This window comes from Battus philenor, unplaced genomic scaffold, assembly GCF_028537555.1.
Source record: "Battus philenor isolate CCGP_79_NKW_IND1 unplaced genomic scaffold, ilBatPhil1.0.hap1 SCAF_8, whole genome shotgun sequence".
NCBI classification, from domain to species: Eukaryota; Metazoa; Arthropoda; class Insecta; order Lepidoptera; family Papilionidae; genus Battus; species Battus philenor.
The window spans coordinates 7,548,537-7,692,715 of NW_027181748.1; the positions used below are offsets into that span (position 1 = coordinate 7,548,537).

The 144,179-nt window shown below is 32.0% G+C and overlaps 16 protein-coding genes across 18 annotated transcripts in view; 9 read left to right on the top strand and 7 right to left on the bottom strand.

Annotated features, from left to right (window-relative positions):
- The window catches only part of 2mit, a 2,891-nt gene extending 1,932 nt beyond the window's left edge, over nucleotides 1-959 (bottom strand). Inside the window, exon 1 of the mRNA XM_068775277.1 lies at nucleotides 1-959. This exon is cut by the window's left edge and continues 1,580 nt beyond it. Coding sequence (XP_068631378.1) covers nucleotides 1-959 — 959 coding nt within the window.
- A 20,633-nt stretch (nucleotides 960-21,592) lies between these two features.
- Nucleotides 21,593-23,039, top strand: LOC137931766 (uncharacterized). The gene is made up of 3 exons (XM_068775263.1): nucleotides 21,593-21,746; nucleotides 21,813-21,905; nucleotides 22,698-23,039. The coding sequence occupies exons 1-3, from the start codon at nucleotides 21,658-21,660 to the stop codon at nucleotides 22,954-22,956; spliced, it is 441 nt and encodes a 146-aa protein (XP_068631364.1). The 5' UTR covers nucleotides 21,593-21,657; the 3' UTR covers nucleotides 22,957-23,039.
- Nucleotides 23,040-24,852: 1,813 nt separating this feature from the next.
- Nucleotides 24,853-32,104, top strand: LOC137931491 (esterase FE4-like). The gene is made up of 5 exons (XM_068774889.1): nucleotides 24,853-24,969; nucleotides 25,844-26,050; nucleotides 28,321-29,615; nucleotides 29,771-30,667; nucleotides 31,010-32,104. The coding sequence occupies exons 2-4, from the start codon at nucleotides 25,901-25,903 to the stop codon at nucleotides 29,979-29,981; spliced, it is 1,656 nt and encodes a 551-aa protein (XP_068630990.1). The 5' UTR covers nucleotides 24,853-24,969; nucleotides 25,844-25,900; the 3' UTR covers nucleotides 29,982-30,667; nucleotides 31,010-32,104.
- A 5,722-nt stretch (nucleotides 32,105-37,826) lies between these two features.
- On the bottom strand, nucleotides 37,827-48,780 carry Kap-alpha1 (karyopherin alpha1). Its single transcript, XM_068775385.1, has 11 exons — nucleotides 48,655-48,780; nucleotides 46,244-46,419; nucleotides 45,241-45,453; nucleotides 44,123-44,346; nucleotides 43,247-43,356; nucleotides 42,952-43,105; nucleotides 42,216-42,420; nucleotides 41,194-41,321; nucleotides 40,433-40,596; nucleotides 39,024-39,242; nucleotides 37,827-38,229 (listed from the first exon to the last, which is right to left on the bottom strand). The coding sequence occupies exons 2-10, from the start codon at nucleotides 46,415-46,417 to the stop codon at nucleotides 39,052-39,054; spliced, it is 1,563 nt and encodes a 520-aa protein (XP_068631486.1). The 5' UTR covers nucleotides 46,418-46,419; nucleotides 48,655-48,780; the 3' UTR covers nucleotides 37,827-38,229; nucleotides 39,024-39,051.
- Nucleotides 48,781-50,703: 1,923 nt separating this feature from the next.
- On the top strand, nucleotides 50,704-51,447 carry LOC137931632 (UPF0389 protein CG9231). Its single transcript, XM_068775093.1, has 2 exons — nucleotides 50,704-50,968; nucleotides 51,082-51,447. Exons 1-2 carry the CDS (start codon nucleotides 50,775-50,777, stop codon nucleotides 51,293-51,295), a joined length of 408 nt encoding a protein of 135 aa, XP_068631194.1. The 5' UTR covers nucleotides 50,704-50,774; the 3' UTR covers nucleotides 51,296-51,447.
- On the bottom strand, nucleotides 51,399-53,211 carry Ccdc58 (Coiled-coil domain-containing 58). Its single transcript, XM_068775092.1, has 3 exons — nucleotides 53,092-53,211; nucleotides 52,642-52,914; nucleotides 51,399-51,722 (listed from the first exon to the last, which is right to left on the bottom strand). The coding sequence occupies exons 1-3, from the start codon at nucleotides 53,119-53,121 to the stop codon at nucleotides 51,615-51,617; spliced, it is 411 nt and encodes a 136-aa protein (XP_068631193.1). The 5' UTR covers nucleotides 53,122-53,211; the 3' UTR covers nucleotides 51,399-51,614.
- Nucleotides 53,212-54,675: 1,464 nt separating this feature from the next.
- RpL24 (ribosomal protein L24) lies at nucleotides 54,676-57,736 on the top strand. Its single transcript, XM_068775401.1, has 5 exons — nucleotides 54,676-54,767; nucleotides 54,891-54,966; nucleotides 55,388-55,473; nucleotides 57,066-57,227; nucleotides 57,566-57,736. The coding sequence occupies exons 1-5, from the start codon at nucleotides 54,763-54,765 to the stop codon at nucleotides 57,702-57,704; spliced, it is 468 nt and encodes a 155-aa protein (XP_068631502.1). The 5' UTR covers nucleotides 54,676-54,762; the 3' UTR covers nucleotides 57,705-57,736.
- A 1,861-nt stretch (nucleotides 57,737-59,597) lies between these two features.
- LOC137931538 (ATP synthase subunit beta, mitochondrial-like) lies at nucleotides 59,598-61,433 on the bottom strand. The gene has a single exon (XM_068774961.1). It carries the CDS (start codon nucleotides 61,313-61,315, stop codon nucleotides 59,771-59,773), a length of 1,545 nt encoding a protein of 514 aa, XP_068631062.1. The 5' UTR covers nucleotides 61,316-61,433; the 3' UTR covers nucleotides 59,598-59,770.
- A 694-nt stretch (nucleotides 61,434-62,127) lies between these two features.
- Nucleotides 62,128-71,619, top strand: Nmd3 (60S ribosomal export protein NMD3). The gene is made up of 9 exons (XM_068774999.1): nucleotides 62,128-62,300; nucleotides 62,391-62,525; nucleotides 62,850-63,000; nucleotides 63,144-63,387; nucleotides 64,697-64,990; nucleotides 65,288-65,397; nucleotides 66,011-66,168; nucleotides 66,919-67,101; nucleotides 71,347-71,619. Exons 1-9 carry the CDS (start codon nucleotides 62,251-62,253, stop codon nucleotides 71,531-71,533), a joined length of 1,512 nt encoding a protein of 503 aa, XP_068631100.1. The 5' UTR covers nucleotides 62,128-62,250; the 3' UTR covers nucleotides 71,534-71,619.
- A 2,051-nt stretch (nucleotides 71,620-73,670) lies between these two features.
- On the top strand, nucleotides 73,671-83,892 carry LOC137931655 (sphingomyelin phosphodiesterase 1-like). Its single transcript, XM_068775129.1, has 10 exons — nucleotides 73,671-73,889; nucleotides 76,631-76,776; nucleotides 77,305-77,466; nucleotides 78,382-78,540; nucleotides 78,664-79,041; nucleotides 79,135-79,307; nucleotides 79,936-80,130; nucleotides 80,711-80,881; nucleotides 81,303-81,480; nucleotides 83,102-83,892. The coding sequence occupies exons 1-10, from the start codon at nucleotides 73,823-73,825 to the stop codon at nucleotides 83,447-83,449; spliced, it is 1,977 nt and encodes a 658-aa protein (XP_068631230.1). The 5' UTR covers nucleotides 73,671-73,822; the 3' UTR covers nucleotides 83,450-83,892.
- Uqcc1 (Ubiquinol-cytochrome c reductase complex assembly factor 1) lies at nucleotides 83,440-88,099 on the bottom strand. The gene is made up of 5 exons (XM_068775131.1): nucleotides 87,939-88,099; nucleotides 87,680-87,847; nucleotides 85,729-86,007; nucleotides 84,362-84,556; nucleotides 83,440-83,614 (listed from the first exon to the last, which is right to left on the bottom strand). Exons 1-5 carry the CDS (start codon nucleotides 87,963-87,965, stop codon nucleotides 83,534-83,536), a joined length of 750 nt encoding a protein of 249 aa, XP_068631232.1. The 5' UTR covers nucleotides 87,966-88,099; the 3' UTR covers nucleotides 83,440-83,533.
- A 543-nt stretch (nucleotides 88,100-88,642) lies between these two features.
- Nucleotides 88,643-90,351, top strand: LOC137931656 (ATP synthase subunit beta, mitochondrial). Its single transcript, XM_068775130.1, has one exon. The coding sequence runs from the start codon at nucleotides 88,738-88,740 to the stop codon at nucleotides 90,286-90,288; it is 1,551 nt and encodes a 516-aa protein (XP_068631231.1). The 5' UTR covers nucleotides 88,643-88,737; the 3' UTR covers nucleotides 90,289-90,351.
- Nucleotides 90,352-91,905: 1,554 nt separating this feature from the next.
- On the bottom strand, nucleotides 91,906-100,000 carry LOC137931653 (uncharacterized). Of its 3 annotated transcripts, none has more exons than XM_068775127.1 (10): nucleotides 99,931-100,000; nucleotides 99,215-99,408; nucleotides 98,968-99,129; nucleotides 98,606-98,887; nucleotides 97,099-97,270; nucleotides 96,537-96,684; nucleotides 95,507-95,666; nucleotides 94,541-94,769; nucleotides 93,387-94,097; nucleotides 91,906-93,311 (listed from the first exon to the last, which is right to left on the bottom strand). In XM_068775127.1, the coding sequence occupies exons 2-10, from the start codon at nucleotides 99,398-99,400 to the stop codon at nucleotides 92,008-92,010; spliced, it is 3,354 nt and encodes a 1,117-aa protein (XP_068631228.1). In that variant the 5' UTR covers nucleotides 99,401-99,408; nucleotides 99,931-100,000; the 3' UTR covers nucleotides 91,906-92,007. The 3 variants fall into 3 exon arrangements, with proteins under 3 accessions (XP_068631228.1, XP_068631227.1, XP_068631229.1); XM_068775126.1 differs by having other exon boundaries at nucleotides 99,797-99,993; XM_068775128.1 differs by having other exon boundaries at nucleotides 99,913-99,977.
- Nucleotides 100,001-100,280: 280 nt separating this feature from the next.
- On the top strand, nucleotides 100,281-104,602 carry Uba3 (Ubiquitin-like activating enzyme 3). The gene is made up of 6 exons (XM_068774860.1): nucleotides 100,281-100,811; nucleotides 101,350-101,510; nucleotides 101,848-102,016; nucleotides 102,864-103,113; nucleotides 103,773-103,992; nucleotides 104,358-104,602. Exons 1-6 carry the CDS (start codon nucleotides 100,477-100,479, stop codon nucleotides 104,570-104,572), a joined length of 1,350 nt encoding a protein of 449 aa, XP_068630961.1. The 5' UTR covers nucleotides 100,281-100,476; the 3' UTR covers nucleotides 104,573-104,602.
- LOC137931473 (uncharacterized) lies at nucleotides 104,278-106,995 on the bottom strand. Its single transcript, XM_068774861.1, has one exon. The coding sequence runs from the start codon at nucleotides 106,882-106,884 to the stop codon at nucleotides 105,589-105,591; it is 1,296 nt and encodes a 431-aa protein (XP_068630962.1). The 5' UTR covers nucleotides 106,885-106,995; the 3' UTR covers nucleotides 104,278-105,588.
- Nucleotides 106,996-107,921: 926 nt separating this feature from the next.
- twr (signal peptidase complex catalytic subunit SEC11 homolog C twr) lies at nucleotides 107,922-110,069 on the top strand. The gene is made up of 4 exons (XM_068775112.1): nucleotides 107,922-108,105; nucleotides 108,181-108,440; nucleotides 108,665-108,842; nucleotides 109,911-110,069. Exons 1-4 carry the CDS (start codon nucleotides 108,058-108,060, stop codon nucleotides 109,959-109,961), a joined length of 537 nt encoding a protein of 178 aa, XP_068631213.1. The 5' UTR covers nucleotides 107,922-108,057; the 3' UTR covers nucleotides 109,962-110,069.
- Nucleotides 110,070-144,179: the final 34,110 nt, after the last annotated feature.

Consider the following 144,179-nt stretch of genomic DNA (forward strand, 5'->3'; position numbering starts at 1 on the left):
AAAGACTGCAACAAGGGATAACTATCAAGATCCCCGCACCTGATAGCGGTAATCCTATTGCCAATTAGTGAGAGAAACCGTACGGAATGTGTGAATGCTTCAGGTACTTGATACAATCCTATTCTAGACGCATCAATTTGTTGCAACCTTCGTCCAGTTCCTACTAATAATTGTGCATCCATCTGTGTTATTCCTAAATGCGGATTGTCGGTCAGTAACAAGCGTGCAAGATTCGGCAACAATTGCAAAGCTCCCGGTGCTAATATCTTCAAATTGTTATGAGATACGTCCAAATGTTGCAAAAGCCAATTATTAAAATAGTTCTCATGAATGAACTCTATGTTATTTCTACTCAAATTAAGATGTTGCAAGTTTTTAAGTGGCGTGAAAACATTTGTCAAAACGGTTAAATTGTTATACGACAAATCTAAATATTCCAATTTGGTTAAACCTATAAAACTATCCTGGAAAATGTTTGAAATACAATTGTTACTGAGTATCAATTTGCGAAGAACAAAATATTTATTGAATAATCCTCTTGTAATAAGACTGATATTATTAAAGGATAAGTCAATATCTCTTAAAGTTTTTTGTCTAACATTGATCTGAAATTTAATGATATTGTTATTTCGCATTGATAATGAATAAGTATCCAAAAAAGGTAAATTTAGGGAGACGTTACTTTTATTACAATTGCTTCCAAATTCAGGTATTACTTCCAAATAAGTTTTATTGAACAGCGTACTCATCTTGTTTGTCGTTTCTTTATCTTCAAAGCAACAGATTAAAAGTTGACTGCTGTTATCAATTCCTTTGAATGTTATATTGTAAGAACAACTTTGGCATGGTACTAAATTATTCTTGCATTCACATATTTCCGGACACGGTGACACCAAGTTAGTCATCTGCCATGATACAACAAGAATCAAAAACGAACATTCCTTCCAAGACGAAGCCATATTACAATCACAAATTGAATTCAAAATGGATTAAAACTTATACAGCACCGAATTCGACACAACTGTTTGTCACTGATTGTAATCAATTTTACAATTTTATCAACTGTACACAATACGCACATAGTTAAATTTGTAACTTTACACCATCACAAACACTTTTAAGTCAAGCCGGTTGTAACAGTTCTTTTGTGACACATATTCGATTTGCGTACATTGAGTGAATGGAAGCGGTTGAACTTTCCCCGTCAAATATAGAGGCAGACTATATTAAGCTCCATAATATACGTTGCGATAACATTTAGGAGGATATCGCATTTCCGATTGTGTATCGTCCTAGTTGAGTAGGGCCGGCGCGAACGGGCGGGTACGATGATGGCGCCGACTGGTCTGCCGGCGGACTGCGTGAAGCCGGAGCGAGTGGTTTGGCGCCGGCGCTCTAACGCCCGACATTACATCGCTCAGCTACTTTTTTATATAGTCAACTGACTTCCACACCGTCACTATTAATGTATGTCATTTCGCTACCCCCTAATACGTTATTTTAACAGCGCAACTATAATATTTGAAAAAGTACTCAACATCTTCGATTGCCATATCGGTGATTCGTGTCAAAACGACTTAAAAACCCTTTTTAATTTAGAATTTAAAGTGTACTATTAGACAAGGCAAATTATGAAATTTATTAAATATTTAATTTATTATATTTCTTATGTATACAATGTATAACGGCGAGCTTAGTGCCAAAGGCATTTTCTACCAGTGAACCGTTCTGGGCGGTGCAAAGATAGATAAATAAAGGTAGGCGAAATAAGTCAATTTCAGAGAAAAAGAAATATTTTCTCTTTTATCTTTCAAATTGAAGAGGGGACAAATAAGTAAGATAAAAACACCCTAATATGAACATTTTAATGACTGCTACTAAGTATAATGTAAAATAAATATAATCTAATATATAAATATCAATATAGTCCTACATATGTATTTAACATGTATATCTACGTATACTATTTATACAATAAAATCTAATTCTCGACTGTAGGCATATTAGAGCATTAAAGAGTTTTAATGGATTGAAATGTGTGAAACTTGATTTGTTGACTTATTTACATTGATATTACATAATATATTCATGAAACTTTGTTAAATTTTATTTAAATCACGAGCAACTTTTGAGTTTCTGGACAGCTCTTATCTGACAGATCAGTTACTCCTTATAATGTTAAAATAATTGACGACCCAAAAGTGCATGTAAATAACAAATTGAATAATGATCTTTATGAATTTACAAAATATAAGCGTACTATTATTACTATTATTATATCATTGTCCTTACCATTTAATAATTTATTTTCAATATCTAATTCATCATGATTATCTTCATTTCTGCCGTAGAACCTTTTCTGATGGATAGAGGCCCCAGAATTTCTTAATAGGACCGATAAGAAATGGCCTGATATCCATTGTCTCCTGAGGACCTCAACGCTGAGCTTGCCGGTTCGTGTTGTTCACCCAGAAACCTTTAAGCCGCACTATGAAATAGACAATTAATATTAAAATACTTTCGTTACCTAATGCGCTTTCATCATCAACAGGATGGACTAAAAATATTAGTATGGGCCGTCGGCCACTTGGTCCAAAAGATTCTCAAGTGGCGACCAGGAGCCGATGGACGCGGCGGAGATAGGCCCTCCATTAGGTGAACCGAAGACATTACCAAGGTCGTAGAAACTTGCGGGATGCGAGCAGCGCAGCATCGATCATCGTGGCATTTTCTTATACTTAACGTCGAACGTTATGATTCATCCTGTAGATACACTGACGATTCAAAATTTTGCTTAAATCCTTCTTCAAAACTTTTTGCACATTTTGTTTAAATTTAATTACCTTTTCGTGTTCTCTTTCAAAACTAGATCAACTAGTCTTTATTCAACCCTTCATCCTTCAACCATCTTTATTCGCATTTACATGAATTGCTCCTATGAAAGCCTTTCGAAGGGTTCTTTTATTGCGCTCCTTAATTTGGGTTATTTGAACTTTTTTTGTCTTCCACGAAGTTCCTTGAGTATGATAACACTATATATCACAGCTGTCACATAAACGTAACTATGTCATTTTCGTAGCGACTGTAACAATTTTGATAGTATTTACTTCGAAAACAACGTTTATGTAACTTTTCTACTCGAGTAGTCTATAAGATAATTTCAGTTATCTACAATCACACTGATGTGATTAATACTAATTCGGTTATTTTATAGAAGTAGTCTGTAGAACATCAAAAAAATTGCTTTAAATTTTAAAACAGGGATTAAATTAACATAATTTTTTTACATCATTTTGCAACAGATGGTACTAAAACTGATTTTATTGTTGTAATTGTGATTCTTGATTGTATAACCGAACGAATTTATTTATATCTTTTCACCATTCATACACATAGTTACCTAAATAAGGAAATTTTTAGATAAAATAACTGCGTAAAAATAAGACGTTACAGTTTACTGAACGAATATCAAACTATTCGTCGAAAACCTTATTAAAGCAAGCGTGAACATACGGTTTATAAGAAATGATTGCATTTCTTGAACGTTTCCATCCATTTTATGGAGCGCCTTTCTCGAATATATTTATTAAAGTGACCCTCAGACCGCGGACCGCAAAATAAATCATACACGAGAAATAGTAGGATATTCGCGGTTAACCGAATATGAAGAAAATATTTATATAACCACTCTTGTCTCAGTCTTTGCTTGTTAGTTTGTTTGTCTGATATTACATCACGGATTTTATATCGATGATGTAATATCGACGATATAAAATTAAAAACGAATTTCCACGAACTTGGCACTTCAATTATAATCTAATTTAATAGAAATAAAATACTGAAACAACAATTACATTTCAAAAAGTTTTTAATTTAAATGAGAACGAAGAAAGAACATCATTTAAATAAACCAAAAGTTTTTTTCCTTTTTATTATATCAAGGTGCAGTTACAATTAATAAATGCATAACGATTATTAATAAAGACCTGTTAGATACTAGATGTAACACCATATTATAATAATATACACTTGGATTTTATAACACATTGTAACCAGTAATAATTATTCAAACGTTATGAAATAAAGTTTACAATTATAACGGTCTACTTTGATACATTGTTTTTAATTTAGTTCTACCGCAACCCAGTAATACAGATGAATAATTTGTATTAGAAGTGTATTTACTCAAATAAATAAATAAAGTTTTTAAAAAAGTTACATAATTTTGACTATTTCAAGATCAAACAATTTCCTCTGCAAATAATATGTGATACGCGAATACGAATAGAATTTTGTTCAATGACAGACCTAATTTATGCTGGTTAAATTCGTAACTCCTGTTTCAAATGGATTTAAACATGCTAAAATCAACTAAGGTACCATATTCGAATTAATTTTTGTATCCATAATGTTATGTGGACTTACAAAACATGTATTGTAAGAAATGATTAATAATTACTGTCCTTAAGTACACAAATTGCTATATTCTCTGCAGTTTTTTTTATTGTGCTTAATAGTAGTATAAATATATCACAGTACAAAAAATATACAGCTATACCATACATTAATAATTACTTATATAAGTCGATATACTATTATGTCGAACACTCTAAAATAGTCACTTATAAACAGCCAGCTATCTGCGATGATTTGTACTTTTATAATTTATTTGATACTGCATTCGATCTCTGCTTATATATATATATATATACATATATATGTGTGTGTATGTATATAGCTGTATTTATATATATATACATATATATATTAAGATTAAATTTGTTTGCTCATTGTTGTTCTAAAGTAGAAGAAAACTTCGCGCCAATAACGCTCACCTATTGTTCACTCTGTTATAATACGATAACTGCCGACGCTTCGATGAAATTAATACGTCATTGTCCGTAAGTTTTGTTTCATTTAATAATTACCAAAAGTTATAAAAAAATCTTCACAATCTAACGTGAAAAGATTAGTATTTTGGCACAAATGGAAAAAAAACTCAATCTTTATTTTATACAAAGAACTAATAATATAAAATACTCATAATTTTTAATAATAATTCTTATGTATTTAAACAGAAAAAAGTTTTCAAAATACACCGAGTAACTATTAAACCATTGGTAAGTTCACTCTATTAAAAACAACGTACAAATTTGACCGGCACCATACGTCGACGACAAATTAAACCAACACTTAATTACATTGTACGTTGGAAAAATGTAGAACAAAATAAACGCCGAATGGACCAAAGCTTTATAGGCCATTAGTGAGGTCTAACAGTAAACTGTTCCGTAAAACTAAAATTGCGCCTTTGGGGCAAAATCGCTATCATTAGCGTAACGAGGGACCGTAGCTGACGCGGCGGGAGTCCGAGGCAACTCTTTAGCTCGCAAGACCTAATGAACTGGCTACCCTTGGCAGTTAGCCTGCAATAAACGAAACACTGATTGCTTATTACCTTTGTTGGTCGCCTATGTGACTGGAAATATAATTTTGAAACGACGTTTTAAAACAGATTTTCAACAAATATTCAAATTTTCTTTGTTACTATATGCGAAAAGACTACAAAACTGAACTTTGCTTAAATAGTTATAAATTTATTCGTTTAATATCCTCCTATGACGACCACGTGTATAATTTTATGAAAAGATGGATAAAAAGGAACAAAAAAGCATTAACTTTGTAATAAAACAAGTATCGGATTGAGTTTCTTATAACATCATCTTTCAACTTAAAGCTAAGTGAGTTAAAAAGGCGCCTGATCTGAAAAATGCACACAACAAACTCGTTTTGATTTTGTGATCACTTTTAAAATATTATTATTGTTTATCATCATGGCAGCCAATAAACGCCCACTGTAAGGCGCTTTCCCCCAATAATCGCCACAGTAACAGGTTTTGCACTACCAGTATCCAGCGACTTTTCTCGATCGACACGGTCATCGCTCCACATGGAGAAGACCCTACCCACCTGTCGTCTGCTAACTTGCGGTCGACAATCCAAAAACCTTTCCAGCCTGTAGTAAAGTAATTATTTCCCAAACTTTATTACCACTTAAAATCCATTACCACTTAAAATCCATTACACTTTAATAAGAAGTTTTTGTTTCATAAACTTATATAAATTTAGTACACGAAGATTCAGAGACACGGGAGTTTACTATAATCCGTACATAGTTGGCTACAAAATTATTACTAATTTTATAATAATAATAATAGCTAAGAAAAGGATATAACAAGCTTATCTAAATTTGCTTTATGGATAGTTTATAAAATTATAGAAAAGACAATTCGCAAGACGATACGACGATGCGACGACGCAAGTCTAATATAAAACTGATGTGTTTCGATTAACTAAAACTTGTTTGCATTACACAGATGAATTTAACTTAAACGCCATTCGTTCATATAGACTGGGATTTAAAGATTTGTTTGTTCCTTTACTGTACCCCATCTGTTCGTAAAACAAGTAAACCTCCTCACCTGCGTTCTCCGTACAATACAAACAACGTAATTATTCAAGCACAGCTAGCCATTTAATTCTCGGGACGGACGCCGCAGAACAGGAATACGGTAGCAACTAAATCAGTTTACGCATTGTTAATCGTTCTGTCCAACGGGCCGGCTGAATCGGGGCCATAACACGGGTCGTAGCGAGAAACTTTATTACGTCCCACCTCGGACCACGAGGGATGCGGAATGACGCCTATTCTCATTAACTTCGCCGCCACCACCTCGCACCGTATCAACAATTATTACGCTTTTTATCTTGTTGCGTCGTTGCTTTACCCTGCCTTAATGAAGATACGTAAACGATATCTTCCTTTTGTTTAAATCATTGAAACACGCCGGCTAATGTTTAACCCGTTTTCGTAACGCATATTTTTTAATGTTCTATAATATTTATATTAAGAGATTTCTTATAAATTTTCTGAAATAAGAGCTATCGAGCGCATAGATTTCTAAATGTTTTTTTTATCCACATTATCATAGTATATGATAAAGACAATTTGCAAATCAATATCTATTTATTATTTCTTTTCAGTCGGGCTCTCGCAGATTTTAGGTGTCAGCCCTTCTATTTGATGTCCTGTGTTATAGACTCTCGTTCTTCTGGTGCTCTCGGACCATCATCATCATCACTATTTCAGCCACAGGACAGCCACTGCCAGGCTTAGGCCTCACTGATAGATTTCCAATAAGACACGCATCTAGCGTTTTTCTTCAACTTTAACAGTTATTTTTTAACCTAGTGGATGGACATCCAAAGCTGCGTTTACCGGACCGTAATCTTTACTACAGAACCCAAAGGCCCCAGAGGCCATCAATGCCTTTATTGTAATCATAATATAAACTCATCGTCATGTTTCATTTGAGGATTTCATTTGTAATGATATTGTCTTTTAGGAATTAAGAACAAAACTAAAATATAAAGCTTTCACAACAATCAACGAAGGATTTCGTTATAGTAAGTTCAAAAGGCATGGTATAGTCGCGTACAAACGAATACTGTTAGTTATATGAAGATCATTTTAAAATCAAAATCACCTTAATAAATGACAAAATAGTGTTCTATTAACGTACTTGCAATAATAAGAAGCAGCAGGAACTTTATGTTTTGTATTCATTCATTGCGTACCGACAGAAGTGAGTTATTGGTAGACAGATTGAGAGCCCCGCCTACTATATTGCTGATATTATTTTCAACCGGCTTCAAACTGACGGGGGTTTTCGTTTCGGGTTTAATTAAATGGCACCATTTATCAATGTTTATTTATTACTTTAGTATTGTTAGAAGTATATTACACCTTCGATTAATGCTTTATCTATATTGAATCCTGATTTGTGCAATTTTGTTAATTTAGGAGTTAAAATCCTTCATTAATCATTTATCAGAACACATTTTAGTGTATATTTCCCATTTTCCTTTAATTCTAAAGTTACTTTCCTTTAAATATAAACTGAGAACCTGCATCACTCGAATGTGATCACAAAAATGTGGCGATATCATTATGATCATTTTCATAAATGTTTCAGTGTTCATGATATTCATTAAATTTAAAAAACTAATTAATGTTGCTATAGGAGCATTCGACATTACAACTTGGTCAGATAAAGAATAAATCCAATATTTTTTTGGATTTTAATTCTTTTTAATAATTAACTTTATTAATTTTAGTATATGTCACAAATGTTTCGTTGAAAACTTGAAAGAGCAAAAAGCGTATTCTAACAAAAAGCTAACCAAGCAAAGCGGCAACACTATTAAAAGCATCGTAAAAACGCCACGACGCTTTCATTCTTTTTATATTTTTTTTCAGGGAGCCCCGAATGCCACCTACATCATAAAAATGAAATATTGTACCTCGAGCGGATGCCTCCTTCTTTCATGAGATTAGATAGAACTGATATCCGTTAGAAAATCGAACGTTACATATCACTCTACGTACCTTAGAGTACCTTTTGATATCATAAGGCAGAAAATATCGTAATAGAAAAAGACCTTTTTTCATAAGAACTTTCTTGGTAAAATATTAAGATCATAATAGTAAGTTATCTCTTATATATTAATAAAAAAAAATTTAGACCAAAGATAATGTACATTTTTATTTTTTTTATAGATTTTTGTCATCCTTTCTCTCTCTCTGGTTATCAACAGTAAGTTACCTGTGATGACTTACGACACAGAAACATCTCATCAGCGGTCTCTCACTCTGAGCCTCATTGGTAAACTCACAGTCGATAAGCCCACTGGAATGGCAAGTTAAAGTGGTAAATGGCCCCTGGGACCTTTAAGTCGACTTACAAGGACAATACATGACCTTTTTAAGGTTGTTGGAATACGTTGAATGCGGGCCACTCTCTACGGAAATCTACGAAGGCATATGCTTGCTGAGGATGTCCCCTGGCAGAAATGATGATGATTATTATAAAAGCTTGAGTTTAATGGAGTTTAAACGATATTATAGAGTAATTATCCTTTACAAAATATTTTTTATAACATTTTATTCATTTATTAAATTCAACATTCAAAACTAAAATATGTTTGTTCTTCAACCACTTTTCTGAAGATGTTATTAATAAATATTCGAGCAAAATATCAATGACACGAATAAAAAAGTACATTCGTGCAAAAGATAAATCTAACAATATTACGTCATACAGTATCATCGACGAAGTAACCTAGTAGAGTGCGTGGGATGGATGAAACGAAATACGTAGCTACCTGCCTCCACGTTATCCCTGAGCCTTAGTTGGACAAACAAAATGAAATTATAACATTAATTTAGGCGTCGACAGCTGACAAAATAAATGTTTTCGCATAAGTACGGGTTTCTTTTAAATTAAAAAGTGATGTAATTATTATGAATTTTTTATACGTTTATTACATATAGTCGGTCCTTTATATCTGTTTTATATGTTATTATTCTTGTGATTTTATAAGGGTAACCCGTATATAAAACAAAGAAGATGCAATTATTTTGCTATAGTTTGAACCAGTTTATTAAAACGTTTTAAATAAAATTATTACTTCTTTCATCCGTACTTTGTTTTTTTTTTATTCTTTATTAAAAAATACAAGATAACAAAATTAACACAGGTATATTAATATAAATATCTTTTACTGATTAATATACAGAACACGTTGTTTTATTAGGCTATGGTAAAGAAAACACTTAAAAAAAAGTATTTTTGCTAAGTTGTAATTCCTTTGTTATTAAATTTAAGAACAAGCATGCAAAAAGATTTCATGGACTCATATTACAATTAAAGCGAGTCACCGTAATAAAATTATCATAACATCGTTCTTCGTATTTTATGACGCCATAAAAGACGCCATTAAACAACTTAAATGAAAACCATTAAACGCTGATCTTAATAAGAATTCTGTGTGAAGTAAAACAATAAAAATATCTATGACTTGGTTTCTTTGACATAACAATTGCATGAAGTCAAATAATAAATATTTGATTCATTTTACAAATACAGAGAGATATTTATAATACAAGTAAGTAGCTCAAGATATTGCATCAACTTTCATTATTGTTTAACGTGTATAAAAGTTTTAAATTAATGAAACAACATAATCAACACGATGAACATTTTAGAACCTGTTAACGTAATTTCGTAAAAACTCAATTGTCTCATTCATTCCTTATGTATTAAAATTATACCCAATAGTCTTTAAGGCGAGTGTAGTCGTGTCACATCTGTTAAGTTGCCTATTCATTTAAAGCTAGAGCGACTACATAATACTCCATTAAAGCACAGCTGTCGTACGAATTTGTGATTGGCAGAACCCCTTGAATATTTCCTTACAAAGTATACGCATGGCTTGACATTAAAAAATTAACTGAAAAGTAAGTCTTAGAAATACGTCGGTCATAGTAAATGTTGCTATTTTGCTAGTCAATTGTTTAGCTTCTTTTAATATTATGAGTCAATTATTTATAAAAATAATACGTTTCTTAATTTGTACTATATATAACGATAAGATATATAAGATAAGATGATAAACACAAATATATCAGATGTTTGTGTTTAGTTATCCTGATACCGATAGCAAATTCAGCAAACTGTTTAAGTTGTGTTAATAGAATACAATACAATGAATGATGGTAAAACAACGTCGTTGATATTAATTTCCACAATACTTACTGAGAAACCGAAAACAAAATATACAAGAAGAAAAACGCTACCTTCCACTATATCAAATAACCAAAAAAAGAAATACATCATCGTCATTTTAGCCGCAGGACGTCTATTGCTAGACATAAGCCTCCCCCATAATACTCCAAGAATACTCTTGTTGGGTTTATAGCATTCTACATCCAGCTTCATATGACAAACTTGAAAAGGTCGTCTGCCTACCTTGTCGATCCGCCACTACTAAGTACACAGCACTACTAAGTAGTAAAAATACATAGCTTTCTACAAATATATCTTAAAAAAAATATTTGTATTCATTGAAATATACTCACATTAAACCATTTAAAAATTCAAAAATCATTCTGTCCGATAAACTTATTTATTCCTTGCTTTACTATTTTTCATAGCCTTTCTGTAGTTTTATTGCAACTCAAAAAAGGAATTAAGTTTATTACGCATTAATGCGAGCATTCAGCGCCAGCCTACTCGGCAGTAACATTAATTAATTCTATTAAATCAAAACAACGATACTCCAGACTCCGGCTATTCTCTTTAAATTTAATTGCGGAGGAGCGAGAAGTAAAAACAAATTGCCCAAGGAAATTTAAAGTGAGCGAACGTCCCCATTCACAGCAAATGTGGTAATGTGTTGAAATAAATTTTGACAAACCTCATAATACAAGGAGCATGGTTTTTTTTTATATTAATCGCTTTAATAACACCTACCTGGATTTTTTAATTCTTGTTTTTAATTTTCAACGCACCTTGATGAAATAAAATTTAAGGTCACATGGCTAAAAATTAATTGCTCGATTCTCTTTTTTCTATCATGACGGTCAATAGCATTTGTTATTAATATCTTCGAGAAATTTGAGATGGTAGCATGCTGAAAGCATTTAGCCTTGACCTTTTTACATAGCTCGAGAACTTTCTTTGACGTCCCAACTCTGTCCATTACGTTTTCTTTTCTCAACGTTTCAATGTACTGGAAGTGTTCATATTGTAAGTGGCGGCACCTACAGTCAATGAATTTGTGTTTGAGCGACAGACTCAAAGTAATGAGTTGATGTCAGTTTAAGAAACTGAGTGTTTGTTGACTTCGTACGTACCTCGACGCACGCGTTGCGGTGAATTTGTCATCCAAGAAGTCATCTAGATAGCGAGTTTGAGTCACCTATGGCACTGAACTGTCCATAAGTATGATCGGAGCTAGTAGAAGGAACGGTTGTACTAGGAAAAGAGCGTTACTGTGATTTGAAGAAATTAATTTTATTCCTCCATTTCTAGAGCCATCGTCTCAGAACGTTGCGGTCTAGGGCGTTTGATGATGGTGCCGGTGGCAACACCTGTTGTGTGAGTGCAGGTGTCGTTTGCGAATAGGACATCCTTAACACCCCTGAAAAGAGGAATGTCCTTGATGTAAAACGTGTACTGATATGGCACGAGGACCGATGCCTAGACACGTTCGTACGAACATGAAGTAGTCGGAAGCAGAATCCTTCGACGTTGAATGTTCTATCGCTCAAAATGTCTCGTATCTTGCATACGATATGATCCGCCATACCGACATCGTATAGCTTGTGTACGAGTCTATTATGCCAGACTTTGGCGAACGCTTTACTCGCTTAAAAAAAAGACTCTATGTTAGATCCCTTCATTCGCTTGGCGAGTATGTGCGTCGTGATACGATAAACTTAATGAGTGCAGGAATGCTTAGCGCGAAAACCAAACTGCTCAGGAGTAGAGAGCAAGGATAAATCTTTCATACATTTTTCCAAAAGTCTTTTGGAGTTTTATGGGCCGACAGGACATTGGATTAATTGTGGTTTTGGAAGACATCAAGAAACCTATGACTTCCGCACTCTTCCACTGTAAGGGGAAGAATCCGTAAGTCATGGCCGCGTTAAAACAAGGACTAGAATCTGTATATTATCAGTCGAGAGGAGCTTGACCACCTTAATGGTTATGCCATCGGAACTGCTTCTTATATATTTATCATACTCTTCTGCCTCGTACAATGTACACATTTGCTACCTGCTACTTCTTTTCTGTTTCCATACTATGACAACCATTTCAGCCCCAGGACTTCCACTGCTGGATATAGGTCTCCTCCATAAATTTTCTAATAGGCCCGGTTGGCCGCCGTCAGCGATATTCGACGAGCCCAACAAAGTCGTATGCCCATCTTGTGCGTGGACGTCATACGCTTGTCGGAAATACTATGGTTGTTTGTAAGAAGTTGCTTCGAGTGATAAAACTATTACATTGTACTTCTTTACGTCATTGTAACTGGATTTTTTTAATATTACGTGCACAATAAAAATATTGTATTTAGTAAATTAGATTTTGCGTTATTTTTATGTTATGTAGTTATTTATGAAAGTAGCAATTGTAACGTGCTATCAGCTAACGTACAAACGTTTCTTTCTTGGTATGTTAATAACATACGTACATAGCTTTTTGGTAAAAAGTTACGCGTGGCTCACGAAACTTTCTATATCTTATTAACTCTCATATTTTTTCTTCAGAAAGGACTCACGTACGAGACGATGTGGAGTTGCAGACAATAATAAGGTTAGGGAACAAATTCTGAATTTCAATTTACTTCTTTGTCCTTCAATATTCCTTTTATATTCTTGTATAAAAGAAGTATTGAATTTTTTTTTCTTTGATACACATTTCAATAATTAAATAACGATTCATTCGCAAAATCACTCACACTCCTTCAGTGGAAATAATGCGACCATAGACCATTACACAGAAGAAGTAAAATATAAAAAACGAGCCTAATGTATTTCTTACAAAATATAACAGCAACTAACATATACGTGTTTTATTTCACACAACTTGACTGATGTTTCAATTACCTTCAGATTGAAAAAAAATAGTGAAAAAAGCTTATTTGATCACTCTAATCAATATATAACTATTATATCTTGTTAAAACCGGGTAGTGATTATCATTTCAGCCGAAGGACTCTCTTAGAATCCCACCGGTTGTAAGCGGCCTGCATTCAGCGTTTTCTGACGACCATTACAAGTTCATCTGTCCACCTCGTATTAATGCGACATATAAGATTAGATAAGTATTTAAAATTATAAATAAATTATACGCTAGTCGAAGTCTAAGTCTTCCGTCAAAAAATATGGTAGTCGCTTGGGCTCCAATAAAGAATCACAAATTAAAATAATATTAAACTTAAGGATTTTTGTAATATGTATTATTTAAAGAAATTAGTTTCGATGCCGATGATCGAATGAATTCGATGTCGTTATTTCGGCAACTCCTTTAGCATACCAGACCCAACCCATAATAAGGTCTGAAATACCAATCGTAACGCTTCAAATATTCTCTCGCGGATCATTCAAATATTCTGACCGAAATAAGCAAATCGTGAACCGTCTTTCAAATTCAATTATACTTGAAATGTAATACGTGAAAACAAAACACTTAATAAGTAATGTTTGAAACAAGTAATTTCACGCTTCTACAAATTTTATTTTAATTTTTTTATTAAAATATCTTTTTGTCACCAGCTTTTTTTTAGCAGAAGGAAACAAGATCTCTACAGATACACATTTAATGGGATAATGATGATGATTAGCATAACTAAATTGCGCAAAATTTAGCTAAATGTTTGTGAATTATTTCTTTAATTAAAAATTATTTCATTAATGTAACACTGAATAGCAATTTTCACTTAACACTTAACTATGTTATAAAGTTGCTACTTAATTTTGTACCAATGTTTATTCTAACATACGAAGATTTTCTGACCATACCAAAAGTGCTTTTTACAAAGACATAAAGAAGTTTCTAATTACAGCTAAGCATTGTAGAAGTTATTTTGTATGAAGTATAAGATAGAAGTAACATGAAAGTAATATCTAAGGAAGAGAAACTTTGAAGTGATACTATTTAATTAATAACAACAAGTGGGAACCCAAAGGTACGTCTAAAGTATTTATATTTATAGCCAGGCGGTCGATGGAAGTATCGAAGCATTAGAAAGAGTTAGCATTACAGCCGCCGCTTCTTGTACCTACGTAGGCAAGTTTCTTATCAAAATTTTCTATATCAAAACATATTTTAAAAGTTACTAATAAGCTTGACGATTGAATTTTTCTTTAAGAGGAAGCTAATTGCCCAAATGTGTTTTACCAATTATGACTTACAGCAGTAAAACGTAGTCTCTATCTGGAGGCTTCACTGGCAAATTTATATTTGCTCAATGAGACACGAAAAGGATTGTGTTCGGGATTTCGCTACTAAATCGAATCGAAAATGATAAGATACGTAGACAAACAAAAATAACAGACATCGCTGAGCGGATTGGGAAATTGAATTGGCAGTCGGCAGACCACGGTGCGTCCAGGAAAATTGGCCTCTATCTTAGGATACGACGGATAGGACACCACGAACGGGCAAGCGCAACACAAGATGTCCACACACAAGGTCGATATAAGGCCTTGTTAAGATCGCTGGATGACCGCTTCCACCCAGTCCTATTGGAAATCTATAGGAGTGGTCAAGTCAAGCAGTAGATACATTCTGCTAAAATAATTAAATTATCATAATAAAAATTTAGATTTTGGAAATATTCGGAGTAAAAATTAACTTTTACACTTAATGAGACATTAAAACACTGAATGAAGAAATATGTTCAAATATTGTGGAGTTAGGTTAAAGATTTAAATTCGTAACGTTTAAACGTTATTGGCCAGATCCTCGAAGCATCTCTCTTCGGAACATCTTCTTGTTTTATCCTTCCACTTGTTTTCTAGAGTTCTTAATTATCGTCGTTTCAATAGTGGCTACATCATTCTTTATTAACCAATTCACAATAGGCTAAATTATCGAAAGTTAGACATTTACCTCGATTTACATCATCACGACCTCCATGAACACATGAATGGGGTAGATATATTTCGGAGAGAAAAATATCATAAAAGTAGATATATATTGTAGACATCGAAATTTCTTTAAAATTTTAGTAAATATCACGAATAAGTCACTTCATCATCATCATCATCATTTCAGCCGGAGGACGTGCAATACTGGACATAGGCCTCCATCACAGAAGTCCAGCAAGATCGATTAGAAGCAGCCAGCACCTAGCGTCTTCAACTTATCAAACTATAATTCAAATATTTATTAAAAGTTATACGTAAGCAAAAATCATAAAAGGTTCTATCACATAAATGCATCAAAAGCATTGTCATCAGAAGAATATAGAATCTCCGGCCAGTAATTAATAAATAGATCTCATAGTGTTTTGAATAAAAAAAATATGTTTCTTTATTATGAATAAAAATGTTTTGTGTTATAGTAGTTTTGAATTACAACAGTAAATCATTTTGGCTATGTTGTTCGCCTAGCAATAAACCATAAAATTTAATTAATAACAGAAAATTAAAGTAAATATGATAGATTATATTTAAAACCTTGCATTAAACCTCATATTTATATATATATATATATATATATATATATATATATATATATATATATATATATATATATGTATATATAAATACATGAATTTAAATGTGTTTGTAACTGAAATATACACATTCAAAAGAAAAATAACGACATCGGCATCTAATAACCATTTGATTTTCATTACAAAGAAAATGCATTGTAGCTTAGAGACTCTGCTTGCGTTTGTTTTAGAAAATCCTTAGGACTCAAGTGTTTGTGTAATAATCAGGCATTGTTCCGACGCTATATCTGATATATTCGATCGCTATAGGATTAAGTGCTCGTTTGTTTGTTGTTATTTGTGAGTTAAAACAAACTTTCTATATCACCAACCAAAGACAACTATTTATCTTTTATATCTATATAGCTTTTACTAATTAAAATATATGTTGTTGTGTCACACACACACAGCCACACTAATAAATACTTACTTACTACTATATATAAATAAATATGTATATATTGACATAAATATAAACATATATAGATATATGTATATAAATATTCATTGAACCCAATCCCTTTACTTTCGAAGGTCGTTGCATTGCATGAAGCATTATATTTTTTTCGACGTTTTTTGAGAAGATGTCTTTCTTGTGCAGTTATTATAATATGTGCGAAATACTTTCATGCAGTACAAAAATTGGAACCGTAAACATCGTAATAACTTTCATATTAACATGGAACCAATGAGTAAATAATTATTTTAAGGAACCCGTTAAAGAAACATTGCGCTTTATTGATATATGAACATACTTTATTATTACAAAGAAAAACTAGTCCAATTAACGTTTCAATAATTGGGTTTCACTTATACAATAGACGTTATATACAATACAAAAAGAAATAACTGACAGCGAATCTTCGGCAAATAAACGAAAGAAAATGTCATAAACACTAGAGTCGAGATTCAATAAAGGTGCGGATGCGGGGAGAATATTCATCACTGAGATTTAGGGAGACTTGACGAATTTGTTACCAGCAGGCTAATATTACCATAGACACAAATTTTTCTTAGATATGACATGTTAAAAATATGTCTCAATTATTTTAATATTTAAATAGAGAGATTGGTTATAGATGTAAAAGCTTTAAACAGGTGAATGTATTTATATATCATATACATTTATCAACAAATATCTTTAAACTTTTCACACCTATTTCCAATCACCTTGATTAAAGAGATCACTCTGAACTGTGACTGGCCAGAAACTTCTTACAGTACAAAATGTAACTCTTCTAACTACGTGTAAATTACCAATATTTATTATTTCTGAACTGGTGATCTTTTTTAATTGACAGAAAATGAGTTTATACAGCTCACCACTATAATAGTTTTACACTTATAACCACTTTAACCTTTAGTTTACAAATGGACAAATAAAGATATGTTCTGTCAGAAATTGCTATTGTAAATTCAAGTGTAATTAATCAAGAGAACAACTGGGTATAACTGACACCAATTAGTGATAAATTCCAATTGCGTCAATCGGTGAAGATAAGGGATGTCCACTGAGCAGCTTAAACTAATTGGCGTCCGTTGGAGCAAGCCCGAGTGCGATTGACACGACGCACGACGCCGGAACGCGAGACAGATCAAGGCTCCATTAATTAATATCACTTGTCTATACCCTTCATACTAATAATACCTCAATCTAATAACAGCCATGTATAAGTCCCATATATATAACTCCGATTTAAAGCATTAAGTTTAGCACAAAAAGTTTTAGTCAATGCTACTAGTGACATAAATAGTTAATTACTTTTAGTTACGTCGAAAGTATTAAAGCTAGCTAGAAACGCATAAAATTAGTACTAATGATAGGGTCATTATTATCATTTCATATCTACTGCTGGCATGAGCTTGGTTGTCTGTGGTATCTACTCCAGAACATTAATGCTCCAGCGGCCATCTATTCTAAGCACTATGTGGCCTGACCGTAGCCACTTCAACTTGCCAATCTGCGGATTTCCTTGTATCTGTTATAATTTTGTAGAGAAATCTCGAGCATAGGACACAGAGGGACTACGTGCTTCCCAATAACGCTCAGAGGGAGGTACCAATTTTCTATGCCGTAAGTCATGACTTTAAGGGTGTAAATCATTATTTCAACATTTCCAATGCAGATAGATTTTGTGTTAAACCATTAATAAATCTAACATAGTTTTTTTCTATTGTAACTAAATATTAAAAACAATAACATTATTACCACCAAAGGGACATTCTGGTATTGAATATGCTGCTTACCGTTAACAAGTTCCTTTTCAATATATAGGCACATATACGGTAGCTTAGTGACGCAAGAAGGCGTGCCGCGGATGCGGTTTAACGGAATTAATCATTACCGGGCCAATGTTCCAATCGAACGTTCCCGGCGGCGGAGACGGCGGAAATTTATTTCAAACGTCATTTCAAAATGCAAACCTCTCGCACCGCCAGTGGTGAGGGAAAAATAATAATTTCCTCATCGGGGTTTTCTCCCTTTTATTTCACTTACATTGTATGTTGTCGTGGCTTATTTACTTTCAAATCGACTATGCTTAATCTAATGTTTATTTCAACAATATTTAAGTATTAGTCAACTTGAGAGTAAAATTATTTAATTATGTTGATATTTAGTCAATATACTGTAATATGTATACAAACCAATCAGGGCATTGCTGTAAAAACCTGTGAAGTGGTGAATATACAGCTCGTTAATCGTCAATTGATGTATTTTACACCCTATCCAAAAATCAATGATTTTAGAAATTAAAAAATTGTTTAATAATTATATAACATAAAAAAAGAATCGTTTTCAAAATTCGGAATAATTCTAAAATTCGGGTTTATTAAAGATCTATCTGTCTATCTATCTGTCCCTGCAGAGTTTATATACTGCCAAAAGTTATTGGTCAGTCGCACTCCATTACAAAAACAAATTAATGTACCATTTTAAGTGACTACAGTACACAGGTTGATTGTAATAAGACGTAATAGTTTTAAAGCTGTTTGCTGACAAATGAGGTATGCATGGTAAACCTTTAAAGCTTTTACACCTATAATCAACATAAGATATTCAGTAATAAACACAAGTAATGTTATCAAAAACAGTCTTCCACTCGCTCTGTGAGATCACAGTAAGCGTATGATTTTTTTTTGGGTCTGGGTATACTATGGCCTTATTGGCATTTACAGGTTCAGGGCTTGAGAGGCAAGGCAGGGAAAGGAGTGCTTAGCCTTAACCTCGTTTATGTAAATTGACTCGGTACATCATATCTTACTGAATTCCGAGGCCTCTGAGATCTTAGATCGCATAGACAAGCGCTACATAAAATGACCTGGCGCAAAAACCCCCAAAAGTTCACCTCCGCTAAGAAATGTCCCACCCACATAAGACACAGTATGTTGTTGGCGTTTCTTGTGCCACTTTTTTTGTGTTCCTCTTTTTTTTCTTTTTCCTACGCTAATGCTTTTTGGAAGAGGTAAAAATGTTAGCTTTTTTTTCCGATGATAGCAATCGACTGATGTTAGACTTTTCGTAATGTTTAAGGTGTTTGAGTCACCACCTAAGCCGAAATTGTTATATTCTATATTAAAAAAATTAATATTTATTATGGGCTAAGAAATATAAATCATATATTATTCAATCACAAATTGTAAAATTTCCAGGAAACAGAGAAATCCAGAGTCAACATTAAGAACCAAGCGTGAGTTTTAATTTCATTACATCAAACATTAAACAGATTTATTAAAATTGCGAGTTCTATTAACGAAACATAACCGATTTTACAATAGGTAGTAAATTTTAATTAACAGGTAACGTCATTCATAATTTACTAGAGAATTATTTAATTACTGAAATACAATAAACACTGTTTTTCACAGTGTACTGTTACGCATTTCGTACAAAGTTACGTTTAATAAAATGGTTATGTTCATTCTTCTTCTTTTAAATTAACGTCTTTTTAGTCAACTAAATAGAAACCGACACACTTATAGCTTAACTCAAACTTCGGTTGCGTTAGATTAGTACCGCAAGTTATAAATGTTTTACTTAGGTAATATAATTAAGATATTATTCATATTAAAAATTATTATAACGTAAATATTTTTAGTATGTAGTTGTTATTTTTATATAGGGTTAAATAATTATTAGTGTACTAAATTTGATCTAATTTTAATTTTAATTACCTTACATCAGATCTCAATTCAATCATTAGTTCTTGTGTTAATTTGTAAAGATTAATACTAGTTAGTGAACTAGTAGTAACACTTTTTACAAGTTATTTATATTTCTTCTTTCCTTTAATATCATTATAACGACAGTGAAAAGCCTTGGCTATAATTAATTTAACACACAATAGATATTTCGTGTCATGAACTATTATTATATAGAAAGGCCTTGAAAATTGTTGTCTGTTTTTTCAGTTAATAACGTTTAAATATAAGCTAGTATAATTAAGGCCCGTGCTGTGCACTCCAACAATAGGCAAACATATTTTATTATACACTATGTTACATGAGACTAATATTATGTATTGCTATAACCGTGCCTATTTGAAATACATAAATGGAGAATGAAAAAATATTGCCTTGCGTTTCACGACCTGCCTTGATTTCGATATAAATTCCGTTACGTTATCGGTACAGAAATTTTGATAAAATATTTTATAACATAAGTAATGTGATTCATTGTATGCAAATAGTGAAGCCCTATTTTTAAAGAATGTAGTTTCTAGGTTTTTTTCTTAAAATGCTAAAATAAGTCTGTCGTTGCCAAACTTAGGATTTAAGCTTATGGCAAGAATATATTATTGAGATTCTTTAAATTATTATACATATTCTAACAAACGACGAGATAACTAATAAGTAAAAATATTATCTCACCTAACATTAATCCACCATTTTAAAAAAATTCTTATAAATAATCATGTATAATGTTTTGTTTGACCGCAAAAACATTGAAATTTGTTCAAAAAAACAGTGATAGACACGGTATTAATACACGCAATAAAAATAAACTGATTACTTTTTTCTTCTTCATTTTTCTTTTACAAAAATTAATTAAATTACTTATAGTACAAATTACAAGTATGTACAATAAAATTACACATACGATTTCAGATCTGCCATTAGATAAATTTCAAATCAATTTTTAAACAATTTGTTCAAACATATTATTCTATGCTAGAATACTAAACTGATGTTAACGTGTGGTATTACATGTTGTTAATGCTTACTCAGGAAGCTAATTATTGTCATGGAGTCGTTGTAAAACTATATTTGAAAAGAGCAACTGTTGATTTTGTCACCGATTCGAGCCGGTGGTAACATTTCGTAGGACCTTAAAATACTGACATTTTATGTTGATTCAAAAGTGCTTGTAATAGCCTATTTAAACAAAAATATATTGACTTTAGTATTATTGCTTCTGAATTTGTAATAAATAAAGTTAAAGGTAGTAATAGTTTCCTACAACTACAAGACGTTGTCACATCACTAACACAAATCATAAGACTAAAATTGAACGTACAACGCAATACTATGACCGGAAAAAAAATAATATGTACTATTCTCTCATTAAAACTCATACATACAGTGACTGCCCCTCGTATTAATCCAATGGATGAACGGTGTGCATTTATGTTATTCAATACATAAATATTGATGTAAATTAAAACCCAAAACATTTTTTTCAGAGTGTCTAAAGGATTTTCAATAGCTTTTGAAATCGCAAATGTTTTTTATGAAATGTTTCAACAATGCGTTGACACCAACATGCCTAACGAACAGTACGTAATTATAGCGATGATCATATTTCCTAACGATATTTCATTTTATAGAAAGTTTAAAGGTTAGAAATAATTTACTGTCTCAGCAAGAATACCATTTTCCAAAATTATCCTGCGTGATGTTGAAACTATATTATTACTTCTTTACTTATATCCTAATGGGTACTTTAATATTACTATAATATTCTTCCTACGTAGTTGGTTATTGAGATAAAATGATACTGTGCGGATGGATTAGGATACCTGCGAAAATGAAGGTACTTTGAATTCACTTACCTTAAAATTTACCTAAACAATTCAATTTGAATAGGGCTTGATAACAAGGTAATGTAACTAGCACAACGTGGCAAGCTCGATATTCCTCAACGAGCCATAGAGAAGGCTATGTTCAGGCTTACTTTACGAGTTCGTAGCAGAATTGAGGAGATCCGTAGATAAAAGAAAGTAACCGATTTTTGGTAGGTCTTTAAGGTACTGAAGTCGAGACCACAGACCGACAAGTACAGCCTAGGATATCCATCCACAAGGTGGACAGACGGCATTGTTAAGGTCGTTAGTAGACGCTGAATGCTGGCTGCATTTAATTGATGATCCTATTGGAAATCTATCGATGAGCCCATGTCCACCAGTGGATGTTCTACGACTAAAAAAGCCAATGATGATTAAATTTGAATATTTAACCGTCAACAGTCTTAATAGGTCTGTATCTTGTAAACGATTGACGTGTACATAAGGTGAAATACACATATAATATTTATAATTATTTTAATTTATATTTTTTATAATACACAGCTTCCTAACAGACAACTTGCACGGTTATGTATACTATCCAATGAAAACTACAGTAGGATCTAGCCCAAAGTTTACAAGTAATCGAAAATTCTTTGCAAATTTGATCAACACACCGGGCTTTAAAGAAACATTGGCGAAAGATGTTTGGGAAATGCGCATGGCGTTTTACAATAAAATGAAATACTGTGACGAAGCAATATTGGACCAACAGGTTTTGAAAGATTTTTATGACCATGAAGTGGATCAAACTAAAGTTTAGACTTTATTAATGTTAATGAATTTTGAAACTTTAATATAATAGTAATCTATCTACAGAAAAAGCCGTCGGATCAACTTTATAATAAAAACACATTAATGTATATATACGTTTTTTTTTCTTGAGTCGTTCACCAAGTTAAATATTTTAGCAATTTCAATTGTCTAAAATAAAACCGTAGGCAAATCTTAATTATTTAACTAGGAAACAGTTTCTTTGGCCATAGCTGTAATTAAAGTATTGGACATATGTGGACGGGAATATTATTTTTTTTTAAAGAATAACGGGGAGATTACTTAAAATATATTTCCCATAGTATCCGTTTTGTTATGAATAGGATATAATAACTGTAAATCAAAAAGAGTTGTACATGGCGTAGTAATTCCCACGACGGACACTTCGATTGACTTTGTACCTGACACACTAGAATCAATATGCAATCGCACAATTGTTAACCCACGAGCCGTCCTTTGGCACGCATTAGGCAAAGAGGGAAAAACCGTCTTGTTTATCATGTTTTCGAGTCGCCTTCAAGAACGCTGCCGCAACAGACGACACGCTTCGAGTAAAGTCGCCGCAACAGAAAACCGCATTGACAAATGTCGCCACAACATATAGCATGACTTAACGCTGCGCGACTGTTGTTATTCCCTTATGATATAATTTCTGCGTGTGTATAAATTACAATTTAATTTTCACAATACAAGCATTCAGTATCGAATAGCCATGTAGCTTACTTCACATGATAGTGCGTCATTCCATTGAGAATTGAGTACCAACTCTACTCCTAAAAAGTTGTAGCACTCATTTAAGAACGCTTCGTATTGCAGACCACTACGGCGGCAATATATTGTTTAAAATTATTTTTGCGCGTTATAATTCTAATTCTATCGAAATTTGAATTCGGTCGCCGCCAGTGATGCTACCGTCATTATTGCATTTGAGCTAATTCTACGGAGTGAATACGTGTATAAAGTCAATGAGCTTATTTAAGTTGGAAGCTAAGCGAATGTTTTGTAATTTCCAGTGACATTAAAGTTTCCATCATGAAAGTGAAATCGAGGGGTGACATGACAACCGGTAAAACGAACCGTTATAGTGTGACCGTTTTATAGTAAATCTTGCTCAGTACCACGACCGAGCCCTTTATTAATACCGTAATTTCACTACGGTATTTTTCAAATCGGACCTTAGCACATATTATGCATTAGTATTTGTCGACAAATACCGCTGTTTACACTAGTTAGACAGACTCTCGTGGGAACTATAACAAGTGCACAACTAATCTTCCACTTTCAGTTTTACAAATCATATTGACGCGTATAAAGAATTTAGATAATGAACTTTAAATAATATTAATTATCAAAATCCGCAAGTTACAATTAGGATTTTGTGGGAACTGTCTTTATCCAATTGTAATGAATAAAAATTCAAGGAGCCTGTTGAAAAAAAATAGCAAAGTAACTAATTTAAATTAATTTATTTATTATTATAATAAGGCTGATTACTGACATTCTAAAAAAAAATTATGCTGATTACATAAAAGGTATCGTACATGACATTCATGCCTTAATGGTTCAATAGTTTAATAGACTTAACACCGAGTTTTGAACATTTTGAACAAATTTGAATTCCGTAAATATTTTGTTGTGTACATAATGTTTATTTTAATGGCTGTACTTAAGAATAGATTTTGTTTTAAAAAGATCACAATCGAATTTAATATGTAAAACATAGACAACCCAATTATTCCTATTTTTTTTAATGTTTTACGTTTGATCTATAGTAACAACTCTAAACTGATAACAGACAATTATGCAATATATAACTTTATTTAATCTGTACCCACAGACTGATAACAGGCTCTGTGCTAAATTATTGTTATATATTACAAATACATTACGTAGATGAGTAGTCGTGAGTTGTTAAGTTTTGGAAAGATTTATGGTTTATCATTTGTGCTTAATAACAAAAGATCTGGGTAATGAAAGTTTAAAAAAAGGAGATTTGAAACAGGTATTTTATATTTTTTAGTTTATGTATTGCACTCTTTAAAGTAATTAAATATTTGTTGAATTTCCTGGAATAGTCAGATAAAATTGGTTCATTATCATCAAAGTTCTTTTTTATACATTTCAATGTGTATAAAAGAAAAAGGTGTTAATTTATTTAGTAATAGATTCATTACGCGATCTTGTCAGAGAATTTAAAATTAAAAATTCGCGTAGCGACGCGTTTGTACGTATCGCCTTGGTAACTAAGGTTCATCTTATAATTTTATTACCCATGAGGCCCTCCAGGAGGAAAGTTCTTCGTGCAATAACGTTTAAGAGCCAAAATTACTTCCGCATATTAACACCGCACCTTTGAGTGAATAAAATCGTACCCAAAAAAATTTATGATTGTAAATTATAGTTACTTTACTATGTTGTTTTGGCTTATTTAATAATCACTTTATGAAAAAATATAATTTTGTAAAAATATTAATTTATTGCATTGCTTACAAAGAAAAAAGTAGGCAATGCTCTAAATAATTCATAATGATTATTATATTTATGAGTTATAAACATTTTATCTTTTTTTTATTAAAAAATTAGCTACTTTAATTGATAATATTTGCATACAAATTTAAAAAAAAGGTAAATTTTTAATCTGTATTGTATCCAAAGTGTAAACGACTGTCTGGCCGAATGTTGCTAAGATGCATGTAACTAAGGGACTTTTTTGCTTCCTTACTTACCAAAGTAGAAGTAAATCTTTTGGTTGTGGTTATAAAATCATTAATATATATTTTCATCTCCATCTGATGACAAACTATTTAAAACTATAATAGTTAAATCCTGCTGATATTTCGAATTGTCGTAGTCACACATAGCTATTTTTGTTGTAGTATGGTTAAATCTAAATAAAGAATACGATTTAAAAAGAGAGCATATAGTTTGAAAACATGTTAAAATTACCAGAAGAATCTAAGTACAGGGTACAGACTATGGACGGACCGGTGTGTGGCCTAATTGAAAAAGTCAAAAACAGAACCTACTATAGATTTAAGAAAATTCCATACGCGAAACCACCATTAGGACTACTAAGATTTGTGGTAAGTTAAACTAATATTATATCACGTCTTCCATGAAACCTTTTTTTATTAATTTTGTTCCACATTAAAGTACTAATGTTTTTAAAAAAAATATTTGCACGCTCATAATAACTTTCCCGTGATCTTTGCACTTTGTGTAAAAAAGGATCAAAAGTCGTATAGCAGCATTTTAAAATTCAACGAATCACCTAAAACTATTATATTATAATATACTTAATAATACGTGTACTAACTTAATAAATATAATATTATGGAGCTTCTTACCGCTGCAGAATAACTTTACTGACGCAAATATTTGTTGGTGTACTTAAAAGCTTCCAAAACTATGTCAGCGTCAAGTATAAAATTGCCAATTCTTATTTCTAATAACATTAATGTAAAATTACTGAAATTTTGGTTAAGAAGTAATAACTAAATATTGATTTAAATTTGTTATATGCTTATATATGCGTCATGTTATTTGTTCTAAGATACATTTATAGTAACAATGATTTAGTTAAATTTTGAATCAATTTTAATAACCTGTTTTACCATGGTCCCATCGCTGCATAAACTACTGAAAAAAATCAGTGTACGAACAAGCCACCACAAACGAATGCGCGGTATCAGGTTCCAATATTTACGTTGCAGAATTTTGATTACAAAAATATGTTTCTGTGGGCTCCATAAAATTGGATTTTCTTTGTAGGCGTAACCGTGTATATTTTTACATTAAACTCTCATATAATATTCCATGATAATCATTCAATAATTTTTTTTTTTATAAAATGGTGAATATCATACCAATTTTATGTTTTAAACTTTATCACTTGGATGTAAATAACGTAAATTTTATGTGAAGGAACCTAAAATTTTTGAAAATCGTCAACAGTATAAGGGTAGAGTAATAATTAAAGTTGAGACGTAACATCTCAACGTTTCATGGAGAGGGGGCAAGTATAGTTCTCGAGGCAGTCACGAAAAAAGTTTAAAGAGGCCTTCTTTTATTCAATTTAGGTTTATCTTTTGATCAGATTAATCTCCCTACGCAATCAAATTTTAAATGATCCTCCTAATGATTTTGTCAGATTTTTTTATGGCTTCCGTTTTTGGGAACTCCTTCAAAAATGGGACAGTGTGGTGCACGTTACTGTCAGATTGATAGTATCGGCAAAACATCGAGTCCGGCTTTCCAAACGTTTTCCGAATATTACTTTTTTTCTATTACATTAAGCGATGGGAGAAAAATTAGCTTGTGCTACTATTAAACTATCCATCTATCAACACGATTAGGATGTTATCTCAAGATTTATAAGTAATAATATGTGCAGCGCGTTTCCACATTCACCTTAACATATATATGTATATATAAATACATTTGTATATCTGATACATACATATATATAAGCTACTGCATGTTTGCCCAGCAAATTTAATATGAAGTTACTCTGTATTAACCTAAAGTTATGTTAATTGTGTTAGTTACCGCGTCCGCAAACTAGAATATTAACAAGTTTTACTCCATTGTGAACTTGAGCACTATTTTGGTCGTCGCGTGATATTCTGTAAAAATGACACCGTCGGTGGCAATTTTCGAGTTACAACATTCTTTTGTCAACTCAATGTCTTCCAAAACACGCATCCAACGAAGAGCAGTCCGACCATATTCCCGTCGGCTTCACATTTTTACTTCGCGAAGTAGTGCCTAAGTATTTTTCCTTTTATACCACTTGTTCCACTGACACGGTTTTGGCCATATGTATTCAGGTAGGATAGACTCAAAATAAATAACAAAAATGAATTGAATACAAATACATGAGTGCAAAAGGTCTTCTCATTATCAGTCATCATAAATCCTATCACCTCTAGTAATGGTGTTGGAACGACTAGAACTGACACATTTTTTGAGTGCCATGGAAAGCAAAATTAGGGGAGTTCTCTCACATGAACGCGGTAAAAATCTGATTTCAAAAAAAGAATGACACGAAATTTACTTTTTTTCTATTTCATTAAGAGATGAATGAATTAGCCTTAAAAAACATTGCTCACTCTCTCACACTCCTTTGAACTATTACCTATATATTATACGCTGTCTCACAATTATAGTAGTGTAGAATTTCAAATTATTATTATGTATATTATTAAATTATTTGGTCGATATAAAGTACGTATTTAAGTTATCTTATTTCTATACTTTATAATTCCTTAAAACAGGCTGAACCTAGTGCAGTGATTTTGTAATTTGTAAATATGGTATAAGAAAGATCATTGTAATTGTTCTGAAATTTTAGCCTCCAGTACCTATTAAGCCTTGGATTGAAGAATTAGATTGCACACAAGACTCAATGACAGCCGCGCGTTACTGGGCTCAAGAAAAATTTGTATTAGAAGAAGATTGTCTGTACATTGATATTTGCGCACCAAAAAACACTTCAAATAAGCTTTTACCAATTTTGTTTTTTTTGGGATCCTACCGTTTCTTTTACCACATGGACCCTATATTAGATCCAAAATTAATGGTTAATCAAGAAGTTATTTTTGTAAGATGTGGATTTCGATTAGGACCCTTCGGATTTCTCTCAATTAATGAATTTGTGGCACCCGGAAACAACGGATTGAAAGATATTGTAGTGGCGTTGCAATGGGTTCAAAGAAATATTAAGTGTTTTGGTGGTGATCCGAATAACATTACAATATTTGGCTGCAGTTCCGGTGGATCCCTTGTGCATTATATGATGTTATCTCCAATGGCGACTGGGCTCTTTCACAAAGCCATTATTCAAAGTGCAAGCGCCATGAACAACTGGTCTCTAGAAAAAAACCCAATACAGCCCGTCTTAAAATTAGCAAAGATATTAGGTATTGCACATACCGATGTTATAGAAATCGTAAAGGAATTACAAAAAATTCCAAGTAAAAATATTATGGAAGCGAGCGAACAATTATTAACGGGAGGAGATTTCGAAGATCGTCCATTTGATTCACTATTCAAACCATGCATAGAAAAAGAGTTTGAAGGCATACCAATATTTCTTTCCAAAAGTCCAGCTTTGATCTTAAAATCTGGTAAAATTAACAAGGTACCATTAATAATTGGTGCCAATAGCTGCGAAGCATCTTTTTTAGAATATGTGGACAATGCCTTTTACGAAAACTATGAAAAGATTAATGAACATTTTTCTCCGATGGTGCCAAAATCTTTAGCAGATCGAACATTTTCAAAAAAAGTAGGTCAGAAAATATTAAATTTTTATTTGGACGGCGAGGAGTCTTTACGCGAAGATACGAAACAGCAATACGTACAGATAATGAGCGATTATAATTTTTTCTACAACATCAACAAAACTATAAAAATTCATAAACAGATCGCACCCGAAAGTCCTATTTACTATTACGTCATTAATTACCCCGGTGAATGGAAAGTGCCTAAGACTCTGGAGTTTTTTAACAGTTCAGGACATGCAGCGGAAACTCCATTTCTTTTTGAAGTAACTTTAGATGACGGTAGTGTTTGCAAAGGCAGTAGAGATTCGATGAGAATAAAATATAGAATAATAAAATTGTGGACAAATTTTGCAAAATTTGGGTGAGTATTGAATTTCATTATTTTTTAAGTTATTAAGTAACCATATGTGAATTCCGAACACATATAGTAGAGGAAACATAGTAGTTATCCTTACATTTTAATGACGTTCGACGAAAAACGTAAACCAAACGTATATTATTTTATATTTATTGCAGTAACCCAACACCTGATAAAAATGACCCGCTACTAAAAATTACCTGGGATCCCGTTACCAGTAAAGACGAGTTGAATTATCTCTGCATAAATCCAAATTTGACGAAGGGCGTAAATCCTTTCCACGACAGGATGTGCTTTTGGGATGAACTACATAAGGAACATAAATTTCTTCAAATAATTGCACACTTCAGTGACATAGGAATACTTTGAGTATACTTATTGTTAATTCAATTTTAGCAACTATTATTATTAATAAATAAAGACAATTATTATATAGCTAAAACGTTCATTTTTTAAATTTTATATGGAGGAGGTTGTGGTTACGTTATAATGTACAAATGGCGCACCCACAGTTTATTCTCTTAAAATTAAATTAATTAAGATGAAACTATCTGCTACATATTAAAAATGTATAATTAAATTATTTTTGTTATTATAAGTACAAACTAACACAAGGTGTCTCAGAGCTCCAAAGTTATATGACTGATAGAAACGTCTGATAAAAAAAACACATTACCACCAAAATAGTTATGACCTATACCGTCTATCTTGTAAAAGTAATTTCTTCACACAGACATACACACACACAGCCTTTTTAAGAGTTAGAAGAGAGACAAGCAAACTCAACACGATAGTCGATGTTTATGATGTTCCCTAGAGAATCTGTTTTTATATAAGGTAGAAGTGCTAGTAAATGGCCATGCGCCAGTAGTTGGCCACTTTGATACAAAGTGTTAAAAAATAAGAGTTTTAAATATTGTTTTTAGCATATTATTAGCTTATGAGATGGTATCACCATCTAATAGTTTGTAGATAAAAGTGTGAATGCTGGCAGCTCTGTAACTACAAAATGGCGAATATTCACTGTTAAGCATCGGCGTCCCAAGTTATTCAAGGTAATTTCTTAAGTAATTTATTAAGGATATTCTTTTGGTATTTTGCAAATTTTGAAGAATTTTCTTGCAATTATGCGGTAAACTATTTGGTTTGGAATTTGCAGAAGTATTGCAAGGATTTTTTATAAACTCAGTGAATTCGGATTGTTTACATTAGTAACGGAGGGGGAGGACCATTACTGGCAACTATTTTTCAATAAAAATTAGAAGTTGCCCGGGGTGGGCAACTACCGAGGTTTTGAAATTTATATGTAAAATTTTATTAATATCTTTAAATTTGACCGAAATACACGAAGTATTGAAACAGCTTAAAAATACTTGTGTTATCTTCTTTTATTTCAGTAATGGGCCGGGTGGGCAACTACTGACTTCAATTTTGGCCAACTACTAAAATTATACCTATTTGGCCTATACATTGGGCCGCGTGCGTTGTTAATGAATTATTTTTTCTTTAAAATGCCTGGAAACAAAGCAAATTTTTTAAGTTATGAGGAGAATGCAATGAAAAACGCAGTTGAGGATGTGCGCCTGCACAGCACCTCAATAAGAAAAGCAGCCAAAAAATTTGGGGTACCCCGACAAACTTTATCAAATAAAGTAAAAGGGAAATCGCCAATTTAGAGGAAAATGGGGCCTGCTCCTACGCTAACTAAGGATGAAGAACAACGCATATGCACATGGGTGTACGACTCCGCTGAGGCTGGTTTCCCCATAACGACAGACCAATTGTTCTTTAGCATTCAACCTTATTGGGCATTAAGCGAGAATGCAAGTTTTTAAACGATGAAAATAAGCCAGGAAAAACTTTTCTTAGACTCTTCATGAAAAGAAATAAAGATGTAACAACAAGGACATCCCAAAATCTCACGTCTTCAAGAGCGTCTGTGACAACCGCTAATATAAGAGAATGGTTTAATAAAGTAAAAAGCAAATTAGAGGAAAAGGGTTGTAATGTAATGTAATTACAAGCATAGAAGAGCCGACGAAAACCAATAAACGAGAGACCTGTACAATGTGCCAGAAATACTTCACTATAACTATGATTGAAAAATTGCAAAAAACTTATTAAGTACTTACTTACATATTTTTCATACTTTTTATAAAAGAAATAAACTTTACATTCTTTCTTTCTTTCTTTTCATACTTACTTACTCATTAAGTAGTATAACACGTGACACATGTGTTAATAAACAAAAATAAACGAGGTGGGCAACTACTAGCTAGGAAGTGGCCATCTACTGAATTTTTTGTGGCCATCTACTAGAGTTTTCGTTTTTTTTCTTTCTTAAAAAAATCTGCTAAATTTCTTTCGCTTGAAGTTATTTGTTCATAAGTTCCTAATAAAGTGGAGTTCAAACTATTACATGACATTTTAATTAAGTAAATATAATTATATTCAACCTAGGAATGCCTACAAATGGAATGGAACTGCGTTAAGTGGCCATCTACTAGCGTCTTTACCCTATACTATGAAAACGTACTAGTTAATTAAACTTTTAAAAACTAGAAAACTGTTCTTTTTATTTGCAAACCTTGTGTCGCTACTTATTCTAATTTTCCAAATCTTGGTACATTAGTAGATTCTTATAAATATTAAATAAAATTTTCAAGTGCCGGTACAAATATTGCAGGTGTTTATTTTTTATACTAGCTATAATAGCAAAAAATGAGAGAGCCAAGTTTCAACTCTGACGCAGCTCAGATTGGTAATGCTTATGGTAAAGGAGTTTAAACTAATAGCCAAAATCTTATATTCCCTCTTGGGGACCATTTCGCCCATTCAATCCAGTGGAACATCTATTGTAACCCCCTCTAGTCCGGGAGACCCTTGAGCGAACCTATTGTAAAGAAGTTTGAGCTAAAATGTACTCATACCCGTTAAAGTTGTTAAATGCAATTTTTTTTAAATGTCCTCTGCTATTGGGGGCCTCCCCTATCATATTTATGGGACAGGGCATTATAATCTTATTAATAATTTATAACATCCTTAATTAAAATAGTTACTCACTTTCACAATTAAACAATTTTGGCATAGTTACATAAGTTTCTGTTATGTTGTTTATTTTAGCTTACTAAACATTAGTGTTTTTTTCCTATTCCTATAATTTCTTTGTGTTAATGCCATTAAACAAACGGCATTTGTTGAATGGCATTAAGAAGATGGTATTATCGACGAGTGACAGCACATTCGGTGAAAATTCAGTGTGAAACAGTCCAATTCCGAGGCTTTCCAGGAAGCTCTCAAGCTCCACTAGGCTCAAAAAGATTTAGGTTAATCGCCTTCTGCGCCCCCTCGGACCTTTGGAATCTACAAATGTTATTTGGATAGCAGTGTAAGTTACGTCAAAAAAATTATAACATAAAATTTATAATCTATAACGGGATTTTAAAAAATAGAAATACATATATGGCAAGAGCGCACGATTAAAATCGTTGTACTCAAATGATTATTTTTATTTCATACGCGCAAAAAATTCTTATATTTGTCTGCTTCTTATCAGTTAAATACGTATAAATAGATTATTTTAACTTATGTACACGACAATTTTCAATATCTTGACTTTATAAGTAGTTTACATTAATAACGTATGACTTAATCGTGCAATATTAGCAATGGCACTCAAAGTGAAGTTGAGCACAAGGCCATTAATTCTTTATTAGGAATCTTTAAAACAATACGTGCCAGAAATAACTAATCTACACCTACAGTATTATTCAATTTATCTGGACAAATAGCGATAAAAAATACGATAAGTATGTCTAGTGTAGCTGTAAGCGGGTTCATTTATTTTTAGTCGCCAAACGGTATGGTTAGAAGGACGCTACTTTATACTGGACTAATAATGTACACTATAGTATTTCTTAAAACTGCGACCACAAAAGTGATTAATGCGTAGTATTTTGGCAAAAAGGTAATTAAGGCAAAATCCTGGTATGATGAAATATATGGATATTCAAAACATGTGTTTTCTCATCAAGTTTAAATTGCTTCCTTATTTTATTATATAAAAAACCAAAGAAACTATTTAATATCTATACATTAAATAGAGTGACGTGATCAAAACAAACTTATTAAATGAACCTTGTAATGCCAACTGTTGTTTTTTAATGGTGTGATTTTAACATGTTTGTGTCGATGCCGGTTTTTTGCGTTTTGCCATGTAATATTCATACATTAACTATTGTCTGGGGTGTTAGATCACGCACGTTGCCTTATAACCGAGAATAAAATAAAAAACAGAACAGACATAGTAGAGATAAATACTATAGCAAAAATACTTTTTTCAATTGATAAAAGTAAGTATTTATATGGTTTTTAAAGAACCGTTTTAGTTTTACCTTTTAGTGGTACATACTGCTCTATAGAACATTAAATTAAATTAGCAGTAATTAATATTTCGTTTACAAATACAAATGCAAATAGTCCATTGTGTTATTATTAATGGTAAAGGGTAATTTTTCATATTATTAATCGACTATAGACATCTCTTTTACCTGATAAATAATACGCTCAAACAATAAAATAACCAAATTCTATGTTTAAGAGTCCTGCATATCCTGATTCTAGCTTAATTTTAATACGACAAAGCAAATCCTGTTACTCGAGTATTCCCAATAGCTACAACTTTCATCAAACTATAAAACATAATAAGGATTGCCCGTCACTGTATTAGAGCGAAAACTATACTTCTTATCTCTGGTAAATTCTGGAAACTAAACAAGAACTATGTTTTTTATTATAATAAAAGAAACAATTTACATGAAGGTAATTATTTTAATGTAATGTAACGAGTTTCGTTCGGTTATTGTAAATATTGAACATATTATGTCCACCGTGACTACGCTTAAAGATATTTAATATTTGACAAATGAAAAAAATAGTGTCTATTTCGTTAATAGTTCCACATGTTTTAGTAGTGCAATCCAATTTTTTAAATTGTGACCAGTGACAACTCTAGATAATTATTGCACAAAGCATAAATTATATAAAATTGTATCCAGGGACTCGAATCCGAGATCTTACGATCGCAAGTCTCACTTCTCTACTGCTGCGGCTACCAAAGCTTAATTATGATTGACAGTGTTGAGGCTGTTAAAAAGATTCAATTGTTCAGTGCAAATTTTATCCTTAACACAGTCTTGCAGAAACTATTTCTGAGAGAAACTGCGAGGCCGTAAAATTTGCTTTGCAATAAATTCATTGTTTCGGTAGACTCAATTTAATTATCAAACTAAGTTTCAACTATATCAGTACCCAATGGATAGCAAAGTTCTTGTTCTAAAAACCTTTAACAAATTTTTAACTTCTAGTTACGTAACTTTTTGGCATTCCATAGATTCGCCGATCGGGTACCGGGCTCATCTCGTTGTAAGAAAAAAGACCCGGTAGGGTGGTCTGATATTACAATCCGCGTAGCAGGTTTAAAGAGACCTCCTTGCAAAGTATTGACCTTCAACTTCGATACTGATGTTCCTTTGGAGACTCAACCCATGAGCTAATGTTCGCTCTTGACATGTCTAAGTCCTTCAGAAAGTTGTTAAAAATAAGTTGGGTATTATAACTATGGCTACTATCTCTATCGCATACAAATACATAATCAAGGATTAGACAATTTTCAGTAGCTCCAATGCAATTACAGTAGGTATGAATTCTATCGAAAAATAAAGTTAATATGATATAGCACAGAGATACAGATATCATTTAAATACAAAATTATAGACAGTTAAGTTCGTTCTGTAGAGAAAAAGCTATTGCTGTAGGTCACATATCTTGGCTTATAACGATGTTTTATTTAATCTCGATTAGACATTGTGGCGCTCTCCGTTGAGCGAAATATTGCAAGGAGTACATTATTTTATGTGTGTTGTATGAAAATTGGCCTCCTCCAGTGACGGAAAATAGTCCATTCTCCATTTTATTTCATTTTAATAAAACTCATAATAAAAACAAGAAATAAAACTAAATTGTAACGCCCAAATTTCGTGTTCAAAAAGTTAACAAAAACTTCATGGGGTCTGAATGTACACAAATTAAATAAAGTTCCACGGGTTAACTTAGACCTTTTAGTTTTAAAATAATAAGTATATTTTTAAATAAATCTTATTAAAGCATTCAGTAGATTTTGGATAATCGAAGTGTTTCGAGTTTGGTTTCTTGATATGTACCCATTTGCATGGTTGATACTATAATGTACATATTAAAAAATAATAAAATTAATTTAAATAGAGTGACTGTTGAGTTTCTGATCGGCTCTGCTTAGCAGATCATCTTTCCATGCTGGTTACAGCTTACTACTTTTAATTTTGAAATAACTGACAATTCAAAATCGCATACAAATGTCTGCTTGAATAAAGATACTTTGAGTTTGAACAATTGTAAATTGGCTTCCTTTCAGCGTTGTAATATCATTTGAAAAAATGAAATATTCCTGTTCGTCACACTACGCAATTTATCATAACAAAGGAAAATTGGATGGTACAGGGCTTATACAAAGCAGCCATTTATAACAACCTAATGCTCATTCGTGGTATTTGTTATATCTTCTGGTAGATTGGTGTTTTTTCGATGGACTCTCACTGCTGCCCATATGGCATCTGCAGATTCCGTGGGTTCGAGGCGGTTAGGGCTCCTAACCTAAGACCCCTTATAAGATAGTCAAACTCAGGGGAGATGCAAACTGATAAGCAATAAAGAAAGTATAAGATTTTTAGTTTTGTGCAAGTATATATCAAACAAAGAAATTAACACAAATAAATAAGTAATATTTGATAATATGTGTATTGAATTAGTTTTTACTACGTGTGAGGAAAGTAGTTACTCATGTAACTAAAGGCGATTAATTTGTTAAGATTAATATAACATTTAGCCTTCGATTCCAACAAACTACACTTTAAACGGTGTTTTTCCTTCAAATGCGATAAGGACGAATACGTACTCAAGTTAACAATAGGAAATCGATATCTAGAATCGATATCAAGAACACATTTAAATTACAAATTCTGTAAAATGTTTTATAAGTTTGTATTAATTGGTATCCTTTTTATTGCCCGCAAATAAGATTAAAGAAGTACCTGGTGTAGAGACAACCTAGTTCATTTTTATAATCTATATACACGCTAACCTGTTTTTATGCAGTGAATAAAAGAGCTAAAAGATAAAAGAAAAAAATAAAAGAGCGCATAAAAATAATAACCACACAAAAAATTTCATTTAAAACTTTAGAAATAACTTACTAAAAAGATTATCCTTCGCAGTCTAACAAACAATAGGCGAACTCTTTACAATTTCAACAGTTTTATTAAGCACAGCTTCTGCTAAAAGGCATATTATTCTATTTCCGAATAAGTGAATAATGCAGATGTTTGTGAATGAATTGTTCTCATATTTAGAAAAAAATTACAAATCCCACCAAGCTTGTTCTTAGTTCTTTTCAGTTGTTGGCGCATTACGAACTAACGTAAAAATAATTTTTAGCTGATGATTATAAATATTGAAGTAAATGTCTCTCATATAATAAAACTATTTTATTTATGCCTTTGAAATATCTTGTAGTAAATTGATTCGAAAGATACGTCACTCTTTTAGAGGCGACTTTTTTCGGTCATTAATTTTTGCGAGGGTTGTTGTTTTACTAAGCGTTTGTACGTCTCTGTAAAGAATGCGCTTAATACAGCAAAATATTTTTTGTTTCAAAACAGTATTATTCTGATCTAATTTATTTCTTTATAGAGTAAAACTTTCATAAAAATTGAGTCGGAAAAGTAACTTATTTGTGGAACATTATGAAGGAAACAATCAAGACATTTTGACATGTGTTAGTATAGTAATTTCCCGAACATAATTATAATTTAGTATTGTTTAAAAATTGACCTGCTGAATATAATAGCAACAAATATGAAACAGGATACTCGGGTGCAAAAGAAATTATAAAATTATTTTGTAAAAAAATCTGTAATTTCAAGTATATTGATAATGTGTTGAAATCAATATATAGACGACTATTGGATTATGTACTATATACAAAGTATAAAACATTTTCTATAATTTATAGATGAACATAAATGATATTATATTTTCAAAAAGTTTAACATAAACCAGTGCTAGAAAAATATTTCAATCTTTTGTAAACCTGTAAAATATATAAAACAATAAAAGACATTTGTGTTGGTACCAGCCTGTACTATAACAAATAAAAAAGTTTCTTTAATACATAACAAACATTCAATGTTTCCTAACGATGATATGCATAAAAGCAAATAAAATATACTTTATACAATAAAAAAATACCTTTATCTACACAAGCAAAAACAAATATTAAGGCGAGGTTAATAATTTGCGTTATAAATCATAATATAATAATCATCTACACTACTGTATATTATGGATGTTGGCAGTGGTAGGTATCGGAATGAGCTTAGCTTATCCCATAAGTCGTCCAGACTATTCCATTTGTAGTCATCTGTCCGACTGCCAACAATTGTGGTGCACAATATGAACACACTCCCGTGTAGATTACTTCGCTGCAGCCCATAGGGGATTATCCACTCTTTGTTATAGCCATCTGTTTAAAAGACAACAACAAATTAAAGGTCCACTTTAAACACATTGGTATTATTCAATATAAAAGGCACTTTAGAAACTAGTTTAAATGACATATTACAATGGGAGACCTATTTATTACTGTTTCAATACACCAGTCAAATAAGTTGTGCTAAAGTTTAACAGGTTACTACTCCATAGTTTCTGGTATAAAAACTAAAAATATCTTGTTTTGTAACACAATACAGTATATGAGCATAACTGAATTTTTTGTAACTTTTCGTTAGTGACACTTCGTCGACACACAATCACTTACTTGATATTTTGGCGTCGTAAAACAGAATTCAAGATTAAAACAATATGAGTAAAAGTACAAAGATAAATATATACATACACGTGTTATATTAAATGTTTTATACTCACATTTAAACTTATATTTAGATGTTAATGTTAGTAGAAAATATAAATCATTATTAATAAAGATTTATCAAATGTCACTTATCACTTGATTATTGGCCCAGTTGGTACCTTATATAAAAAACCGATATCCCCAGACAATACACTAACTTTTGAGATGCAAATAGAGACAGCTGATTATTCTTGTAGTAACAACAGTGAGTAAGGATATAACCCACTGTTGCTAAGCGATTGTCTGGTAGATAATGCCTGTAAGTCATTAAGTCATTGCCATTACACAATGTATAAGATAACTAATTAGTTGTCTTATACATAAAAATGCTACCTAGAGAGTATCAGAACATCAGTAATAATAACATATCTTGTAAAACAAATCACATCTTTATACAAAGTACTCACTCATTAATAATTGTTTCTTAGTCCATTGTTAGAACTGGAAGCCGCCCATGGGAACAGATTGATCAGTAGAGAAAGAGTACTGTCCTGTCGTTGAAGACACCTCTGGCGCTACACGACCATCCTCGCCCTCTGATCCGAAGAAGTTTTCAATGATCTCAAATGACTTTTGATATATGTCCAGGTTTTCATGTGATTGCAGGAATTCTATCTTGTCCAAACCTGTAGAAATTTATATGTATAGAGGTATATCTAGTTCACGGACCCTTCCGCTCCATAAACTCAGTACCGACGAAGCTGTAAAAGCCTTAGGGCTAACAGCATTAACATCTCCAATATATATAGAGGTATAAGAGATATCCACTTATGTATTTACTCATCGCATATCACTGGAAACATAACACTTAGATATTTGAAATTTGGTTTCGCCGAGTGAAGGTCAGCTAAGAACAGATTTTACGAAAAAGATAAAAGACCATTTATTATGCTACCTCAGGGATCAGCTACAATGTTATATTTGTTTCACAACAAAAAAAAACAAATATCCAGCACCATACAATAATAATGTACAATACAACTCGAGACCAAATATTATAAGTCCAATCCTAATCAACAAATTAATATATTTAATTGCAGTAAAGATAAAATACAAGATTCTTATTGTTTTTCACCTTTGTCATAAAAGATGGTTTTATTATCTTTATTTGTATTAAGAATTCACTGTATTAATATTGTACACAGGACCCATCATAAAATATGTTAGCTCTGAAGGGAAAGAGGGGTCATAGCTTGGTGTGACGAGAAATAACAGAAAGAAGGGGGGTTGTCTAATAAAATGTGAAAATTGACTGTTAAGATACTTCAAGACTGATTATCGATATCTCAGAACACTTAAGAAACACATGGGCATTGGTACAATAAGGAAATAGCTTTAAATTTCAGATAATAAATAATTTAATTAAATTTAGTCATTAAAAATGAAAAATAAAATTGTATGATTAAGTGTTATTTTCAGAGTGGCTAGCTTTTGTGATGTAACATTTCTGGAGATGCAGGGGTCACAGATAACGCAGTGAGCCGAGGGGAGGGGGGATGAAAGAAGAGGAAAAGTGAAATTTGATTATAAGCTGGTTACTTTTTTTACTTGCCATGTTCACTGTGTTTACACTGTGGTTACACTTAGTGTTTAGTACACTTGTGTCTAGCATAAATATAATAAAGCAGTTAAGTTTTTAATGGTACTGTAATCTATGGCATCTACCTTTATGATACATACCTAATCCAAATTCACATATGATGAGAAATAATATAGGGTAGATACCCTATATTATTTCTCATCGTTAGAGAATTTGTTACAAATACCAAAATATAACTTAAATATTTCAAATACAACTGCTTTAATAAAATCTTACCAAAACATTCTTCAATGAGAGCCGCATATGGGTTAAGTTGGTCTGACTGTTGACCAGCTTTCAGGATATTATCGAGTCCATTGAGGGCCACTTGTACAGTTTTAGCGTCAGTCAGGGTCAATAAGTCGCACAATGGAGGTATACATCCTTGTTCAACTAGATATCTATAAAATGAATTTATTTTTCATTATTCTACAAATGGTAATTGTGAAAACTCATTGTGATTCAACTTTTTTCTTATAATATCTGGCGTAGACAAAACATTCAACAATAGAGATAAAAATTGTACGCCAATTAAGTTGATAGTCAAAAACTCGAGATTAGTTGAACAAAATTTTTCGGCAAATTTTTATTCATTCACCAAGAAGGTACTTATGGAGAATTAAAACAGACAAATTGCAAGGAAAATAAACAAACACTTCTTTTTCTGTAATAGCCACTGTGTTCAGTTATCAAATAGCTTCAGCTATGAAACCATATAAAAAGGCATGCTAAGATGTGTTCAAAGAAAGACTATTTTGTAAGAAATATGCAACACTTCATTTAAGATCTAATATTTAGATTTAGTGTTAGAATGATGGAAAATGATTTCTGACACTTGTTCATGACATTTTTTCTTTTTGACTGTGACGAGCCATTAACATTAAACAACAATTTTTTTGTGTTACATGAAATAGTAAAATTTTCTTAAAAATAACTCATAAATAAATTTTATTTTGATATTAAATTTGGATAGAAATTTATAAAAGACAAATCATTACTTAATTTGCTCATGAGTGCCTCCGCTAGTTGCATTAGTAATCGCCCACGCCGCCTCTTTTCTTGTTTTAAATTCAGCTTGCCTCAAAATTTCAATAAGCGTCGGGAAAATATTCGCATCTATTACAGCCTGTAAAGGTTATTATTACTTGTACATTCTACTATACCAATCCAATTTCATTCAATCATTCAATATAAATAGTCAATGGCAGTTCTGTAGAAAGTAAAATCGTTAGTAATTTAATCGTCAAAAATTATGACATAAAACGAATTATAAGATGAATGAGAATATAATTATGTACTTAAATTATACAAGTTTTAATGCAGTATTTCCACAGTGTCAGTATTTTACATATGTCTAGGAAATGGGGATTAATTAGAAAAGAATAATCAAAAGTGGGTCTGCCTTATACTTTAGTTAAACGTTTGTTACAATTGATATTTATAATGTCGAAATCAGACAGCTGTTTATTTTAATGTGCTTTTTTATAATGTATTATTATTTTTATTGTCCTTATCTGCAGACGAACTGTATTTTAGTTTGAAGGTTATATAATTATCAGGTTACAAATACAATGTCTATTTACATATTTTGTTGATTAGTTAGTGCTTGTTTAGGAAATGAACCACATAACATATCAATAGAATATGTCCCATCTAACACTTCATTCAATGGCATAGATTCAATTTAGGTTGAATTTAGTCATATTCTTTTTAGACGAAATCAACTATTGTTTGTGTCAAGACATCGCGAAATTGTAATCCTAATTTTTAGGCTTTACAAGACTTTTTGATATGTTCATTGGTAGTCAGTTTTCAAATATTTATGAACTAATGAGAGTATTATGAGCCGAAACTAAGACAAATTTTGTGTGACAGTGGATATAATGTCTATTTTCTTAGCACATTGCCCACTATCAATTAAATGCTTTGACTTGTTGAAAATTTAACACATTTTTAGGATTTATTATTTTTAGAATTGCACTTTATATATCATAATATTTGTAGTTTAGTATTTAGATACCTGAATTTGTACTGCATTTCCAGCCGTAATATTAGATAATGTCCAACAAGCCTCCTTCCTCAATGCTTCAGTACTAGAGCGCAATAGTACATGTAAACTTGGTAGTGGATTGCAGTTGAGAACAGCCTGTGTCTGAGCATCATTTCCAGTAACTATATTCCCTACAGCCCTTAATGCCGCTGACACTACTGTTGACTTATTATGCCTGAAATAATAAAAACAATGTTATCCCAAATACTAATTGTTAAAAAGAAACAAACTTTATCATAAAAAGTTCTAAGTAACTAAGTTCACAGGCTCCTGCTGAAGCTTCGGTCCACGCCGCTATATCTCACGAGACTATGAGAATCCCATACAGATTCCATTGGCCCCATGAGGAAATCTCTGCTTTGACTTTTTATTAGATTACATAGGGATTTTAATAGTGCAATATCAATATAATTATTTTAGGTTGACTAGCTACAATTACTACAATTTTAGTAAGCTTTAGAGAAATAAGTACTATCGGAATAAATTGTAGCATTACTTCTATTTACAGTTGGAGAAGACCTGCCCAGTTTGCGGTGGTATTTCAAATAAGTTTAAATTTCCTCTTCCCTTCCGAAGGAGACAGTCAACAGACAGAGAAGTCAATGCGAAAGTTAATGTCAATGCTTCATACAAGAAAGACATAAAATGTTGGTCTAATGATAGTGAGAAGTTTGTTTTTACAATAATTAACAGTTTTGGTACTTACATCAGTAGTTCAACAAGTCTTCTACAAACTCCAGCATCAATCACAGCTTGAATTTTTTCATTTGGTCCATCAGATAAGTATGAAAGAGCCCAGCATGCGTCACTTAATACATCTGCATCTGTATGGTGTAGAAGTCTTGCTAATACTGGAATACCTATTAAAAATTGCATACATGTTTATATAGTAACCAGAGAATTTCCAATAATAAAATAATAGTTTTTTTTTTAACAAGCTACTTAAGAAAAGGCAGAGCAGGAAGATTTAACTACAAAATTAATCAAATTTCGATACACACCGGGTGCTACAGCTTCAAAGTTTGTAGGAGGATTTTTGCCTCTACACAGATTTGAAAGTATCCAAACTGCATTTCTTGTCATAGATAACCTTGTATATTTGTTTAAGATTCTGAAAAATATTATAGAATAACAAATTCTTATTTTGAAAACTAGTGATCTTCTTTAAAAAAAATATCATCATCATTATCAGCCACAAAATGTGCACTGCTGGACATATGCCTCCTAAAATATTATTAAAAATGCATTAAGTATACTTGAAGTTTTGCATATATTAAAGGAAATAAATATAACAGTTTTTCAATAGTCTCTCATTGAAATAAATATGAGTTAAAACAATATTAACTTTTATATTATTTTTCAAAACATGACCATGACCCATTTGTATTAACAATAACAATTTTTTGGCAATTTGCGAAGCCAAAGTAATAATATAAATAAATATAAATATAACACAAATCATCTGCTTTAATTTTTTTCTCTATGCCATCACTGTAAAATATCTTGGATATAATTAATTTGTTACACAATATTTTATTTTTGCCCTGTCCAAACAAGTTTTTTTTATATAAAATGTATTCGCAATGGGGTGTCTATTTGAAACAAATTAATAAAAATAAATTTATTAAGTATATGTAGAAAACAAATAGTCTTTGCTATATTTCTTAATAGTAATAAAACATGGTAAAGGAAAAATAAATATTGATACTATGATGTGTCTCGATAAGCAGTAGCAAAACATTTTTAATTTTATACTTTTTTCTATCAAACTACTGTAAACTCTTATTAATATTACTGTTGGCTTGTCGGGTTTAAATAAATAAACAAACTGATTATGTTCAAGTAGAAAAAAGAGTTTTGAGAATAATGCCTCTAACTCGATTAGCGGTGGCAGGACACCAGCAGCGAGAACCGCGTCACGGCAGCGCGGTGAGTCACCCGCCACGTTGCCCAGCGCCCAGACGGCTTGCTCGCGAACGTCGTCACCAGCGCCACCTGCCACCAGTGCCACCAGCGCCGCTACGGCCCCGCACTCTACCACCACACGCGTCTGCTCCGACGTACCAGACGCAATATTCGTCAAAGCCCATGCAGCTTCAAACTGGAACACAAAGAAATGTCATCAGCTCGAGAGCGCGAAACCATTATTAGCTTATTCAGTTGCTGTTATTATGTTATACTCCGCTGTTTTTACTTGGTATTATTTTACACGATTTTGAAAAACACCGATCACTAATATAAATAAATACACTTTAGCGCAAATATTTTGTTTCTGCACGAATTGAATGCTAGTTTCTAGAAAAAAAAAATATAGGAATGTGCATTAAAATTTTAATGTAATCTCGACTCTTAAGAATTATGTAGGCAACTTGAAAAAACCAAAAAAAGCCAGCCACTAATAACAGACTTACAACAAAAAACTAACAGAAGCCAAAGATTTCAAACCCAACAATGTGCTAGTCATAAATTGAATGTATCATGTATGTAGAGTTTGGTAGTATAAGAAATCTTTCTTAGTACTGATTGAATTAGCATACTTGGTTTAACTTTAAAACACATTATTGTTAGGTTTTAGAACAGCATGTCTGCAGCCAGTCATATATTGTAGCAGCTTGTCTTAGAGAGGAAATAAAAAACTCTTAAATGTAAATCACACTTAATAAGACAATCAAGTGGCAGTGAATGTTACAACCGGCTTGGCACCAATTAAGTTTTAAAATACAAAACTCTAAACAGAACGATAATTTTCTACAGTGCTTCAGATAACCTGTTATACCTCTTAAATAAATAAAACAGGGAAAACAGGTATAACACGTTTCAGCCCAAACAACATGCAAGTCCACTACTCTTTGAGGCAGAAATAAATCCTATGGTAGTAGTCAGGCAGTCTCTGGCAACGGAAACCCGCCAGTAATAAGTAATAAATACACACATGACATTTTTAAAATGAAAGGATAAAAGCTTATTATTAAAAGTATTTGATATTACTACATACCTGCAATGTTGGATTAGAGCTATTTGATAGAAATTCAACAAATTTAGGAACAATTCCAGTTCGTATCACTTCATCTATTGGTGGATTTGGTTCACGACTTAGAAGCTTTCTAAATATCTGTGTAGCTATAACTTGCTCTTGAGGATTATCACTATATAATGCAGCTACCATTTCTGGTGTGATATCATCAGATGTAGAAATGTTAATGTCTTCCTGAAATAGAACATTTTCAATTTTTATAAAAAAAGATTTAAAAGGTTCAAAAGTCTGCTTATAATCCAACACTTATGGTATTATCACAATTTAGGCCTGTTAGACAACTTACAAAATATATTTCAAAAACACTTAATACACACAATTTAAATACCAATACAAAATAAACTTTTTTCTGTGAAAATATTTTAAATTTATTAATGTAAAAGTAAAAAGAAAATTCAATCAGAAACAAGAAAAACAAAGGTTACAGAAAGAAAATTGTGAGTGCTTCATCTTTCTTATGGATGTTTGACCTATTAAAATCTAGGTTGGTATTCAATACTGTTTTGAAGTGAAATTTTTTCCATTTCTTTACAAAATGATTGCAAATGAAAAGAAATAAATTTAAGTTTAAGTAACGCTTTATGATCCACTGTGTGTGTGAGTATTATTTTCATTATTTGAGATTTTTAATCAAAAGTATGTGAAATGTGGTTATTTACACAATAAATAAATTAACAATCTGTGCCTTGTATGTCTAATCTTAAAACCTAGTGTAATTAAGTAATATATTCTATAGCAAAAGACTTAAAACCTAATCACACTGTCAGTTGGGCAACAGATGTTTGTGTGTCTACATACATTTTATATGAAAGTTAAATTATAGTTAGTAGTAGTTCAATATGTAGCTTGTGGGAACTGGTTCTAATAAACAATATATGTGGTGTGTAAGATAGCTCAGCAGTTAGCCTCATGGCCTATATTTTGAAATACTTGATTTTTCATAAAGTGCTAAAAGTATTTATACCTGCAAAGCAATGTCAGGTGCATTGGGAGCTGGTAGATTAACATTTCTTCTCTTAAAAAGTTGCTGTTCCCTTTTCTGTTTACGTAGTTGCACTCCTTCTTCTTCTCGACGACGGCGCAACTCGTCTGCACTTAAACCTGCATTCTTGTAACGATGTTTGTGTCCTCCAGACATACCTAAATTTTTTTAAATTCATCAAACATATGATTTATATACTTTTGTCATATTAAAATGCTTTTATTACTTAACTTTGCGTTGATGATGTATACAGCATTTACAGTAAAAAACAAAGTTAATTGTTTATTTAATCTTAGCTGTTGAAATTCAAAACAGTATAAAATAATACTAAAATGTAAAAATATGCTAGATCAGACTTTTTATTAACTTTTGCTGCAATTTGCAAGTTCTATTGCATGTTGAGAGGGCCTAGAAGATTAACATTTCTCTTAATAGAATTAAATAAATGCTACAAATGGCTTCCCACAGAAATAAAAATAATTGTGTAAATAACAAACAAAATAGTCCTATAAATAATAAGCAATACAAATTATTCAATTGCAAGGTATGTGGTGTGGTATTACACAGTACAATGCTATATTATCAAAATTTTGTAACACTTTAATCACTTTTCTATGATCAGACAATGCACTATAATCAAGTAAGGATATTATGTAGTGTAAATTAAAAAAAAACAATATGTGCAATCTTAATCTTATATTATAACAATAATAACATAAGTAATCTTTATCTAGTTTTTTATTAAAATGAAGAGTTAAGAAAATTAGTTAGTTACAAGTATAATTAAATGGGTTTGATTCTAATTTTCACTATCATCCAATTGAATTTTAGCTATTTCCTAATTTTACTTTTAATTATTTAGTGTAGGTATGGACTCTGTTTGGGTAAAAGCCTTCCCCAAGGCAAGCCATGTTTCTGTATCCTTAGCTTTGTCCAGCCAACTTTTGCCTATACTCTTTACAAATTTATCTGGCCATCTGGCCTTTGGTTGTCCTCTTGGTCATCAATCATTCTTGTAATGGGACCAGTGACCTGCGGACTTCCATTTAGTCTTGATTGGATATGTTAAAACATCACATTCCGTTGTCTTTTTTTGGATGACTACATTCTTTACCTTATCTTTCATATCACAGATTTACACATCTATTCCTCTCGGTGTAGTCAGATTTTTGTTGTGTTCCCAACAAGGTTATATTTGGCATATTTTCAGTATTTGGCAATGATATGCAAGGCATGGTAGTATTGTTGTATTCATGATTATTTATTATTAAATATTACTATTTATTATCTTAATTGGCAGCAGAAGATGCAACTTAAATTAGTTCATCAAAGTTTCTTTCCTTAATAAAAAAAATTGTTCGAAATCTGAGATAACTTAAAAAGTTCCAATTTATATTTATATCTCAATTAGAACATGGTAACTTTCCCATTACATTTTGTAAATAAACTATGAATAATTTCGGTAAAATAATATTCCTTGCCTTGGACCATAATGTTATAACAGCCAATATTATAAAAAAAAACAAAGACAAATAGAGATGCATCTACTCATTTTGTACTTTGACAAAATTTACAATTAAAATTTATAATGTGTAATGTCTTTAATTGCTCCAATTATCTAATAACTATGTGCATAGAAGTGAAGAATAATTACTGTTGTCTAAATTCAAAAAACCTAAATAATAAATGACTATTTATTTGTAACATCCTTAGTATAAAATAATCATTAGAGGAAAATCTTTTTTTGTCATTTTGCTTTATAGCTTCTGAACCAGTAAAGTTATAGTAGTGCAGTTTTTCACTATAATTTTAATACTTTTTGCATTTAATTGATATTGCATTTTACATAATTAAACTTAATTATTTTGTTTATTTCTACTATTTTGACTAAATAAAAAGTTGAATAGTATCAGATATGATCTGGAAACCCAGATATGTAAAGTCAGTTCAATCTAGATTGATAGTGGAAGTTGCACATCCTATAGTTCTAGAACATATTGATTTCCTCAAAAGAAAGTTAAATGTTAGAAATTAAATAAAAACATTTTCTGATGTTTGTATAATATAGAATCATCTTCATATTTACTAACCTTTAAGTTCCATTAAAAGAAAATTGACTCAAAATTTCGTACAAAAGAAAAACTGTCATCCTTTTTTCTTTCACAGACTATTACTCAATTATCAGTCTTTTTATGCCTATCAAATTTTTAAGCAACAAACATACCATAATTTCATATTACAGAAAGAACCTTACACGAAATATATGAAATAAAATAAGGAAATACGAAAATTAAACACTTAAAATTTGTTTTTAGTTGACATGTCCGTAGCATATAGCAATAGTTTGAAGTGGAATTAACAGTTTATTGTCAAAAAATTTTACGTGTACTTACTGTATATTGCACAAGATATTTAAAAGGATAATATTAACTAATCAGACATGTATTGTAGAAGAAAAAACTATTCTCGATCAACTTAATTTTAGACGAAATTAAGATCACGTCATGAATCTATCAATGTATACCAATTACAAATGTACAATGCTGTAAGATTTACGCAAAGGAAACCAATCTTTTTACCACAGAAAAAAAAGATTCTTAATATCACACATTTTTAGTAATAGACCTTTACATATGAACATATTGTTTTGTTAAAGCGGTGACTGAACGCGTAATTTATTTATATTTGCCAATACATTTTAAATACAATTAAATTTCATTTTCTACGTTTTTAAAAATGAGTGACTTGGTCTTTGATTAATAATTTTTCATTGCATTTGTATCCATTTCAGTGTTTCAGTATGAACACGATAAAGTAAGAGTTAAATTTAGAATACATGTTCCACAATATCAATTAACAAAAAAGTGTTAACGCTTGCGACACGGAAATTTTGATCTGAAGAACTTACATCGAGATTACCCGCAACGAAATCAAGGTCTAAATAATGGCGATTGTGAAAAGTATCAGCATTCAATCTACCTTAAATGTTAGCATCAAGATAATATTGACACATTTGCATCAAATTGTAAGATGTAAGATTAAAAAGTTTGATAAGTGGTTTCACACGATCTGGACAAACGTCAGCACATTCAACACGTTGATCCGTTCTTGCGTTGACTAACAGACACAGAATAGAAGGGGATTTGAATCGAATAATCACTTAAGACTACAAAAACATGATTTTTGCAATCGTAAGCGATAGTCATGTTGTTTAGAATCTGATATTGAATTTAAACAACATCCTAAACGAATTCATACCATGAGAATAGAGACGGTTTCTGCTCGAGGGTGTAGTACTGGTGTTATTCATTACCAGTTCTTACCAAAGTAATGATGGATAAACTCTTAAATCACCAACCAGCTTTGGTTAATCGGACGTCCCCAACGCCAAACAGCGCTCTACCTCACATGACACAACTGACGGTCTCTGGGCTAGAAGAAAAATAATTGGAAGGCCTGTGTCATCACCTGTACTCCCTGTGTTGTGCATTTTAAATTTTGGTCAATTTAATGAAAAACAAGTAGAAGAGTAAAGGTTTTTCTTTTCGTATCCTTGTCTTCTAGATGGGAGTTAAAAATAACTACTGCGCTGGCACAGATTCATCGATAACATGAGTACATACTTTAATTCATAGAAATTTGAAAAAAATTGGACTTTTTATACACTGAATGGAGGTACATTTAACACATTACTAACTCTATAGCAATGTGCTGCTATAGAAAATACAGTTGATTATAGTCTTGATCGATGGTAATTTTTGATTAATTGTTTAAGTTTAGTAGGTACTACCATTTTATTATAATTAATCTCATAACAATATATTGTTGAGAGAAAATCTATAAAATTAATTCAACTTTAGAAATGCTTGGCGGGCCGCATAAGCAAGTTTAAAAGGGTCACAAACAGCCCGCGGACCGCGTGTTGCTCATACCTTTTGTATGATTCTCTTTGGTGAACATTCTATTGTTGTAGTTTATGATATGTAATGTTATTTTGATGATAGCTGCTCATTAACACGAGTATATAATTTTAATGTAAGCTTCAGATAGCTAAAAGCGTTTGTTGTATAATCTTATATTAGTAAATGAAAAACAAAAATGTAAGGAGAGAAAACAATAAAGTTATGAAATTCTAAATACAAGTTAGAAATAATTATACTGAACTCGTTAGTCAATTTATTATATGACATTTACAACTGGAAGCCTTTTTATACTGCTGTGACCTAATATCAGATGATAAATAAAACGTCTGTTCTTTGTAAAATACGTTGTAAAGGATTATAAAAATCAATCAATGAGCAAATACTAAATCGTCTAGTGTTTCTATAAAAATGCCCGGAATTATTTTTTTTTTGTTAAAACGATAATATTTTAATGCTGTTTTTGAACGCAAGAAACCGGTTTTTTTTTAAACCGGACTTCGTACAGCCCTATAGGTATTACCTATGTCTAACAGACCATCTTGCGTGACTTTTTATATTAAATCATCATTATTTTTTATATTTAAAAAAATATGAACAAATTGTTTTTAAACAGAGCGAAAACGCTCCTATTAAGAAGATGGATGTGCACACCCGCTACAGGTGCGAATCCTCCACCAGATGATCGCTCAATGACAAGAAGGCATAAGCCCTCTGACTTTGAAAAGACTATTCTTGTTTGGACTAAGAAGTACAAGAATAAAAGCGAAATACCTGCTTTCGTATCGTACGTATTTATTTAAGGTCGTTTGAATGTTACGAATAAACTATGTAAATTATATCGTATTATTACGTATTTTCACGTTTTTCTGTTATAAACTACTGATGTTAATTTTTCAGAGCCGAGATTATCGATAGATCAAGAAGTGAAGCAAGAATCAAGATTTCTAACGTTTTAATGGTTTTAACTGCTTTGGCAAGTTTAGGTGCAATTATAGCAGGAAAAGCAGCTGCTAAGAGAGGAGAGTCTGTACATCAATATAATTTGGATTGGCACAAAAAATACCGTGAGGAACATGCAGCGAAAACAGACCAAACATCTAGTACAAATTGATTTTTTAAAGTTTATCACAAAAGTTTGCAATCTAATCTTAACAAGTTTCCTTGTGATATTTATTTGCCTAAACTATATTGTGTTGCATAAATGATAAATGTAATAGAATAGATTAAGGAAAAACTTTATTTATATATGACATTTGCTGTTTACTATTATTATTTTATTTATCCTCAGTTCATTTATACTTTACAAAAAGGCTAGAATTTAAAAGCATTCTGGCTAAAAAAGAGGGAAAACAAAAAAGTTGTAGATAACTACTTTTTTTTTACTATTTACAAAAAATCAATAACACCCTGTAAGTCTCCAATTCCAGTCTTCATAAATTATTTGGTTTAAAGTATGATCTACATTTTTCTGTGAACAGTTTTGTTGTCTTTTCCTTTATCACTTCTTCCACACTTAGTTCTGTTTGTAGGAGACGTAACTAAAATAAATAAAAATCATTTAATGTAACACTAAAACTAATTATTTTACATTCACATTATTAATTTTTTTTGTCATTTTACTACATTTAAATAGAAGGAAGATAATATAAAATACTATAATTAATTATACATGGAACTATGACTATTTTTCAAGTGCCATGTAATTTTCTTTACATGTAAGACACTGTCTGTTAGAAAATGGATACTTTTTTCAATTGACATCCTTACAATTTTTATTCTGAAAATAATTTACCATAATCATTGCTCAATCAACTCTTATGTGGAAGATATTAATATAATATCATTATTCAAAAATAGGTTTCCAAGGTTAAAGGAAACTTGGATAGTTTTAATTGGTCATGTTTTAATTTTTCATAATCATTTTCAAGAGCATTAGTACTTAACTAATAAATTTATGCTAGATTTCCTGTCCAAGTATAAAAGTAGTATTTAATTGATGATTTCCTTTTAATAGATGTTTATTTCTTTGGTTATTTGCAAATAGTTCATTAAAATAAGTAAATTGAACATTGGTTGGAAAGAGATTAGAGTAAATACATTAATTTCACATTCGACAAGGATAATGTCTATTTAATAACACCAAATATTACCTCAAATGGACACAATGTTATACAAAAAACTTTAATTTATTATAATTCCCATTACATAAATAATTAACATTTTAAGAAACAAATTAAAACAATATATTAAAATCCTAAGTTTTGTCCCTCAATTTTAAACACTACCAGTATTATTACAGTACTATGTTCTAACAACTTATTACAGTACTGATGGGCACAATCAATCCCCTTCTGGTGTCATGGTTGATCAGCATTACTTCATAACTTTAGCTGATATTTTTTTAGACGAATTTGTGAAATAATTATAATGGGAATTGATAAAAAATAATTATAATACCTTTCGTTGTTCAGCTTTCAGGTTTTTTAAAACTTCGAAATCATCAGGATTAGTCTCTTTAGATAATTTTAATTCCTTAACCGAGTTTGCAGTTGCAATGATGCAGTTTTTTATAACATTTTCTCTTTCTTCATGCCCTTTTTGTATTTGAATATAAAGTTCCTGGCAGGCTTGTGTTGCATTAACTTTGCTTTTAAAGGACTCCGTGGGGAGGGAAGTATTCAATGCGTAAACTATTTTATCATCCAAGACGCGCATCTTTTTAAGAATGTCCTGGCAACAAATTAAGTAAATAATAAAGTATCTATTGCTTCACACGAAGAAGATTAAAAATATCATAACGACCGGTTGGATAACCTCTCAAATTCATAGGTTATACAAAGAATCACACTTGTAAATATAAATAAATCTAGAATCTTCATGTTATCGTTTAAAATAATTTCATCCAACCTGAAATTCTAGAAAATCTGGACAAATCATTGATTAGCCTGTTTAATTAACTACAGGAAAATAAATAATGAAATTCAAATGATTAGCTCACGATATTTTCTTACTACACATAGGTATAAGCTTTTTAGTTTACTATTTTACTTAGAGATAATATTTTCATAGATGGCGTTCTTAGCTTTTGATATGTCACGTTTTTATACTGTCCTACGTCAAAAAGGCTTTTAATTTAATTAATAATAAATTAATTTTATTATCTATTTTAACATTGTACAAATCAGTTTCAAATTAATATATAAAGTATAATATTGGCCTTATAAATTACATGAAATATTCTGTAAACAATTTTTTTTTCATTGCCAAGGAAGTAATAGTATAAAAATTGTTATTATGTAATTATTATTTTAATTACTCAAAATTCTATCTCCAATAACATTATATGTGACAGTAATCTAGTGTCCTCCTTAGAGTGGTACAGTACTAAATAATTATTGTGAATGAATATTCTTCAGGTTTCTTCCTAATTAAAACCTCTACGGACTAGGATTATCTTCATTACTCTTCAATTGAATTCATAAAATACTAGAATAATATTTAACAAACTACTAACATTACATATTTAATTAATATATATCATTGGTTTACCTATCGTTAAACAGAAATATTTAAAAAAAATGATATTCAGCGAACTTCTTCGGGTCGCATAGTTGCTTGCTGCTTTTGATTGAATTGAATTGAAATTTCTATACTGTTTAAATGTAAGCGTAGTAACGTATGTTACTGAAATCAATCATTACTGCGCTGTACCAACTGCAGTTTGTTAGACAAAAAGGGCTGATAGGATCGAAGTAGACACGTCCGTTGGTGAAATACAACGTGAGCTATTGATCACAATGTAAATATTTATTGTAATTTACTGGCAAATCTGCGAAGTGGTTGTAAACTTAGCTTTGGATATTCTATTATCATAATGCCAAAATAGCTATCGATCAAAAGTTCGATAGCCCTTGTACCACTGCATGGAGTATCTACCCAAGCAGTCTAAAAGTTTGGAGGTCTCACAATTAATAATGAAACGGACCAAGTAGAGGTTCCCGAGCCGCTCTCGTAACTCATTTACGAAACAATTGCTTTGAGAAGCTTTATGCTAAGCATCTTAAGCGCTATGCTACCTCAAGCCCGATAAAGCTATAAATACTTAACAGCATTACTACCAAAACGTAGACAGTTAAGCCTCGCATAAAACATTTTAGAAAAATTATCCAGATGCTATGTTAGTGGCGATAAAGGACTATTTTAAAAGAAAGGTTTATATTTATTTTTTTTTAGTTATTTTCAAATAAGATATTTATCTTAACCGAAGATAACTAAAAGAAAATATACATAAGGTAAGCCTTTCAAATATTACAAAAAATTTTATGTCTCATAGGTGTACTGTGAAAAATGGTATGAGGAAATTAATTTTTCTCTTGCGTTAAGAAGTTATTTAGTATATTATAATAGGGTTCAATGAAGTAATTAAATCAAAGGAATAGTATTATAATTTAAAGAAAGGTTTAAACATAGTTAAATACAAGCTCTGCCGACTTGACACTGGCATTTTCTGTTGTCATTGTCTTTGGTATTTGCTATAGTATCTGTCATTTGGTTCTTTCTTTCTTGACACAAGTCAAAATGAAGTACGTTTACTGCAATATTTTTATATTTTTATAAATCAAATTAATCTTTTATAATTATTCTGTGAATACTGTTGAATATGTAAGTGAAGTGTTTTGTTTTTAAGATGTGTGTTTTATTTTCAGGATCGGACTTTGCGCCTACAGTGGTTACAAGATTTACCCTGGCCATGGCAAAACCATGGTTAAGGTAGACGGCAAGGTATTAATTTTTTGTATTGTTATATTGATTTATCTTCATTTAAATTAAAATTACAGTTAGATGTCTTGCATCGAAATGCTTCCAAATTGAAAGAAAATTATTTTAATTGTAAGATAAAACAATGGTCGAAGTAATATAATTGTAAAATATAATAAAACAAATGTGTGTCAATATTTATATAAAGGTTTGCCATTTGATTCTAATCTCTTATTTATAATTATAATATATTGTAAGTTATAGATTTTAACTCAATTGTAAAATGTAATTATATGCAAAAATTGAAAATGTACTAAATCTAGATCCCTATATTATATTCTGTAATTTTGTATAAACTACCTTAGTCTATTTGTTGTCCACATTTTAAGTAAAAAAACTCCAAATAACTTTGAATAATTGTGGAATCGTTTACAATTTGTTTCAGACCTTCACATTTTTGAATTCAAAATGTGAAGCTGCCCATCTAATGAGGAGAAATCCACGAAAAGTGACATGGACGGTTCTTTACAGGTTAGATTTTTAATGTATATAAAATAAGCTTCTAATAAAAATGAAATTAAAAAATGTGTGTATTGGAGAGAATACAGGTTTTTATTATTTGTATAGAAATATATTACATTCATCAACATCCAACTATATTTCATGTCTGTTGCACAATACACTAACATATTTATTGTTATTAAAAAAACTGATAATATTGAAGTGATCTTCACTTTTTTGACATACTAGAGTCATGTCCACTTAAAGATATTTGAGGTACATCTAAAATATTATGGTCAAATCTAATGACTACATTGCTATCATCGGTGTGCTCAAGTACACAGAAACATTTAAACTTCATTATTTTAAGTTTTAAATTAACCAGATTGAAAAATCACTAAAATTCTTTGTGCAGCTAGTTATAGGAATACAACAGAAAATATGTAAAAAATCTTTGTGTGGCACATAAATGTCTTATATATCTATAGTAGTAAGTTTAATTAACTTTTCTTTTTTTATTGAATACTAATAAAAACAGGTATTTAATAAATAGAAATTTTAAGTTAGGATATTTCACATTTTGAAATGTTTAGGTGTTGGAGTTGTATTAACAATAAATGCTAGCCTAATTGATGTGATACAGAGATTTTTTTTCTGATCAATTTTTGTGTCATGTATTTCACTTTTGTGTAAAAATTATTTAATTTAGTAAAAGTATTTGATAAACACACATATTATATATAATAATAGTTCAACTGAGGAACATAACCTGTCTTTTCACAAAACAATAATGAAATTCTTTTAAATTACTATTATTAATTTCCAAATAGAATGAAGTTGTAAATACACCTATCCCCTGATTTACACGGTACTTGTTTTACACGTTTTCGCTTTTACACAGTTTTCCAAATAACTTTTTTTGTTTTAAAAACCGATTTTATTACCATCTCTCATAATGTAAATATTTCTGCTTCAAACATCGAATCTGCAAAAATAACTTCGAGTGATGAAAGTAAATTCGAACCTTCGATTTCGAAAAAAAGAATGAGAGTAATTTCTGACAGTGATAAAGGATAATAAAACCTTTGCTTTTATTTTTTGTTCTTCTGTTTAATTTGTTGTAATTAAATAAAAAAAAAACAGTGTTTCCGTAATATATTAAATATTTTAACTTGTCAATGCATTTCATTTTTATTTCTGTGTACACCAAAAAATATTGAAATAAATCACAACTGTTAAATAGCAAACTTATGCATTTTCTGTAAGTTTTTCGACTTACATGGTTTTGACTTGCAAAATTTTAAATTTACAATTTACACATTTTTCTCTGCAGCATATCTACCGTGTAAATCGTGAGATAGGTGTATGTGAAATCTATATAAAATCAATATCTAAATTAATGTATCTACATGGCTTTACATGTCTAAAATTTTAGATTTAAATATCACATTTGTTATGTATGATACTAACAGTCAACCCTTCAAATCAAAAGGGTTATGTACTAGTTATACTCAACATACAATCTAAAATGTATGAAATGTATTGATAAAATCAAACACTTTTTGAAACAATTATATTTCTAAGAATATTCTGTTAATGGATTGTATATTGGTTATTTCAAGGCGTAAGTTCAAGAAGGGCCAGGAAGAAGAGCAAGCCAAGAAGCGAACTCGAAGAACCCAGAAGTTCCAGCGTGCCATTGTAGGCGCTTCTCTTAGTGATATTATGGCAAAACGTAACATGAAGCCAGAAGTGAGGAAAGCACAAAGAGAGCAGGCAATCAAGTATGATAAATCAGGATTTTTCCATGATTTACTTTACTATTGTACATATTTACTTTATTATACTACCATATAATAAATATTCTGATGCATGTGTTACCTAAATGTGAGTCAAACAAAATGTTGAAGCAAATACTTTCGAAATTAGTTACTTGGTCGAATTGCTTCTGTAATTTAGTGAAATTTAATTAAGGTAAACATGCATCACAATAATAAATCCTAATACTTTTTTATCTCTATTTTTCTTCACATTTAGAGGAAACCACAAATTATACTTCAATGTTTATTTATCATTTTTTATTGTTAATAATTAATTATATTTTTATCTTCTTTTAACTTAGGGCTGCAAAGGAACAAAAGAAAACCACTAAAGCGGCCAAGAAGACCACTGCTCCTCCTACAAAGGCAAAGGCAGCACCTAAAGCCAAGGCTGCGAAAGTAAGTCAGAAGTCAGCACCGCGTGTTGGAGGCAAGCGATAAGACTTGATAAGGGAATAAAAAATTTTAAAATACCTGTTTTTTAATTAATAACTTTCCTAAAGTTTCTTCGTAGGACATTGTACTGATAAGTTTATTTCAAAGTAATGATTAAAAAAAAAAACATTGTAATTTTAAACACATTTACATTTCACACTCAACTCAATTTCAATAGTAATGTTAAGTAAATTTTGATTGTCAAAACCCCATCTATTTATAACTCGAAACAACTCTTGGTTAGTTTCGATTTTAATGTTTATTTGTAATGTATGGTACGTATGTGGAAAAGCTATGCGTCGGAGCTTCGCTGTGAACTCTTAATCAGGAATGACAAAGAAAGACCGACGTAGTTCGAAAAATTGATCGTCTGAAGTAACAGAAGTCTGGGTACGGCCCTTGAAGCGACGATATACTAGGTGGACCAAAGACAGTCAAGATCACGGGAAGTCGCTGTATGCAGGCAGCGTAAGACCGATCATCAATCATTAAGGCAATCTTTGGGGGAGAATCATGCAGTTGCAGAGGACGTCTATCAGCCGACATGATACATCACTTTGATTTCGACCTTTTGTGTTAAACATAATAGTACATCTCAGATAGACTAGAATGCTTATTAGAAAAACTGGTTACAACGTTGCAAACAATAACATTTTTATATAGATTATTTTGTTTCCTATCTTCGAGTTAAAACATTTAACGCTAATTTATTAAGCTTGCCTAATTTGTTAGTGGTTACGGATTTTTAAACATGTATTCAATCAGTTTCTGTAGGTTTACAATTTCTCCAGTATATCTAGTCTATTGATTTTGGGTGTTAGTCAAAATGAGATTTATAATAAATTTTAATAGCACGACTTTATTATGCGTTTTAATCAATCCACCTAATCATTATTTCAAATAATAATAGACTAAACTTATTCACTGCTTTTTTATAAACATTTAAATTTTACCATTTAAACAGCACAGCAAAATATTTTCTAACTTAAAGTAATTAATAGAATTTACACTAGTAATTGTAATTAAGAGATGGATTCTAGTAAAATTCACCTATTTTCACGTGGAATTCTTGATCATATACATTTTACTGAATACGTAACTGATTTCTTTTTAGCTTCTTCGACGGCGACACAACGTAATTATATAAGATTTTTTTAAGAATAAAGTCCCACTTTTGTAGTTGAATACTGTAGCTTCACCTTTTAGTTTTTTGTCTAGGTTACTACTATTACATAATTCATTTGGAAACTCCGGGAAAAAAACTTTTTTTATACATTGAAAAATAACCGATTTATCTCCTGTTAAAGCATGGACAAATTAAATCATATGGTTCTCCTTAGCAGTGACAAACTTATCAGCGCCAAAGAATAAGTACAGGCCACAACAATCTCTTCCACCTCCATTTTGCCAGAGCTCCTTACTAAAAGATCTATGTCAATTTAGTGTAGTAAACCATGGCATTAACATTCATTTATTTTCCGTTAGTACACAAAACTAAAAAGCATTTTACGTACTGAGCATATTTTAAAAATTGTATACATAACAAGTTTTTGGAAATTTAAAAATGTTATAGGTACCTACATACAATAATTTTTATTTTCCGTATATGGCTTGTAATTGGCACATAGCTGTTAATGTAATTACTAATTTTGTTAAATTAACTGGGAACCTCCAAAATACCAAATCAATGGAGGATTTTAAAAGAAATGATAAAAGAATTTCCTTTATGGAAAAAATATTTTCATAAACAAGTTAAACCACATTTTGATGTTTGTAACTTGAATTTTTATGTTATTTAATATTTTTGGAACTATACATTTCAATAACTCATGTTTTGTTTTGTAAATGTGTAATACACTAATTTCATTTGTTTTCTTATTCTAAAATAAAACTCTTAGAGTATTTTGGCAGTTTTATTAATTATTAACCTGATCACATTTTACATAACCATGCACTACTTTGATTATTCATTAATAACCTTTTTTTGGTATGCAGGATACAATGCAATAAATTATTGATTTTTCCCTAAATACAGAACATTGATAATTTAAGTGACAGTACATTCAGGTTAATTATGCATTTTTGGCTAATGTTTCAGCTTTTGCAACAACTTCCTCGATGGGTCCAACCATGTAGAATGCAACTTCAGGCAAGTGATCATATTCACCTTGCAAAATCTTAGAGAATCCCTTAATGGTTTCTTCAAGTGGTACAAGTTTACCGGCATGTCCAGTGAAAACTTCAGCTACCTGGAAAGGCTGGGACAAGAATCTTTGAATCTTACGGGCACGGGCTACAGTCAGCTTATCCTCTTCAGACAATTCATCCATACCCAAAATGGCAATGATGTCTTGTAAGGACTTGTAATCTTGCAAAATTTTCTGAACTCCACGAGCAACATTATAGTGCTCAGCACCAATTATATTAGGATCCATAATACGGGAAGTGGAATCGAGAGGATCTACTGCTGGATAGATACCAAGTTCAGCAATAGCTCGTGACAATACAGTGGTTGCATCCAAGTGAGCAAATGTAGTGGCAGGAGCAGGATCGGTCAAATCATCGGCAGGCACATAGATAGCTTGTACTGAGGTGATGGAGCCCTTCTTTGTGGTGGTAATACGTTCCTGCATAGTACCCATGTCAGTAGCTAATGTTGGTTGGTAACCTACAGCAGAAGGAATACGACCCAGCAAAGCTGACACCTCTGAACCAGCTTGAGTGAAACGGAAAATGTTGTCAATGAAGAGAAGTACATCCTGACCTTCTTGGTCACGGAAATATTCAGCCACAGTTAGTCCAGTTAAAGCAACACGGGCACGTGCACCAGGGGGCTCATTCATTTGACCGTATACCAGAGCTACCTTAGAAGTTTTGTCCTTCAGGGAAATGACGCCGGACTCAATCATCTCATGATATAAATCATTACCTTCACGTGTACGCTCGCCAACTCCAGCGAACACAGAATAACCACCATGGGCCTTGGCAACATTGTTGATCAGCTCCATAATAAGTACAGTTTTTCCGACACCAGCCCCGCCGAACAGACCGATTTTTCCTCCCTTTGCGTATGGAGCTAGAAGATCTACTACCTTGATACCAGTGACGAGAATTTCTTGCTGAACAGACATGTCCACGAACTCAGGCGCTTCAGCGTGAATAGCTGCAGTTTTGTCGGTGGGAATGGGACCGCGCTCGTCAATGGGCTCTCCAATCACGTTGATGATGCGACCAAGAGTTTCTGCTCCTACCGGGATACGAATTGGAGAACCCGAATCTAATACTGGTTGTCCACGAACCAGACCTTCTGTACCATCCATGGCAATAGTACGCACAGTATTCTCTCCCAAATGCTGGGCCACTTCCAGCACGAGACGGGGAGAACGGTTCTGAACCTCTAGAGCATTTAGGATGGGTGGAAGATTATCTTCGAATTGAACGTCCACAACAGCTCCGATGACTGCAACAACCTTACCTTGACCCTTTCCTGCGACTTTGGCTGCATATTCTCGTTTGTTCACTAGGGCTCCGGCAGCCAAGGGTGTTTTTTCAGTTAAGGAATTGCTAACTGCAGTCCTCGCAGCCAAAAGGCCGGCCCTTCCAGCGGTAGAAAACATGTTCGTTTTCTTAACTCGTTCGCCGAAATGTGCTGTACTTGTGCAATTCCAGTTCTTCTTTTAAATGAGTTTACGTAAGAGGCTGGCGAGAACAATTTTTTTATGTACTTCCGTTCAAGGGAAATAGTTGCTATAATAAAAAACAATTGTTTATGGTTGGATAAAATATTAGTGTAAACTTATTTTTATTGATTTTTTAAATATTAACATTTTAAACAGATTTTATTCTTATATAGTGCACCTATAAATATGTTAAGAATTTTTATGCTTTAATTATGTCAAATTTGAGCAATTACTAAACCGATCCATATTTATCCAAGTGGGCAAATTCAATTGATCTCGTTGCAAACAAAGAAACTGACGGTACTGAAAACCAATCTAAAAGAGTATAATTGCTACAGCTCCCACGAATTGTAGCAATTTAGAGGTGGATGATGGGTAGATGTGTTATCGAATCATTGTTATTGTAGAGCGACGATTCTTAATGTCTGCCATACATTAAAATATAATAGAGAGAGGCTGAACAAATTCGAGTACTAAAGTAAAATTTTAACTTATTTTACATTGTTCGTGTTGCTAAATATAAATCAATGCTGCTTTATGGGCTTTTATTTAAGTTTCAATTGGTTGTATTTTTGAAAAAAAAATTTTTTTTAGTAATTAAATTTAATTTTAGGAAAACTAAACGAAAAGTAATAAATATAGTAACCTTTGTGACAGTTAACTCCCACAGAGTGTACTATATTATTCGTAAAAGTTATATGTATTCTATAGTAATTTGTTTATATAATCTCAACTGTCGATATACTCATTGTATGATCATGACAGTTTAAGTTAAGAGTGCTGTTTTTAATAAAAACTCGCAGGTTTTACGTTATATACAAAAAAAGTCTTGTTATTTTAAATATTAGTCTTAAATATAGTCTTGCTTGAACATGGAATATATTAAACCGGAAAATGAACTATCATCTACAAGTGCTCGCATGTAAGTATTCGCTATTTGAGGTTAGAATTAAAATCACGTGTAATATTAACACTAGCTGTTATTACAATAGTTCTATTTTATTATTTTCAGATTATGCTGCCAATGTGCTGTTCCTATAGAGACGAATCCCTCTAACATGTGTGTAGCATGTTTACGAGCTCATGTTGACATTACAGATGGAATTCCCAAACAAGCTACCTTATTTTTTTGTAGAGGTTGTGAAAGGTAATTTATCATAATTATATAATGCCAAATAATTTTCCTAGTGGTTAGATTATTTCTTTTCTATTTTTTCGTATCTATAAGTTTTCACGCAAAATTTTCCTTCACATTTTTTATCCACAATTTACAATTTTCATCCCCTGTTCACAATATTTACGCAGTTTCCATCTATCGATAATGAAACCCATGACTTGATTTTCTTGAATTGATCAAAAGTTACTCTCCGCTAATAATAAGCTTTTTCGGCTCATAGTTGGTACTTATTTCTATATTACAATCAGAACTAAATTTAAAAAATTAAGTCTTAACATTGTTTTATTGTAACAGATATCTACAACCTCCAGCTGAATGGCTGGTCTGTGCATTGGAGTCAAGAGAATTACTAGCCTTATGTTTAAAAAGGCTGAAGGGTCTAAATAGAGTCAAGTTGATTGATGCTGGCTTTGCTTGGACAGAGCCCCATTCAAAACGAATTAAAGTAAGAATAAGCTTTTCATTAATATAATTTTTTGGTTACCAAATATGTAATAATATTATCTGAAATCAATAGTTTTATTAGTTAAACATAAATAGACTTTAAAGTGCAAAGGTATAAATATTTTTTTTTATGTTATATTCTAGGTAAAATTAACAGTTCAAGGTGAAGTAATGGGTGGAGCAGTTCTTCAACAAACATTTATAGTAGAATTTGTAATTCAACATCAGATGTGTGATGCCTGCCATAGGTCTGAAGCTCAAGATTACTGGCGTGCCCTAGTGCAAATAAGACAGCGTGCTAACAATAGAAAGACATTTTATTACTTGGAACAATTGATTCTTAAACACAAAGCACATGAAAACACTTTAGGTATTAAACCTAAACATGGTAAGTGAAAGTAAAAGTTACACAAGTAAATCATTCATTTTGAGTTTGTTTGTTTATTATTAATATGCAAGTTTATTATTAATACACATAGTTAGAGGTTAAATTAAAACAATCAGTTTACTTCTGACTTTATTTGGTCTTTCTGGTCTTCAATTGAAATTACATTAAGAGTAATATTGAAATGTAAATATTAGTCGAGATATTTGGTGCAAATGTCAGTGTTCAAGGCATAAAAAATGTACATGATATTTTTCTTGACATAAATCCCTTTTATCATAAATAAAACTTTAAATACATTGTATAAAAAACACTCAATGTTTATAACATGTATAATTGTAATAAATGGGACAAATGCAATGAAACCAATTAAGTCAAGTTTTTCCTTATTTGAGCACCTCTGTAGTGCATTGCAAACTTTTTTTGTAGAATGTAAAGGCTTGAGCAGAGCTTAGTTTTAGAGTGGTTTAGGCAAATTACATACATGAGCACTTACTTAATTTTTTATATTACTATTAATTATTTCACAATTTTAGCTAAGCCTACAGTCTAATAATTAATAATTAAACTTAACTAGCTTAAAAGTTCAATGATTACAAGTTCCCATTTATTTTTATCTGTATAAACATGTACTCAAAAACATAATAGACATTTACAATACTACTAACATATACAAATAATAGTAAAAATTAAACTCATTAAAATCTAAACACAGACACTAGAGACCAATTTGTGTTCAATATGATGTTGTTTATTTGTCAAATGTGATTTAAAAAATAATTTAGACATTTTATGTCTCACTACCAAACTATTAGTGCAAAATAAATCAATATCTAAATAATATAAAATCTCATTGAATTTTCTTGCACTATGTAACATATTAGCATTACATTTATAATTTTGTAGATGCACTATTACATAAAATAAGGGTTTGTGTCAACCATTATCAAAGTTGCTAACTCAAAAGTTGTTCAAAGTATTGCTAGCAAGATTGACTAAATAAGAGAAGTCACCTAGTCACATTTCCAGTATAAAGGAAAAAAACCTCTGCCATTTAAAACTCTGTAAAATTGTTAATCCCATGACTGAAATAAAACACATTATCGTTTTATAACAAAATTATTTTGATAATGATTTTGATATAAATAAACTAGACAAGAGTCAGGAGTTATGTATGTACTTGTTAGTTTTTAATTGTATTAATAAATTATTAATATTTAGGTTGACTGGTAGAGAATGCTTATAAAGTGTTAAATAACCATTACATAAGTTGTAAAAAGAGTGAATAAAGTATAAAATTAAATTGTTTCAGATGGCCTGGACTTTTTTTATGCTACTGAAAACACTGCTCGTAAAATGGTAGATTTTGTTCAATCAGTGTTACCAATTAAATGTCAACATTCAAAGAAATTAATATCACATGATATTCACAGTAATATCTATAACTATAAATTTACATTTAGCATTGAAATAGTTCCGGTGTCCAAGGACAGTGTAGTGTGTCTGCCAAAAAAATTAACACATCAGTTGGGATCTATTTCCCCTATTTGTCTTGTTTCTAGAGTGACCAGCACAATACATTTAATTGATCCAAATACTGGACAAGGTATGTTTTGATGTGATACTATTTCTATTAATAGTATTTAATATAGTGATAGATGAAAGTAAGACACTATGGAATAATTTCACAATAATTTTTTGAAGTTTGTTTCATATTTATATATGACAAACAACTTATCTTATAAAAATGTTGTTATTTTTTTATATTTGCATTTAAAATTTGATTAATTATTGTTTGTTAGCTATATGTGTTAGGGTGCTTAGGGCTGATGAACAAGTCAATATAAGATTTTATTTTAAAATTGATCCTAACCCTAATGTTAATATTTGAATTTCCTTTCAGTATGTGATCTTTCATCTACTGTTTATTGGAGACATCCTTTCACTCCTATATGTAATCCAAAACAGTTAGTTGAATACACTGTTATGGATATTGATATATTAAAAGAACATGTAAGTATAATTTATACACCCAAATCTTTTTTGTTATTTAAAAATACTGCACTCATCACATCATAACACAACTTTACAAGTATTTTAATTTGTATTGAGGACATTTCTGTATTGTTTTGTAGTACTGGTCATTACTTATTGTTTATTTCATCATATGGAGAGGCCATCAAGTCTTCAGTTTGCTTAAGTTGATGTTCAATGGATGGGAACAAGTGCCTCTGAAAGGAGACTTCGACTTTTACAGTTACTCAAAACTAGATTTACATAGATCAGAAGATGTCTGTGAAGGTCAAATCAACACTTGTCTGTTTGCTATTAAATTACAAAATTTTGTGGATATACATCGAAATATTTTGCATGATTTAGGTACCGTTTTTGTTTTATATGATGTATATTCTTGTAAAAGCAAAATGATAAATATTGAGGCAATAAAAACCACACCTGGCAAGTAGTAGTCTCACTAAAAAGTGAACTACAGTTAAGTATTAGGTGTTGAAAAATAAATATTGAATTTTAATTTAATTATGTTATATAATAGTCATATGTAAATTTTTAATAATCATTTGAAATTTTGATAACAATGAACCAAAATGTGATTGTAATTTTCTTTTAGGAAAAGAAAACTTTCCCAGGTCAGGGTGTAGTGTCAAACAAGCATGTGATTGCTGATGTGTGGGTGGTTAAATCCAGTGAACTTGGACTTGATGTCAGTCCCGTTCATACAAGAACCCATTTGGGTCATATCCTTAAACCCGGTGATACTGTTTTAGGGTAAGATTCACCTACAACTAATTATGTAGCAACTTAATTAGTAGTGCTAGGGGAGGCAAATGTTACCAATTTTTAAAAAATATATCTCATTCTTTTGTGTTATTAATAATAATTTTATGAATTTATATGTATAATAAAATTTGTAGAAAAGATAATCTAGTAGCTAACATTCGAAAATTTCACCTATATACTATTATATTTTCATCTCTGTTTTAAGAAAGACATTCAAATATATGAGAAAGTATTAGAGATTTTTTTTTTCATATTTGTATTTTAATTAATGTTTGTTTAATTTTTTTTTATAATTATTGTTGACATTATAATACAATAAAGTCTTAAAGGGATGTGTACAATATTCTGTTTTCCTTATGTACACAACAGAGTCGGCATTATCCTCTATTGGCTTTGAAATGTCTCATGGGATATATTTTCATGAAAAACCTTTATTTAACCATCTTATATTTTTTTGATCATTATTTCAGCTTCACTATAGATTTTGAATAACGTGGGTTGGGAGTCCAAATACTACATATTTCTTTCTTAACATATGTCCACCTTGTTAGTGGATGTCCTAGGCTACACTTGCCTTATCTTATAATATTAAAATGGTACATATATTTTGTAAAAGGTGTTGGAGTTTTTTTGTATAAAGGGTTGATCTTCCATCTAGCTCTATGCTCTAGTCTCAAATAATGTATGTACCTGTAAATTTTACATTAAAATCTGTTAATTTTGTACACATTTTCATAGATACAATCTCGGTGATACAAATGTGAATGATGCAAATTTCGACAAGCTCGACCGGGATTCAATACCAGATGTGTTTCTTGTGAAGAAACATTATGGGGAGAAGGCTGCCAGAAGACGTGCACGCAATTGGAAACTCAAACATATGGCAGATGAATTGCATGAAGGGCTTAGTTCCAGTAATGAGTAAGTTGAACTTTTACATCCATTTTCTCTTGTGCTTGGTACCCTTAATCCATGTCTCTGTACATATTTTTAAAGCAACTTTTTGTGTTTAAATCTCCTCATATCTTTCTTGTTAGTTGTCAACCAGGTCATTGGCAGTAGCAGTGTGTATGAGGTCCCTTTTGCTTTACAGATTTCCAAAAATTTCTTGATGATATAACAGTCTTCCTCTGCATAACATTGCCATATTCGCATAGGTGGTTTTCCTGTAATTTGTGCATTATATCAGTGACAAAGAACATTCATTGGACTTACTAGTTTCTTATTTTATCTTTGATTTTTGTGTGCTTCCCACACTCGTAATAACTAGCATCACTTGCTCGACATCTGTAATTAAAACGTTAATTCATCTTAAACAAAACATCAAAAGAATTTACAAAATCATATTAGAAAAATTAGTTAGAATTGTCGTCGATCCACGTTTAGGCAAACAAGGGTAAATCTTTTTCGAACATGTATTCATGTCTTCTAATCTAGACAGACAGACCTTTGTTAGTGGTAATATAATCACATATAGTCTGTATAGGGTTACACTAGGCAATTGGAATACAAGCAAACTTACATATTCATTAGCATATTCAAATACTAGAATTTTGGTAAAGAAAATAATGAGATGGGTCAATTAAGATTCAAAGGAAATCAATACTTTATGGGAGTTTTGTCCACATATTTTTGTAAAACTAGCAGGTTACAATGTCTTACATAATTGAGGCAAGGAGAACTAAAGTTTTTTTGCTCTAATTAGATGCTCTATATCTGCTGATGCAAACTATTGATGATGGTGATAAGAAACTGTTATTGCCAATCATTGCAGTATATTTATTTATTATAAATGTATAATATATTGTGATATTTGTAATATGTAATTTACAGTGAACACTCCATAAATTAGAAAGTGCATCAGAATAATTTATTGTTTATAATGCATAAGTATAATTAATTTAATTCGCGTGATTTTTTCTAAACAACTAAAAACAATACCAGAAAAATCACATCAAGAGAGCACTCTTATCAGTTGCTCCATGGAGGCTGCTTAAATGCCTTTGTCAGTAATAACAGTCTTTGTCCTGCCCAGACTAAACAGCTCATTAATAATGTAAAATTTATTTGTATAATATTATCATAATAAATTTATGTTTCTCATAATTGAAATGATAAAGTGCGGATAATTGTATTATGTGTCACAATTACCTTAATTATCAATCAAAATTCATATATTATCCACTTAAGTCATTTAATTGATTGAAACCAAAATTTCAGCAAAACTTCTTTACATTGTATTATTACTGTATTAATGTTGTAACTTAGAGGCATGTTCTATCTCTAACTTCAAGTTTATGTACAATATATGAGTAATTTCTTCCTATCTAGAGATTCCCTGAAAAGGTTTTTAAGAAATTGGTATTTTAACAGTTGTTTCTCAGTACATGTTTAATAACATACAATTTTAAAATAAAAAAAAATAAAAAATTGAAATTCTCATATCAAATATACTGTCACTATTTTTAAGATATAATATATACCAGAAATAAAAATAAACACGTAACTAATTCCTTAATTTCGTGTTTAAAAAGCTAGCAAATCCTTCATAGGTCAGAGTGTACGCGTGTAGTTTTATATCTAAAACATCGTTAAATAAATCCTATTACAGCATTCAAGTTTCAGTTTTTAGTTGATCGAAATGTATGAAACTTGATTTATTGACTCATTTACGTGGTATAAGTTATAAAGTATACAACAAAAATTGTTAAATGTCATTTAAAAAGAGCGACTGTTGAATTTCTGTCTGGCTTTTTCGGCAGATCAGCATTTCTAGTCGATGGTAGCTTAGTTATAATGTTAAAATAATCAACGGTTCAAATGTGCATGTAAATGCCAAATTGAATAAATATTTTGAATTTGGTGTTAATAAAAAACAACAAACTAACCAAGCGCATACTTGGTTCAAGATTACTTATTTTCAAATAAAAATTGTTGCTAAGTAATTATTTTTAGATATTGTGCAAAAATAACTATAGTAGTAAATATTCGTTTTTATAAAATTGCATATACTTGCTAATTGAAACAACAATTAGGTTTTATTGAGTGAACACAAAAAAAATGTAATTGTTTAAATGTATTTATTTAGGGTAGACAAATAAAAACTAACTTGTTTGTTGTTGATTAGTTATAAGTTATCGCTTGAAGCGCCATAGTGTTCGTCATCATATCCATCATAACGATCTAGTTGGTAGGCAAATTGTCGGCTTGAGTTCTCTGGTATACTAATATGTTACTTAATTTTGTCACACAATTCTCCAAGGTCTGTGGTATTTGGTAGTTAGGAATTTAAATAATGTATATATAACACATAATATTATGTAAATATTTCAAAAGGTCATCATGACTAATGTTTTTCAATTAAAGCCTAAAAACCGATTAATTTTATCTTATCCACATATGTACCAGACATTTTTTTTTCAATTTAAAACATTACTTTAAAATTGTTTACGCATGTGCGTGATACTACAGTGATTCTATCACGCAGAAACCACTAAGTCGATAATGTCGCACATAAAGGTATGATTTGATTTAACGCTTATTTTATCTAGACGATTGATTTTATTTGTAAGAAAATCTTTCACTTTTGTTTAAAGTAGTTAAATGACAGTACATACATTAAAATTAGTAAAAATGATAATTTGCATCGCCAGACAATTCACCAATGGCATTTAAACAGAAACAAGAAGATAATTATTTTCTTGTAAATAAGATATTTGTCGTTTAAAAAATATGAATTGACTCTAGAATTAGGTATTGATTCGCCTGTACCTTTTATGCGGTATTTTTTATGCATCTCTTGTACAGTATGAAAAAGTTCCATTCAAATTGAAATCAAAGTGACAAAATTAAAAACAAAAAAATATCGTTTCAAAATTTAATTCTTTCGATTTTTCATATATACATATTTCATTACATTAACATACTCGTGTCGTGTGTTCTGAGTTAGTTTTTTGATAATGAGGTGAATGCCGAAAAGTCTCATCTTTATTTTCTAAGAGAGCAAAGAGATATTTTTTGTTCGTCATTGATCTACGCGAGTGACAAGCCTAAAGTTTTGAATTATTTTTATGTGAAACTTTTATGCGGTCCACGCTCGTTAAAATAATAACACTATACTTTAATTTTTTTAAATGAAACAATATTATGTAAATATTTATATATTATTTATATTTTTTTAAATAAACTCGGGCAATAAAAATTTTAAACGTTTTTATTGTTTATTTATAGGTTTTTCTTGTATTTAAATACTTTAAAGCCAAGCAATTCTTTTATTTAGTGTACAATAAGAATAAACAAAAAGATTGATATCATAAAGAAAAAGCCATAAAATCCAAGGCCTCCTTATATCCAATATTTCAGTTGATGACATACATAATACATACATAATTAAACTATAATCAAGTGTATGTGTGTATGATCCATGCATGGCTTTATTACTCTTCGCTAAACAGGTGTGTTATCAGAGCGTGATGATTAACATTGCTTTATTAATTATCGCGCTTCAGTAACATCATACAATTGAATTTTTTACTTTTTGTAATACTTCGATAAAGGTTATTATGTGATGGAATTGAATGGCTATAAATCAGAAAAAGTGTTATTTTTTTTAAATTAATAATTAGAAGCGTTTTGACATTACGATAAATGTAAAAAGATTGATTTTCCTAAATAACTAAAATTGTAAAAGTTTTTTTGAATCGCCAATGAGAATTTAAATGACAGGTTGAATGATACGTCATTACTGATATATATTATTCATTCATACTTCCGTAACTTAGATTAAAGGGCATATATATCGCAAGCCCGAATTTAGTATAAAAAAGTGTGAATAACATGTTCCCAGATTGAGCTCCCCTATTATGTAAAAGTTGTGAGGGCTCCAAAAGCGCTTGGGCAGAGCTCACAACAACCGGATCTTTTTTTGGGTCTCTTTTGCAATATCCTTCATACTGTGGTAGAGCAAATCATTCCCAAGCTTTATTTTCACTTAAAAGTCCTTCATTACACGAACTTGATATTGTACAGTTGCCCACAAAATAGTTACTAATATTATGAAGCCTTGAGAAAGGTATAACATATTTAACGTATAACAAGCTTGTATTTGTTGTGCTAAAGAAACAGAAATCAAATGTACATTTGTTACTTATTATGTTCTGTTTTCAGGGACTACAATGAATTCTTGGACGATTTGGAAGAGGATCCCGCGTTTAGACAGAATATTAATATCTTCAAAGACTCCAATAAGTTACCAGTTGATACTGACGAAATCGACCCGTCATTGCCGCGCATCACGCTCGCCGAAATGTTAGACGATTTAAACATAGAAGACGTTGAAATGACTGAAGTCTAATCGTGATGTTTACGTCCAATTGTAAAAATAATTAAAAATGTTGGACCATGTAATATTTTTTTTGTATTAAACTGTTATTTATCTAATGATATTTTATTAATGGCTTTCCCTTGACGTCTTTTTTGATAAAACTTAATATATATCCGTTTTTGTGGAACAGAGAAAACTAGTTTTGGTTGATATGCTTGTAATTTATTTTAAATTATATTCTCATTTACATCTGAATTTGATAATAAACTTTTTGTTTATTGACTTGCTAATAATTAGATAAAATCTATTTCTTATTTATTTTATTCATTATGGGTTGCCAGCAATAATTACGATATTGCACATAAATACAAAGTTTAATAATTGCAGTTTGAATACTAGGTAACCACAAAATGCATTAAAATGTACAAAAATAAAAATTGAATCTGCTATCTATTTGTTATATATTTTATCAATATATTAGGTCGAGGAGTCTTTTTCGCAATTAGTATTTATAAACTTGTGATAAAATCTTTGAGTGTACTATATTCATTACGTTTACATTTTAAAAAAGGAAACTAGTTAGTAAAATGTTGTTTTGAGATAGTTTTCATTAGTTTAGTTCTTTTAAAATGAGTGGATCTAATGTAGAAATTCGAAACAATTTAAAATTTTACTTCAATAAAGGAAAAAAGGCAACACATGCCGTAAAAAATTGTGACATTTATGGACTTAATGCAGAATATTACAAAGTGGGCTTAAGCATTTTAAATTAGTATAGTATGTATGCAAATAGATCAATAGTTGATCTGTTTTTTTTTTCTCAAAAAATATTATTTGCTAACCTAGCGCATGTTGAGGTTACCTGTCATTGAAATTGCAATTTGTCTTGTATTCAAACTGTAGGCAAACTCTAATAACGAAAAAAATGCGTGAATTTTGATATTAAAGATGCACCTCACTTAAGATTGCCCAGTTAAGGATTAAATAGATGCCATTTAAAAAAAAAAGAAACCATATCAGCATTTACAACGTAGCTGAAGTATTGATAATGGATCACAAAACAGTTGGGGCAACCATTCGAAAAATGCTGCCTTCACTGGCATAACCCGGGTTAACGCAATAAGGTGATGCTTTTGGTATGGTGGTATTGGAATGGTAATGTTTATAATGAGTTTTTACCGACGGTCATACCACCATCGATTATGATTTCTACTGTCAATAACTAATGAGAATCTAACTAGGAGCTGAGATATAACGGCTGCAAATAATCATAACAAAGGATTTTCCATAATTATAATGGTCTAGCCACACACATTGCACAGACAGTGAAAATTAATACTTTGGCTGGGAGAAGATATTGTATGTATCTGGTATATAGTATTACCGTTTTATCGTATCTTACACTTGTGTCGGAATCTTTAGAATTCTCCAGGCAATGTCAGGTTACCATCAAGAGAGAATTAATAAAACCACTTGCAATTTTTTTTTAACAAAATTTCCAAAATTTGTACAGCAACGGAAATATGTCATTATTTACAAGATGGCATAAAGTTATTGAACAAAATTGCATCTAAGTACGATAGTTATATACTATAGAAGAATCTAGATTACCCACGAAGCTCGAAAGTTGTTCGGCTGAAGTGGCAGTTGGCACGCATAACCGATGGCCGTTGAGGCCGAAAGGTTCTTGAGTGGTGACCACGAGCTGGTAGACGCGGCGTGAGTAAGCCCTCCACTAGGTGGAGCGGCGACATAGTTAAGCTTGCAGGAAGTCGCTGAATGCAGGCAACGCAAGACCGGTGGGGATCTTTTCGTCTATTCCTTGCAGTGGGCGTCTATCCACTGAAAAGAAGAACAAGAAGGTACTATAGTTAAATGTGAATAAACATTGAAAAGAATGTCTGGAATATTCATATGGAATGTTCAGTATAAAATTCCTAATTATTTGCTAATAATAATAATGTTAGTCACGCTCTGCAAATTAGTCTTATCGCTAATCTAGTTCAATAAAAAAACAATTCACGTGTTGACCTTTAAATTATTTTCTCTTGCGCTTTAAACGTAATCAGAAAAACTGATAAATCGATAGCAGAGTGTTCAAGTAATAACTGATAGTTTTTTTTCAAATCAGTTTACGGTCTGCTTTAGACAGCAGCAGATCTTAGGTTCTGTCTGTAATGTTTTAAAAATGTTGGTTAAAGGATAATTTATTTGCAAACGCTTAGTAATTATTTGCATAAATTATTGAAGAATATTATTGTCTATCATTTTAGCAGTTAGCTGTTTAGTTTTAGCAGGCTGTTACGTTGTACAGCAAAGATGAAAGCGTTTTTTACGTTCTTTTTAATGCTGGCATCAAGTTTCGCCAATAATCTCATTAGACCTGGTAAGTTTAAATTTTAAAAACACTAATTATGTAGATCCAGTATGATATATCTGGGCAATGTGTGGAAATTGCAGTGAACAGACCACATAGCGTATAGAACCAAAGATCGCTGGGGTCTAAAGCTTCTGGATGAAAGACCGAATAAAATACGACGCAGAAAAATAAATCTGTGCAACGAACATTATGTAAATAGTATTATAGGTATTTTAACTTTTATTTCAAAGCATATAAATTTGTGAAAGTGGTCACCAAAAAGTCTGAGTTCGTTGTGAGATATTTTCAGATAAACGTGGTCAACGTTTGGAGCTTTGGTAGGAATGTTTTATAAAATCAAGGCTACATTTATTGAGGAGCTCAATTTAATTCTAGTTTCTATCAATTTGAACAGACATGGAAAGCCTTTTTCTCATGACGTACAGTAGTAATATGAATAAATCGATAAAAATGTTGTATTGATGACTAGGTAATGTATCATATGTAAAGTAAGTAATTGACGTGTATTTATAATCATTTGTCTTTAATTACGCTAGGAGTGTGCCCAAAGTATTCTCGTCGGCGTTTTCATTGAAAGCTTTGAATTGAAATTTAATCTTAAGGAATGTGTTAAACCGAAGATGCGTTACATTATGTACATAAATACTACTTTTTATTTTTAAGGTCCTTTATAACCGAAAATTTATACATAATAGAATATAAACATTAATAGATAAACTATATTTATTTAATCTGTAGATTATCTTTTCACTATTTACTGTAAAAAACGAAGGCTCGAGACCGATAAGCGAAAGAATTTACGTAATTATCTTACAAACTTGTATATTATATAGTGTCTATAATTTATATATAATTACATTTTTATTATCATTTCAGTCGTAGGGCATACATCGCTGGAAATAGGCGTCTTATATATTCTTATAGATTTCCAATGGGGTCGCCTGGAAGCGGATTGACTCCAGTGTCTTCCGGGGACTGTAACATCTTTTGTGTTTCCCTCCTCTGGTTTACTTACTTACTTAAGCTGCTCTTGTTAATCCTTAGTCTTCACACTAAAATCTTAACGCCTTAGCGGCCATTCTTTCTGCTCACAACAGGACGTGCTACTTAGAGCGTTAACTAGATAATAAAATATTTATTATGTATTGTATGTTATCTATCACGATATTTACACACCTGCCTTCTTGTTATCTCTAAACTAGTCTAGATCAGGGATGAGCAACCCGCTGCCCTCGAGGCAAGTAAATATAAATTTTTTTTTAATTTTTAAAAAAAAAAAGGCTAGAATCAAGACTTTTAAGATAATAAAAGTGTTTAATTCGTTGTAAATCGGTTGATTACGAACATAAATTACGTTTAGAATATGGTTTGAACCTTGAATATATACTTTTTTTTTCATGGCCCACTGTTTTTGAAACTGCGGCCCTCCGACCAAAAAAGGTTGCTCACCCCTGGTCTAGATGATTAGTAGAGAACGCTTATGTGTACGCTATAAGTTCGCCGTTACACAAAATGTAAAAAATTAAATACGAAATGTACTATAAATATTGGAAGTATTTATTAATAATAATGGCTGTACATTGATTGTTTATGTTATATTTATTAGATAAACTAATTTTCGAGTCAATGTATTAGTTCCTTCATCCGTTGTCATTTACATTGCTTCGATAGCCTGAATGTTAATACTGCTACATCTATAACATTAAGGATTAGATTATCATTGATAAATAATAAAGGCCAATAAAATATGCTATAAAAATAAATAAGATCAATAGGGAAATGTGACAATCCATGTATTTGTATCAAAATAGAATTTGCAATTCTTAAGTGATGATGATGGTCATGTTAATCGGTGATAATCATTATAATATAAGTACACCATCGACAAGCACATGTTAAATGGTTTTTAAATGCATATGAATATTTACCTTGTTCCAAGGTTAGGTTAGGTTAGGTTAGTATTAATTACTGTATATATAATGTTTACCATGCATAACCTGAAAATCCCCACAGACAAAATGAAACTAAATATTAAGTGAAACATTAAACCCTGACGTTGAATTTATAGATAATGTCACCGCATTATTATAATCTTACGATAAACGATACAAGGCAACGTCTTAAACCATGTACAAAATTGATAACAACTCGGGAGAATCGACTGTACTATGTAATAGAAAAATATAAATATTCGTGACTTTCTCACCGATTATAATAAAATGATCCGCATTAACCTTAATTTCCATTACATACTATATGTTCATCACATGACGTTAAAGGCGCGAAAAAGTTATTGTGTAACAGACCTCTAGAAGTATTGTCGCGCTTTATCCAGGAATAAAAACTTATTTACTCAAATAACATAAAAGGTGGAGGATATCAATAATGGTGAATTTCAATCCCAACATTTTCATGTGACAAATTATATGTAGAACGTTCACTATTCAAGGTAGGCTTCTACCATAGATTTCTAACAAGATCCGTAGGAGGCGGCTTACATCCAGCACCTTCCGATGACCTTAATAAGGACAAACTTACTTTGTGGGTGGACGTTCTACTTTGCGCTTGCGAGTCGGTGGTATGCACTCCAGAATTTTAAGGCCTCAGCGAGCCTCTGTGTGTTCTGCGTACTATTTGGCCTGCTAACTATTACTTCAACTTGCCAATCGGTTGGGCTATGTCGTTCGTCTACGGATCTGCGTATTGATTGATAAGTAAATTTTAAGTGTTAATTCCACGTTTTCTAGATCAAGTCGAGCAAGTGTTCTTGAAATATATGAAAAACGATTTATTATCGACTACGGAAGCTAAATTACAGAACGATGTTTTTGAAATACTTCGAAGATCAAAGTTCGTTACCAGTGAAGACGAACGTCAATCGAATGCCCGATCGGTAAGTAATAAATTATTTAATAATTTTATAATAAGACTTCTATTTAGAAGCAATATAGAAAATCTTAGTAGCGTCTGTATGTCCATCCTTTATAAAAAAGGCTTTATTTTATCTTTGGCAAACTGAAATGGTGGTGGGTAGGCCACTTAGCGTGCAAGGCAGATGGCCGCTAAAACTTAAAGGTTCAGGAGAGGAGAGCATAGGATAGCAAACACCGTAAGATGGACATCGTCTTTCGACATTGTTATGGTGGTCGCAAGACGCTGGATACAGGCCACTTCCAACTGGTATTATTTAAAATTAACGGGAGAAGCCTATGTTTCGCTGTGAACGTCCAACAGTAACGGTGATGAGAATCAGATATATCCTGCCACCACAATCAACACCCATCGGAATGGTGTTTAAAAACGTGTTAAAACAACATTTCTTTGTATATATATCCGTATACATTTACTTCGTTATTTGATTTTAACCAAAACCTTTCTCTATGAAAAATAATATGTTAACATTTTTAATATTTTGTTTCAGAGTCTCGATTGTTTGATATGTCGTAGTGCATTTTTAGGACTTTTTGAATTGGTTGAAGTTGGCGCGAGTGATGAAATATTAACGGAAGCTTTGACAAACATATGTTTTATACTTGGGATCGAAAGCTACAATGTCTGCAAAGGAGCTATATCACTGAATCTAGTTAGTATATTGTTTTTGTATTATCGGCTATGAATATTAATGTAATGAAACATTTAAAAAAATAACTTCTAATCTTCATTTAACAATATCTGCGAGTACTGTGTTGAGTATTTTCATTTATTCCCTAAACTTACATTTTAACCCACGCAAAATAAAATTAAGCTTTTTTCACATAAGCAATATACTTGTCCGATGGAATGGAAGCGGTTGGAGGAGGCTTTTGCCGGCACGCAAACTTTTCTTCCAAAATTAATAAAAAATAAATTATAAGTTACTATAGATTTCAATCTTAGTTATTAACCCTTTGAAAGATCTAAATAAAGGGCTTTATTGTTATCAATATGCGTTTCTAATGTGATTAACTACATGAGATATAATTTATTCAATTCTAACAAACAGTGTTTCAGCTTCGAAAAGAGTCTTAATTACCTTTCAGAAGAAAAATAACGGTCGACTTTTCAGATTAATCTCAAAGGTTAAAGAAAAATTACTATATGTACTTGGTTTTTGAAGAAATGTTGTATAAAAATTTTAGGTATAGAGAGAAGTACTCTATCCTACATTTAATTCATTTACGATGTGTGATGAAAACCGCATGGCTGTTCCATACATCTGCGGTAATAATATCATGAAAGGTTTCCAGACGTATAATGAACAGACTTTGTTAGGTCTTTAGAAGACGCTAGATGCTCTACTCTTAACCGGTCCTATTGTACATACAATGGGGATACCTGCGTACTTCCATAGCTGTATGTAGATCAGCCGTAGGAGTCGTAGCTAAAAATATTAATGAAGATGATCATTTTAAAAGTATTTATTTGATAACTAACGTAACAAAATAATAAAGTTTTAAAAAATCTGCCGCCTATATTTCAATTTCTAGTTTAGAAGTTTTTAATTTAAAGTTTTTTACAGCACATCATTACTTACATCATCAAGCATACGCCACAAGCAACACCGAGAAACTTCTGTGGTTTGGTTTTACAAAGGGCTGATAATCCTAACTTTTGCAGTTACAATGACTCAAGATTCGATTGGGAAGTTGAATTACCTGAGAAATTGCAAGATAATAAAGTAAGACTTCATAAATATTTTTTAAATTTGTTAGGGCAGCACCTTGTGTTACATGGATTTTTAACTCACCTATTACTAATAAAGCTTAAGAGAAACATCAATTAACGAAGTCAAATGTTACAGCTTCCAAATATCGAGCAAAGTCCTCTTACGATAGCTGTAATAACGGACGCTCATATAGATCCTTTATATGAAGCATTTGGAGTAGCTGAATGTGACGAGCCAACCTGTTGCAGAATAGGACAGAAGCAAAGCTCAATCGGGGCAAGAGATACCCCCGATGACGCGATAATTGAACCCAGTGTAATTACTGTCGGTAATGACACACTGCTTGATTTGAATGACGTTCCAAGAATTAAAGAAAGTCGCATTAAGAATCGTTTAAAAGCTAAACTTTCGCGAAATGTTGAACCGGCCGGATACTGGGGTGATTACAGAAATTGCGACACACCGAAATGGGCGTTCGACGATGTCATTGAAAGAATGGCGTCTGCCCATCAAGTGAGTAATACTATGATATAATTGTAATATATTTTTCAGTGATAATTTTTAAATTTAAAAATAATTTCTACAAAATGTTTCCTATATTTGCAGTTTGATGTTGTATATTACATAGGAGACACAATAGATCATGGTGTCTGGGAAACTTCATATGCAACAATTAATGAAATACATTCATATTTAATTAACAAAATGCGAAAAACATTTGGAGAAAATGTAACAATTGTTCCAGCAATTGGAAATCACGAATCGCAGCCGACAAACCAGTTAGTATTTACTATACAGTTTGCAACAATATTGATGCTTGAGAATAAAATTCTCCTGAAAGATACGAATTGTATGATTGATTTCACTTGTAGGATACTATCGGGGGCTCTTTAGTAACCTTTTATATATGAGAATTTTTATAACGTATATCTTTGTCGTTTCCTGACTGAGACTTGTGTCCAGTCATTTCAGTCTCCGCTGCCATTTTTCTATATGCTTTTCCGTTTCTGGAAATATATATAGAGCCGATGACGCCTTTGCAACTGCACTAGTCCAGCGAGTATGTGACCTTCCTCTAGCCATTTTTAGAGTTCCTCTGTTCAATTTTGACGAAGTATTTGAAGGTTATACGCAAGCAAGCTATAGATAGTTTGAATTTTAAACTTTTTGAGGATAGACGAATTAGTAAGACATACTGTCCACTGGATTCTTAACTTATTGTGCTAACACGAGATTTTAGATCAAGACTAGTTAGAGTATCAATAATATTTTCAAATATCAATAATTATTTACTCAAGAATAGTTAGAGTATCAATATGGTATATAACGTATATTTTGCGGGCGGCGGAAGGGGCAGCGTAGCGTAGCTTGTGTGTGTAAAACAAATGATTCTCTCTCTCATTACAGATTTGCTCCGCCTACGATAAAGGAACCAAAGTTAAATACCACATGGTTATATGAGGCCTTAATAAAAAAATGGGATTATTATTTAACAGATGAAGCCAAAGAAACAATGAGAATAAGAGGGGATTTCTCAAGAATAGTTAGACCCGGGTTAAGAGTTATTTCGCTTAATAGCAATACTGCTTATAAATATAACTGGTATGTATATATAAGTTTAAATTTATATGAACATGGTGGAACACTAACATTTTAGTAGATTAGGCTAATTATTGATTTACGTGCAAAATCAGTTGATCGATTGTAGTAACACAACACATAAATGATTTTTAATATTAGTAATACAACTTTTATAAGCGTAATATGCGGAAAACAAAAAATTTGTTCTCATTATTTTTTTTACTTAACGGTCACTACCGACCAGATACGTTAATACAACCAAAAAGGTTTTAGTTGTAAAACTTTTGCACAAATATTATAGACGATTTATCGTTTTTTATATAACCGTTTCAGAAAATTTTAATTATATCCTATTCCAAATTCTGTTCTATTGATTGTGGACAGATGATTTTAAAACATATAACGAAAATTTCATCATAACACAATATGAAACATATGAGCCTTTTGTTTTTTTTTTTTTATTTAAAATGGGGAATTTTTTGTAACATATTAAATGCCGTTCTGCTGCGTCAGATCTGATCAAAATTAACAAAGTAATCATGATTTAAATTTTTTAAATACGTTTTTAATAAATTTGTTATTACAACGTTTATCTTTTCAGGTGGTTAGTATATGATCCTTTAGAACCAAAACGCCACTTAGATTGGCTGGTACAAGAGCTTCATAAAGCAGAATTAGCTGGGGAAAAAGTTCATATTTTGACTCATATTCCGCCTGGAGTGCATGATTTAGCATATGTTTGGACAAGAGAATATAACAGAATTGTTAATAGGTTAGTAATGATTAACATACCATTGTATCATCTTTATCATTTCAGCTGAAGGACCCCTACTGATGGATATATAACTCTCTCATAGATTTCCATCAAGCGTCTTCCGACGACCTTGTTCGTACAAGATAAATGTCTTCACTGTCTAAATCGAAGTTTATTTATTTACAAAATACACTTTGTGATGGACCTTATCGTTGTTGGATAAAACAATTTTATATCAATTTAAAAAATTAAATTACTATTTCTTATCTGTTTTACACGTATCTCGTTGATTTTCTTCATCATCGTTATTTCAGGCATAGGACATCCGTTTTTCTCTTAAGTCAATATATAAAACCTAATATATTTAATTTTTAAGAAAACTACTATAATCCGACGAAGCGATGTTCCACTTTTCTTTAAATATTTTATGTTTATACAGATTTTCATCGACAATTGCCGCAGAATTTAATGGACACGTGCATTCAGATGAATTTAAGATATTCTACAACTTGACTGAACCTACAAAACCTATCAATATGGCATGGGGAGTGGGATGTGCTACGACGTACACGAATTACAACTTGAACTACAAGATAGTAACATTTAACAATTCTTATGTACGTATTTATATTATCGTAAAATATTATGATGATAGAAATATATCAACGCTCCGTAGGTTATGACTGCGTTAAAAACAAGAACTAGAATCTGGATTGTGTTGTTCAGGAGGAGGTCACCTTATTGGTATACCATCAGAGCCCGGCACTCTATGCGGGCGTAAATTGTGGATGACATCCTCAATTTATTATCACGTGGCCGAATGTTTGGGGTCCTGGAAGCGCTTTTTTACTCCACGGTCCACTTTTAAGAGGTGATTCGGACCCACGGGTAGGAGGTCGAAAGGGCATTGTTCCTCCGGGCTGTCGACCAGGCTTTCAGCCGATCGAGTCGAGCAAGGCCAGAGTCGGATTATTCAGGTGCGAGGGGCGATATAGTTGGGCATGTTTTTGTGACGGTTTGATTTCAGAGATAGTGTCATATCATCCGTTCCGAACTTGGGCGATGCGCTCTTTAGTTTCACGCTGGAGTTAACGCATATAATTGCAGTTCGATTCAGACGGGAAAGGTAGTTTATACGCCTCAAGTGGTGCGACTTCAGGAGTCAAATTAGACACTGCACACTTGCTGCAGGCGTGGTCACTGGTGCGGCCGTTCATTACCACGCTGACAAAAGAGGAAAGAAAGATGTGGGTGCCGGGACTTGAGGCGTCCGCGATTGAAGTGCCGTGACGAAAGAGGGCGGGTCCTGACGCGGTTTGGGCGTCGTTGTAGTACCATAGCAATTGGCCAAAAGTCCTTTGGTTCACAGAGGAAGCAGGTCGGAGGCTCGAACGACGGCAACAAATATTGGTTTTTGGGACGAGGACAATCTAGGGAGCTGTGGTTGCCTAGGCACATAGATGGCCACCATAGTGGCCATATAGATGGCCGTTTTCAAATTGGTTTGGAAATTTCGTTTTACATGGGGATAGTGCGCAGAGAAAAAATCTCTTTAATCTCTGTACTCTTTTCTAGGGTGACCTGGAGCAGATTGAAGGGAATGCGCTTCCTCTGGTTCATTAACCTGGAGACTAATTGGAATGGTCTCCTCCTCGGTTATTTCCCGTGAGATATACTTTAATACCGCGTGAAGTACTCTATCCTACAGGAGCGATGCATGAAGCGCATGACAGTTCTAAAGTCGACAGCCTTCTCGAGCTGAACCTATATGTCTAGGTTGACGACGTTGCGACAGGTTTATGTTAATTCGTCATGGGAAATCAAAATGTTGCTCACTTTTCGGTCGTGTCAATATAAATTGGCGGGGTTGTTTGTTTCATCCCAACGGATAGGAAGGACCAGTGCGTGACGATTTGGTCTCGGGTGCTGCTGGACTTGGTTCTCGGCGCGGAGTGGATAGAATAGAAGCCACCGACTGCGACCGTTGACGTGGCAAGTGAGGAGCGCTTTTTGCGCTTCTTTGATTGGACTACCTTATTAGTTACGTCCCCGGTGTCCATTTTAGAGGCTTAGGCATAGGGATACCTGAAAGGCGATAAATTCTACAAAACTTTCTGGATATTTATAAAGTCGTTTCACAGTGATCTGTTAGCTCATGAATTTTATTACAATAATTTTTTTAAAACTACTAGTATTCCTGCATTTTGACTAAAAACAACCGTCGCTTTTATTTTTCAGATGCCGCACAGAATTGAGAGTTACGTTTATAATCTCACAGAAGCAAACTTGACCCCCAACCGTCGCCCACATTGGTTTCAATTGTACGACATGAAGAATAATTTTGGGCTTCCCGATTTAAGTCCTACATCTATGGACAATTTAGTCCATCGAATGGTAACCACAGACCGCAATTTGCTAGATTTGTATTCAGCCTATTTTTCAAAGTTGAGTGACAAAAGGTGGCCATTTTGCAATTACGACTGCAAGTTGAATAATCTGTGCAAAACTGTAACGACTGTTCTATGGGAAAGCCAAAAATGTGACGAACTCCGTCACAAATTTTATTCAAAAAGCAATGCAAATTAAATTATTTATTTCATTTAAAAACAATAAATAACAATTTTCGCTGGTCATAACACTGTTATTCAGAGTATTATTCCTTTTTTCTAGTTAGTGATCATTTATACTTAGCCATGTAAACACTGGTTTCCATTTTAAATCTTTGCTTGATATTTTATCAAGTTCTGAAATCTGAAAAATATATGTTACATATAAAACATTAAAATAATAATTATGTATAACATAAAGGTATATAATATAATAGTTTGTGGTAACACTAATAGTTGAAAATTTATATATAGAAAATTTAAATTAAGGACAAAATTTGGTACAAAAAGACACTACCCCTACATATAAGTTTAAACTATATTGTGAGAATTTTAAAGACGACGAACATGTACTTAATAAAGTAATAAACAACTGCTGGCACCTTAAGATGGGAACATGCATTTTTATTTGTAAATGTTTCAAATTAAAAATCCTTTAACCACATACATATTTAAGAAAGGACCAATATCTAGCCACCTCCGCACATGCAGTGGTTGTCGTGCATGAAAGTGCACCGCCCGCCAGCCCGCCCGTAAATGCGCATGCGACAGACAATGCAAACTACACAACCGCCACCGTAAATTCACTCAACACGTGTTTCACCCCTACACGGGGCATCCCCAGGAGTTGCTACACAGATTAGTGCTAAACACTGGCGGGCGGTGCACTTTCATGCACGACAACCACTGCATGTGCGGAGGTGGCTAGATATTGGTCCTTTCTTATTTAGGATGGACTTCCGCAATGTAACGCCTGAATCCATTAAATACATACATATTTTATTGACGTCAAGACGGATCTACCATCTGTTCGAGCGATAATTGCCCCTATGTGTAAAAATAATAAAAAATGGCATTTAATGTACTAATATTTAATAATCATAGTTTGTACCTGGTGCCTAATGAAATGAACAATTCTTTCAATATTCTCTGCTTCTACATCATTTGAAAGACAATAAAACCTCCTCCAAATCGCTGAAGCCATAATTCTATCATCACTTAAACCTTCATCATAAGCAACAAGTGCTGCTTGGAACTGTTCCGATAGTTCATTTACTTGTTTTCTAGCTATAGCGGGATTGGCTCCCTGCAATGAAAAGTATAATTAATACATAAAAAGATGGTATAGTGTCCGGAATTGTATATGGCACTTTGAAAATATTCCATAGACATATTTAATTTATAACTAAGACAGAGATTTTCTGACACATATTTTTAAAAATATTGGTATTCTAACAGTTATTCACAATACATTCTAGTAACATATTATTCATGCGCCTTGATTTAAAATCAAAAATAGTAACAGATGTATGAATACAAGAAATAAAAATAAACACATTCGAAAAAAAAGTTAGTCCCACACGATATTTTGAACCTTACTTTCCTAAGTTTTAAATCCAAAATTAAGAGTATAATATTAAATAAATCCTATTATAACATTTAAGAGTTTTTAGTTATTTGATATTGTTAAATTGTCAAATTTCATTTAAAAGAGCAAGTATTGAGTATCTGCCTGGCTTTTCACAACAGAATACCGTTCCGAGCCGCTGGTAGCTTAATACTTAAAAAGTTAAAATAGTCAATGATTCAATGCTGATGTAAATACCAATTAAATAAAGTTATTTTGAATTATTTTAATATATATTCAGTCAAAGCAGTCACAGAAAAGTCAATATATACATATTATTTATATATATGTACATATATCTATACATATATATATATATATATTTATATATATATATATATACATATATATGTTTACTGGTTGTCTGGTAATAGGTATGAAAGCTTCAAAGGGGCTGATCATATGAATCATTTGCTGTCAATTAATATATCCTATCCAAAAACCAATGGATTCACAAGTATCAAAAAATAATAAACAATGTAATGATAATATAGTAAGAAAGATCATTTTAGAAATTAGGATTACTAAATATCCAAAGTAATTTTTTCATAGTGATTACTTTATACAGGTGGGTATAATGAAAAAAATGTAAAAGCGTTAAAGCTTTTTGTTGATGAATGACCTGAATATTCAGGCAATTAAAGTTTTTAATCTTGTCAGTGGATAAAAGAATTAAAAGGCTTTACAATATTTCGTATTATATCACAACAATTTCATCACATTTTATCAAAGATATCAATCACTACTTAAAAAACATGAATTGGATATTTTGATACAATGTATGTGTTAATAATAATGTTTCTTGATGTTTGGATTACATTCAAAAGGTTAATATATGTAAATTTACTTACCTCTAAAAGCTTTATTCTGTTTCCAACATCAGCCCACAGAGCTTCAATAACACAATTCCTTACAAAATGGCCTTCTCCTTTTACATATTTCTTCTTATCATTTGTAATCGATGTTATATCTTCAGCCATGTACCGAACCAATATTAACCATACATGAAGTTCTGTTATTGTAAACCATGAGGCAAAAGTATCTGGTAGGTCCAACTTTTCAAACCATTCGTGATATGCCACTTTGTCAGGTACAGATTCATATAGGAAATAACCAGTCAATTTCAAACGCTGAAGGAAAAAAGAAAATAACAATTCTAATATTAAACACTAGTTTTTTTGGTTACACTATAAGACAATTAATAAAATATCAAAGCCCAAATGGTTTTTAGTACTTTTACCTTTAACCCCTTAACCTACAATGACGGGCAGAGCCCGCGTACCATGGTCGGGTCAAACATAAATATTACGGGCATAGCCCGCGTACGGTGATCGAGCCAAATGTAAATATTACGGCCATAGCCCGCGTACGATGGTCGGGCCAGAAGTGAACATTACGGGCATAGCCCGCGTAGGATGGTCGGGCCAGTGAATAGTGAAAATTAGGTGGAATATTTGATATGCAATTACAGTCTAATGCAATAATTGTTTATTACAAAATGTTTATTTATACAAAAATGCAAAATACAAAATGTCCGTTATGTTTACGATTGGCCCGATCAGCATGTTACACAAGTCGTGCGAATGACTCACGTTGCACGAGCTTGCATACAATTTCGGCCCAACATCTTCGAATCTAACTCGTAGGTTAAGGGGTTAAACATACTTATTATTGAATTTTTTTTGTATAATTGTTACTTTGTTTCATTAGAATAACTAAATTAAAAGTTGATAAGGAAGGTGATTTTTGTAATATTTTGGAAAATTAACATTCTCAATAACTAGTCCAACAAACTTTATTTTTACCCTTATGTCTAAAATGTTATAACATTAACATCTAATGAGTAGTTTATTTTATTTCGATCCATTGAACATGTAACACCGCACAATACCTGTGTACTCTCCAGGAAAGAAAAGCTATTTCATTAAATATTTCATTCCTATTCATTTTTGGAATGTAGTTAGGGTAACTTAAGCAATAAAATTCAATATGGTAATGTCCAAATTGTTTTGATGAGATGATAGTATATAAGTTGTATTTAGCTTGAACTATATAATATTACCATTATTGTTATTATTTAATATTGAAACAAAACTTGTGGGCTGAACAAGTAAGTAGTATTTAGCTACAAAACTACTACAAAACAAATGATTATTAATTTTCTTTGAGGAATTTGAAAATCTAATATTGATATAGTTCTTAAGGAGTATATTTATCAATGGGTAGGTCCTCCAAATAGGTGTTTTTTATAACATAATCAAGGCTATGGGAAGTTGCTGGGTATGCAGCATACCAGTTATCATATGGATTTTTAGGTGATGACTATGACTTGCAATGGTAGTGTATCAGCTGACACAATGATATTGGTATCTGTCAAAATAATTTAATTATTAACATAAATTAAAAGATGTTAAATACATTATTTCATAAAAACAAACAAGATCAGTCTTCCTTCAATACTATATTATTACAACATTTGTATGCATAAAATTATACCTTTTTAATTCACATATAAAGTATAAGAATTTTTGTAATAGGTTTTTTAGTGATTTTGGTGATAAATCTATTTACCTGCAGGGAAACAACTCATAAATTTTATACATTATTGTGACTGACTCACAATTGCACAATATAATAAAATGAGTAAATGTAAATTGCTTTAAAAGATCTTCAATAAATATATGTCTTAATTGAAAAAGAATTTTAATAATTTTAGGTGCCAAAAAGTAATCTTAGTGTGCAATATGACACACCATATTTCGATTGTCAAATAAACTATTAAAAATAGTTGATTTCTCTAACCGTTCTTGATTGATCCATCCAACCAACAGCGTTCATGAATTTCTTAATATAACTATCTTCTACTGCTACTGAACTATATTTCCTTGAATATTCGTCATTGTCTATTAAAACAAACGGTTTGGCCAAATGTATATTAAAAAACGTTGAAGGTCGTTGTAGTCGCAAAATCTGAAAAGTTTCAGTTTCTTAAAATGTTTGCTGCTTTTTATTTCTAGGTATTGGATTTAAAAAAAATTTACAAATAAGACAACAAACATACCCTGGGCAGAATACGAATTCCATACATTTTTATTGCTTCTAATTAAAAAAGTAAGGTATCGATAAATTAGACATAACTTGGTTCATTAATGGCATAAATACAGTCCTTAACGAACCAGATTTAGTGACATAATTTGTTCCATATGTACTTCATGTACTTGTTCGTTGTCACAAATCAAAGTGACAGCTGACACTAGAAAATAATAGCTGTCACTGTGACTTTATGACCACCAATTTATAGGGCTACTTTCTTTGCAGATTTTCTCTTTTTGTTTTGTTTTCCAAACGCATTATTGGAAAAACAGGGAAAAAATCTAATATTTAGCCAACGAAAATTCTAATAAAAAAGTTACTTATAAATCTACACATTAATAATTAACACCAATGCCAATAATAAAAAGTGATGGACTAAAAAAATTATCTAATTAATAAACAGGTCATAACCATCACATTTCACTTTTATCTAAAAACTAAATATTTAAACTAATTTTATCTAAATTTCTTGGATAGCTACAATCATAATATCTTATAAAACTTTAAATACATTAATAACGTTTCCAATATTATAAAAAGTATAAAACCAAATTATTTGATTTTTTACAGTATTAAGACTATTTTGAAATAATTATTTTAAACAAGATTACGCATAACGCAAAATCTCAAAACATCGATAACTTACGGGTAATGGATTTTGGGAGAGACATTCCTTGAGTTATCTACGTAGTTATCGTTTTAGGTTATTACATAATTTACTTTGTAGTCGTCAGATTTTCCTCGCCCAAGTGCTACAATTCATAAAAATGTTAGGAGCTGTTAACAGGGTTGGTAGCGGCTTATTAACCGTTAAAGCGGTAGCCGAGAAAACCCTCTCAGAATGCAGTAAAATAGCTGCAATTTCTGCTGGAAGTAAGAGAGATTACGCCGCCAAAGCTTCAGGTAAAGGGCAAGGTAAGGTGGTAGCTGTAATCGGTGCTGTTGTAGATGTCCAATTCGAAGACAATCTTCCACCGATTCTAAATGCCTTGGAAGTACAAAATCGTTCTCCTCGACTGGTCCTGGAAGTTGCGCAGCACTTGGGTGAGAATACCGTGCGCACTATTGCCATGGACGGTACAGAGGGCTTAGTTCGCGGACAGCCCGTTTTAGATTCAGGTTCTCCTATTCGTATTCCGGTTGGAGCAGAAACCCTTGGTCGTATTATCAACGTAATTGGAGAGCCCATTGATGAGCGCGGTCCCATTCCCACTGACAAAACTGCAGCGATTCACGCCGAAGCGCCTGAGTTCGTGGACATGTCTGTTCAGCAAGAAATCCTCGTCACTGGTATCAAGGTAGTAGATCTTCTAGCTCCTTACGCAAAGGGAGGAAAAATCGGACTGTTCGGTGGTGCTGGTGTCGGAAAAACTGTACTTATTATGGAGCTGATCAACAATGTTGCCAAGGCCCATGGTGGTTATTCTGTGTTCGCTGGAGTTGGCGAGCGTACACGTGAAGGTAATGATTTATATCACGAGATGATTGAGTCCGGCGTCATTTCCCTGAAGGACAAAACTTCTAAGGTAGCTCTGGTATACGGTCAAATGAATGAGCCCCCTGGTGCACGTGCCCGTGTTGCTTTGACTGGATTAACCGTGGCTGAATATTTCCGTGACCAAGAAGGTCAGGATGTACTTCTCTTCATTGACAACATTTTCCGTTTCACTCAAGCTGGTTCAGAGGTGTCAGCTTTGCTGGGTCGTATTCCTTCTGCTGTAGGTTACCAACCAACATTAGCTACTGACATGGGTACTATGCAGGAACGTATTACCACCACAAAGAAGGGCTCCATCACCTCAGTACAAGCTATCTATGTGCCTGCCGATGATTTGACCGATCCTGCTCCTGCCACTACATTTGCTCACTTGGATGCAACCACTGTACTGTCACGAGCTATTGCTGAACTTGGTATCTATCCAGCAGTAGATCCTCTCGATTCCACTTCCCGTATTATGGATCCTAATATAATTGGTGCTGAGCACTATAATGTTGCTCGTGGAGTTCAGAAAATTTTGCAAGATTACAAGTCCTTACAAGACATCATTGCCATTTTGGGTATGGATGAATTGTCTGAAGAGGATAAGCTGACTGTAGCCCGTGCCCGTAAGATTCAAAGATTCTTGTCCCAGCCTTTCCAGGTAGCTGAAGTTTTCACTGGACATGCCGGTAAACTTGTACCACTTGAAGAAACCATTAAGGGATTCTCTAAGATTTTGCAAGGTGAATATGATCACTTGCCTGAAGTTGCATTCTACATGGTTGGACCCATCGAGGAAGTTGTAGCTAAGGCAGAAACACTGGCAAAGAATGCTTAAGTGTCATAGATGAATGGATGGGAATGTAATATTATGTCTTAATAAATTTAGTAATGATGTAAAGTTTGTTTTATTTATGTTATAATTTCAATTTCAATCTGTTTAAATCTCTTGAGTATGTCCCATTTAGAAAACATTTGCATTCTTCATGTGACTAGTATAGTTACATAATTATGCTAGGAGTAATGTATTAATTTAATTAGATTTCATGTTAAAATGTGATGAATGACAAAAAAAGTCCACCAGGAATATTTATAAAAGAGATATTTAAATTAATATGACTTATACACAATTTTATCAAAAAAAATTGGTGTGTATGCCATAATTATCCAAACATTTCCTATTAATTGGATAAAACTGTATTTTATACTATATCTGAACTATAAGAATATTTAGGGCATATGGTATTATAACAGGTTTCTTGTAATAACCTAAAAAAAAATGATATAACTTTAACAAAGGCATTTAATACAGTTAAAAATAAACAAATAAAAAACTTACTGATGTATTCTGATGAAGTAATTATTTATGCAAAGTAAAGATTTTTGTTTAAATATTCTTATAACTAGATTATTCGACAAATCATTATTGGCCAAAGTTTTCATAATATTAGAATCCATAACTTATTCGCTTTAAATATACGAACTTTACCGATTAAGCATAACGTAGCTTTAGTCTCATTAGGCATAATAAATGTTAATTCAATAAATGCTCATATCTAGCTCGACGGATAGACTCATGATTACTATTAAAAATGAAGCGCATAGTTTTGTCAAAAAATTTAAACATCAGGAACTTTTCTGACTCCAAGTCAACGAATATGTTTTATATAGATCGGGTGGAATACTTTCGGGGATAGGTCTCGAACACATTTATTTATTAGGTAGTAGCGCTGAACATTAGTACGAAATGTTAATCGCTTTAGACGCCGCAGCTAATAAGAAAAGGTACACCTATTCAAGTTGTAAAGCGATGTGGATGGATAAATGTTTGTACTTCTGTAGGGGGGTTGAATCACTCACCACCAATTTCTCTTTGACAGATTTTATTCACAAAAACCACTTAATTTTTAGGTCACTTATGGATATATTTCTAGGAATGCGATTAATTATTAAGTTTAATGGGCCAGTTTGACTATTGCTTTCTTATGTCAAATTGCATTTTGTTTTTAATTTTTTGTCATTTTTGAAAGCAAAAATTACAAAAAAATGAATTCTTGTAGGACGCCTCAACGCAATATTATAAAAATGCGAGAATATTGTGTAAAACGCAAAAATATAGGACTCGAGATGATGTGATTTTTTCGTTATAATTCTATATTTTCATAATCAAAATTCATAAAGAACATAATTGTTGTGATGGGATACAATTAGGTTTCTAAATTAATAATCACTGCAAAACAGGTTGGATATTTATAACCTGAAGTGGTTTATTTTATTAGAATATGTATATATTATAATTACTATACAGACATGGTTAACAACAAAAGTTAAAAAAAAAGTTTTTACGTCCTGCATACCCTTTCCATATAAAATAAGTCCTAGCAAAATATTTTTACAGTTAAAAATGACAATAAAACACCTTAATGTAAATACTTATTTTATTATTTTTCTACCTATGTACCAATATAGTAAGATGAAGCTGTACAATATACCTAGAACGTTTTCAATAAACGAAAATTCGTATGTTACATACAAAAGCTACATAATACAACTTAACTTATTGAAAAATGGAGTTAACAGGAGTGTCTTCATCTACAGCAGCTTTATTATTAATTATTGATTCTGATGTCTGAGGCACTAGCTTATTTGTGGTACTTTCAGTAAGAACAGTGGAATCGTCATTCTCGAAAACCACTGGCTTTTCTTTTTCTTCACTGGTTATCTTATCTTTTTCAACCGGGTTTTCTTTGTCAACATTTTCTGTGGTTTCCAGATTATCTATGTTAGATAACTTAATAGATGGTCGTGTGACAGCACAATCTACTTTAGGTACCTGTACTACAAGCACTTGATCTGATGATTTTTCTTCTTTTGAAGAACTACCTTTACTTGGATCCTTTAATTTAATAGTTTGAAATTTCAGTGGTGCTTTAATTGACTGTGTGCCATCTTTATTTCTATTGATGGGCTTTATGACAAGAATTTTTGTTTTCATTCCAGATTTAGATAGGTCTGAGATATTCTTGTTTAAAACTGGATTGTTTATTACATCTAAGCTCTGGCGAAACTTTATAGGAACAATTGTAGGGATATTAACATTAGTTTTGACTGTTTCACATGCCGTGTTGGCTGGTTTTTGTTTATTATTATCATTATTTAAAATTATTTTACTTTTTTCATTATCTATAGGCGTTTTATTAATTATTGAGATAGTATTGGAATCATTTGAGGAAGGTGTAGCTGTATCCTCCAATGATGTTTTATTAAGTTTATTTTCTTTCGCTAGACTTTTCTTAGATTCCGATTGATGTGACTCGTCGTTGTTATCTTTTTTGGGAGATGTTTTATCACCCTTTGAAACTTTTGGTAACATGGGACGAACAAAGACATTAAGAGAACGCTGTTCTTTTTGGGCATTATTAATAGTGAAACTAGGAATTTTCATTAAGGCGGCAGAATTTTGTACAGCCTTTTTAGATAAAGTGACAAGTGCACCACAACAATCTTTATTAGCAATTTCAAAAGTATTTTGAAGGTCCATCTGAATTTTCTTTTTACTTTGATAAGATTTTGTATTTGTTACTAACTGCGAATCCCTATAACCTTGAGCTTCCATTTTGAGTAAATTAGATAAATCATATTCAAAATCTTCATTTTTAGGCCTAGTTCTTTTCCGAATCGGTCTTCGAGAACGAACTGTGCTTGTTTCGCCTATTATATGCTTTTTACTTATTTTTTCTTCTATGTCATCAATATCGGAAGAATTTTCTTCGAAATTTTTAATATTTACAGATTGTTCAATTTCTGTAACACTATCTTTTTCAAACAATATATCATTACATTTTTTAATCACAATTTCATCTGAAACAAAAAGAATTACGGATGTTAAAGATATCGAGAAGATAAGATTTGTAAATGCAATAAAATTTACCATACCATTAAGAGTAATATCTTTCTTTTTCTTAGCAATATTCCTACTAGAATTCATTTTTCGTTTTTTTGCTCCTTCAATGCGCGTGCTGCTTGAAGAGCTGTCGTCTGACAAACGACTTGAATCACTCGAACATCGGCTAGGACGTCTCGAATCAGGACTAGTTCCATTTATATCACTAGTTTGTTCTATAGGCTCACATAATTCCAAAGCCTCGTTCGCATCAATAGCTTTTACTGTACTAAAGTAAAAATCACTATCCCCTTTTAGTTTATGAACAATCTTTACATGTTCAGGTAACTTTTCAAAGTTGTAATGTTTAAAATTACACAATTTACACGCATATCTTAGCCATTTGTAGTGGCCGGCCATATGGTCATATAATTCTTGTAACTGGTTATATTTAACATCACATTTTTTACAAAGTAGTTTCTCTAAATCTGTATCTGGCTGCAATCTAGATTTTAATGCAGCTAAGTTATTCTTTTCAGTCTGTTGTGCAAATGGCAATTTAGGAATGAATTGTTCAGAATTATTTATAACTTTCTTTTCGAAATTATCTCTGTCAATTGAAGAGTTGGCCGTTTCCATGCTTTCTTCTTTATTACTGTCAACCAACGTCCCAGGCATTACTTCTTCTTTCTGAGCATCATCAGGTGATATTTGATTTTCAACTTTTGATGGTAATTGATTTTCTTCTTTATAAAGCTTGTTGTCTGCAATAATGAAACAACAATAAATAGGGTAATTTTTTAAAAATATTATCATGCTTTATTCACCAGACAATTAATAATGTGAAGTGTAAAGATGCGATTACGAAAAACGTGCATTTAACACTTTTTTGTCATCATTGTCTTGGTTGAAAAAATGCCGTTACAATCTCCATCTTGCTGGGTTTTCGACATACATAAAATCATTCGTCGAGAAATAGGAAGTTAAGTCAAATTATATGTAAAAATATTTATCAATCCAATAGTCGCATGGTAAACCGAGATAATCAAAGTAAGAGCAAGAGAACGCGTTAGCACCGTACAAATGACAAATTAATAAAGGTAAACTTTAACCCGTTACTAACGAGACAAGTTATTAAACTTTATCTAGTTTTAAATCTACTTGGCGAATATAAACGTATAATTTTTTTTCGAAATATATACTATACCATTGGCATCCGTCGTTTTAATAGGGAGACTCAAACCAGCTGGACCTTTGTTATAGTCCTTGCGTATTTGAATCTCAATTTTTTTAGTATCGGCGCGGCGTGCGAGTGCTCGGGACCGCGGTTGACACGTGTGTGTGTGTGCAGCGAGAGCCGCACGACGTTCAAACGTACGACCACAACCGCCGCATCGCGGGATTTCCCCGTCACCTTCCATGTTGTCCATCCATGCCTGTTTTTCCATAAAAAGTAAATGGTCATTTTACAAACATAAAATGCCTTTAAACGTTGAAATGTACAACGACGTACTGTCATTAAGATAACGTGGGTTAAAACAGTCAAATGTATACATATAATGAAAATATACCAATGAGTTTATGATCGTTTCGGCCGATATCCATTGAATAAGCCTCCCTGTAAAGATCTCGTGCTGCGCTAATCTAGCAACATCCCACGACCTTGACTATATCGTCAATTCAGCTACTGAGGGCCCATACAAGCCGCGTATACCGGCTTGTGTTACCACTATAGAACCTTTCGCCCTTAAAGGCCGTTAGTTAGATTGCACGAGCGGTGAGTTTACAAAACATTAATATTCACCCGTCGTGTCATATAAAATATCAGGTACCGTATCGCACGTAGTAGTGCACGACGTACACATACGTCTTACTCACTTCGACTCTGTAATAAAAAGGACCAAAAAAATGTCGTCGTATCTTCTTGATATGAAATTCCGGATAATTCTGATTATATCATCACTTTTCAGCCGCAGGATGTCCGCTGCCGGTTATAGGTATCACCCATAGGATCGTCTTTTGACAACCCTGATAAGGTTGGCAAGATTCAGATTTTGGATACACGTCTTATTTTATTTATTATAGAAAGAAATTCGAACAAATTTGTTAACATTATAAAAGCAATGAAGAGGTACAGTGATAAATGCAATTTGTGAATTGTTAAAAATGTTACCTGATTTTCCTGATCTAGTCTTTCTTCTTCGGTAATCTTTTGCGGAGTTGATGTTTTTATGTTATTTTTACGTTTTTCATAATAAGCAGGTGGATTATTCATTCTAAATGCTTTGGACTGTATCGACTCACGCAGTCGTCTTATCTGAGCTGCCGTTTTTCTGTGAAACAAAATACTTTCTATTAACCGAAACCTAGGTTTGACTGGCGCTTGCGATATATATAATATACGTAAATAATATTCTATCCAATACAATTAACAAACTATTTTTTTCTCTATTAAGATTCATGCCACGTGTTGGTCGCTAAACATTTTCTGAAGTTGAAAAAATCAAAAACAGATCTGTACTGGTTTGGACTTTCAACTGTAATAAGTAATAATTGATTTGGATGTGCGTAATTATATTCAAATATTTCCTATGCACAAAAACAACTAAAAAGCAGTTCTTTTACATGGCAGTGCCAAACACTAATCTTATATTTACACTGGCTATTTTTTACACCGTGTAAAAAACGGTCACTAATAAAAGAATACAACAAAAACTTAATAATTAAACCTTAACCAACCAATTAAGAAGGCCTGTAATTAAAAAAATTAATGTGCAGAACTACATAAAAACTTTTTCATTCTAAACGCAAAATAGATTGTAACGCAATCTAAAATTAAACAAATCTACACTAGTTTTGATCTTCTACTATAACTAATTACTGATCGTTGATTTGGGTCTGCACAATTAATTTAAAATATATTTATGCACTGTAACAAATAACTAGCAGTCCTGTTTACATCTGATATTACCAGTCACCATTATAACAAAAAAACGTTACATTTAACCAGCCATTTTAGATTCCGTAATTCGAAAAACTATATATTTAGAAGTATATAACATTCTAAATTCAATATTTAATATAGTATACTATTATGTAGATAATCATGTCACCGACACGGCAACGCGAGTACAAAACCATAGAAAATCCAGTGATCGAGTTTTTCGGGCAAAAAACATTTGGGCCAAAAACTAGAGTATTACCGATGAACTTTAAAGAGATGTCTGTATACGCTCCATGAAGTAGAAAATATCTCCAAACAATCGGGACACGGATAGACCAAACGACTTTCTAAATGTTTGTACTTCATATGAAACCTCAAGGTTTTTTGTGTCGAAAATTGTAGATCACCTGAAATGTTAATTAGTCAAAATTAATATGTATTATTACGAGCAGTGGTAGCCTATTGGTAGCGGACTGGGACTTGCGAAACAAGAACAATTAAACAAGTTATTTATTATTTCGAATAGCTTTTGCTCTAAGCACCTTCGAAAAGTTTTGACATTGTACAATATATATTTAAATATGTATTTGTACATAGTATAACTTCAATGATCTTCTCATACTACTGCCAGATTCGAAATGTCGGCAATCGAGAAAAATCTGGCAAGAAACTCTATAGTTACTCCTTTAACACCATTTTACATTTTTCTTTCTATTATAAATATCCTATTTGTCTCTTGAAAATTATCGAATTATAGATATACGATACATTTTACACTTGCTGACAGTACAGAAAGATATAACATGCTTAAGTATACTTACATATTTTACATTTAAGAATATTACTGTCTTCATTTTCGTCATCATCACTGATTTGAATAACATTCTCGGGTTCATACGGCTTGTCCGGGTCTTCGGAGTTTTGTATCATAAATTTACCATCGCTTTGCAAAACAGCTTTATTCTGAGACAATATCGTGTCCAGTTCTCTAACCTGAAATTTAAAGAATAGTGTTTTCAAAGCTATGTTTTAATGTCTGTCCACCAGAGCTATATTAAAACTAATGTTTTTGATTTCCGACAATTTTGTATCTAAGATTTTAAAATAATTTAGTAATGGATAAAGGCGTCTGTTACTATGGTACGTTTTGAAATATAAAACAATTACAGAACAAATTCACGCGCAAACATTCGACAAGTCTGTCTTAAAATACTTAAATAAATTAAAGTCGTCAAAGCATAGAAATATAAATAGCGCAAAATTATTTTTGTAATATAAATATATTACAAAAGACCAGTGTAATAATTTATCACATACATAATAAGAGTATGTAAAGAACATATCATGTGAAAGTATATTTATATATAAGTATATTTATACATATACATCCATATATGTATTTTATATATGTATTTTAAAATTTACATTACAAAGCCAATAATTAATATATACACCAAAAACTGTTGTATGTTGTATTTATTAAAGAAAAATATGTCACCTTTAATATATTGGCTCTGTATTTTATAGGAAAATTATACTAAACTGTAAAAAAAACTTCTTAAAAAAACATTTATATTGAAATAATTAGTAAATAATTACTAATAATATTAAATTGATTTAATTTTTCATTCTTACTTGGTTACTTCCTTAAGATATATTGTTTAATTATTATTCTTAAATTTATTTACAATGTATATGATATGAGATATGTGTTAACATTATTTTTATGATGAATTTATTGTATACCTGTATCCATTTATGATAGTGCACATAGTCCTTAGTTTTATATTATATTAAGAGCTTAATTATTACATTTATGTAACAGTTATAAATGGATTGAAATAAATTTTGTAATGTTACAATGTAACATACATTTGTATGTATTTATCAGAAATATTTCAAGACACATTTAAGAAGGACATTACATGGTTATGTTATGCTAGTAAAATTTTACCTGAAGTTAAAAATTTTGATAATCATCAAAGAGCAGTTCATCAAGAAACATTATGGGTTTCATCATTATCAGAACATATCAATTGTATTTTTTATAACTTTTACTTCAGCGCCAAAGGTCCTATATAACACTAAGATTGTGATATGTGATAAGTGTGTTGATGATTTTCTTTTTGTTTAAAAATTTTAATATAGGGTAAAATTATAATGGTAAAAGTAATATGGGAATAATTGCAATATACACGTAATGGTAGCTTGGTGTGGTTTTTCATGATTAAGAATATTAACTAATACAACATTAATCTACCTTGATTTACAAGTAGAGAAATTTTAATAATAATATTATTTAAAAGTTAAGAATGTTTGTAAACAAACCTGCGAACGAATATCACATTGAGTTTCACCATTAAAGTTAACATTTTGGAACACAGCAACTGAAGTTTTTGGAATTTTCTGTAAGAATATTTCTTGTTCTTCCTTAACAGTTTCCTTGACTCCTTTACTTATAGAAATCTTTTCTACAATTGCTGTTAAGTCTTTTGTAAGTGGTATGCGTTCCTCTGTCTCATTTGATTCCACACATTCATGATTATTTTTTGGTTTTAATGATTCTTGATATTCTTCTTCCAAATGTTTTATTTTTATTATTTCACTAGACTACAAAAGTAATTAATTATTTAAAAGACATTTTTATTAAACGATTTTTATTAATAACTGACTTACTTAAGGAAACTTACTGTACATGTTGGATTTATGAAGTGGCTGTGTATAGTTGAGTTGAACTTCTCTTTACAGTACATACGCTTATGAGATATGAAATTAGCAAGACTTCTAAACAAGTTTCGACACACTTTACATTCATATAATAGATCACATTCTGTAGATAGCAAACTTTTAAGCTGTAAAGAAACATATAATATTTAAAAATGGAACTGTTGCATTGCTTAACACCACTAATAATGATAAAAATCAAGTTATACTTACTTCTTCAGTAGCTGAATCAAATATCTTTCTAGCCTGGGCAAAGCCTGTAACACTAGTTAGTATAGGTTTTCTTAAAAGAGTGTAATCTAAATCCTCAGATTCTTCATTTGTTTGATTACCACCTTTGTTCACTTTCGATTTTTCTTCTTTTCCTTTCGCCTTACTGCTTAATCTATTACCAGCCATCCTGTTATCTATCGAACAAAAAAAGTACACTACTATGTCGCACAATATATTTCCTATATTTAGGATACAGTGATGTAATACTAGCAATAAACGATTTTTGAATTTGTCTCTAAAGCACTCGAAAATCTTTTAAATTGCTATCGTGACTTTTAATTTAGACATAGCAAACACGATTTATATGAATCTTCTTGCGTACTACTGATGCAGACTTTCTCATTATTCATTCCGAAAGAAGAGTGATTTTATCTCTAAGACGCCACGAATTTAAGAATTAAAGTTTATGTAAATTATAATTAAATAAGCAAGTGAAGAAATTTGGCGACAAATAGAAACTTAGTAGAAACAGGCAAAATTTATTGTTCAAATCAAGCATGGTTTGGATCGAGTATTGCCTACCGAGGTACTCTAAGCCTGCCAGTCTCTCCCTCAAATATTAAAGATAACTTTGAGTTTAGCATAACATAAATGAATGGATAACATGTTATAAGTAACACAGAAAACTATGCACCAACTTAAATAATTCCACGTACAAGTAAATTGCGGAAACTACGAACTTGAAAAACACAATATTTCGACAAATGCACCTCCATCACACCTCCATATTTAACAAATGAATGTACACTAACCAGCCATGTACAATGCTTCGTTACGTTAATAATCTGTTTGTCTTTAATTTAGGATTTCTTTAGTTTAGATAAAATATTTTAATTATAATTTATTCAATACAGTTTTTAATACATTTATAAAATTATTATAAAATTATTTGTAATAATATGATTCTTATTCCTAAAATTCAATGCAATTTTTATAAATTGCAACACTTGATGTCTCTTAAATGTGATAACATAATTTAACAAAACATTTTGCAGTCTATATTAATCGTAACATTCTATGAATTTAGATTTCAACGTAGAGTTGAAACGTAGTCGTTTACCTAATATTATAATTTATAACGTAATGATTTTTTAATAAGAGAGTAACTGTGTACAGTTTTCAACAACTTTATAAGATAATAAAAAACTTAGAATTTCTTTAATTTTTATATATACGTAAATCTAAATCGAATCATTTAAATTATGGCCTCCACCGAAACCCAAGTGCCTGAACAGCAGAGGAGGTGGCATAATATACGGAAAGTACTTGAAAGATCTGGGCCATTTTGTCATCCAGATTTTGAACCATCTTCAGAAATATTGGATTTCCTTATGGATTCCTGTAAAATTTTAGTAGTAGGGGCTGGAGGACTTGGCTGTGAACTGCTAAAAGACTTAGCATTAATGGGTTTTAAGAAAATCCACATAGTGGATATGGATACTATTGAACTATCAAATTTAAATAGACAATTTCTTTTTAGAAAATCTGATATAGGACTGTCGAAAGCTAAGTGCGCTGTGGAATTTGTAAACAAAAGGCAAGTAATTTTTTTAATTAATTTCATACCTAAAATAAATAAAAAGGGTACCAATTTCTGTAACTGCCTATGAAATAAATAAATAGTCGTAAAAATTAGCTTCAACTATTGGATTATTAACAAATGGAACTATTTGTACAGTAACTTTTAGTAAAAACAAAATAAAAATATAAGTATAATTGTGCCCCTTAGTCACACACACACACAAACAAATTAATTGGATAATACAATAAAATGAAAGGCATAGTACTTTGGTTATTTAAAAATATATTTAGAACAATATGTTAGTTTGGAAAGTGTTTATGAGTAATATTGTTGGATGAATAAAAACTTTATGAACTAATAAAAAAATATTTAAAGTTTTGGATCTAAGACAGGCTTGCAATCATACTGAAAAGATATCTATTAATTAAAACGTACATATTATAATACATTATGAAATAAGGAAATAATTTAAATATAAGTATTTTTAAAATGCTACTTTTTTAACAAAAATTGCATTAGGGTTCTAAAGGATTGTTTTTATTTATTTCTCCAGAGTTCCTGGATGTGAAGCTGTTGCACATCATTGTGCCATTCAAGATCTAGATGAAGGATTCTATCGTCAGTTTCACATCATAGTTTGTGGACTAGATTCAATTGTCGCTAGAAGGTGGCTCAACGGAATGCTCATGTCTTTACTTCAATACAATGATGATAGTAAGGGCTCTTATCATTTATATTTTATTACACTTCATCTTAGACTTGTATCATATATTTCACATGTATTTAGTTTAAATGTATTACTAAATACATTAAAAAGAATTCTTACATAAATTTTTATTAAAAAAATACTACTATGTATTAACATACTTTAGATTAAAATAAAAGAAACAAGTCAAAAGTTAAAAGACATTATGTAGATTAAATTTATTAAAAAAAGGATTTTTATTCTTTATTATTTATGTACATACTTATTTTGATTGTTATTTTGTTAACTTTGTATTTTCCTATAAGGAAAAATTTGACAAACTAACACTAACCATTTTTTGTCCAGGGAGCTTAGATCAAAGTAGTGTAATACCTTTAGTTGATGGTGGAACTGAGGGCTTCAAAGGAAATGCAAGAGTTATTTTACCTGGGATGAGTGCATGTATAGAATGTACGCTTGATCTTTATCCTCCTCAAAAGACTTTCCCTTTATGTACCATTGCTAATACTCCAAGGTTTGTTTAAAACTTAGTAATTAGGATTCTATTTAAATTTCAAATAATTTAAGACTAATAGGACTTTGTGCTTCAACAATAATGTTATTTTTTGGTTAAAAAAAGTTAGCATTTTTTGATGTAATAACTGTAAATATGTATAACTGTAAATTACAGAAAACAGCATGTTATACTTTTTCTATTTTTTAGTAATCTTTTATTACACAAAGTCTCATTCATCCTATTTTTACTATAAATATTCTTTAAAGAGCAATTTTGCACATATGATTTGAAATTGTATTGTTATTTATTCAGCCAAAAGACAAGCTCTTGTATTGTTATTTATTCAGCCAAAAGATAAGCTCTTAAGAAATATAATTCTTAAAAGATGATTTGTTGAAGATTGGTTTTTAACTCTATGCAAGCTTTAACAATTCTTTTTAGAAATGTTGTAATGTTAAATAAACATCTTAGTTTATCTAATATAAATAATTTTCAAAACAAAGTTAAGTTAGTTATTTACTATTTTTGTAATATCCTACTGGTTTATTAGTAATGTAAATTGCTAATAAATTAATTGAGCAATATTACATTGGTGATATTGAGGGTAAAACAGTTAAATATGTGTTATTGTTAAGAAATATTAACATTAATTTTTACACAGGTAGTCTAGAAACAAAATAAACCAAATCAATAAGAAGAATCAAGTTTGACTTGATGAACTTTGATTTAAATGTTAAGAGTCGACATATATTACTATGTACAGTAGTTTTATTTTCATATTACTTTTATCTTAGATATTAAACATTTTTTAAAATATTTATTCATAAGATTAGCATGGAGTATAATTTATACATATTTTTTACAGATTGCCTGAACATTGTATTGAATATGTTAAAGTAATTCAGTGGTCTAAAGAAAATCCTTGGGGTAACTCAACTCCCTTAGATGGAGATGATCCTCAGCATGTGGCTTGGGTATTTGAAAAAGCACAAGAAAGGGCCATGAAACATGGTATCACATCTGTTACATATAGATTGACTCAAGGTGTATTGAAAAACATTATTCCAGCAGTAGCTAGCACAAATGCTGCTATAGCTGCTACATGTGCTACGGAGGTATGATAATTAATAAAAATAAAATTCATCATCATCATATCTGCCTATTAACACCCACTGCAAGGCATAAGCCTCCAAAGATCGCCACGGCGACCGGTTTTGCGCTACCCGCATCCTGTAACATCCTGCGACTTTCAATTTATTGTAGCCCCACCTAGTAAAGGAACATGTCTACCGATTTGTGTTTCGCTACTCGATAACCCTTCAACTCCAACAGCCATCAGTTACATGAACCATATATTCTGTAAACTGCCGCTACAAAAGAGCAATACTTTAAGTTATGTTGATGACACTGATAAATTACAAGGCCTTTAAAATGATAGTATATATAAAAATTATATAAAATATATTTTTAAAGAAATCCTGTACAGGATGTCCTGTGTTTATTAATGGTCATAATTATAACATAAAAATATTTTGTTTGGTACAATTAATCATGAGAATATAATGTAGTATTAATTATGAGGAGATATTTGGTTGTTGTATGTTGAAAAATATAGGTGAAAAACATCAATGCTGTTGTTATTAGGAGAAAAGATCTATTAATATTATTATTATTTGTCTTTTTATTAGCCATTACATATACATAATATATATATACAAAAAAATACAAACATATGTACAATTTAATTTCCAAAGTTACCATTATTTTGTTTTAGGTTTTCAAATTGGCATCATCTTGTTGTACCAACATGAACAATTATATGGTAATGAACATGGCCGATGGAGTGTATACTTATACTTTTAGCGCTGAAAGAAAACCTGACTGTGTAGCTTGTAGTAATACAACTCGTGTAATGGATATTGAGCGCGATGCTGTTTTAATGGATATTTATGAGAAGCTAAAGGAAGATACAAGTTTTTTAATGAAAAATCCAGGTTCTGTTTTTAATATGAAAATATCTATCCTTTCCTGTATTTTTAAATTAAATTGTTATGATTTTGGTCCTTTATGAACCATATTCATATGGACTTAGTTTACTTAAGCCATATTTGTTACACCTTAATAAAAAAAAATTGCTTCTGGTTAAAAAATCTTTTGGTCTAGTATATCTTTACTATGGAGGTTTCCAATAAGATCATTTTTATTGATTCTGGAATATATGTATTAATTCGTATTTATTAAGAATTACGAAGGATGTTTAAAATAATTAAACGCTTAATTTATTTTAAATAATAAGTAATTTTGTTGTAAAAAATTCTACAGGGTAAATTTATATTTACATTATTTATTGTTTTTCTAGGAATTACAACAGTTATAAATGGACGAAACAAAACTTTGTACATGCCATCAATTAAAAGTATAGAAGAAAGGACCAGAGACAATTTAAAGAAGAAAATTACTGAGTTAGGTCTTTTCAATGGTGGAGAAATTCTAGTTGCTGATATTACAACACCAAACACACTTTGTATTAAATTGAAATTTTCTGAAAATGTAGATGTAGAAATGTCCAGATAAGTTGTCTTATTTTGAACACTAAATAAAATATTCTAAATTAATTGTTTTTATGATTGTTTTTACATATAGTTTATTTTTTCAGCGAGAGCATAGATGGGCTAACAAGCTTAGATCCAAAATATTTTATTTGCCTTGTGTTAAGAATGACACTATCAAAGTTTGGTCTAGTTACATTAACTTATAGTTGTTGTTGATTAAAATGGCAAGTTTCATACACAATATAGGTGTTAAAACTGGTTTTTGTTAATAACCCAGCCAAAAACAATCCTCACCAAAGGTTTGATTTATAACTGATTAGGCCAATTAACAAGTTTTTGAAATAAACAAAAAAAGAGAGCTTGGTTGGTAGTGTTATTGCAATCCTAGATTTTCAGCTGTTTAGATCTCAACAGAAAAGGTTAGCATTAGGAAAGAACTGATAAAAGTATTATATGTTTTATTCTTACAATTAGAGTACACAGAATATGATTTCATTGGTTATGTCACTACCAATAAAACAACTAAATCATCCAACAAAATACCACAAATCTGTTTACTCTTTATTGTACATTCACAGGACATAAAAAGAAATCAGATGATATATATTATTATAAAAAGTATATAAAAGGTTTATAATAATAAAAAAAATCTTGAAATCCTATGTACTACTATAATGCTACCTAAACCGCTGTAAGGTGGGAGCTGAAGAAAAAGGATTGTGAGATTGATATTATCTGACATCTTGCTATATTGGTTTACTATGCTTTAAAGTTAAAAGTATGACTGGCATCTAATTCTGACATAGTATTAAAATACCCTATATATATACTTCTTTCTGGCTTCACATTCCAGTCTTATAAAATTATTAAATAGTATAAGGAATTGATTTGAAATCTTATTAAACCTAGAACTTAAGCTTGTAATCTAATACAAAATTTAATTAACTATCACATATTTCCGTTAATTAACAATTAATAAATACTAAACCTACACAATACAGATTGTGTGTGAAATATACTGTTGAGTTTTAATTCTAGTTATTCTGACATAGATTCTTCTTCGTCTTCTGATTCGCCATCTGAACTTGAATCAGAGTCATTTTGCAAATTTATAATTATTGGTTCAATAATGTTATCAAACCTGCTATCACAATCCCAGTAATTGTTTTCAATTTTTTGAACATGATCATAAAATCCCTGCCATTTTTCCACTGTGAACTCTGAAAATAATTTATTAAGCAAGTCTATCTTTTCATCTAAAGAATAATTAATATTGTTTTGAGCAATGTTGTTTTTAATATCAGCCCAGAGTAACTCTATGGGATTTAAATCTGGATGGTACACTGGTAAACGCATAACAGTATGTCCATGGGCTTTAAGGAGTTCATCAATTCGGTACACAGGTTCTTTTTGTGTATCATTAATAAGAAGTAGCAGTTCAGCTTTTGTCATATTTTCCGAAAATTCAACATTTTGACGTCGTAACCAGTTCTGTATTTCAGTTTTAAGGCTTGCTATATTTGGCTTCTTATCAACCTGAACGCTGTGGTACGATGCATTGTCCATGACAACTACAGAATTTGGCAACAACTTATCTTTTAACTTTTCATCTACCCACTTATAAAAAATAGACTCGTTCATGTCTGCTTGACAGTCGGCGGTCTTAGCATCTGATTTCAATATAGTCAATGCCTCATCAACTAAGCCTGTTCGACATCCAGCGTGTAGAATTACCAAACGCTGTCCTTTGCTAACTTCTTGACTGGCATTAATGAATGTTTCATCAAGGAAATAAATGTTGCGATTTTGCGCTCTGTAATTTCTTATTTGTGTCAAGTATTTTTTCCGCAACACTGTAATATTAGGTTGCTCTATAAGAACATGTCTTTTCAATTTGCATTTTTGGAAACGGTAACCCATTGTATGTAAGAGATTTCTTAGAAATTCTCGTCCACAATTTAATATTCCTTCTTGTTTCAGAGTTGTTAGTAAATAACGGACACTTGGCACTCTTTTTTCATATTCGTAAAACTGATAAATTTTTCTTCTAATGACTCCTAAATCAATATCATCAACAACATGTCTTTTTTTTATAACTTTTGGCTTTTTTGGCGCATTAAATTTCAACCGGCCCAAATTTTCAGCCGATGAAATGCCCGCTTTCATCACATTTCTTACGGTTTTTTCGCAGTACCCCGTAGCCTCTGCAACGATGTTTGCAATATTTGCATCACTTTTATATTCAAAGCTTTCTCTGTCTGCTTTTCGTTTCTTAAAATATTCGGCCACTTTAAAAATGACGGTCTTGACATCACGAGATAATGCACGACCCATCTTTGTATATTTATTTCATGCGACGGCGAACTGACCGTCGAAGCTCATAGCGCATGGGCGTCATGAGCGTGACAACGTTCTTGCCGAAAGCTTACCTAAGGCGCGGTATAGTAGTTACGGTAGCAATATTATAAAATGAGAAAAACGTAATCATTGAAATATAAAATATTTTAATTATATTCTTTATAAAAATTTACCACTCACAAGAATTGTATATAAGTAAGATTAAATAAGGTTCTGAACGATTGTTATACTTAAATATTAAATGTATAGTTGATGTATAATTTCCCTTAAATTATAGTAAATAGGAAGAAATGTTTTATAGTAGTTTATATCATCATCATTAATGTCATTTCACCAATAAATTTCTGGACGGAATGGAAGCGGCAAGTACATTAACTAAAATAAATCATAACATATACATTTTTTTAACAGCACTGGTGCAGTAGGCAGCGTTAAATCTAATATGGTCAAAAATAATGTAAATTAGTAAATTTTTTGTGCATTACAACTGTATATTGTTATTGTATCACAAAAAACTTTTACTGTTTCGAAAATAATGTACTTTATTAAAAGAAATTAAATTAAATATTAATTATTAATTTATTAAAAAGGGAGTATAAACAGTTTTCATTTTTAACCTTTTAGTAAATATGTATCGTTCACGCTCCATATTGCTGGCTACTATGACCAAAATATGGAGCATGAATTTATTAATTAATATATAAGTCATATCATTATTAAAAGATTAAAAATAAGCACTTTCTATAACCACTGTTTTATTAATAGTATTTATTGATTGTTCCAAAAAGTTTGTATGTTTTGATAGGATGCTTGAAAAAAAAATTGAGATCCATTCTTCCGTCGGACTAATTACCTCTTCTTTATCTTATCAAGTTTTTTGCTCTTAAATCTAATTTATTTCTTTATCTCATTTTATTATTTATTTATTAAACCTTTTTTTGAATTTCAATAAGTTTTTGAATAATGGTCACATTTTATGTTGCCGTCATGTTCCGCAGATAAAAAACTGATGTGTTTTCAAGTTTTCTATCTGACGTGGTGCAAAAATCTACTATCTTTGTCACAAATTCGGATTCAATGCTTTATATATTAACAATCAAAATTTTATAATATATTTTTTCTTAAACGTCTATTAAACATAAAGTAAAAATGCTGGACAGTTTATTTGACGATGTGAAGCGTATGAACAAGCGGCAGGTACATTTTTTATTCAATATTACCGAGGTGACGTGAGCAATCCACCGGGTTTCTAAATTGTATTTTATTTTTTAGTTTATTTACCAAGTACTTAGTTTTGGTATGATAGTATCCTCCGCCCTTATGATATGGAAGGGTTTAATGGTGGTTACTGGCAGTGAAAGTCCCATTGTGGTGGTACTGTCCGGAAGCATGGAACCAGCGTTTCATCGAGGAGATCTTTTATTTTTAACAAACTATCCCGAGGAGCCCGTACGTGTGGGAGAAATCGTCGTCTTTAAAGTCGAAGGACGTGATATTCCTATTGTGCATAGAGTGCTTAAGCTTCACGAAAAGTAAGATTTATATTATAATTTTTTTTCCTTCTTTTTATATGTAATAATAAGGTATTGGATATTCCATTAGAATTACTGTATTTATTTATCTTTTGCATATTTATATCCATTTTGAGAAATTCATAATTGTTGTTAAAATAAACTAAGTAAAAAAGTTTTGTTGTTAATATTTAAGTATGTATAAATATATTTACGATTTTAATTATGGTATCATTATGTTTCAGAAATAATGGAACTGTAAAGTTCCTCACTAAAGGAGATAATAACAGTGTGGATGATAGAGGGTTGTATGCACAAGGACAATTATGGTTAACTAAAAAAGATGTAGTGGGTCGAGCAAGAGGCTTTTTACCTTATGTTGGAATGGTCACAATTTATATGAATGAGTATCCTAAATTTAAGGTAAAAACTAAATAATTATTTTATATATACACAGATATTTACTACTTGGATACCTTTTAAAGTTACTTAGCTAATAAATTATGGAGTAGGCTACAATAATGTACTTATAGATATATTATTAAAACAAACTAAATTTATGGTGTCTATGGTCAAGTGTACAAGATATACTCTCTCATATATTGTGTATGCTTGTACAGGCATATAACTCTTTTCAATGCATGGAGACCATGACAAACTATGTAGTTTATTTTCTCACTTGCAATAGCTAGTTTAGATATTCTGGAATATATTTTTAATACAAAATTCCTTACCACATACATCCAACATATCAACTTTATATAATAAACATCTAAATATTTAATGTAAAATACTGGCTCAAAAATATCTTCATATTAAATTTTGTATTAATACTTGATGTGCAGACATAAACTTAACAAGATTTGTAATATAAATAGTACATAACAGTAATTATAATTAAATTTTTAAGTTTTAGTTTTTTTTTAAAAAAAAACAATGTTTTAAAAAACCTCATCAATTAAAACTTGAAAAGATTTTTTTTTTAGTATAAATTATCAATAATAGATTTTAAGAAATTTTATCTATTAGGCAGTGTGGGCCATGCATCATGGGCATGGGTCATTTACTCTGCTCTTTACTCAAGAATATATAGAAATTTTCTATGGTATCTTTATTCAATATTATAAATCTTTCAAATTTATACCAATTATAATCAGCATTTTTATTATTTTAAAAGAGACAGAGCGATGGCAAATTGATATAACCACATCACTTATAGTTTCATTCTTCATGTGAGCCGATAAATGTTCACTGCAAGGCATAGGCTCCCAAATTTGCCACAATGACTGATCATGCACTTCCCACATCCATGAGTACTGTGATTTTGACTATGACATCATTTTATCAAGAAGAAGGCCTATCGGTTGCATGAGTAAACTAAAACCTAATAAACCTACAGTTTAGGAAGTTAAATTTTATAAATGATGCTTATATTAATATATATTATTTTCATTAAAAATGAATAACCACATAATTTTTACATTGTTACAGTTTGCTGTACTGGGATGTTTAGCTATTTATGTGTTGGTACACAGAGAGTGACAGCTTTTATTTGATCTGAAGTATACACTGGAAAAAAAACTGTTAAGAAGTGAACTTGACTGCAGATGTATTTAATTTTATGAATAAATGTTCTCTCTAGTGTTAGAAATGTCATTTGTTTTGATAAATATTAAGACTTAAATTTTGTATTTAGTAAAAACAACTTAATTATTTGGTTTTATAAAATGAGTTTTTAATGTATTTTCAATTTCATTAAGTCTATTTTGTCAATCAAAAATCATTGTTCTTACTTTTGAGAACAAATGGTCAATGTAAATATTTTGCAGGCTTAATTCTGATCAATGCAACATTTTTAACTTTAGAATATCTTTACTGAAAAAAAAGGGCCTAAAAATTACTTTTTTAATGAAAATATAGAATAATTACTAATGAACTATCTAGTACTATACTATTTCGTCTTTTATTATTATACCATAATCAAAAATGTTGAGCTGAAGTAATGGCCAATTTTATGTTTCCACTCTTAGAGATACACAGAATGTATTGCAAAATCTTGTCTATACACTCTTTAGTCAGTTTCCAGTATAAACATTTTTAATTGCACAGATTTGACTTATAATGCTGTGACCCTTGTAGTGGGACCAAGGACATTCACAGTGAATTTCCAGTTCTGCTTAGATATTAAACATTAAGTTTAACTTTTATGTTTCCTTTAAAAGTTCCTATCCATAGCTTAGGTATATGGTGAGAAACTGTATCAATTGTACTTGCACCTGTAAGCAAATCCGTGTATTTCACCTAAATATATATTATACTAAACAGATACACTAATGTGCATTAACACAAACATAAATTACACAAAAAACGTGACGTTTACAGCAACTACTCCTGTCGGCGCAAGTGGAAAAGCGCCCTGAGTAGTACAATGCTCGCTTGCCCGCCCAGCCCGGCGATTGGTTTGCCGCAGGATCGCCAGTTCGCTGCCTAACGTTGCGCAGAACTCATACGACCTGGGCTTAACCGTTAAACTAATACCATCGCTTATTGTGTGGGATGCGTTGTATAAATGTGACAGTAAGAAAGCGAGTGTTGTTGAGAATATCCACAACTGTGAGTTCAAGCTATCAGCTATAGCCAGCAATGCCTGTGGAGTCAACAGTAGCGCTTGGGGTCAAGGGAGAGCTAGTTTAAATTTTCCAAATTTCACTTTTTTCATTAGTGGTAGTACATTTGATTAATTGTGTACCCCACACGCCTATTGATCTGTTGTTAGACAATGCTGTGTTAGTTATGTTAGTCATTTTAGCATTTTCTGATCGCGGAAAATTTCATTAATAAATATAGAAAGTCAAAAATGAAATGTTTACATCGTTACTAATGTTTAAATAGTTCCATTCAATGTGTTTGATTCGGATTTGGAGACGAGAGTATAGAAACTTTGAACTGCTCCTTTAAAAAAATTGAAATTAAATCATTATCGTTTCAGCCGTAGAATGTCCACTTTTCGACAAGGGACTCCCACATTGTCTTTCAATAGAACCGGTTGGAAGTTACCAGCATCCTGTGTCTTACCTAACCTAAAAGAGGTCGTCTGTACACTTTGAGGATGGACGTACTATACCGCGCTTGTCAGTCCGTGATCTTCACTCCAAAATCTTTATTATCATTAATCCCAAAAAAATATCAAAATATCCTAAAAATGTACTAATTTACTAATAAAAATATAGTAAGGTACGCAATAATAAATAATAAGGCAAGCCTAGCTCTTACCTGAGCATCTCTTAATAAATAATCAGTATTTATTAAGAGATGCTCAGGTAAGAGCTTGGCTTGCCTTAGTGGCGGAGATTCGGCGTATTTGCCAATCCTGGTCGTATATAAAGATGTGGAGGTGATTGCAATATGGTCTATGATCCGTCGACTCTCTAGATCTTTAAGTGAAGGCTTAAGAATTTGGCTGTTATAAATGGCAATTAAAAGGAGCATCGGATTCGTGGGTGTTGAAGGTAGTTCGTGTCTGGAACGATAAGTGATCACCATCGTGTAAGCCGAAAAACACCCACTACAAGGCAAAGGCGTCTCCCAAAGTTCGCCTGATTGACTGCTTTTGAGCTGCCCGCATTCAGCGGCTTCCCGCGACCTTGGCTCCACCTAATGAAGGGCCCGCCCACGCGGCGTCTACCGGCTCGTGGTCGTAAATTGAAAAACATTTGGTCCCAAATGCCGTCGGCTAGATAAGTTACCTCCCTCAACCACGGCCGCTTCAGACGAATAATACTTCGAGCTACGTCGGTGAGTTTGCTTATGCGAATCTCGGATAGTAAGTAGCGGTGTGGAGGATGTGGCATATGGTTAGGCCTATCCGCCGATCTAAGTTAATTTCCAAAGTGCCAGCCATAAACACACGACCTTGTCGTCACCTCACAGGATATGGCATCTTGTATACGTAAGATTTCGACACCGAAACCAAAATTTTGACAAATTTGTATTGTAATAATAAATATAGATCATCACAAATCAGAGTGAAATGCTCTGTAGTGTTTTTTATGGGTTTACACATTTTAGTTAAAAATCTTCTTTAAGTATAATTTTACATCATCGAGGAATAATTAATATTTATTACGTAATTTGTAGAAATAAAATGATTTTTGGAAGTTTTTTTTCTTATTTTCTTGTTGACTTCAAGTTCTGGCAACCGCTGTATTGTTACAGCAAGTAAAACAATTATATAGTTGGATTTTGAAATGCGCTCTCATTTCGGGCCTCATTGACAAGCTCACAGTCACTCAACGAGCCACGAAGAGAGTTGTGCTCGGGATCTCTCTACGAGAACGAACGGACGACAGGAAAAAGGAGATCCGTCGACGAATAAAAGTACATGACACAGGACTACATAAATACGCTGCATGCAGGTCGGTTCCGACTGGCTCTATTTTAAATCCATATCCATGTCCAGCCTTGGACGTCCTACGGCTGAAATGATGATGAATACGCTACATATGGTAAAAGATCTATATTGCCAGACAACGACTAGGAGGATACAGTTGTGGCTATTGTACAGCCAAGCACTAATGAGACGTGGGCAGTGTTTATACTTCCTTAATGAGATGTATCATAAAGTTCAATCGAGTGAGCGTGTAACTTTGCATGTAAGCATTCTATACTCTAAATTAAAATTTTACCAAAAAAAATATAAACGCAAGAAATGTCACATAATTTGTAATACAGTAAAAAATATTTGAACACTTGGAGGGGCACGGTACATCTCAAGTGGCTTGGAAGCGTGGAAGCGGCCCAGCAGACCTTAGTTTCTATAATAAACATTCCAATGCGCCCGCGCGCCAGCCACAAGAGTTTAGATTCATTGCCCAGGAGAAGAACCTTGGCCTCGGTCGCGTTCGCTAGCTATATGACGTCTCACGCACTGCAGCACACTCTTTGTATCGGTTGCGTTCACAAGCTATGTGACATCTCACACGCCGGGGCTAATTCGAATTTATATATTATATGTATATTAATATCTGTGACATCTATTTACAGGTGCGAGTTTAATAATTAACATAACCTTCGGTGATTGAGGTTGAATCTTTTTTTTGGTTTCGGGGGAGGAGGGAATCTTCTGGACGTTCAAGATGCCCCGCCTCTGGAGGGAGGACAGGGGTATGTGGGATTTCTACCTACTAAAACCACCCTGGCGATCGCCCTTTGCGATATACGAGGAGCCGCGGTATCTTCCGGTCAGGGATCGCTACGCAGTCTTCCCTCGCGCCGTGCTATTTGAGATAGCGTGTCCCGGTGTATGCGTGTATGTTTCACGCTACCCCCGAAACAGTCGAGGTGCTATCACGATGGTTGGAATTGGAATCCGGTGAAGTATGTAATGTAAAGATCTTAGCTAAAGCTTCTTATAGAGTTTTTAGTTTGCTATTTTACCTGGTAAAGAAGTTAATGCCAATAGTGCTAATCCGTTTTGGTGTTGGCTGCTGTTTTGGGTCAACGATTTAGCGTTGCGTGTTTAAAGAAGGTCGTTTCGATTAAGAGTGATTTCATTTCGATTAATAACTTCTATTTATATGTGCGAATGAAGGCGCTCCATTTGGCGTCCCTCTCGCATGTCCCTCTCCCACACTTTAAGAGGGAGTGCCGGATAAAATGCGCTTTCGCGGGAAGCCGGTCCTTTCCTTGAATAGTTGCATAAGAGATTCCACCGTTGTACTGACTCGTCACGATATCTCTGGATTCATAACGCTTAGAGATTTAAAATATAAGAGGAATATGTCTTTCGCCGAATAAAGTCACCCGAGAACGGATTTATCAAAGGGGTTTGAGTAGGCGTTCTTAAAAAAATATTTCATATTTTCGAATTATAGCTCTTAAATGTCTGAAACTATGCCAGAATATTCCTTTTCGCATGTTTAAAATTTGCAAGAATGGATATTATGAAATAATACCTACAAAAAGCACCCCAGGCCTTTCGAAGCAAATGGGGGACAGCTAGTATGTTATGAAGCTGGTAAAATAAATAAATGACGTTCAGCAAGGCTGATCGGTCGCAATATCTTAAACAAAAATCTTCCAACTTGTAATTCCCATTTCCCAGATTATACACTTACAGAAAATTTATTCAACTAATTTAAATTTATTACGAACCATGTAACTTATATATCATTAGTTATGATTAAAAATTTATTTAAAATAAAGTAGTCGCTTGAAATAATATTATACAACAGCAATTGTTAGTCACAGTAAGTATAGTTTAATGTAGTAATATTTTATGTGTTCTTTCCCTATTAGCGACTATAGACAGATGTTAAATTGGGTAACGATTCTAACGTACTTTGTCAATGTAAATCCATTTACAAAATTTTTACTGGTGACAGGCGTTGCAATAAGTATTCGTGGTTGTGGCACGGTGACCTTATTTGACTGCCTGTCAACTTAACTACGCGTACTTTAAAATCGCCGCGCAAGTTCGTCTGTGATCCTTGCTTGTCTGCGCGTGTGTCGTCGACGAGCGAAGTAAATTGTGAACTAGCTAGCATGAACGTTTTGCGCAGTGTTATTGCAATGTGTGAAAATTTCTCGAGAAGAGTCGTTCGTACTTAAAATTGTAGTTTGAAAACGAAACCATTTTTTTGTAATATTTTCTCGTATAAATTATTTCTTGAAAGGGTTTTTGCATATAAATATATACTTTATCTATAAACAGCAAATATTTATAGAATATAAAAGGACACATACGTCATAAATTCACAAAATATCAACGTGTATTTTGGTGAGTAAAAATATGATTTTAAGCCGAGAGCTTTCCTGGACATTCCGGCAGCCAGGTATAATGTAGAGAGCTCGGGTAGTGGAAAATTAATTGACTAAAAAGTTCGTTGGAAAATTGGTACGATTATTGGTAGGCTTTTAAATTTTTAGAAAGTAATATATGTTTTATTAAAACCTTTTGATCAAAATTATTGGTAATCTTTTTCTATTTTTGCTATAAACTAGTTTTGATGTATTTTACTGAAAGTCCTGGTTATCTTTTGGCTACTTATTTTTGTAAACAATATATTAAAATTAGTTAAAAAGATTTTTATAATATGTCATACATATATATATAGCAGTTTAACGGAACACTTTTGAACGAGAATCAATTGTTTACATTACCTGTATATTTTATTAATGTTATGTATGTCACGTAACAAGCAATAAAATATAAGGAAAATGAAGCCAGCTCTATACCCTATTCCATTTATTGTAAGAATTTGTACCCATATCCCCACTTTATGTCAATTTATTTATATCTTTACTGTAATATGGTTATTGTAAAAATACCAAAAAAAAACCGATCTGAACTTGTGAGCTCTTCGCAATTTAAGGCGTGTTTGGAACCCTCGTAGGTTTAAGTTTAAGATGCCTTTATAGGGACAAATAAGTTCAATCTTATTTTTTTTTCTATTTACGATCAGCCACAAAGCTCTAACTAAATTTGATGATCAGGTTGTTTTTGGAAATCAACCATTTCCCATGTTACGACATCTCATTCAATTTTTGCTTGCAATTTTATGGATGCTGTATTCGGGTCTTTGTGACTCTATTAATCTGCTCTAAAGTGGCTTGTGTGATAGCTAATCTTGAACCCTAATAAATGTTTTGGGCCTTCCAGTCGCCTCCTGAAGTGAACCATCCAAGTTCGTAAACAATTTTTCATCAATCTTATGTGTCGACATTCGACACTTCGTGATTGAAGTGTTGGCAAGTGCTTCCTGCAAATCGTCTTCTACTACCGCCACAGCTTGGAGAATCGGCTGTTCAAGGTTGAAGAGTATGTGTTGTTTAATATCGTCCCTGATCACTCACAAACACACACAATCTAGGTGGTTAGAATAAGTATGTGTTGTATCAATTTATTCTATTTTTTCTATTATGAGACGGACGCGTCTCTGAGATTAATAAGATACCAATTTTATTTTAATTTAGGAATAATTCTACCTGAAGATTGTTGTGAGTTGCTTCATGTGGTAATTCGCAGTGCCTTCGTCTTTTCAACCGGGCTATTAGTGTCTTCAACAATCTTAGTAAGGTGCCCATTTGTTGTATAAAGGTATCAATCTTTTCTGATTGTTTCTTAATAATTTATTCGAGAACGATAGTTGGTTGAGGCTGTGTATCCTGCTTTTTCCTTATCATTGAGTAACTGCAGTATATTATTTTTTTTAGTTTGAATGAGATATTATCTTCTTTGTTTTATCATAACTCGTTGGAGAAGAGACATTTTCCTTGTCACTCACTAGGCTATCCATTGAAAAGGATCTAGTTCGTTCAGTGTCAAAACTCTGGTGAAATGTCTGTTGTATATATATTTTTATTTTTACTTGTGGTAGCATTATCTGTCATAGAGGCCTGGAGGCTCGCTCCAGCGCAGTCTTCAGTAAGGGATGTCACACTGCCAGACCTAGGTACATGCAAGCACCGGGGTCCTTTTTTAGAGATTTTTAATGTCTCTAGGTTTGTGAGAGGCTAGGGTTAGGTTAATTAACCGTCGGCTGTTGCTCGGCGTTGTCGCTCATTTAACACCACCAGGGGGACACGTGTAGGGTGGGCCTAGTAAAAAGTGATAATTTCTATGAATGCGAATAACATTTCCTTCCTAGAGAGTTCAATCTGGTTCTAGATTTTATCAAATTAGGATCATTTAGAACCTTCTTATGACATAAACAATCTTTATGACAACCCTATAAATAATCTTACATAAACAATGATGTGAATAAAATTATTCCAAATATCTAGGATGACATAAATTTAGACAAAAAATAAAAAAAGTTGCACCACATTTATTTTAAGTGACGATGAGATTAAATACAAACAAACTGTTACCTGCAGTTTATTACCTGATTAATAGACAACGAACCGAAGTTAAAAGTTTTTATAATTCTTTATAGTAATATAATAAAACACTAATAAGTATGTAATAGAAGAAAACTTCAAAATAATCACGTCACATTTCTTCGTTTAGTTTTCTAATAATAGTTATCGATTATGCTCCGGGGTAAATTAGAGATTTTTTATAAGTTAAACTCTTAATATAATCACATAGTTTTTTATACATTTATCTGAGAAGAGGCAAATTCAAGCGCGCTTGAGATTGATCCTGCTATTTTTCGCAAGATCGTATTAGAACAGCTAATAATTAATCGCAAGCCCGACATTTTTCCCTGGCTCCTAAGCTTAGCATCTTTTTTACGAGCATTTTCACTATTTTACGAGAGTATTAATAAATATACATATGTAGTTATTATAAATAAACTATGGCAGTTGTATAAATGTTTCACTGCTGGTGTTTTGTTGGCGGGTTACTCTGTGATGAAGTGATTTTATATCACAGTTCAGTTATGAATATAGCAAGTTTAAGAAGTTATAACACACCGCTAAAATGAACACCTATTATGTATATTTATTCATTTCTTTATATATTTAAAGACTTTTAAATTTATTTCCTAATGGAAATGATGTCATAAGAACCGCAGTGTAGTTCTTTACAGCTTTAACGATTTTTTACTATTTAATTCACATAAGTCTTAACTTGCCCCAGATAGCTTGCAATCGTTGTACATCTTTACTTTTGTAGTTACTTGTGCACTATATATATTATATAATATCATTAATATATTATGATTTTATCATTATTTATTACGTTTTGTAATATACAGTGTAAAAATACAGTTAAATTGACGATCGATACACTGAACTATCATAAGATTATTATTATAAAGCAGTAGCTATTATTATCTATGAAATTACTTCCTAGATTCAAGCTGACTGGAAATATTCATTTGTCATAAATAAATTGATCACTCTGAAATATGTTAAGTTTATTTTTTTTATTGGTATGCGACAGGCCACCAACTTTCGGTAGTGCAAAGTTTGCGGGGAGAGATAGCAAACAATAAATACATTTTGATATGTAACATTCCTTTGTAACAATTTTTTAAATACCTTTTCCAACTATGTTATCATAACGTTGTTTATTATTTCTGTAACTATTGATTACTCGACAGCAAACAAGCTATATATTCATCCAATTAAAGCTTTTACATCTATATTGACTCATTCAGTAGACGTATAAACGTTCAATATTTTTTACTAGTTGTTAATTAGATATTCTAACTAATTAACAACTTTGTTGAAACTTGTTTATATAGTTACCTATTAATACAAATATGTGTATATACATATAAATCAATATTAAATTGACAAGAAAGAATTTTAAAACAAAATATAGTTCACGTTGAAACTCTCTACTGCGCTGTGTAAAAAACAGGCTATGAAACTAAAGGGATCGATGTTCTCACTTTTAGAAACGTAATAGAGGTATATTCACTATTTTACGACTATGATCTCTACAGACTGGTCTAGGTTTAAGCACCTATTTTATTCTTTACGTGGTATAAAGGTAACATGGACATAAAAACGCAAATTGGGCAATCTCTTTAACGGAAAAATACTAAATTTTATCCTAGTGTTTACGATTACTTGTACAGTTAACATGTTTTTTGTTTATAATGTTGGTAGTTAATTAAAGGTATATTACGGATAATTTACTACAAATTTAATTTGTTTGACGGATGGATCGGGAATGTTTATTAGTCGATACAATTAAAAAAAGATCGAAATTACCATTATTTTTGACTGAATTACTGGCAGGTGGCCAGATGAACCTATGTCCAGATCCATTGCAAGTGTGGGATTCTTCCTAGGTCTGGTAGGTCTTGGAAGTAATGACACCACAAAGTCCAAAGTAGAAGTGTATACATTGGTCAAACTTAGTCCATATTACTAACGTTTCGTAAAACTATGAAAAACAATATTCAACCGATAAAAACTGTCAGCCAATCACAAGGCGAGAAGTATTGCAGAGTGCTCTCTTTTGTCTGACGTAAACATAGAGTACTCTGGCGCGGTATTCCCCTTTTCGCTGGCGATGACATATTGTAGCACCTACACATATGTTGAGAAGGGCTCATACTTGTAAATACTCATTCTCTTAGTGCTTTGGGTGAAAAGGCGGAGAACTATGGTAGGTTACACGTCCCTTTCCTTGAGAGAGGAGAGAGAAGATGGGCAGGAGACATTTATTTTTCCCGTGAAAAGATCGGTTGGTTCTGCGGACGTATTACTACTAGTACTAAAAAAAATTAATACCTCACAAAGAATTGTAAGGTTCACAGTTAAAGAACATATTTAATGTCAAACAACCGTATACACATTTATATTTATAATTAAGTTACCAGCAAATAAAAAACTTGATTTTGCTTACATTTCATTATTCACAAATCAACAGATGAACGCTGCATTTAAAAATAGAGCCACAAGAAATAATAGTACAATGTCTGATAATTTTTACATTACGTTAGTGAATGTATGTGTGTTCAGAAGTATGAAATAAAAGTTATCCAACGCACGTTAGTTACCTGATTTATATAAGTATATCAATGACTTATCAATCAAGGTTAGTATTTTTGTAGTCTGTGGCGGTATTAGACGTCGAAGTCTTTTCTTTTATTAAACAATAGGTCTATTTTAACATAGGACCTATTGTTGTAATAGACTCACGTTATTACAATTATTAGACCAAAACAATATTTTTGAATGTTTTAAATGCAAAGAATAATAAAATTATTATTTAAAAGGTTATTTTTCATTAAACTAGTTAACATTAACTCTCTCAATAAAACGTAGGAGCTATCCTTCCATTGTAAAAAAAAATATATATTCTTAATTTTTTTGGTCGGTTGGTTGTTGATTTTTCTCTTTTTTTTAATATGTGGGGACTAAGGACATTTTTACCGCAATTTAGAAATTAATTCTTATCAAATGAACTTAATGACTTTAAATTAAGCTACTTATATGCACAAGTTATTTTATAAAATACATACAGGAGTATGTATTTTATAAAATACAATGTGGACTAAATTAGAAAACAAAGAAACTGTAACAGTAAATTTTAGGAAAGTACTAAAATTTATTGGTGTTTACAATACAGTGCGGTACATTATTACTTCGTACATAAAGATTTGACAATTAATAATTTAGTAATAAAATGTTTAATATGGTTATGGTTGTAATTGTATAATTAATTTGGTTTGATTAGATCGCTTAACATAAAATGTTATTCAGTTTACAGACAAAACATTCGGGAGCCTACAATTAAAACGTAATATTATAACTTTTTTTATAACCATAACAAGTATAGACTTCCTATGAACATACACACATAACCTATTTGATATACTTTTAGTCTATTCATAATTTTAAAACACTGTTTAAAAAATGATCGCTTATTGTTTTTTCTTCAGTTTCTAATAATTAGCTATGATAATTTAAAGTTATGTTTTACGACGGCCATTGTACCAAGAGCTATTAAGAGATCTTCTCAGATTGAATCTACAATTTGCATAGTTTGTCTTTGGATATTCTCCTAATGATAGTTAGCAGAGTTCTATCAATATACGTTTAAGATTTACTTTGTTTACCTCCTCTATCCGTTTTCGATAGGGATACGGTTACAACTAATATAATTATATTAAATAATATTCTGGAAAATGTGAATTGCCCCTCGCTAGACGCACATTTAAAAAAGACGTAAAAAGTAATTTAAAGCACACACTTAAATTTATTAATAGAAAGCGCCCACCGTGAGTTTTGCAAATGCGCAAAATCTTTCATTGCGTTTTATTCACAGGTGCATGTTGGAGAGCTCTACTTACGACTGCTTTATCTTTTCATGTACTTTTATATTATTTCCCCTTTCAACTTAAATAAATTTCAAAAGGAAAATACACGAGGCGAATGTGGAATCGAAACCACTTTATTTATTCGATATCATCTGAAACCTGTTTATCTTTTTTATACATTTGTAATTGGTTATATAACATTGAGTGACCTGACTATAACACAAATTGAAATTGATACTCCAAATATCCTTATTCAAATATATATACAGATTTTGGACGCACTTTTAAATGGTCGATTATTTTAACATTATAAGTAGTAAGTTACCACAGATTCGGAATGCTGCTAAAAAAAGCCGGCTAGAAACTTGATACTTTTTTTAAAAAAAAAAGACTTTTTTTATGTATGCATTGTAATATCAACCGTGCATGGGTAAATAAGCAAATTTGGATCAACCAAACTAAACTTTTCAATGCTATAATAAGATTTATTTGATAATATACATGTAAATTCATAACATATTTAAAACTAAGAAAGGAAAGAACTAAGATGTCTTTTGGAACTATTATATATATATGTACACTCAGATCCATGAAGGATTTGATTTTTTTGAAGTAGAAATGTTGGCGTTACGAGTTTATTTTTATTTTTTGTATTTATCTTGTGTCATCAATAGTGTCAGATCGGTTTTTTTTGACTATTCAAATTGTGGCGCATAAATATGTATTGAAAAGGAATACTAATTTGATCAATAACATCTTTCAGGGAATTTCTGTGTTTAAATTATAAATAGCTCACATAGGTCTTTTTTGTAAAATGACTGAAAAAAATTTTGTAATATGACTTGAGCTTCGACGTTGGAATGCATGATTTTTTTAATTTCTTTTTGTCTAGAGTTCCCTACGCATTATTGTTTTTTTTACAGCATAAATAAATTGCGTGTAAATATGTTGTAATCATCAGGTGAAATAAATAAAAACAATGGGTTGTAAAACCTGCAGTAAATGTACAAAATTTTAAAATGCCATTTCAACTTTTGTAGCCTAATGTGTACTGTCGTTATTTTGATACGTTTTTATACATTAAAAGTCCTTTTAGAACCTGAACGAGTTCATTTGTAACGTTTATGGGGTTGAAACAAAAAATACTTTTTAGGAAGTTTTCCATTTTTAACAAATTTTTGTTTTACCAAAGTAAACTTGTTAATTGAAAAGAATAATGTTTTTGTTGTTACTCATTTGTTGACATAGTCACTACTTATTCATTCTAACACACCGACATAACTTCTTAGTTGTTAAAAATGTTATTTTTGTTCTGGTTAATATGTAAAACAGAAATTTTATAATGAATTGATTTTTCGTATGCAAATTTGGCTGCTTGGGCTTTAAGGTGGACTGAGCAGAAACCATAGACCGCCAAACGCAGCGCAGGCCGGGCGCCCACATTGTGATAGATGACCTTATTAAGCTCTTTAAAATACGCTTTATGCAGGCTTTTTCTTTCGGTACTATTGGAAATGAAATTATGATGATGAATCAAAATCATACATCATGTTATGTTAATTAAAGTGTGTTTTATCTCACATAAAAGACTGAGTGCTGTTAACAATATTGTGTCGTTCTTTTATTTGTTTCACTTTGTTAACAGAGTGCTGTCATTGCAAAGAGGTAAGCTTGCTGTGGATCGAACGCCATGCTGGCGTTATGACGGAGATAAAGCTCAAAAACTGGTTGATATGTTATAGTTTTAATCAAAGTGTTGAAGATATGCACGTACGCTCACAAGGTAGACTGACGACAGTGTTAAAATTATAATTTTATACTGGATGCAGGCTGTTTCAGACCGGTTTTATTGAAAATCTACGGCCAAACTTATGTCTAACAGTAGACATCCTACGGCTGAAATAATAATGCAGTAAAAATTTTTGTTTAAACTTTTAAATAATTAATAAGAGTAATTAGATTTTACTCACCAATATTGATAATTAAATTCGATTGGCAGTGTTATAAAAAATGAACTCTTATAGGCGCTTAACATTGTTCGATCGATCGTTATTGTTTCATCGGAATTTTCTTTGGAGTGTGATCGTAACTTTTTTATGTCTTTACAGAATAGTCTATCCTGTTATGAAGTAGGTTATAAACTTTCTTGTTTACTATTAGTGCCTTTGATTAAATAAAGAATAATATTTACGAAACTATCATACAATCTTCATTTAGATAATTCGACAACGTTGTTCTTGTCATTATATAAATAGTAGTGTTTAAAAACATCCTTTGAACCTTTGAATATTCCCTAAAAGAAGTTTTGTTTATTATCAACTGTAGGTCGTTTTTAACTTTTATGTGGGAATGGAGTGAATGCATTTTTGTCAGTGATTATACAATGAAAACAAATTAATAAACTTTATCATTACTTCAGCCGTTGGACGTCCACCGCTGGACATAGGCTTCCCTCAGAAACCACCGTAGAAACAGTTGGAAGCGGCAACGATCCAGCGTCTTACAGCAAAATTATAAAGTTTTTTTTCTTGTTTTCAACCATTTGAAAGGCTGCAAGGCATAGCGGTTGGGTGCAATAGGGCAAGGAAGGAGGACTATCTGAGTTATATATGAGAATCGGGGCCAAGACCTTAGGCGAAAACCAGGCTTTAACTAATCCGCGCTGGCGGGTCCTTTAGTGATGGGGCCTAGTGTTAGTGACTCCTTCTTCCTTGCCTTATCGCACTCAAGTGCCAATGTGTCCACGCTAATCACCTTGGGTTCATCTTTCCCTTCATTTCTTGCTGGAAAATTAGATACGTGTACGAATCCTTACATAGGGTGACCCCATGCCCCGTCGAAAAGCAAGACTGTCTTTCTTCTATATCTTACTAATCTACAGGGCTGACAGGCCAGGATCACCGCTAATTCTTCGCATCTAATTTTGCAAAATACTATAAATAATATTTATACGTTTTAATTTATTGCATTTGTTTGAAAGTCACACACTGGAATTTATGGTCATAATACGTTAGTAGCATCACTAAACATTATTATAGAAACCTATAAGAATTTCATTCACGATCGCGTTGTTCTTCAATTTATATTTTGTATAAATAATTTTATATAATACTTCGGTTTAATGGCTATCAAACGGTGTTTGGGATGTTTGCTTGCTAACGCAGAAACAAATTAATTGCCTTCAATGTTTACCAATGTAATTAATTGCTTTATTGTTAGTAGAACGATTGATTTTCGTTTAATATTTTAATTGTAAAATTTCACTAATGGTCCTGGTAATTTATATTTATATAATCACACTCTGTATCAAAAATATTTTTCATACTTTTTGATATTTTAAATGTCTTTCATTATATTAATACAAAATAAAGCTATCATTTTAGCTTTTTGTTTTTATCATTACAGTTTAACCATATTTTTTTAAATAAAGTTGTTTGTCATATCATCTCATATGTCATGATGACATATAAGATGAAATATAATAGTGAGAAATTGTAATTTTTTTTAACAGATATTAATAAATGTATATTAATAAAATGTTAACTTTAAAATAGATTTAAATTTTAGAAAAGTTTTTCATTTATTTTGATATCTGTCACTTCAGATCTCATTAGCAAACCCACACCTATGGTAACGTGAAAGTATTGAAGGTGATCGACGTAGCCCAGAGGATTAGCAAATTGGAGCGGCAGCAGGTAGGACACACAGAGCGCAGAACAGATGGCTCCTGGAGCTTTAAGTTTTTGGTGTGGAGACCACGAACTGGCAAGTACAGCGCAAGGCGTCAACAAGGGGAATAAATGACAGTGTTAATGTCCTTGGAAAATGTGTGATGCAGTTTGCTACCAACTGGTCCTCTTGGCTAAATCAATAGGAGAAAGAGATATAATATCCAGCGGTGGATGTGTTACGGCTGAAATGATGATAATTATTACCTCAAAAAGGCCCTAACAATTTACAACAATTATACAGAGGTGAAATTTCCGCGGAAATGTCAACAATATTAACTAACAGAAGAAATAAGCTTACGTTTTAAATTAAAACTAAACAGACATAGAGCTAATCAGCTATTAACAGAGTTTTAGTCAGCGTGGTATTCGGCAACTGTGTATCGTTTCTGTGTATCGTGGTATTCGGCAACTGTGTATCGTTGTAATTTATATTTTCTACAAAATACTTTCTTTGTTTAAAACTATTTTGTACCGATATAATGTCGGGTTTTTGTTGATTTAATTTTCTTTTATGTTAGAAATTACTGGCGATGGTCATTATTTTATTATTAGCCTACAAATTTTAACATAAAAGACATCAAAAGGGACACACAAAAAAAATTCCATGCTTTATATGGCATAAAACTTTGTTCCGGGTATAGAAAGTATTTACACACTATCGGTGTAATTTGGTTGTCTGTCTTAAGATGAAAATAAAATAATGAATAAAGAGATAATAAAGGACACTTTATAATTTTTAATTTCGGCCGTAGGAAATTCACTATTAGACATAGGCCACCTCCAAAGATTTCCAACAAGATCGGTTGTAAGTGGCTTGCATCCAACATCTTGACCTTATCAAGGTCGTTTGTCTTTCGTTTAGGTGGACATCCTATGCTACGCTTTATGGTTTGTTATTTCCACTCTCGAACCTAAAAAATTTAATATTTATATTAAGCGCTTCATTGATACCATTAGATTCTGCCTGTCGTGAGAAGGCTCAATAAACAACTACAGTTTGTAAACTGACTTTGAAGCCAAGAGAATGCTGCCAATCTACTGTTCGACCATGTGGCTATGTTCATTGTACTATAGCTTACACGACTGCAGTCTTGCAGTGTTGCAGATTACAGTGCGCACAAAAGTTAAAAAGATCTAGATAAGGTAGTAAACAAAAAATCCTTTAAGAACGATTCAAGTGTCTGAGAGTGTTTTCAATCATTATTAATTATATTATGACAAGAACAATGTGGTCGACTTATCTAAATGAAGATTGCATGATAGTTTCGTAAATATTATTCTTTATTTAATCAAAGACACTAATAGTAAACAAGAAAGTTTATAACTTACTTCATATCAGGATAGACTTTTCTGTAAAGACATAAAAAAGTTACGATCACACTCCAAGGAAAATTCCAATGAAGCAATAACGATCGATCGAACAATATTAAGCGCCTATAAGAGTTCATTTTTTATAACACTGCCAATCGAACTTAATTGTCAATATTGGTGAGTAAAATCTAATTACTCGTATTAATTATTTAAAAGTTTAAACAATTTTTATCCGCATTATTATTTCAGCCTTAGGATGCCTACTGTTAGCCATAGGTTGCTCCCATAGATTTCGAATAGGACTGGTCGGAAACAGCCTGCATCCAGCGTGTAGTAACACAGACATGCATATCTTCAACACTTTGATTAAAACTATAACATGTCAACCAGTTTTCGAGCTTTATCTCCGCCATAATCCCGGCATGGCGTTCGATCCACAGCAAGCTTACCTCTTTGCAACGACAGCACTCTGTTAACAAAGTGAAACAAATAAGAGAACGACACAATATTGTTAACAGCACTCAGTCACATAAAAATGCGTAAAGTAATACACACTTTGAAAACCAGACATTAGTTGAAGACATTAACTAAAGCATAAGTATCGCCGCTTGTTACTTTATAACTTAACATGAAAATAACACAAAGATTAAGTTAAGATTCACGAATAATCACGAAAGTTAACTTCTCTTTTTTATTGTATGCTAATTTGGTAAATACTTGGTACTTAATCTTATGCTAGTGCGTAACTAGTGTAGCGTTGCATGTTAGCGTTCCATATGTGTAAATTAAAATTTTAACAAAAAAATATAAATGCAAGAAATGTAACATAAGCTGTAATACAAAAGAAAAAAATATTTGAACACTTGTCGGGGCACGGTACGTCTCAAGCGGCGTGGGATCTCGGAAGCGTGCTATCAGTTCAGCGGATCTTTGTTTTTATAACAAACATTACAATGCATCCGCGCGCCAGCCACAGGAGTTTAGATCTTTTTCCCGGGAGATGGACTCGGTCGCGTTCAATATCTAGGTGACGTCTTACGCACCGACGCACACACTTTGTGTCGGTTGCATTCAGCAGCTATGTGACGCGCCGGGGCTAATTCGAATTTACGTTAGAAATTCTCGTCTCCGTTTTTCAACTTCATTCTTGGAGCATCTTCAAAATTATGCCGCAATCATTTTAGTTATATCGCCTCGCACCCCAACGGGGTAAGTGTTGGCCAATTATTATAAAAAAAACATTAATATCAAGTAGCGTTTAGCTATAAGTAAAGTATAAGTATAGATAAGCTCAATATTTTGTCTGTTTTCATAGTTCTTTCTTTGTGTTTTACAATGCTTTTAAATTTTCTAACTCCGTTCTGACAGTAAACAATCACATCAACTGCTTTCGGTTTCTTCCATTCCTTCGTCGCAGGCCATATCGGGTTTAACAGTCAGTGGAACAAATTGTATTTATATGTGTATATTATAATTGCGATATCTATTTACAGGTGCGAGTTGTATATTTAAAATAACCTTCAGTCAGTGAGGTTGAATCTATTCGTACCTCGCACCGGCACGAACATATCCTTTCAACTACCGGTGTTCCTCGTTTAGACCTGCTGCCTGTTTGGCGAGTCCTGAGAGATATTGTGGCTGCTTACAACCACCATCAGGGGAGTACTGGTCTGCGGTGTAAAATCAGACCAGGCCTCTCACCAACTACCCTTTTATTTTAGAAATTTTTTTCTTTCGGTACACTAGATGCAATGTGGTCACGTCTTCACTCATCGCATAGAGTAAAATCCCTAAAAGAATCTTCAAACTTCAATACGAAAAATCCGAGTTTTCAAAATACACAAAGAGACGATTCATTAATATTAAATAGTAAATAACAAAGCTATTAACAGCGGTGGAGAAAATCGACTGACAAAAATATATAATTATTTATACCCGGCCGACTGACTCGTTAATCACATTGACAATCTGTGTACTTTATATTGGATCAGATAAAGAATACTTTTTAATCATAATGTGTTATTTAAACTGAAAGTATTTAGAGATGGCCAGCAAAAATAATAATATTGAAATAAAATTCGAAAACAGGCCTTTTTGCAAATTTTTTCAATTACATAACATCATTCTGTCATTTATTTTTAAGCGATATGTTTCAGCGTCATTAAAGATTGTTCTTGATGGACACCCTCTATTTTGATCGAAACCCAAAAACGTCGCGTTGATTAGTGCTGTGAAACCATATTGAACCTCGCCGGTAGTTGTTTCTATATTTGACATTGTTTCAGGTGACGAAATTTGGATGTATTGTCATTATCATGAAATCAAGAGGCCTATCTTTGATACTATAATATATAGGATACCATAATAACAGGGCAGCACAGTGAAATACTGGCGTTTATTTGGTTTTTGTTTTAGAAAAAGTACGAGAGATACGATGCAGGATTTTGCGGCGAGAACAACGTTCACACAGCATAGGCCTCCATCAGCATAACGCGTAATCGAACTCTAAGTAAAGTCTATTTATAGTTGTTACTTGTTGTTAAAGTATCAGATATATTATATACATTTTAATGGAAATTTCATTATAATAATTCTATGATAAGTAAAATGTAATCATACAAAAAAGAGGTAAATTAATTAAACGAAGAAGGCAACAAAATGTACACTTATTGGTGTACTTTGAACAATGTACATTACAGTCGTATTCTATTGTATTATTGTGTTAATTTCACTCCTTGGGTAATTAAGTCGTGAGTAATTTGCAAAGGGAATGTTTAGCATTTATTTTTTTGCTTGAAATGTGAGTAAAAATATGTAAAAAAATTTTGACATATCTTTAGAGCAAAATAAATGAAAGAAAATATAACTATTTTGACAGATTTTGTCGCGGTGTTTTCTAAGGAATATTTTTTTCCATAGTTGTCATAAAATATAAGATATAAAGCAAAGAGAAAGTATTTTCAATATAGGTAGTAAATTTTTGTACTTTTAAATAAAATTCAAAGACTTTTGCATTCTTTGAACTATGATCTTGCACGACGTATAACGGAAGATGCTAGTTTAAATTTACCTACATATGTATATCATATTACATTATTACTAGTACATGATTAATTAAGAACATTGTTCTGTATGTTAAATATTAATTAAACCTTATAACGTATAAGTATAACAGTATTCACGATTAATCTTTTAAAATATTGTACGGCTAAAGAAAGGGTTTTATACGTCTTTTCTATTGATAAAGGGAAAACCCGGTTGTTGAATAAAAGCACAACATACGGAGGCTACGCTTCTGAAAGAAACCTTTATAGGTTACTGCTCCTAGTGTATGTGAATGTCATTATGTTTCCTTTTGCTTTTTTGCGTGCACCAAAAGGTTTTTTTTTAATATTCCGTCGAGGCAAGTCGATTTAATTGTACGAAATACGCGTACGCCCTACACATAACAGAATTGTACTCAACAGCGGATTTTGAGACAAAAAGTAATATATAAGCATTACTGTGGTTAAATAAATATTTTATTACTAATATTAATTAAATAAGAGAAAGTATTTAGTATTCAATATGTATATAAATAAGCGATCCCCTGGACGCTCTCCAGCAAGGTGGACAGATCTCATTAAAGCTGCCTAAAGACTCATTGAATGAATGCTCTCACGCCCCCAAAGACCGAGTTACATGGCGACATAAAGCGAGAGCAGTGGGGGTATCAGGACAGGCCGGCGCATGGCCACGATTATTCTAAAAAGAATGTATGACCGGCAATAAGAACTTAAAATTATACATTAAAAATTATAATACTTCGTATTGTGAAAAGTAATTTGTCGCTCACAGTCAAGTTTTTATTTGAATAGGTTTAGCTTATTTTTTATGATATTTAGCTCTAGTTGATACGATGTAATTGAAAAAATCTGTGTACTCAAATGCTATGTTTTACCTTATTCACTATAAAAAGACAAAAATTGAGTAAATTAAGCATACGTTAGGGTCTATTTAATTTATAATTCACATTAAAAACGGATACGCTTGTTTCGAACAGGATGGGCGAACAAAAATTACTATGTTAGACGACGTACCTCATAAATTATTTACGGTAAGCTTTTTGGTTTGTGTAGGTATTTAAGCCTGTTTATGATGTTAAAATACTTCCGTTTTTCGAATACATTTTAATAATACCCTTTGCTGACTTTGTTAATTACAAAAGTGGATTTTAAGATCTAATATTGGTGTAAAATTCGCTATTACACATACACTTACTCGAGTATAAATCATTGAAGCTTCTTAGATACGTTCGATCTGATGTGTAATAAGCATTTGAGGAATAAGCATCAATGTACGGGTGTAGGGATTTCTTGCAAAATACTTAGCGGAGTTTTTGCAATATCTTTTAATGAACCTCTTTATTCATCAAACAAATTTATGTACTTTCATGTGTATATACACAAGCACGTATATTCAAGTGAGTTCTTATTTATATATTTCACTGCATATTTACATTTTTAATGAAATACTATGAAATTGTTTAATATGAATAAATTAGTTATCATTATCTTGTCAATCGATAGACGTCCACCGCAAGGCATAGGACTCCCCGAAGATTGCTACGATCACTGGTCTTGGACGTCCAGCGACTTCTCAGATCTTAAATACGTTGTCAATCTACATGTAGAAGGTATACTTACGCCGCGTGTACTGACTCGTGGTCGCCACTTGGGAATCTCGCGGCCTGTACGCTTTGTCGGGTCGACTGCACGGGCGATATGCCCCGCCCACTGCCACTTTAGCCGAGCAATCTTCGAATTACATCGGTGATTAGTTCTTTTGCGTATCTCCTCATTTCCGACTCCGTTTCGCAGCGACGCTTCGAGCATAGCTCTTTCCATTGGTTTCGGGTGACCATGAGTTTAAGACCCATCGTAAGCGATCACGACCACTCAGAACCGTACGTTATCATAGGCATCATAGACTGGTCAAATGTCTTCAGACATTGTAGTATTTCGATAAATAAAAATATAGTTATTATGTTAGAAAATGCAAAGAATAAATAGAATCACCCTCGCACTACTGTGCACTGTATTATTATAAATAAAAATAATCATAGAAATAATGACACATAATTGCGATTTTACAATTCATAAATGTTAACAAATTATATTTTACAAAAATTTGGATATTACGTGGTCATATTTTCAATGTATTTTCTAAAAAGCTCTAAACAATTTGGTTAATCTTTTAATCTTATTTTACTATTTATATTGTAATACATTCGAAATTGTTATTAATGAAGTTCACTGAAACTCTCTCCCGAACCGCTTTATTTGTGTTAGAAGCTACGGGTATCCCAGACGTCTAAATTTGAATTATTTGGCACGTTAGATTTGCTTGATATGTTTATTATGAATATGCAAACGCTCATGGGAACACAAAACTACAGAAGTTTTTAATATCTATAAAAACTGGATTTTTGATTCAACAGTTTTTAGGAGTAAGGAAGGATAGTGATTATAGAATTAATTTCATAAACAACGCTAGTTAGATTTCAATTACGAATATTGATTTGAATTTGGACGCTGACAGTCAGATAAACGCTGCTTTTGTGTTTGGGTCAATAACGATTGTAAATATTCTCTGCAATATACATCACATAGATCATAACGGGCTTTCATTTTACTCGCAAAACGCGTGTAACCTACTGCTATGAAACTTATGAAACAAATAAAAAGCAAATGAACTTTTGCAAGAATTCAACATCAAAAGGAAACCCTTATTGCCTCATTGGAATTTATCTCAACGTGTGATCGTAACTATTTTATGTCTCTATTGAATGATCCGCACTAAAGTAAAATAGGTTATAAACTTTCAAGATTCCAATACATGTATTGTGTTCCGTATAGCTACTATCTTATTTTTTACAATTCAATGTCATCAAGTTATTTCCAGAAAAAATTCAGAAATGATTTAGAAGAATCAAATCATTATTACAACTTTATTGCAAGCTGTGTTCTAATTATATTTAAATTAAATATAAAACATACAGATTAATAAAAACGTACAATGCATTATTCGATAGTAATGTAGTAGTAAACTAGTTGTTTCTGCGCCGCGAACTAAATCAACGCCCTTACGAATTTCGTTTTAGCTGACCGCCACTGAGGAAAAAATTTTGCTACCACATTTCAAGTATCTAAACCTTATGTTTCACGTATTGTCGTAATGAGTCAGTGCCTAGGAATAAATCTCTTGTATGTATTGAATAGATCAGATAACTATGATATTTGTGAGAATTTTTTTAATTTTTTTCCAACATCTTTGTATATATATTATAGCCGTGAACAGTGTTCACTGTTGAAAAATTATAATGACATCTCAAATAAATGATATTTGGGGTTACGGGTGGGTATTTTCAATGTCCTTTGTAGATACTCATATATATGAAAAGTTTAAAACGTTTCTAGGGATAAGGTGGATAAAATAGTACTTAATATTTTTTATAAACATTTCAGGTAACGTGTTTTGATATCGTTTAAACATTTTACGAAAATTAGAGACTTCATCGAATTTGCGTAGACCACATTTGAATCTCTCAAAGATATTTTGAAGATCTTGAAGTGTTTAATTAATTCTTCAGCGAGATTAAACATCAAGAGATAATTTGTTCAGATTTATTGTTGGCGAACAATTTTCGTAAGTTAGTCAACAACTTTATTGAAATAGTCTTGTTTAAAATATTAAAGCGGTGTATTAATTATCCAATCGACGTAACGCATCACATGTTATTGTATTCAAAGAGTGTAGCGAGAACAATATTGAAAATATTAGTGCCAGTTGCATTGAAAATGTCGAGTAGTGTGAAAATTGTGTCTCTGTTAGTTTCCATATCGATTTTATTGACTTAAGCTTATATGGTTCTGGAGCCAGGATTGAAACCATATTATAAATAGAAATTAACGAAAAGAAAATTCGAACGCTGCTCAAGTAAAAGCGATATAATCCGTGGAGAGAGGTAAACTGAAAACTCTACTCGCAAATGTACCGAGTTTCGTTTTTCTTTTTGGATAGTAAATAATTTGTGTACTTTTCCGCGAAGTAACAAACCCTAAGCTGAATGCGGAAAAGCACACAGCAATTCGAAATTATTATTTCGTCTTACTTGTATTACCTATTGGTAATACAAGTAATACGTTGGGGATATAGAAAAAAAAATATAGTACAGACGATATGAAGAAAACATATGTACAACATAAACACATTTATGTTAATACTGAAATTTTACAATCTAAAACAAATTTGAATGCCAAGAACTAATAGGAAAATACAATGTTAATTACTATTAACAATTATTATTAGACAATTTACTATAAAAATCATCTTTAACTACTACTATTATTCTTAGTGTAAAAGTATTTTAAGTATTTGTAAACTAAAATTGTTTCGTGCAAAAATAAATTGAACTTAAGTCATCTTAGGGATTAGATGTTGCTCGATTTATAAATACAATTTACTGTCTGTTAATAATGCCCCGCATATTATTTTGCGGTTGTGTCTCTATATAAAACTTAATAAGATTAATTGGTAAAAACGTTATTAATAAAAGTCCGGCCTTTCGTATCGGATGATTAATCTGAAGTACTTATAAAAGAAATGTATGTTCACAGATACAAAGCCAACAACTGCGGCCGCTTACCACGCAATAATTCCGAATTGATGGAACTCAGGTAATGAGTACACCATATGGTATTAAAGAAATATTATGAATTTTGTATATTTGTTGCTAGATTAAAAGTAGGATGCGTTCCGGAGTAGAGCAAGAATACTTTGGGAATTTTTTAACAAAATTAAATTTTTTTAGATCCAAGGAAAAATTCCGATGCATGATTTTTATTCAATTTTTTTATTCCAAGGTCATTCATAGCTGTCAGCTTAATATATAAAAAATATATACATTAATAGATAGAACACATCAATTACGAAGTACACATTATAATCGATTCCATTTAAAAATTACAAAAAACTGCCCTAGTGTTATAGCGTTTGATTATAATAGTATATTATATATATAATATTGACAGAGTGCACGGGGTGTGTATGGAGTGTGTGCGGCATACGTTTGATATATTGATTCAAGTTAAATAGAGTAAATATTATGTAAAAAAAAATAAAGTATAAATAAAATATTTTTCTTTATACGAACCACCTTAAATTTATATACGATATGTACAACATAAAGATGGTAATAAAAGTATTTTATTCATTCTTTATTGTCTTTCTTTTTTTGGCTCGAAGCATTTGCATTTGATGCTCTAGAAGTTATGCTGCTAGCCTATTTAGGCTTTATGCAGCTTCATCGAAATTGAGCCCGTGGAAACAGGGGTCCACGGACTAAAAATTTTACGTTGGGGATCGTATCCCAGTTACGACGAAGACGTCCACACGCGGAGAACTATACCCGTGTAGGTGTATAGTGTAGTGATGTAGCACTAAGGGAGGACTACTCGGCGGTCGGGGTCGTTTGAACGCGGATTAGGTGGACGCGGCCGCCGTGTCATGTGTGAGTGAGTAGTGCATGACATGTGCATCGAGACCGCCGGAGCTCGAGAGAGGCGTGTATCCTGACGTTGAGATGGGGGAGCGGTTATTATTTGAATTCTGCTTTAAGGGCGGCGAGAAGGGCCGGGTGCTCCGCAATATGGAGAAAGCGCTCCGAAGGAACTCGTCGAGGTCTACATTGGCGAGGTATAGCACGAGGGCTTTGACTTCCTAAGCGGGCGAAGAGGACCCGGTTTGGGGTTTAGTTGTTTTTGGTTGCTTGTGAGCCACCGGTGGGACGGTTGGGAGAGTGGCTTGCCTCCCGGGTAGAGTGGCTTTGCCCAGGCCGAAATGGCGGGGGGCGGAGGGGAGAGGAGAGGTTTCGAAGTGGGCTTCGAAACTTTTTCCGCGGGAGCTGAGGACGTTGGTCGGGCGGCGACTTTTCGAGGGCGGGAGGTCGAGGGGCGGCCTGCGCGGTGTTTTTAGGCGCCTTGAGATAGCCCCTGTGGTTGGCGGGGTGGTCTTCGTTCTTATGGAGGACACACGCGGGTCTCTGTGACCGCAGAACGGGGACAGTCCGCAGTCCCGTGATCCCCTACGAACTTAACGCACCGGGGGCGGTACAAGCAGTTGCGGGCTGCGTGGCCGTATAGCTGGCATCTGTGGCACTGGCTGACGATGCCTCTGCGGTGAGTGAGAACCTCGAATGAGACCCCTGAAAGGGAGCAGACCTTTTTGAAGGCAAAGATTTTCTTATGATAGATACTGAGGTGAATTGGGAGCTTGGTGCGCATGGAAGTCATGGGCTTCGCGTCGATGATAGGGAAGGCTCGCTTTTTTGAGATCGTCGACGACGTCGGCAGTCTCTGTTTCGAGCGGAAGGCTGCGGATAACGACCCGAAGTCGCTTATCCTCGGGGAGGGCGTACGTGTGGAAGGAGATGCCTTCCTCACGCAGGTGGCGGGTGAAGCGACGGTAGTCGTCGACGGTGATTGTGTTAATCATAATACCTTGAGAGGTATTTTTAGCTTTCGCTTTGTCCATCTCGTTGGCAAGAAGCCACAAGTGGACAGCTTTCGGCGAGGGAGGTTTGGTCCCGTTTTCGGGAGGGCTTTGGGGGGCCACTTGTTGGGGTTGGGCGGTCGGTTGCTTGGTAGCAACCGTTGGGGAGAGCTTGCGTACGGCTTTTTTGGCCGGGCTAGCTGATGGAAAGCAGTTAAAAATATATAATGTTAAAAATATCCGGTAAGTGCAGGAAAAGTAGACATTTTCAAATATTTAGCTTTGATTGAAGGAAGAGCAAGTAAGGCAGTGTTTCTGAGGCGTTCAGTGGGAACACTAAAATTTAATTTTCATAACATTTCATTACAATTATTTTTTTAAAACATCGCAGAAACAGCATATCTATTAATTGTTGCCTATATTATAGTATTCTTTATATTGATGTTATTTTTACATATAATAATTCTGAATTTTAAGTTTGACACGTGTTAATTTTTATCGTTTAAGTATTTTGATAGTCAAGAAGCGGGGAGTCGCTAGTTGCGGCTGCCAGACGGTCATGGAGGCGATCTTTGAGGCTCTGCAGAGGATGCCTATCGGCTGACATGATGATGATCTATTCAGTAGAAAACAGCAGACTTTTACTTCACCTTCAGTATTATAATAGTAGATCGTTACAGTATACACATACAAAGATACGTATTAGTGTTGAAATTTCATATTACTAGTGAGTGCTGATCTAAGGTAAGTAATAAATAAAACCTTCCCTATCGATGATAGATGACGGATTGTACCGTTGACGGTTGTAGTGCTAGCCTGACTATGTGTCGTTGACCCTACATCAAAGCGGTTATTATTATCAAGCGTTGTCCCATAAAACAAAACCATTATAACTACCGACGAATGGACAGTCAAGAAAACCTTTGTTTAAAATGCTACTGCATTGTAATGGGTATTTAAGTTATTTTGCGCTTAGGAATGAATTGCTCTAATTCGTGGGACGTTTATACAATAATATACTTAAAAAATAAATTGAACATCCTGTATATACACGAGCCATTATTCAAAACAAGTTAGTGACGCCGCGTGCGTATAATAGATACGGCGGGCGGGCCGTCTCTCTATCTTTTACCACGACTGATTAACACACAACCCACAGAATAGCGAGATTATTTAACACCAACCAACATTAAACACAAGCTTAAGTCTTACTAAGTAATGATGTCCTAGTGCCTTTACTTACAGAGACTTGTCTTATTTTAGTCATTTCCATTGTTTAATTTCATTTTAAATGGTTTTATGCTTTATTGTTTTATTTTATTTATTGCTCTGAAAACGTAAATACAAGCCTGTGTGGTTGATACTAATAAAAATAAACAACTCGTCTTTATAATGTTAAATAAATAAAAAAATATTACTTCTGTATTCGTTGGTAAGAAAAATCCTGCGAGGTGTTCGTGAGCTGTTCTACGATTTGAAAGTGTTTGGAAGCTTCATTTCTATCTATTAGTTATCGTAAATGAAAAAAAAAATACAGATAAACTCATAACTGTGTGGGAGTCGTAGATGCGCTAATGTGGTGTCTGGATGAATAATTGGTGTAAGATTTTGTGGGCGAGCGGAGCCGACGGGCGAGCCTAGTGTGCCGACGTAGTGCAGTGGGCACGCGCACGCACCGGTGACGCGGGCGCAGACCTTTTGTTTCAAACAACAAAGGCGCAGCTTTGTTCTATTGCCCGCTGTCGCTCGGTCGCGGAGCTCAGTGCGCCCCAAGATCCCACGGCGAATGCACGTTCTTTTTACTCGCCCTCAAGCGTTAACAAATATTTGTTCGTGCGTTAAATAAATTGATAAAGTGTTACAAACATCTTTTAATTACACCCTAACACTTTAACTGAATAAATAAGAAAACGAAGTTGCACGAAGGATATATTACTTTTTAACAAGGGCAGGTATATGAAGACTTCCTCCTTCGATGAGGAATTACAATCAAACTCAAAAAACATTCGTATAATCGTTTTGGTACAAATCCAATTGTAAATGCAGTTTTCCTATACAAGAAAATATCGTAAATTTAGCGTTGGTTACGTTTGCCAAGTGTCATATTGATAGAGCGTATGCTGCCCAGGTTCCTCCCTGCGCGACTCATAAATACGCGCTACAAAAACGATCGGTGCCAAACTATAACTGCTTTGTTTATGAATATGACTTCTATCCTGGGATGATGCATGTTAACTGTTTTGTTCCTTTTTTTAAACAAGTACATTTTCGTGTAGTAACCTTTCGAAACACATTTTCCACGTAGTAATTAAAAATGGATTTAAGCAGCATACGAGTTAATGCTTTAGAGCTTAAGAAATAAATTTAACTTTCAAAGGGGTTTTGCTTTCTATTTTTAAAAGTATTTGCAAATAGAAATTAATATTATTTTTTTTAATTCGGGAAAAATAATTGTGCATAATATTATTAACTTTGACCCACAATGTAAACATGCTCCTTTAGTATATCCGCTATTTTACTTATCACCGGAATAAAATTAATCTAGTTTGCCTACGTTCTGAAATAATCAACGGTTTCGATGGTAATAATAGAAGTAAAAAACCGACGTAGCGTGACTAAATATACCGTGGCAATCTAATATTATGCGAAATCAGAAATTATAAATGAGAACCCTAATATCAGCTTATTATTTTTGAAAAATAGGAACATTACAGAAAATTCGTAGTTATGCATCGAAATCAAAATAATGGGGAAAATGTTGCTTGTGGTTTAGGTTAAATTACCAAAATATTTACGTATTTTTTAGTATGCTAACATTTATTTTATAAGGTTAGTTTACGAAGGCCAATAAATTCACATGTTAGGTGATGTTATCAAGGAAATAATCGTTATGATAACTATATAGCTAGTTTTTGGATATGATTGTCTATTAATCATGACCAGAAACGTAATCTTTCTCTTCAGACCTCATTATTAAGTTTACGGCATTTGAACGAGTCGTGAAGAAAGCTGTCCTCAGGATTTCTTAACAAGATCGAATAAGTAATGAGGAGATATATGGACGAACGAAAGTAATCGTCATAGCCCAGCGGATTGGTAAGTTGAAGTGGGAGTGAGATAGATCATATAGCGTGCAGAGTAGATAGCCTCTGGGCCTTGTCAAAAGAAGACGAACGCAGATAGTTTCCTATCGGTCTTATTAAAAATCTATGGAGTAGGTCCTAGGGCTGAAACGCTAATGATGAAGATAATTATAATAAACCATGTTCTGTAACAATGAAGTGTAAATGTGTCAGTAATTACAAGTTTCATATCTTCATTCCTTTTGTTGTATGTAGTAGATTAATGAATACTGATGTTACAGCAAATATGATGGCAAAGTAATCTGTGGTATGAACATACTTTTAATATTTGTTTATTAATCAAAAATATTAATTATTTCATTTTGTGTTTAAGGAGTTTGCTTGTTAATAGAATAACAACTCACACATTCCTGATGGCATTATTTACACTTACAGTTGGTCATAATAATAATAAATAACGTGATAAATATGAAAGCTATTTTGAGGAACCTCATTAAATAAACATACACATTTTCTTGTTTTTACAAGGCTCGCTAAGTAAACGGACATTATAAGGAGTAGTGCACACTAACATTTTTCATGCCCATCTTTAATAACTAGTGCTATTCAGAAGAAAAATGTACATCGTTAGTGAAACAGGCCTCACTAAGTACTTGCTACATCAATATACTATATTAGTTTCTCTTCAGTTTTCCATAGTAGTTTGTCCAGAAAGATCTAATATGACTAAGTTGTAATAAATTATGACATGTTTCATTTTAAAATTACTTCTTCTATATTTATTTGTGAGGAAAAGATGTAAAATTTCGTAAGACGACTAAAACACGAATTAAATTTTGAATGAGTAGTGTGCACCATTGTGTCATACATAAGTGCTATGAATGTGTGTAATAAACTATATATTGGGTGCTATAAATAAATTACAATAAAAAATAATCTATTACATATATACAGTAATTAGTTGTATTTATTATTAGTAATATTCCAGGATTTGGTTCATCATGATTAAACTGCATACACTTTATACGAAATAGAAAAAAAATTATTTACTTTTGTTACTGTACTCATCAACGCTTATGATTTTTAAAAAAAATTTTTGTTATCATAAAAAGACATTTCTGTCCTTTATTGTCCATTATCATTGGTATAAGCATCACATTGTTTTCTGTTTCATAAAGTCGTGTTTCGTAGAGTAGGAGCCATACGGGTCGCTCTTGCCGCGTTCCGATATAAATACACAATAACTTTCCTGCTAAACTTCCGCAGCTCTTATTTATGAATATGACATCCGCCTAGGGGCTATCCGCATGTATGACGTACTGTGTGCTCTATAGGCATAAAAGTTTTTATAAAATTCCAGAAGCTTTTATACAAAACATTAATCTACCGAACAAATTTTTAATATTTAGTGAACAGAAATAATGACATGAATCATAATATATTATGACATATTAATGTTCAGCAGATAGCGTATAGAACTGATGGCAGCTAGAGCCTTCAGGTTCTGGAATGCAGACCATGAACAGGCAAGCGAAATGTTGAACACAAGGATGATCTCCCTAAGCACGTCAAATGCTTCAGGGAGTCTGCCGCTTCCTTACGACCTTATTGTAAATCTATAGACGAGGCCTATGCCCAGCGATGGACAAATGATAATGATAATAATTGAGCAAACCGGAATTCCGGACGCCTAGCGAAGACCAAATCTAATGTTATTATTAAATTATATTCATATAACTTTCATTCATTTTGCTGTTGATGTATTCGGATAAAATTTATCATAATTTTAACCTTAATTTGCCTGTGACATAACGTAAATGCTTGGTAAAGTCATGTTACATCTAAAATCTGTTAAGTAAGTGGGCTTAATTAGTTAAGTACAACAAATTCCGGACATATCACCGTAAAATTAAATCTGCTGAAATTAATATAATCAGTAAAGGAAAAATTCATCATAATTTTAAGAAACAACATATCTTTTATATGGTTTCTGAGATGAACAATGTGTGTGGAAATATTTTTTTAATAGAAAATGAAGATATGAATGTAGGTAACCTTTAGTCAGAAGTGTGTATCTTTTGCTTTTGTTGTCTGTCCGTTTGTTTTGTTGTCTGGACATTTAAGCTTTAGCGTGACTGATAGAGCCCTGAATGTGCCTTATAAAGATCTCTTTACGGCTCGAGGTCTCAGTTTTAGCCTTTAAATTATTTCACCGGATTGGAAAGTCACCAAGCTCATTGTATACCCAGGAGGATTACATTGGGACGATGGTAAAAGGGTCTGAGGTATAGACTGTCACTCGTAACGCGTCATTCCGATTCTAAGTTTTAGGATCAAATTTCGGCTTGTATAAGTGATACTATTACCGATAAAACTAATACTAAGAATCCGGAAAACGTTGGCATTGAGAGAAAAAGTTGCGGAAAAATCATTATCATTAACAGGAAAGATGCTAGTCGTATCACCGTTGTCGCCAGCGTGTAATCAAATGGTGTGAATAATTTTGGTCTTAAAAATGTTTTTCTATCCAAGGGATATACACGGTGTAGAAAAACTTGTTTTGTCTTAATAATGATATGCTGAATATTAAAAGACAATTAACATATAAATGATATGCACAAATAATTAACAATATAGTGGGCCAATCAAGCAAAACTGGATTAAAGAGAAACCCTTTTTAATTAACTCAAAGTGAAACGCATATGTAGTTACTAAGAACCATTTATGTAACTTTTCATATGAATGTTGACCCACCCAAACAAAAGGTTAAGCCGTTATCTCTACTTAATTCCTTAAATCCCTTTTTTAACGTTCCTATTTTTTTTGTTGTAAGCCTTTTTGAAAATTATTTATACCTTTTTTTTCTGCTTATCGTATTTAAATTCTTGATTTTATACTGTGATTTTATGTCTTTATCCAAATTAAAAACACCTTGAAATACTTAATTTTTATGAATAAAATTTAATGCTTTTAATTTAATCTTTATTTGATAAACTTTAAGATTTTTAAAAAAAATAATAATTTAAATGACAAAATATTTATCCATAGTATTTGAATGCGTAAACTATCAAACTACCATGTTGTACGCTGTATCACGCTTGTCTCGTTGCTTCTTATCATCTGAATCAAAGAATCGGTTGATGTAAATAAATCTAAATCGGCTGGTTCTCACCTAAACATAGGTGTCCCGCATGTTCCGATTTTTGGGCCCTTTTTATTTTTATTTCTTCTTTATAATAATGGTTAACCGTTTTCTGTAATAGATCTATTTGACTGATATTTGCCGATGATACCTCACTTATTGTTAAGGTAGAGCGTTATAGGAGTTCTCAAGATGAAGTAAACAGTGCACTGTCTAATGTTCATCGTTGATTCGAAGTAAATAAATAAAAATAAAGTCTCTAAATGCTGAGAAAACTAAAGGCATTGAGTTTACACTTTCTAATGTTAAAAATCCAAATTGCGGCTTTTTTATTAACAATGACGTGTGAGAGATAACTGATTCGAGAGTTTTATAGGGCCTTACTTTGGATAGAAAGTCCAGTGGAACCTCCATCTCTCAACATCAAGAGGTACACTTAGCTTGTCCTCATTCTGAAATCTTATTTTATTTAGATTTGGCTTATTGTATTTCATTATGAGGCAGTGCCGCTGAAGTTGTTTCTATATTATTTTACAAAAAGGAGCTGTACGGGCTATTTGTAACTTAAAAGTTGATCCTATAACGGTGGTTTCTTAGTACTTATAATATATTAATTTAATATTAATTATTAATACATTTTTATGCGCCAAAATTTAAAATTTTATATAAAAATTGTGACAAACACATGGACAACACATTAAAATAAATTCGTTACGCTAAAATTTTATCGTCAGAAAGTTAAATAAATCCTTCATGGTCAAACAGTCTTAGACCATTTATTTCTCAGTATTAAACCAAAAATTAAAAGTAACAAGTATATTATTTAATAGACTTTATTAAAGCTTTTAAGAGCTTAGTGGAAATGCATGAAACTTAGTTTGTTTACTTATTTACATGGTTGATAAATTCTTAAATGTGATTTTACCAAAAAGGGGTGCTGTTGAAATTGGCCGGTTTTACTTTACAGATCAATATTCCGAACCGGTGGTAGCTTACTACTTATAATATTAAAATAATCGACGATTCAAAAGTGAATGTCAATGCCTACTTGAAAAAATATATTTTCAATTAAAAAAGTAGGGAACTGTTCTTGCCATCATATCTTCTGATTCCTCAGGGTAGTATTATACTAACAGAGAGCCCAGTTATTTACTTGATTTGATTAGATCAGCGGGTAGGTAATCGGCCACATGTTTTTTTTACCGCCAACTATCGTTGTTTACATTTGTATATAACTTAGAAAATTGTATAATTAAAGACTAACTTTGTAATAATGGTTCATTATATATAACATGACTTCAGGGGAGAAGCGTAAATTTAGTTGACATAATGTACACTAAATGCAGTGTGAACAGAGTTCCTGATTAGGTGAACACCTTGCTTGTTTTATTAAAGTTGTTCATTAGACAAAACTATTATGAATGAATTCTCCAAATACACATAATTGGCGTATCTTGCCTGAATTTGCTAGGCCTTTGCCAAGGTTATGTAGATTAAAAGAAGCCATAATGTGTCGGCCTTTATCCGGGTCATCAGCCGCAAATATGTAGTTTTGATGTATGGTTACTAAGTCTTACGCTGTGATAAAGTGAGAATCAATATAAGAGAAATGAAATATTGACTAGAAATTATATCATATTTTGTTCTAAATCTATGCAACCTTTACTAAGTTTATTTTATAAGAACTTTTGTTTCTATAGTTACAAAATAGGAAGTACACTTATTCGTATATGTACAATAATATATTATCTCAAAAAATATGCTAAAGTTCAAAAACTTCCGTATTACATATATTTTTCTTAACATCATACATTTACATCATACAGATCTTGTTGGTTTGCTTTATGATAGTGCAGATTTTAGATACTTAGGTGCACGTGGAATAAATACCTAACGTAGATTAGATACGTAGTTATTTTTTTTGTTACGAAACAAGAAAATATTCCTGTTTATGTGTCCATTTGGTAGCAGTAACTTTATTATCTTATCATAATGACCTTAACATATCTTTTCAACTCTATTTATTTACAGTGTTTGAGAGTCATGTGCAGGGTATGCCTGCACAGGACTCTCCGAAGATGAAGAAAGACTCTCCTAGAATCCTACAGGGCTACTCATTTCGGTTCACCGGTGGCCTCTCCGAGAATACAAGCGACGTCAAGGGTCTGCTGGGATTTTTTGAATTAAGTTTATCAGAGTAAAGCCAGTCCTGACGCAAAATAAGCGCAATGTTA

Coding starts and splice junctions, on each gene's coding strand:
- RpL24 (XM_068775401.1), top strand. Junction 54,967..55,387: donor TGGTTAAGGTAGACGGCAAG/GTATTAATTTTT, acceptor AATTTGTTTCAG/ACCTTCACATTTTTGAATTC. Junction 55,474..57,065: donor ACATGGACGGTTCTTTACAG/GTTAGATTTTTA, acceptor GGTTATTTCAAG/GCGTAAGTTCAAGAAGGGCC.
- LOC137931473 (XM_068774861.1), bottom strand. CDS start 106,884: ATGGGTCGTGCATTATCTCGTGATGTCAAGACCGTCATTTTTAAAGTG.
- Ccdc58 (XM_068775092.1), bottom strand. CDS start 53,121: ATGATTTGTCCAGATTTTCTAGAATTTCAG. Junction 52,915..53,091: donor CAGATTTTCTAGAATTTCAG/GTTGGATGAAAT, acceptor ATTTGTTGCCAG/GACATTCTTAAAAAGATGCG. Junction 51,723..52,641: donor TGAAAGCTGAACAACGAAAG/GTATTATAATTA, acceptor TATTTATTTTAG/TTACGTCTCCTACAAACAGA.
- LOC137931538 (XM_068774961.1), bottom strand. CDS start 61,315: ATGTTTTCTACCGCTGGAAGGGCCGGCCTTTTGGCTGCGAGGACTGCA.
- LOC137931653 (XM_068775127.1), bottom strand. CDS start 99,400: ATGGCTGGTAATAGATTAAGCAGTAAGGCGAAAGGAAAAGAAGAAAAA. Junction 99,130..99,214: donor TTGATTCAGCTACTGAAGAA/GTAAGTATAACT, acceptor GTTTCTTTACAG/CTTAAAAGTTTGCTATCTAC. Junction 93,312..93,386: donor GAAAGATATTACTCTTAATG/GTATGGTAAATT, acceptor TTTTTGTTTCAG/ATGAAATTGTGATTAAAAAA.
- Uba3 (XM_068774860.1), top strand. CDS start 100,477: ATGGCCTCCACCGAAACCCAAGTGCCTGAACAGCAGAGGAGGTGGCAT. Junction 101,511..101,847: donor ACTTCAATACAATGATGATA/GTAAGGGCTCTT, acceptor TTTTTTGTCCAG/GGAGCTTAGATCAAAGTAGT. Junction 103,993..104,357: donor TTTTTTAATGAAAAATCCAG/GTTCTGTTTTTA, acceptor TTGTTTTTCTAG/GAATTACAACAGTTATAAAT.
- LOC137931655 (XM_068775129.1), top strand. CDS start 73,823: ATGAAAGCGTTTTTTACGTTCTTTTTAATGCTGGCATCAAGTTTCGCC. Junction 78,541..78,663: donor AGAAATTGCAAGATAATAAA/GTAAGACTTCAT, acceptor CAAATGTTACAG/CTTCCAAATATCGAGCAAAG. Junction 81,481..83,101: donor TAACATTTAACAATTCTTAT/GTACGTATTTAT, acceptor TTTATTTTTCAG/ATGCCGCACAGAATTGAGAG.
- Kap-alpha1 (XM_068775385.1), bottom strand. CDS start 46,417: ATGTCTGGAGGACACAAACATCGTTACAAGAATGCAGGTTTAAGTGCA. Junction 43,357..44,122: donor GTCCTGCCACCGCTAATCGA/GTTAGAGGCATT, acceptor AATATTTTTCAG/AATCTTAAACAAATATACAA. Junction 43,106..43,246: donor CTTTGAAGCTGTAGCACCCG/GTGTGTATCGAA, acceptor AATTTTTAATAG/GTATTCCAGTATTAGCAAGA.
- LOC137931656 (XM_068775130.1), top strand. CDS start 88,738: ATGTTAGGAGCTGTTAACAGGGTTGGTAGCGGCTTATTAACCGTTAAA.
- Uqcc1 (XM_068775131.1), bottom strand. CDS start 87,965: ATGTATGGAATTCGTATTCTGCCCAGG. Junction 84,557..85,728: donor ACAGAATAAAGCTTTTAGAG/GTAAGTAAATTT, acceptor TTTTCATTGCAG/GGAGCCAATCCCGCTATAGC. Junction 83,615..84,361: donor TTCATTTCATTAGGCACCAG/GTACAAACTATG, acceptor TATATTTTTCAG/ATTTCAGAACTTGATAAAAT.
- Nmd3 (XM_068774999.1), top strand. CDS start 62,251: ATGGAATATATTAAACCGGAAAATGAACTATCATCTACAAGTGCTCGC. Junction 62,526..62,849: donor TTTTGTAGAGGTTGTGAAAG/GTAATTTATCAT, acceptor TTATTGTAACAG/ATATCTACAACCTCCAGCTG. Junction 65,398..66,010: donor TTGATATATTAAAAGAACAT/GTAAGTATAATT, acceptor ATTTTCTTTTAG/GAAAAGAAAACTTTCCCAGG.
- twr (XM_068775112.1), top strand. CDS start 108,058: ATGCTGGACAGTTTATTTGACGATGTGAAGCGTATGAACAAGCGGCAG. Junction 108,106..108,180: donor AGCGTATGAACAAGCGGCAG/GTACATTTTTTA, acceptor TTTATTTTTTAG/TTTATTTACCAAGTACTTAG. Junction 108,441..108,664: donor GTGCTTAAGCTTCACGAAAA/GTAAGATTTATA, acceptor ATTATGTTTCAG/AAATAATGGAACTGTAAAGT.
- LOC137931491 (XM_068774889.1), top strand. CDS start 25,901: ATGTTAAAATTACCAGAAGAATCTAAGTACAGGGTACAGACTATGGAC. Junction 26,051..28,320: donor TAGGACTACTAAGATTTGTG/GTAAGTTAAACT, acceptor CTGAAATTTTAG/CCTCCAGTACCTATTAAGCC. Junction 29,616..29,770: donor ACAAATTTTGCAAAATTTGG/GTGAGTATTGAA, acceptor TATTTATTGCAG/TAACCCAACACCTGATAAAA.
- LOC137931632 (XM_068775093.1), top strand. CDS start 50,775: ATGAACAAATTGTTTTTAAACAGAGCGAAAACGCTCCTATTAAGAAGA. Junction 50,969..51,081: donor GAAATACCTGCTTTCGTATC/GTACGTATTTAT, acceptor TTAATTTTTCAG/AGCCGAGATTATCGATAGAT.
- LOC137931766 (XM_068775263.1), top strand. CDS start 21,658: ATGACCGGAAAAAAAATAATATGTACTATTCTCTCATTAAAACTCATA. Junction 21,747..21,812: donor ATTAATCCAATGGATGAACG/GTGTGCATTTAT, acceptor CATTTTTTTCAG/AGTGTCTAAAGGATTTTCAA. Junction 21,906..22,697: donor ACCAACATGCCTAACGAACA/GTACGTAATTAT, acceptor TATAATACACAG/CTTCCTAACAGACAACTTGC.